This window comes from Trichosurus vulpecula, chromosome 3, assembly GCF_011100635.1.
Source record: "Trichosurus vulpecula isolate mTriVul1 chromosome 3, mTriVul1.pri, whole genome shotgun sequence".
Taxonomy (NCBI): domain Eukaryota; kingdom Metazoa; phylum Chordata; class Mammalia; order Diprotodontia; family Phalangeridae; genus Trichosurus; species Trichosurus vulpecula.
Window position 1 is genome coordinate 428571245 of NC_050575.1, and position 121896 is coordinate 428693140.

The window sequence follows — 121896 nt, forward strand, 5'->3', positions numbered from 1 at the left end:
CTTTATCGACTGAGATCTCTATTTAATCAATTAATCAAAGGCATTAAACTAATATATGCTCTGCAATGCCCTCTGGGTTTCCCATAAAGTAGCCTCACATTTGAGTGTCTGGCAGCTTAGAAGAAAGAAGAAAGGGAGCCAAGACCCTGAGGCAGAATCATTTAGGGAGAGGGGAGAGGAAAAGAGCCTCTGTCTCCTTCATATACTCTCTTGACCAGAGAAGGACCAAGTAAACTTCAGAGAGTTCAAAGATTTGCACTTCTAATCAGTGTCTTAGCATTGGCCCAGGCACAGACAGTAGTGTCTACATTGGCAGACAGTAGACATACTGAGGGAAGGCAGCTTTATGACTCTACAAGGTGCCTAGCAGGAAGCTATACTTTATGTACAGGGAACTTTTTGAGAATTCCAGCAAGAAGACTTCCAGGAGTTCTGATTTACTCTCTTTGCTATTTTTGCTAAAAAATTTGAGTTCACTTTTCCCTGCACTCTGTATGTACCTGTGGGAAAGCGTCACAGACTTTTGGAAGATGTTTTGTACCAACTGCCCTTACTATATAACCCTAATAAATTATCCTTTTCTAATAGTTAATTGTCTGTCAACTGATAATCAATGGGGAAGTGCACACCAGTCGGGGCTCATGAGAGAAACATCCCTCCCCCTAGCCTCACAGGCTCTCCTAGAAACCTGAAGGGAAGACATAGCATTGGAGCTCTTGGGACCTTACCTGCCATTGAGAGTGGAAGTTGTCAGAGACCCAATGCCTATATTATTCGGATCAATACAAACCCCATCACTAGAAGCTACTATGGATAGGCTGGTGATCTGCAGGGGAAGACAGCTTCTGTCCCTGCTCTTTCGCTGATTTCCCCTGGTATAGTCCATGACCCAGAACCCTGTCTACACTCTGTGGGCACTTGTGGTTCAGAAATTCCCCTGAACACAACTGAAGAATTGGGAAGGCGAATGCAAGGAGTTTGGGGGAGGTGGCCGGGGGCAGATTACTCCACACAGAGACTCTCACATAGTAATAAATGTTTGTTGATTTTACTCATTGGCCTGTCATGGGAACATAACTTTTTCTTCCATTTTCTTTATGCTCAATAAATTATGCGGCCTCAGTATAATTTAAATTCCATGAGTAAAAAGGATTGTGGCCAGGGTGAGGAAAGCCCAGTTAAGAAATGGAGGAATTCTAGAGGATAGAATTCAGGTTTTTAAAAATTTCTTGAAAAAAATCCATTTTACCCTCTAGATCAGAGGAGTCAAACATCCAGCTTCCTTACAATACTCTAGAACCAGATAAAAATTTAATTGGGAAATATTTAACAAAAAAATTAAAATGCAATAGAAAGCAAACGACATTACTATATGGTTTTCTAAGTCGGCGTGTGGCCTGAAGGTATCTTTATGTACAGTGTAGTGCCTTGTTTCTATCTGAGTTTGACATGACAGCCCTAGATAACTCTAAACCCTGCTAGTATGGATTTGAACTGTTTAACACGGGGGAGGAACCCGGGTGTTTGCTGAAAACTCTTTGGTGACCAATGAGGCGCCAGTCTGGAAAACCACATTGTAGACTCTTCATAAATGCTTATCGAATTGAATTGAATCTGTACCATCCGCATGCCAAAAATGAATTGATGTGGCTCTAGCAAAGCACCACCTGCTGGGCAAGTCATATACTGCACTCCCTCCCTGGATAATTATATAGTGACACCCTGCCTTCCTGTAGCCATAAGGCTACACAAGCAGATTTGGACTAATTTTACTTCAGAATTCTACTACCGCATTATCATGTATGGGGCACACGAGCATCACATTTATAAAAAGTGCTTCCGTACAATATTATCTGACTTGAGCTTTATAAAAAAACCCTTTGAGGTAGATAGGGAGGCTATTGTTACCCCCACTTTAAGAATAAGGAGTCAGACACAAACAGGGTCTCCGGTGGTGGATCTGAGACTCAAAGCCTCTTCATCTGACGACCGGTCCAGGACTTTTTTTCACTATATGTCAGAGATCTAGAATGTCAAGGAATCGTAGAATCATAGATTTAGAGGTGAAAGAGATCTTTCTCTGACCACCTCATTTTGCAATTGAGTAAACTGAGGGTCAGACAGGTTAAGTGATTAACACAGGGTCACATAGCAGGGTCTGAGGTAGGATGCCTCCCCAGCCCTTCCTGACTCTAAAATCCTTATACATCACCTTATCTTGAAAATGAATAAAATAAGAAAAGTTGGGGATTTTCTTGAGGACACGTAGGTAAGTAGTAGCAGGGTTAGGATGAAAAATCAGGTTCTCCAACTCCAAATCTAGGCCTCATTTCCTCTTCCCATAATCGCTCCTCTTTTTCCTCTATTCGCCTTCCCAGATGGCCAGAAAATACCCAAGTCTTAATGAGTTTCCTTCCTCATTCCCAAACCCTGCAAATTAGAGCAAGGGACCACCCCACTACCTGGGCGGCCATCCTTGCTGGGTCCAAGCAGGCTAGAATTCCCAAAGAAACTATGACTTCCACCTCAATGCATTCTACTCCAATTCCTCTTAATAATGCATCCCAGGCCCAAGGCTTCAGGCTGATGTTTACATGGATACATGGGTTATTTCCAGGCCCAACCATTACCACAAATGCGGTGACATTAATATGAGTAAATGCAGGAAAAAGGATGAAATAAAACATATCCTATTGAAGGAAATGAGAGCTCCTTAAGAAAGAAAAACACGCATAGGAAAAGACATGGGCATATCAGAATACAAAGAGGACTCGGGGGATTCCAAATTCCACAGGCATGATGTTATTGAAATAGCTGATACTAGAATAAGCACCTGCAGATATGAATTACATCCTTGTTCAGGCCACTAACATCGCAGGACTGACATCTCAGGAAACACTCATGTTCTATCTCAAATCCCCCTGCCAACTGCGCAAATATCCAATAAATCCGTCCAAGATATAAAGGACATTATCTGAAGGGCTTAAACTGCTGAGCAAAGTCACCTCTCCTGCCGCAAAGCCGCTGCCACTCGGAATTTATTGGGGCTTCCCGCGTCACTCACACCTCTACCCCCAAAGCTTTCTGGGGAGAGAGGGAGGAGAAGGGAGGGCAGAGGGCAATGCATTAACTTCTTCAGTGCTGGGCTGAACAAGAACCCTCAGGTAGAGAGCCAAGATGAAACGCTCACGAGCTCATTTGGACTTGACATAAAACAACCATTTGTGGGCTTTGCTACGTTGCAGCTAGGTGGCGGAGTGGATGGAGCACCGGGCCTCCAGCGAGGAAGATTCCTCTTTATGAGTTCAAATCTGGCCTCAGGCACTTATTGCCTGTGTTACCCTGGGCAAGTCACTTAACCCTGTTTGCCTCAGTTTCTTCATCTATAAAATGAGCTGGAGAAGGAAATAGCAAACGCTCCAGTATCTCTGCCAAGAAAACCCCAGCTGGGGTCGTGAGGAGTCTGAAATGACCAAACAATAACAAAAAATTGCCAGAACTGCCTGGCACTGAAAATATGTCCATTTTAAAAAAGTCATACGACAAAGCAGCCCCTTGATGCAGCTTTGCCTGCCCCCAGGGGCTGCATCCTTGGCTAATCTCTGCTATATGCCCCCTGGCATATCCCTTAGACGCAGATCTGGAGCTGAAGGGGCCCTCAGAGGCCATCTGCTCTGACCCCCTCTTTTTACAAATGAGAAAAGTGAGATCGGAGAGGGGGGGGGGGCATGGTGACCGAAGTCATGAGGAGTAGAGCCCGGATCATAGGATCATCGAGTTAAAGCCGGAAAGAGCCACCTAGACCAAGCCCCTCATTTTACGGATGAGAGACCTGAGGCCTAGAGAGCTTTTGTGACTTCTCCAAGACCACACAGCCAGTACTCAGCGGAGCCGGGATTCGACCCTGGCTCCCTCCAGATCCTCCTTATTGCTGGTGCCTCGAGCTTGTGTGCATATAGATGATTGGGTGTTGTCTTCCCTGTCAGACTGTCAGCTCCGTGAGGGCAGGGACTTGTCTCTGGCCTGTATCTGTATTCCCAGTACTAAGCAAGCGTCTAGCACTTAATAAACGCTAGTTGCCTTCTCTTACAAACCAGACCAAAAGAATCCCAGCCCTCCAGGAGTTTACATTCTACTGGAAAAGTTTGCATTCAACAGGGAGATTACCACTGCCCTGACCTTTTACATTTAGGACACGGAGGCCCGGAGAAATGAAATGACTTGCCCGTGTCTAAGGAGCTAGTGAGGCCAGGGGCAGGACTTGAATCATGAGTCAGGAAGAGGTGAATTCAAATACAGCCTCTAACACAGGTACTAACCTGTGTTCCCATTGGCAAGAGTGTCCTCTTCTCTCAACCTGTTTCCTTATTGGTAAAATAAACACACTAAAACCTACAACACTTCCCTCATAGGTAAGCGTTAAGAGGTTCAATCAGTCAACTAGCATTCATTAAGCACCTACTGTATACCAAGCATTGTTCTAAGTGCTCTAATAATGTAACATGCCAAGTACTTTAAAACTTCAAAGAGGGTGCCTAGAAAGCCTTAGTATTGGGTCTTTGGCCAATGCTCTACCTCTGATCCACATTGCTTCAAAGAGTGGAAAGGGGAAGGCAGAAAGGGCCACCAGCCCCGAAAGACTGATCTCTATTGGCCCATCCATCCTACCTGCGAACACAAAACCAGAGTGAATCATTGAGCAAAGCCCAACGAGACCACTCAACATTTCATTTCGAGTTTAATTCAGATATAAGTTCCCACCAGATCAATCTGCTCACCCCCAGGGAGAATTAGCATCAAAATTAATTGAGGGATATCACTCACACTCCCTTCAATTTCTGTTTCTGAAACTAGGTGTGTTATTGGTTATTTGAAAGTTTTACATATGGAACTGTCTTCCCTTTTAATAATAAATCAGACTTGTTTCTGTGGGGATTTCCATCCCTGATGGTTTTAGCCTTAGAGCATTCAGTTTGATTCAGTGGACACTCAGGATGTAGGGATATTTTTATTATATTTATATGTATAGTGCCTGGCACACAGTAGGTGCATAATAAATGTCGATCAATTGATTGATTTACTCAGTGCAATGCTAGGTGCTGTGAAAAAGCAAAATGTCTGAGCCAGGATATCAGGGGGCATGCGAGCTGTCTCCAAGGATATGGAGGCTGTCATGCCCAAGACAGACGAGGCTTATACTGTTTGGCCCAGGGAGAAAAAACTAGGGGGAGTTGAGAGAAGTGTCAGAAAGGCAGATTTGGACTTGGGTCTTTCCAATGATTAATGTTGTAGTTGTTCAGCCGTGTCTGATTCTCTGTGACCCCATGTGGGGTTTTCTTGACAGAGGTGCTGGAGTGGCTTGCCATTGCCTTCTCTAGCTTATTTTACAGATCAGGAAACTGAGGCAAACAGGGTTCAGTGACTTGCCCAGGGTCCTAGAACTAATAAGTGTCTAAGATTTGATTTGAACTCATGAAGGTGAGTCTTCCTGATTCTAAGCCCAGAGCTCTACCTACTGGGCCACCTAGCTGCCCCCAACGATTAATGTAAATATATATATATATATATATATATATATATATATGTGTGTGTGTGTGTGTGTGTGTGTGTGTGTATACATATATAACCTAAGGTTTGTAAAGCATGTAACATGTTATCTCATTTGATCCTTACACCAACCCTAGGAGGAAAGTGGGATTATTATCGCTGTTTTACAGATAAGGAAACTGAGGCTGGCAGATTAAGTGACTCGACCAAAGTCACACAGCTAGGCAGGATCTCTCCATTTCACCATGAGAGCTATCTCACAATGGAAGGGGCTACCATGGGAGCAGAGCCCTAAACCAGTAGCCTGGAGAAGGGAAGAATACGCTTTGAAACACAGAAAATGTGGCCACTGATAAGAGCCAAGCTAGGCAAGGGAGAAAGGGCCGACTTTGAAGAAGCCAAGCCCCAGCAACCACCACCTGCAGTGAGTTGAACAGAGAAGAAAATGTCTAAATTAAGATGCTGTCAATGCCCTCTAAATTTTCTGCATTGGTGAAAATCCCCAGCTGCCCCACTCTAGTTATAGCTTTGCTTCAGAGACAGCTGAAAGATTAAAAATGGCCCTGGATGCTGGGAAGGCTGTCTCAGAAGTATGAAACTCCTCTAGGTTTCAAGCCAAGACTAGATGACTACTTTGGAGTGTGGTGTGCTAGAAAGAGAATTTTGATTCAGTAACAGGCTGAACTACATGGTAGCTAAGGTCCCTTTCAACTCAGAGAGTCTGTGAAGTCACCTGACCTCCCTGAGTCTCTTCTGGGAAATGAAGATGACATGATACTTGAACTGCCTCCCTCATGGGAGAAAGGGCTTTGTCAGCTCTTGGGCCAAAACAAAGGTTTAGGTTATTCAATCAGATTATTAGGTTATCTTTATTCCGTTATTCAATCAGTACCAGGCACTATGTTATCTCATAGCAACCCTGGGAGGTAGGTATTATTACTCCCTCCATTTTATGTGGAGGAAACTGTGGCAAACAGAGGTTAAGTGACTTTTCCAAGGTCACATAACTAGTTAAAGTGTCTGAAGCTGGGTTTGAACTCAGGTCTTCTAACTCTGGGCCCTGAATCACTTCACCTGGCTGTGTAGGTCTGAGGCATTCCAATTACTCCCCTTAATTTTGTCATTCTGTAGGCATACTGGGGACCTAGCCCAGACCCCATCAGCTTGCTCAGATGGTATCTCCGCGTGGAAGACGCTAGGGAGTTGGTTCTCGGAAAATCCTGATGATGTGGGGGAACTACTTTAGAGAGACTGGAGTATTAGTGAACCTTCTGTAGTGATGTTGGTTATCATGAGGAGCCTGTTTCCAATGGCTGCATGGACAGAACCATCAGTATCTTCCAAAGGGCCCAAGTAAACTTTGGCTGCCATTTTTGATCCTTATTTCATCGTCTTCAGATACACTTTGGTGTTGGAGAGGGAGAGAATAAGGATTCACAAAGCACCTACTATGTGCCAGGCACTGTGCTAAGTGATTTACAATTGTTATCTGATTTAATCTTTACAATAACCCTGGGAAGGAGGTGCTATTATTATCCCCATTTTGCAGAGGGGTAAACAGAGGCAGACAGCAGTGAGGTGACTTACCCAGGGTCAAAACAGCTTGTAAGTGTCTGAGGCTGGATTTGAACTTAGATCTTCCTGACTCCAGGCTCAGAACTCCGTATATTGCACCACCTAGCTGCCCCAATGAGACAATGCTTTAAGGTGAAGGCCAGATGGCCTCAGGAAAATGGGATCCTCTTAGCCTTTCATTCATTCTTTTCCATTCTAGGTTCACAGAGTGGACTCTCCATCCTTGGGAGTTTCAAAGGCTGATAGAATAAGCCACAAGAATCTGGGAGCTGCAATTCAGGCCTGGCTTTGCATCCAGCACAGCACCGATGCCCTGGGAAGGAATAAGAAACCTTTGGGAGTGACCTTCAGAATCCCAGACTAGCAGAAGGATTCATCAATAGTGCCGCTGCTCAAAGAAAAGGAGAAAAGACCTATTTGTACAACAACATTCATAGCAGTGTGTGTGTGTGTGTGTGTGTGTGTGTGTGTGTGTGTGTGTGGTGGCAAAGAATTGGAAATCGAAGGGATACCCATCCCTCAGAGGATGGCTGAACAAGTTGTGGTATATAAATATAATGGAACACTATTGTGCCATAAGAAATGATGAGCAGGTGGATTTTAGAAAAACCTGGAAAACCTTACATGAACTGATGCTGAGTGGAAGTGAGCAGAACCAGGAGAACATCATGTACAGAGCACACAATGTTCTATGTTGATCAACTACGAATGACTTAGCTATTCTCAGAAATACAATAATCCAAGACAATTCTAATTTTCACAATGAAAATGCGGAGAAAGAAGTGATAGAGTCTGAATGCGGTTTGAAGCATACTGTTTTCACTTGGTGTGTATGTGTATGTGGTGTCTGTGTTTCTTTTGGTCTGTTTCTTCTTTTGCAACATAACTAGTATGGAAATATGTTTTATATGATTGCACGTACATAACCTAAATCAAATTGCTTACCACCTTAAGGAGGGGCGAGGTGAGGCAGGAAGAGAGAAAAATTGGAACTCAAAATTTTAAAGAAATGAATATTAAAATGTGTCTTTATATGTAATTAGAAAAATAAAATACCATTAAATAGAAATATATTTAAAATTTTTAAAAATAACAGTCCTGCTACCTTTGGGCACAAACTCTATGGGACCAATTCTGTGTAGGAACTAAGCTAAGTTTCAAGCTTAATCCCTCCCATCAGAGACCATGGTGGTGTATGTTCCAAGGTATTAGGAAAACAGTTTGCACATTTGTTCTCGGTCTATCTTTGATGTATCCCTTTGTGAAAAAGCTACCCACAGTTAAATAGAACTGAAGTGCTAGTCACTGGGCTCCTAAAATTGGTCGAACACATCTCAAATCAATGACAAAGAAACTTGAGGGTTCAAGTCTATGAGAGATAAAAGCAATAGATTTTCAGGCAGGGTCTTGCCTGAGCTCTCCCCCAAACCCCTCCTAATACCTTTAAATAATGACTGCTAAATGATTTCTAGAGCAGCAGAATCCACGGAGATAGAGTGAAACAATTTTCCAACCCAAGATGACTTAGAAAGTCAACAGGAAAGGTCTGTTGCATCAGGGTGGGAGAGGAACACAGTCAAGTGCAGGTGCAGACCAACTCCAGCAAACTGTGAGCAGGCTTCAGGGCAACTAAATCAGTAGCAGCAGTGGCAATTTCCAGACCTCTCAGCCCACAGATGCCAAAGACAACTTAAAAGGAAACCAGGAAAGGTCTGTTGCACCTGGATGAGAGTGGAGCACAGTCCAGCACAGGGCGTGCCAGCGCAGACCAGGCTCCAGCAAATTAAGAGAAGGCCTTGGGAGCCATTGAATCAGCAGTGGCAGCAGCTGCTTGTGGAGCTCTCAGCCCACAGATCGGAAGGGGGTTGAACAACTAGTCAGAAGGAGGTTACAGGGGTCTCTTTGTTAGCACTGGGGCAGGATTCTGTTGCTTTGCCCATACATGGATCTGGGTCACAGTCCTGAGTGGCAGTCCTGGGTTAAGGAGGAGCACTGGCATAGCAGAGCTTGTGTCCACAGTGGAGGAAGAATCCTCCTCACAGTTTCAGGGCAGAAAAAGTGTTTGTGGTCACTCTCAGACCAGAGCACAGGCCAGGAAAGTAGCAAACACCTCCCCTTAGATCATACTACCTTGGAAGAACTGAAAACTTACAGGTCCTTAGAAGTATCTCTGAAAACAGCTGCACAAAACCCCTGAACCTTGGAACAGTGCACCCTTCACCCTGGGAGCAGAGCTCTATTTTTAACCAAGAGTTAAAAGTCAAGTAAGTAAGAGGCTGGGAAAAAGAGCAAACAACAGAAAAAATTCTGACCATAGAAAGTTGCTATGGTGACAAAGAAGATCAAAATGCACACTCAGAAGAAGATAACAAAGTCAAAGCTTCTACATCCAAAACCTCCAAGAAAAATATGAATGGGTCTGAGGCCATGAAAGAGTTCAAAAATGATTTTGAAAATCAAGTAAAAGAGGTAGAGGAAAAATTGGGAAGAGAAGTGAGGGTGATGTAAGAAAATCATGAAAAGTGAGTCAAAAGGTTGGTAAAGGAGAAACAAAAAAATACTGAAGAAAATAACACCTTAAAAAAACAGACTAGTCTAAATGGCAAAAGAGATACAAAAAGCCAATGATGAGAAGAATGCTTTAAAAGGCAGAATTAGCCAAATGGAAAAGAACATCCAAAAGCTTGCTGAAGAAAATAATTCCTTAAAAATTAGAATTGAGCAAATGGAAGCTCATGACTTTATGAGAAATAAAGAAACAATAAAACAAAACCAAAAGAATGAGAAAAAAAGTGAAATATCTCATCAGAACAACAACTGACCCAAAAAATAGATCCAGGAGAGATAATTTTAAAATTATCGGATTACGCAAAATCCATGATCAAAAAAAGACATCATCTTTCAAGAAATTATCAAGGAAAACTGCCCATCTAGAACTGATCACCTCCTAAAAGAGATCCTGAAATGAAAACTCCTAGAATTCTTGAAAAAAAAAATTTTCAGTTACTATTGCTAATTTTGAAGGAATTTTCTTTGATAAAGGCCTTACTTCTCAGACACAAAAAGAACTGAGTCCAATTTATGAAAATGAGAGCCATTCCCCAACCGATAAATGATCAAAAGATATGAACAGTTTTCAGATGAAGTAATCAAAGCTATCTAAGGCCATATGAAAAAATGTTCTAACTCACTATTGATTGGAGAAATGCAAATTAAGACAATTCTGAGGTACTGCCTCATACCTATCAGATTGGCTAACAGGACAGAAAAGGAAAATGACAAATGTTGGAGAGAGTGTGGGAAAAGTGGGACATTAATATACTGTTGGTGGAGTTGTGAACTGATTCAACCATTCTGTAGAGCAATTTGGAACTGTGCCCAAAGGGCTATAAAACCATGCATACCCTTTGACCTAGTAATACCACAACTAGATCTGTATGGCAAAAGAGATAAAAGACAAAAAGGAAAAGGACCTATATGTACAAAAATATTTATAACAGCTCTTTGCTGGTGGCAAAGAATTGGAAACTGAGGGGATGCCCATCAACTGGGGAATGGCTGAACAAATTATGGTATGTGATTATGATGGAATGCTATTGTGCTATAAGAAATGATGAGCAGGACGCTCTCAGGAAAACCTGGAAAGACTTACATGATGCAAAATGAATTATACCGTGTACAAAGTAAAGGCAATATAGTAAGGTGATCGGCTATGAATGACTTAGCTATTCTCAGCAATACAATGATACAAGACAACTCTGAAGGACTTAGGATGGAAAACGCTATCCATCCCCAGTGAAAGAACTGATGGTGTCTGAATACAGATTGAAGAATACTTTTTTTGCTTTCTTTATTTTTCCTGAGGGTTTTTGTCTAAGTTTTCTTTCACAACATTACTATTATGGAAATATTTTGCGTGACTGCACATGTGTAACCCATACTGAATTGCTTGCCTTCTCAATGAGGGGGTGTGAGTAGGGAGGAAGGGAGAGAATTTGGAACACAAAGTTTTAAAAATGAATGTTAAAAATTGTTTTTACATGTAACTGGGGAAAAATAAAATACTAAATGAAGGAAAAGGAGATTTTTCAAGCGGGGGAGGTATAAGACATCTGGCCTAGAGAGAATGGGACCAGAGTGAACCTCAGACATAAGCATGCCAACTCCGTGCTGCTGACAATTTAGTAATTTGATGGATTGATAATTATTGCTTAGACATTTCTCTTACTGCCCTGAAACCCTCAACCCAAAACCAGTGCCAATTTCTTTCTGTCAGTACTGTTTTAGCCTGTCAATAGCTCATTCAAATCCTGAACCTTTCTTAACAGAAATGCCAGTAGTTAGCTCCATTGTTACAGATCCTTTAAAATAGCTGGTTATAAGAAAGTCTTTAATAGTGGGATTCCCTGCAGAATTATATTTGAGGATGGGGCAGCTAAGTGCTACAAAGCATAGAGCATAGAGTCACTAAGACCTGAGTTTGAATCCCTCTTCAGGTATTTCCTTAGCTGTGTGACCCTGGGCAGGCACTTAATAAATGTTAATTGAATTAAATGGAATTTCACCTGTCTGTATCTGTTTCCTCAGCTGCAAAAATGGGGATAACCCTTCACAGGATTGTTGTGAGAATTGAGATAATACATGGGAAGTAAACTGAAAACCTTAAAGTGCTTTATGTGGACTGAGTGCTTTCTGTAACTTGCCAGAAGTGCAGGCCGGTTTTCAAAGAGGAAGAGGAACTAGAGACCGAATTGCTAATATTCGCTGGATTACGTAGAAAGCAAGGAAGTTCCAGAAAGACATCTACTTCTGCTTTATTGACTATATTAAACCTTTGTTTGTGTAGATTGCAGCAAAATGTGGCAAGTCCTCAAAGAGAGGTGAGTACCAGATTATCTTACTCATCTCCTGAGGAGCCTGTATGCGGGCCAAGAAGCAACAGTTAGAACCTAACATGGAACAACCGATTGGTTTACAACTGGAAAAGGAGTACAACATGGCTGTATATTGTCACTTTATTTATTTCACTTATATGCAAAGAACATCATGCAAAATGCCAAGCTGCATGAATCAAAAGTCAGAATTAAGATTCCAGGAGAAGTATCAGCAATCTCAGATATGCAGATGATACCACTCTGATGGCAGAAAGTGGAGAGGAATTAAGAAGCCTCTCGATGAGGGTGAAAAAGGAGAGTATAAAAGCTGGCTTGAAGCTTAACATCAAAAAAGCTAAGATCTTGGCAACTGGTTGCATCACTTCCTGGCAAATGGAGGGAGAAGAAATGGAAGCAGTGTCAGATTTGATATTCTTGGGTTCAAAGATCACTGTAGATGGTGACTGCAGCCATGAAATTAAAAGATGCTCCTTGGAAGGAAAGCTATGGCAGATCTGGCCAGCATACTAAAAAGCAAAGACATCACCTTGCTGACAAATGTATGTATAGTCAAAGTTATGGTTTTTCCAGTAGCAATGTATGGCTGTGAGAGTGGGACTATAAGGAAAGCTAAGCACCACAGAATCAATGTTTTCAAACTGTGATGCTAGAGAAGACTTTTGAGAGTTCCTTGGACTGCAAGAAGCTCAAATCAGTCAATACTTAAAGAAATTAATTCAGACAATTCACTGGAAGGTCAAATACTGAAGTTGAATTTTAAATACTTTGATCTCATAATCAGAAGAAAAGACTCATTGGAAAAGACTCTGATTTTGGGAAAGATTGAAGACAAAAGGAAAAGGGGACGGCAGAGGATGAGGTGGATAGAGAGTATCATGGACACAATGAACATGAGTTTGGACAGACTTTGGGAGATAGCTGAGGAGAGAAGGTCCTGGCCTGCTATGTTCCATGGGGTCACGAAGAGTCAGACATGACTCTTATAAATGGTCTAGATAATTTTATTATTATTGGATTCAAGAAGACCCAAGTTCAAACTTTGCCTCAGATTCTTAGTGGCCATTTGACTGTGGGTAATATTCACTTAACTTTATTAATTTACATTCTGTATAGCTATAATAAACCTTCCATGACTGAGTCACATAATGTACCAATCTCTGAAAAATCCAACTTGCATGAAATGATAGATACAAAGAGCAAGGAAGAGACACCGGTGGTGGCTGCCTCACATGCCCCATGTTGGCTTGTGTTCAAGATGTGATGGAAAAGATTTCATTTCTGAGATGTGTGATAGGAAAGGGAGGAGACCAGTAATGCAGCTAGTGGGGGCGGGAGTGATTGGTAGAGAGTGGGCAATCCCCTCCTGCTTCCCTAGTTATATAAAATGGAATGCTAAATAACCTAGCAGGGGTTCTTAACTAGGGTCTTAGCTAGGGAAGTTTATATATATGTATGTATGTATACATACATATACATATATATAGATACCTATATTGCAATAGAATTGGTTTCCTTTGTAATCCTATGCATTTTATCTTACGCATTTATAAACATTCTTCTGAGAAAGGTTCTAGAGGCTTCACCAGACAACATTCTCAGGGGGTCTGTGGTACACAAAAAAAGATCAAGAAACCCCTGTGAGCTCTAGTGTGTTAGACCATGGAGGATTATTATGAAAAACAATGGAAAAACAGCATAGAGTAGTTACTAGAAAACTAGCCTCAAGTCCCACCTTTGACAAATACTGTCTGGGAGATCTTGGGCAAGTTTCCTTCCCCCTGTACCCAGGCAACTCTCTAAGACTAAATTTCAGGGAAGGTGTCAACCTGAAATGGCATGGGGACCTCAGTCATGTGAGAGTTTCCTTTACCAATGAAATCCCAGATCCAGATTCTTTCCCTACCCTTTGGATAAGAATCCATTAAGATATGAAGGCATGACCAAGTTTGAATTCTTCAGCACTGAAGGATGGCTGTGCCCGAGGGAAGGCAAAGCTAGGAGTATGGAATGATGCATCAACCAATCAATCAGTAGGTATTTATTAAGCACATGTTATGTGTCGGGGGTACAAAGAAGGGCCAAAAACAATTTCTGCCCTCAAGGAGCTCACAGTCTATTGGAGGAGACAACAGGCAAACAACTACATACAAACAGGCTATCGACAGGAAAGATTGGGGACAGTCATGCATGAAGACTTGGAAGGGGGCTCAGAGGTCATTTAATCCACACCACCCCCTTCACTATAGAGATGAGGAAACTGAGTCCCATTGAAATGAAGTGACTCATCTGAGGTTACACAGTAAGTATTTTAGGATCGTAGATATGCGGCTGGAAGGAGACTTACAGATCATCCAGGACAATCTCCTCATTTGTGGATGAATGAAGTGAGAATAAAGGAAAGTCGATGACTTTCCAGAGGTCATCTAGGTGATCAATGTCAGAGGAGGAATTGGAACCCATGATCCTTGACCCCAGAGCTCATACTCTTAATGATATGAGAAATTAGCATCATTTACTGGTGTTTTTCTTCCAAACCTCAACCTGATGGTCCAATCCTGTGTTCCATAAAGCCCTCCTGGCTCCATTCTCCCATCTTGGTTAGTTTACTTCTCTCTCTCTCCCTCTCTCTCTCTCTCTCTCTCTCTCTCTTCCTTCTCAAATCTCTTCCACTTTACTTATCTGTTTATCTGTTATAGTCCCAAAGAGAAGGTAAGTTTTTTAGTGATCTCCCCAGCTCCCTGAAATCACTTTGTGTGTTTTATTTTCATTTATCTGTGTATGTGTTGCTCGTAAGCTCCATCAGGGAAGGAGTAGTCTTGTCATCGTGTCTCCAGCACCTAGCAATGACTGTGACACGTAGGAGGTACTTTATTTCATAAATGTTTGATGAATTGAATTGATTGTTTTTGAATTTGAAATTACTCTAAGGTCCTGGGTCCTGAAATCAGCGCTTGTCCTGGTTTCATACATAATCTCCCAACAATCCCAAAGGGGAAAGTCAGTGTGTTCCAGAAAGCCAGAGTAAATGGGAGAGCAGGAGAGTCACCACGAAGCTGGGCCCTTTCAGCTGGAAGCCCTGTCCAGGATGGGGAGAGAGCCTTGGGCTGGGCAATCTTCTGAAAGCACGACTGGCTATCTCTCTGCCCTCTCCAAGAAACTTCATCGTCTCCTTGGAGCCTTTGGGATAAAATGCAAAGTCCTGATTGAAAACTTTTCACAGGTAGGCTCCAGGCTGCCTTTCCAGGCTTATTTAATTGGTTGGATTGGATTGGAAATGAGTGCGTGCACATGCAGGGAGAGGCAACGGTCAGTTTCTCCATCTGTAAAACGTGGAGATGTCAGTGAAACACTCATACGAGTGGCTGGAGACTCACACAAATGCATTAAGCTACAACAAGCACAATGCTGTGTTGGGTCCCCATGGCAGGCAGTTGGTGGGGGGGGGGAGGCAGAAGGGGAGGGAAGGGGGTGGTGACCAGATAAACACGTGTGGCCAGTTGTCTTGGTGTGAGCAGTTTAATTGTGGGAGGGGATGGCATTGACACAGAGTAAGACACAAACGGATAACTATAACATGTTCTATTAAATGAGGCAGAATGGTGTAACAGACAAAGAACTGGATGTCAAATCACGAAGACCTGGGTTCGAGTCCTGCCTTTGACCCATACTTCCTGCAGAAGGTTATCTGAACTCTCAGTGCCCCAAACAACTCTGTAAGACTGGAAGGTGCCAACCTGCTTTGGTACAGGTAACCCACTCACCTGGGAGCTCCCTGTATAAGGTCCAGTCCCCTTCTCTATCTCTGTCACATGAGAGAAATGTGGTTGGGAGTGGGGGGCGTGGGGCAAAATGAAGTTCTTTCTGAACAGGGGTCTAGGCTAGAAACCAGGAACCATCTTTCTAGGAAAGAGACTGTGTGGGGTAGGGAAGCCAGAGTCCTTGGTTTGGAGCTCGGCTTTGACACTTCCTTACTTGCCCCTGTGAGGACGGACAAGTCACACCATCTGGGAGCTTCAGCATCCACCAAAGATCAAGGATTTAGAGCTGGAAGGGTAACAGTGGCCACCAAGTCCAAACTTCCCATTTTACAGATGAAGAAACTGAGGCACAGGAAGGCTAAGTGACTGACCCAAGGTCACACATCTGAGAACTGTCTGAGGCATTTGAATCAAGCCTCCCTTCCCTCAGGTCCAGCCCTCAATCCACTGCCTCTGATGCAGGTGGGGATCATAATACTGGGACTCCTTAGTTCACATTTCTAAAGCATCCAAGGTTATTACCCCCATTTTAAAGACGAGGAAACAGAAGGAAAGTGACCCTCTCAGGCTCATACAACTAGTAAATGTCTGGGGCAGGATTTGAACTCAGGTCTTCCTGACTTCAGGTCCTGTGCTCTATTTACTACTCTAGGCTTCCTCAAATGTGAAATTTAATTATCCAAGGTCTAATGATGATCTTAAGTCTAGCTGGAGACTGGAGCAGTGAAGGAGAGAAGAAGGGCATTCGAGGCCATGGGGGACAGTCAGTGCAAAGATCCAGAAGCAGGAAATGAAAATTACTAAGCTTGGGGAGAAGGAAGTGGGCCAGGTTGGCTCAACTGCACTGTGTGGGAATGGAAGGAATATGAAATTAATCCTAGAAAGGTGGGCTGGAGCCAGGTTGGGAACAGCTATCAATGCCAAGCTGAGGCTTTTATATTTCATTCTAGAGACAGTAGGGAGTCCTGAGGGTCCTTGAGATGTGGAGTATCATGATCGGATATGCTTTAAGACGATCATTTTAGGAACTATGTAGAGGATGGATTGGAGAAAAGCCTGGAACCCGGGAGATCAAGTGGGAGCCCAGGAGAGAGCAGAGTGAGGGTTGGTGGCCACGGGAGTGAAGAGGGAAAGATGCAAGAGATGTGGGGTGGAAAAGGTAAGGCTGCCACGACTGGATGTGGAAGGCAATGATAATAGCTAACATTACTTACCATGTGCCTGGCACTGCACTAAGCACTTTATGATTATTACCTCATTGGATCCTCACAACAACCCTGGGAGGCAGGTGCTATCATTATCCCCACTTTCTAGACGAGGAAACTGAGCTTGCGTGACTTGCCCAGGGTCACATAGTCAGTCTGAGGTTGGATTTGAACTCAGGTCTTTCTAACTCCAGGCCTGGAGCTCTATCCACCAAGCAATCTAGGATAACTCCAAGCTGGAAACCTGGGGACAAGAAGGATGCTGATGCTTTGAATGGAAACAGGAGGGAAAGGCAATGAGGGGGTGGGAGTGTCCAGTCATCATGGACATCCTGGATGGACACATGGAGGCAGGAAAGGTGGGACAAAATCAGGGAACAGCCAGTTGTCTCCTTTGGCTGTTTTATCTACACAGAGCGGATAAAGGGAAGGAATATGAGACCAGCCTGAATAATTAGGTCGGGGTCAGATTGCAGAGGTCTTTCATTGTATTTTATTCTTTCTTTCCCTCCCTCAGAGTGTAGGCTTACTTGAGGGCAAGGACTATCTTTCCGTCTTTTTTTTGTATTCCCAGATCTTAGCCAGAGAAGGAAGTGGCAAACCACTCCAGTATCTTTGCCAAGAAAACCCCTAAAATGGAGTCACAGGGAGTCAGACACAACTGAAACAACTCAACCACAAAAATCTTAGCTAGTGCTTAGCATACAGTAGGTACTAAATAAATGCTTGTTGACTTGACTTTAGGAAAGAGGGAAACATTAAAGTTTTCTGAGCAGAGGAACATGGCCAGACCTGACTTCTAATAGTTTAGCCCTTCATGGAGCTAGACTTTTCTTGGTGGGTATAGTCCCTCCTCTAATGCATATGGCACCTTCCATTGCTCAGTAGACAGTCTTTGGGAGTTGCTATTTGGGAGTGGAAATTCATCCTGAAGACAATGCGATGTTGAGTTTCTCTGGCCATGTCTATACTGACTCTAGGACAGTAGACGGCTTGTACCTCGTGCTGGAGACCTTCATAGTTTGGCAGGGCCATCCAGAGCCTACTTCACTGCCAGAGCCTTCAAGACTCCCAGCATCCAGATCTCCGCATCATGAGGAGACCTCGGAGGAGGATTTGGCCATGCTTCTAGACATCATGAGCAAATGTCCTGTCAGCATTGGTCCTGAAAAGTCAGCCTTTGGGATAACGAGGTAATTGGACCTCTTTGACATACTAGTTTGTTGACAGTGATAATTAGAAGCCTGGTCTCCAGGTCTGAGCTGGGACAATGATGGGCTTGCTTTGGGGGAAGGGAACGCACCCTGATCTGATGAGGCGGCCTCTGCTGTCCCTCTGATTAGAGATATACGAGGACCCTGGACAATGCAGTGACTGGTCAGCCATCAATTCCAGAGGACCAATGGGGAATCGTGCTACGCAGCTCCTGGCAGAGGGGAAGGGCTCAAGATACAGAATGAGATGCACAGTTTTGAATATAACCGATGCAGGAATTTGTTTTGTTTGTCCATATTTGTTATGAGAGGGGTTTTTTTCGAGGTAAGAAGTAGGAGGGAGAGTAAATAAATGCCAGTTAATTGAAAATAAAAGGTTACATTTTTAAAGAGGTTTATGAGACTAGAAGTGGCAATGATTAGGCACCTCCTATGGGTCAGACACTGTGCTCCACCACTCTGCCTGAAGCCATGTAGATGAGCTCCGTATTATTATTAATAACATGTGCAAAGTGCTTAAAGGCTTCCAAAGTACTTTGTATTTGATATCTATTTGAACCTCAGGACAACTCTATGAGGTAGGTGCTACTATTATCTCAGTTTTACAGATGAGGAAACTGAGGCCTAAAGGTCAAGCGGCTTATTTGCCCAAGGTCACACAGGCAGTAAGTGAGGCAGAATTCAAACTCAGCTCTCCCTAACTTCAAGGCCCAATGCTGTACCTCCTAGCTATGGACACTGAAAGCATTTTAATACTTCAAAGCCCAACTTTAAGGTATCTTCTCCACGAAATAAAGATAAACTATGGAATAGTGCCTGTCCTCAAGGATCTTACATTCTCCTGAGAGGAAAGACCATGTGAGTAATACAAAATGAATACAAAGTATGGGGGAGAGGGTGGTAACAGAGTCTAACAGGTGGGCGAGGAGGAAAGGCCTCTCATAGGGGGCAGGTACCAATGCTGCTGAGCCTCAGAGGGACCTAGGAGTTCCAAAAGGGAGAAGAGAGGAAGGAGAGAATCCTAGGCATGGGGGTGCCCCATGCAAAAGCAGAGGCAGAAGACAGAATGGCATGAATGGAGAATTCAATTGGATTGAATCGACAATGATTCAAAGGAATTCAAAGGCAAAGTTCGAATACTTGTCTGCACCACACCAAGGACCAGGATCATTCAGAGAGTTTGCCCAAATGAGCCAGGTCATCAACTGGATATTATTAATATGCTCTGTTAACTGGGCTCCAGATAGCAGTGAATTTTCATTTCTCAGCATAGGCATTTGCTGATAAAAGTCTTCCCTGATAATAATGTGCCCCTTCTTCCAGTCAGTCCCCTCATAGGACCACCTCTCTAGTCTGTCAGCCTTTCTAAATTAGTGTTTCATGAAAAGTAAATAAAGCCATAAGATGACACGCAGAGGTCATTCCAACTTTTCCATCTCTCCTCAACTCCCACTTCTGAGCTGAAGGGGAAAAAGCCCCAACAACTCCTACATTTCTTGCTGCGCTGGTTATCGGATGGGCGTTGTTTCATCAATCATTAACATCTTTCTCAGAGACCCTGTTCCCAAGGAAGAAGAAACCCAATCCCTCTTCCAACATCCATGGCCGTCATCCCACACGACCACCCCGATCCTCAACCAGGACTTGACAGCTCTCATCTTTCTCCTCAAGGAAAATTAAATTCATTCCTATCCTCTGCTTTCCACCCCCCAGTAGTAGACAAGGGTCATAAATCGAAGGGACACACCTTGGTGCCTGCCACATCTCAGCTGAGATCAGGATTTGTTGGCACCATCCAACTGACAGAATTAAGGAAGTTCAAGTAATGGCAAAAACAAAAAGCAATCATATTCCTTTTCTTTAAAAATATCCCCAAAACAAACTTCTACAGGAAGGGGGAAAAATTGCCCTGCTCAGCTGCAATAAGGTGAGAGGTTAAATGTGGAGAGAAGACTAATACATAAGCAGTTTCTTAGTTCTCTGGTGGGAATACTTAAGAAGCTAAGTATGCTTAGATCCAGATGATCTGTGATTGGGTCCAACTTCTTCCTCCAAGAGCTGACCCAAGTCATGATGTAATGCCCTGGGGAGAGCATACTTCTCAAAAGAGAGGATCTTTCTGGGGACAAGGTTGAGGAAAACATCTTAATGTTGTTAGCCAGCTTTTGGCCTGGCGGTAAGAGGACTTTGCAGGCAGAGAGTCCAGGACAGCCTGAGTGAGACAGGAGAATGACTAGAGTGAGGACCACATATCTCTAGGGGGGTTGGGGGACTGCTCAGTGAGTCGGTTTCCCACCAGTGGAGAAAGACAATTGGAATCATATATAAACACGCTGAGAAACACAGGCTGTCTGAGCTGGAGGGAGTCCTAGAGATCATCTAATCTAATGACTTCACTTGGACAGGGTGACCAGAGGGGAAAGAGACTTACCCAAGATCATGCAGCTAATAACCCAGCAGGGACCTGAACCCAAGTCTTCTGACTCTGTCAAGAGCGTGCACCAGACAGAACCATGGGCGAGTGACTTCTTCCTTGGCCTCAGTTTGTCTTTTTCTTTAATCTGTAAGAGGAAATGAAGACGTTGGTACAGCCTATCACACAGGGCCAGTATGCGAAAGTTGCTATGTGAGGCTTAAATCCAATGCTTCAGAAACATGAATTATTATTACGACCGAATGTCAAAGTTGTAACTAGGATCCAGCAGCTGAACTCTTGTCCCAAGGGCTAATTTTTTGGAGGGAGAGTTTGCCTATCTGCTGAGGTCCAGAGATCACACCATCCATATGTGCTCTGACTGTTGATCTTCCACTAACCCATGTGTATTCCCATGAAGGTAGGAAGGAAAATGTACTTGACCCAGGAAGAATAATAGAGGGTGATCATTATCCCTTCTCCCCTCATGAGGGCACTCATTGTCAGATTCTCTTCCTGGCTCCGCCTGTCCAAGGTTCAAGAGTTCTAATTGTGGCTCTGTTGAGTGGCCTGTGCTTCCAGGACAGTTTTAGAGTTCTGAGAATTCTGGGACTGACCTGGCCAATTACTGAAAAGACTGGCATCTTTAATGAAGGGCCCTGGAATTGAACATCTTGGTTTTCTGTTGTTTACAGCAAAAAGAAATTAATACCTCAAGGGAAGAGTTGTCAACCCTTAATCTGTCCAATTTTAAGGGAAAATCAAAAGACTAAATGTTCATTTTTAGAGCTAGAGAGAACCTTAGTGGCTGTCTAGTCCAACTCCCTCATTTTACAGAGGGCAGGGGCCGTAGTGGATAAGAGTGGCGGGCCTGCAGTCGGGAAGTCCTAAGTTCAAATCTAGCCTCAGATATGGACTAGCTGTGTGATGCTGGGCAACTCACAACCTCTCTCACCTCAGTCTCCTATCAATAAAGTGGGGATGATAATAGCATCTAAATCGCAGGATTGTTGCAAGGATTAAATGAGATAATATAGATAAAGGGTTTTGTAAACCTTCACATGCTATACAAATGCTTTTCAGTTGCTTTTCAGTTGTGTCTGATTCTAGCGACCCCATTTGGGGTTTTCTTGGCAAAGATACTGGAGCAATTTGCCATTTCCTTCTCCAGCTCATTTTACAGAAAAAGAAACTGGGGCAAACAGGGTGAAGTGACTTGTTCAGGGTCACACAGCTAGGAAGTATCTGAGGCCAGATTTGAACACAGGAAGATGAGTCTTCCTGACTCTATTATTAAGCCAGAAGAAGAAACAGGCCTAGAAATGTTGTCACTTGTCTCAAGGTCCCATGGGGCAGGCAGCAAGGCAGGGAGGGCCAATCAAATTCTGATGATTGCAGGAATTAGAACAAGACTGAATGATTCTTATATCCTCATTCGAGCGTTAATTTCAGCCTCTTCTCCAAGTCATACCCTGACAATGAGAATCCCCATAGCTTGACTTTCTTAGGACCCCATCTGAAAAGAAATAGCTGTTAGATAATACGGCCTTGCTTCAGCTTTGCCTTCCACCAAAGTGCCCGAGCTCCCTGGTCTGAATTACGTAGGAGGCCGTTTGGTGTGGTTCTCATCTGATTCTGCTGGTGACCAAACCTATCCAATCCAATACAACAGGCATTCACTAAGGAAATCGGGAAAACAAAGACAAAATGAAAAATTATCCCTGCCCTCAAGCTTATGTTGTCCTGCATAAATATAGCTAAGTATGCCCATGATAACATGAGGAGGAAGGGAGAGCCCTAATAGGAAAGGCTTTCCTTGGAAGGTGGCCCGTGAGCTAACCCTTGAAGAAAGGGAGGGATTCTAGCACGTGAAGGTGAGGAGGGAGTGCATTCCAGGCATGGGAGGCACAGATTGAGATGGGAGATGGAAGGCCAAGTTCCTAGTCAGATCACAGTTGACTACCGGGACATGGAACAAATGGTTTGGCTTCTCTGTGTTTCAACTCTCATCTGTAAGACTGGGAGCAGTAACACCTCTTTCCTGATCTCTGGGAAGCTCAGAGGATGAATGATAGGATGACAACACAGAAAAATAGTTTTATAAATGGAAAGAGCAAAAGCAGCAATAAAAATGGAACATGGAAAGGTCTTTTTACCATGAGCAAGCTGGGTCCTACCCCAAAGAGAGGTGAGAACACACCTTCCTCTCTTCACTGCTGCCTGGGGAGCTAGAGTGGACACCTAAGGTTACATTTGTTTAGTGGCTGTTTACTTTGGCTGAACTTTCTCTTCACTTTATTCCTTGTTATTGGGGATGAGTCTGTGATTAGGAGCAGGAAGGAGGAATATTTTGTGAAATGAAGGTAGTCTAAAAACGAAAGGTATCAGAAAATTTTAAAGGGTAACATACACATACATGCACATGTATATCTATACATATGTATTATGTGTGTATGTGTATTTCTTCATCAGTTTCTAATATGGTAATAAAAACCATGTAGTGGGGAAGTGAGTTGGAATGAGCCTGGGGAAAATACGGAAAATTTAAAGTGGTGAATGGGGTGAAGGTTTCGTTTATTTGATTTGTTTGGTTCCCTTTGAAGGGAAAACAGAAGAAAGCAGCAATGAGGAATATGAGAGAGGGGCTCTGGAGTTTGATGTGTGAGAAAACCTCAGTATTGGCAGTAAGAAAACTTTAAACTCAGTATAGGCAGTAAGAAAACTTTACTGTAAACTCAGTATAGGAAGTAAGAAAACTTTACTGCAAATTCACTATAGGCAGTAAGAAAACTACTGTAAACTCAGTATAGGCAGTTAGAAAACTTTACTATAAACTCAGTATAGGCAGTTAGAAAACTTTACTACAAACTCAGTGTGTAGGCAGTACGAAAACTTTACTGTAAACTCAGTATAGGCAGTAAGAAAACTTTACTGTAAACTGCTCTTTACAAATTCACCAAAGAAATTGACTATGGATGCAAAAGCAATTATTCAGCTCCCAAGATGAACCCTATGAAAAAAGTGGAAAATATCTTCATCTACCTTTATCAGTCCCACCTTCCTCACCACCCTACCACCAGGGTCCAGGAAACACCTCTCTATGAACCTTTAAGTATGGTAGGTTCGGACCTAAGAACTCAAGAAAAACTTCACATTTGGAAAACCGTCCTTTTAAGAATCTTACATTGTTTTCTTTCCATCCCTCACTGAGGATCCTGGTCCCACATTGGAGACTTGACAGCCTGAGAGCCGTGGACCTCGGCAATACTCATTCACCAAGATCAAGTCCATCTCATTTCCCACAATGCAGAGATCCTACAAAAACTCTTTTTAAAAAAGCTTTTAAAATGATTTATATGTCCCATGCATGCCACTCGGGATGCTTTATAGCCGCCTCCTTCAACGTCACAATGATTGTTGCATGGGGAAATCTGCAAGAAAATCTGGAACATTCCTCACCCTGGATTGCAAGTTTCAGGAAAGATTTTCTCTGCAGGGTTATTTACAATATGAAACATGAACCTGTTGGTTCAATTAGTCTCGTCCTGATCACTTCCACTCATCCAGATGTCTGATAATGTTCAGCTAAAATTTTCAATCAAAGTCCTTATTTTATTTTCTCAAAGAGATTACTTCAATGGTGGATTTAAGCCTTTGCTCCCATTCTGTGAGGTATTTGGGCAGGATGCCTAGCTTGGGAATTTATGTTTTCTTGGTGAAGGTACCTAGAGACCTCTGGGCACAGGTAACTATAAATTAGAAGTTATTATTGCGATTAATAATAAATACATTTTGTCAGGCCCATAAAACACAACAGGCCACTACAAGATGAATTATCTTGTATATGCAAGAAGGCTTTCTCTACACCCATCCAAAGGAGGGATTGGATATAGAGAGAAGGGAACCTCGTAGACAATATTCAAGCCTGCTTCATAAAGGCAGCTTTGAAACTTAACTTTGGGGGCTCTATTGAATGTTAGGAGGCTTATTACTATGGGGGCGTTATTAACAGTTTGCCGGGTTTAATGTTCTCAGGACCCTCAGGTTCTTGGTAGCCTGTATTCGTTTAAATCCTGGAATTTCAGCATTTATCACCCTTTGGGGGCCTATGCAGAATTTATTTTCATTCAGGGTTGCCATTCTCTGAGACAAGTTAATTTAACAAATAACAAAGTATGTAACAGTGTGTATAAAAAAACCCTGAAATGGAGCCCCACAATTGAAGCTCCTTCACGACCAACAGCTAAACTTTTTTTAAGAGAAAAATCAATGCCACCTGCAAGCTGTAAATATGTGTATTTAATTTTTTTTCCTTTTCAGTATTTGCTTTGGCTCTGACCTATTCTAACATTCAGCTGAACAAGAGCTAAAAATTGTCAAACTAAATTCTTGTTTGAGAGCAGGGCTCATACTACTGCCAGTTTCTGAGGAGCACGGATCCAGGCTTGGGGAATGTGTTTTGTTTGTTTTGGCTGTGACATGGGGCAGAACAGTTTCCATCCCATCCGAATGCAGTCAAAAGGGTTTGAAATATTACACAATAAAAGTCATTCATTATATCTGTCTCCTTTCCCTTCCAAAAACAAAAATGGCTGACCAGTTCCAAATCCGCACAGGGGGCAGGAAGATGGGAGTCAAAGGTTCACTGGAAAGGACCCAAAACTAACACCAGGTTTTTCAGGTTGGGACTTGGGAATCTGTTCCGACTCTGCATCCTCTACGGAGGCTGGAGGTTTTCTCTTCCAGTTTGCTTGGAGTCGCTTGTTGCCGTTGTACGAGATTTACAAGACCTAATTACAGAATGAAAATGTCCATCTCGCTGGAGCCACAGAGATTAAATAAAAAAACAACCCCAAACTTACTTTGCATAGTAGGGTTAGCTGATGTCTGAGCCAGTCCTCCTTCTGACTTAACAAACCAAACAAACAGCAACAAAAGTACCTTCTAACACCACTCTGCCCCTTGCAAGCATGGTTCACGTGGTCCACATAAAAAGAACACAGGCTCTGGAATCAAAAGGACGCAGGTTCTAATCCTGCTTCCATAAACTGTATAACCATGGACAAGTCATTCAGCAGCCCTGGGGCTCAGTTTCCACATTGGTAAAATGAGGGAGTTGGCCTCTGAGGTGGTTTCTACCTCTGTATCTCTTACTATATCATAACAGTATTGATCTTATCAACTCGTGTGACTTTGGGCCAGTCATTTGGAATCTCAGCTTCAATTTTCTTTTGTAAAATAAAAGGGGATGGACTGATGGCCTATAAGATAGGAGAGGTAGCAGGGACTAGTTCTAAATCTACTTCTTTCATTTTGTGGAGAACAGTCTCATTCCATTGTTCCACCAAGCAAATCAACAAGCATTTATTAAGCACCTACTGTATATAAGGTCGTGTCCACACACACACACACACGCGCGCGCGCACACATTTTATTTTGTATGTGTGCATACATATCTTAATATCTGTCTACACTACTCCACACACACACAAATGATACTATGCTTGCCCTCGAGAAGCTTGCGGTCTACTGAGGGTGGGGACGTGTACATAAATTATTATACACAGAGTATGCATAGCATAGAATGGTCTTTCCTCTCCATCTCCTGGCTTCCTTCAAGTCTCAGCTAAAATCCCACCTCTTGCAAAAGCCTTTCCTCCCAATCCTCTCCAATGCTAAAGCCTTCTCTCTATTGATTATCTCTAATGTATCCCATATATAGCCTGTTGGTACAGAAGTATGTTGGCTCTCTCATTAGATCGTGATCCATTTTTGCCTTTCTCTGTGTCCTGTCGACCACCATTCACACTCTGTCATTAAATCAACAAGCATTTATAAAGTGCCTAATATGCACTAGGCCCTGGATTACCCCCACCCTATATCTGGTTTGCTCCTATCTATGCCTGAGCTACAACATGCTGCTGGAGGAAGTCCTACCATCATGCTCATGATCTGATGCCAAGTGGGTTCAGGACAAATTCTTGTTATTATCCCAACTGGAAGCTCTCTCCTACGTCATAAAGCTTTTAGTCTTCCTCAGTTGACTCTCTCCATCCCCCCATGCCTCCTCTACTCCTTCTTTAGTACATGCCCTTGCCTTCTTTACAGGTCATTCACAGTAAATTGTCCTCCCTCCATACTGGCCCCCCCACTCCCCACCCCCATACACACACCATCTCTGTCTTCCTCTCCCTTTTTTCTTCCTTTTTTTCTTTTCTTTTCTTCCTTCCTTCCTTTTTCCCTTTTTCTTTTTCTTTCTTTCTTCCTTCCTCCCTTTTTCTTTCTTTCCTTATTTCCTCCTTTCCTTTCTCTTCCTTCCTTCCTTCCCTTTCTTTCTTTCTCTCTTTCTCTGACAAAGGGGTTGTTCTTTTCTTTGCCAACCACATTTCCTCCCATTTCTCCTCCAGGAGCTTGCCTCATCAATCATTCTTTACCTCATTTTCCCTCCCTATGGGTTCTTTCCTCACTTCCTAGAAAACTTGCTAAAGCCTACCCCATTCTTAAAGAATCCTCACTTGATTGTGCCATCCCAGGCTGTCAGCTTTTAGCCCTTCTCCATATCCAAACTTCTGGAAAGACTTGTCTGCTTAACCTGCCTCTGTCTTCTGACCACCACTGAGATTTCTCTTCAAGGTTACCAACAATTTAGATCCAGCGTCCTTTTCTTATTAATTAACTTCCTTGACAAGTTCGTAAGAAAACCGCCTCGTTTTGTGTCCTCTTCTGAACTTTTTTGTTCTTTATTGTATATCTCAAATCTTAGGTAGTACAGCTTAGCGGATAGCCAGACCCAGACGGGAAGGCCTAGTTTGAAGTCCCATCCCGACACATACTAGCTGTCACTGAACTAAGAGTACTAGGCAGCCAGGAATATATGCTGAAGAGTTGTCGACCTCAATTGTGGGAGTCTATAGGTCCAGTATCTATCCCCCATTTATTTACGCACTTGTTCTAACACCCTAGTAGAACAAAAATTCCTTCCAAGGCAAGGATTTTTTTCATGAGACTGTAAATTTAGAATTAGATGTACAGGACCCTTGAGGAAGGAAAGGTCCTGGCTTTTTGGAAACGGAGGTGAGGTGGGAATGCACTTTTATTATGGGCAACAACCTGTGCAAAGGTGGTGGAATATTATACAAAAAGAACAAACCAGCCAGTCTAGCTGGAACCTGTACTGCTTAAAAGGGAGCGAAATATGATAGGCCTGGAAAGGTAGGTGGGAACCAGTTTGTGATGGGCTTTACGCATCTGTTTTCATTTGATCCTAAAGTTAACAGGGGTCCACCAAGCATTATCTGGGCAGGAGTAACAGATATAAGCTTCAAGAAAATCACTTTGGCTGCTATGTGGAGGATAAATTGGAAGGTAGAGACACTGGAGACAGGAAGACCAAATGGGAGGCCGTATGAAATAGTGAAGGCAAGGGGTGGTACCATTACATAAAGCATTTGCTAGCATCATGATGTTCCAAGGAGAGTCCAGGCAAAAAGCTATCCTACTCAGGATGAGAGGTAGCTAGGTGGTTCAGTGGATAAAGCATTGGGCCTGGAGTCCAGACCTAGGCTTTATTAGCTGTGTGACCCTAGGCAAACCACTCGTTCAAGAAGGAAATGGCAAACCAGTCCAGTATCTTTGCCAAGAAAACCTCACAGACAGTATGGTACATGGGGTAATGAAGAGGTGGACACGACTGAATAAAAACTCATGATGAGATTCACCCGTTACTCCAATTTAGGTACTATACTAATTGCATCAAGCCTCAGAGCACACCAAAACCTCATCACCTAAAATTCTCAGCAATGCTCAATTGCCTAACCATCTACCCTGAGAAAACAAAGTGGATAACAATTACATATTGTCCAAACCCTCACATACAACTAGATGGGAGGCCCATTAATTTCTTCCGTGAACATGTGTATCTTGCACAGAGGTTGAAGTTGGATTACATGGACCTGAAACTCCAAGAAACCCGGCTAGATAGTGAGGAAACTGAATAGTGCCTACGAGGCTGGTGAATCTCATCATGAGTTTTGTTCAGTCATGTCCAACTCTTCCTTACCCCATGGACCATACTGTCTGCGAGGTTTTCTTAGCAAAGATACTGGAGTGGTTTATCATTTCCTTCTTGATTGGATTAAGGCAAACAGAAGTTAACTAGCAATGGAGATATGAGATGCATATAATTAGCATGCTCTCAATGGCCACTTGCACGTGGAAGTGACACTAAGGGCATTACTGAGGACGTGCATAACTGGGGAAGACAGGAAAAGGTGTCAAGACCTTGGGAACACCAAAAACCCAAAGGAAGGCCTCTCCCCTGCAGCAGACCCTTGGGAAAGATTCAGAGGTAGACAATATCCTATTTGGCTTTCAGAGCCTTTCCTCTGGCCCCTCCTGACCTTCCTAGTCTTCTTACACCTTACTCATTGAGCCAGTGACCCAGGTTTCACTGCTGGCTGCTCCTCACACATGGCACTCCATCTCTGAGATTCGCTACGCTGTGTTGACGCCTGGAACATTTTCCTTATGTCCACTTCCCAGCCTCCCTGGGTCTCAGCTAAAACTGCTACTTTCTACAAGAAGCCTTTCCCGGTCTTACTTAGTACCTTCCCTCTGAGACAAGCTCCAATTTATCCTGTCTACACCTAGGGCAGCTAGGTAGTTCAGTGGATAGAGCATGGGGCTTAAGAGTCAAGAAGACCCGAGTTCAAATCTGACAGTGTGACCCTGGGCAAGTCACTTCATCCTGCTTGCCTCAGTTTCCTCATCTGTAAAATGAACTGGAGAAGGAAATGGTAAACCACTCCATTATCTCTACCAAGAAAACCCCAAATGCGGTCACAGTCAGAAATGACCGAACTTCTTGTTTGCACAGTTGTTTACACGTGATCTCTCTCATTAGACTGAGCTACTTGAAAGCAGATACCGGTTTTTGCATTTCTTTGTATCCCTAGCTCTTGGCACAGTACTTGGCACATAGTAGGTGCTTAATAAATGCTAGTTGCCTTGCAATAGCAGAGGATGAGATGCCCTAGAGGAGTTAGAGTTGCCTAGATCAGCAGTTCTCAAAACCCAGGGACCCTTTACAGGAGATCTGAGGTCAAAACTATTCTCATTATAAAACATTTTAATTTATACTATTACACTAGAAATGGATAGATATAATCCCCATAATCAAAAGCTCTTTGAGATTCTCAATAATTTTTATGAATGTAAAGGGGTCCCAAGACCAGTAGTACTCAAGAGATCACAGATGTCACAGATTACTAGACAAACTGCCTGTTAATTGAATGGAATGTCTTGCCATGGGATTATATTACTCATGGACTGGATTAAAATTATAAATGTTACATTACTGGAGTCTTCACAGAAGCTCTTTGGCTGAAAACACATGGATAAGGTGGGCTCCTAAAAAAGGGCCCCATCTAGTCCAAACTCTTGACAGATGGGGAAACTGAGGCACAGCGGGGTCCAGTGACTGATGTCACCCAAGTAATAACAAGCAGGAAAGGGCTTCAGAGCCAATACACATCATGTTGCCTCTGCCACATCTTTGAAAAGTCCCAATAACTTCCTCCTGTCTGGTATAAAGGATCCTGTGCTTGGACTACATAGCTGTTACTTGTTGGATCCATGCAATGGCTGAACCATTTAATGTCACTCTCTTTTCTCATGTGTAAAATGGGAGATGTGCTTCTACCTTGGCTTCACAAAGCTGAGAGTGAATGAAATGCTTTATACATAGCAAACTGTTATTACAAGTAAAGAGTGAAACTGAGCATTTCACAAAATTGAAGCGATCAGACCACAAATGAATGCCTGTGTGCAACTGCTGTTTGAAGTGGGAAACTGTCACCTGATTATATTCGTTTTCCTCCCGGATTTATAAGCACCCCAACACTCGAATTTCTAACTGCAATGTCCTGAAGAGCTATGAAAAGATAAACAGCAAATCCCGAAATCCTAGAGAATCCTTACCCTCCTATTAAAAGATTTTCAAAGTTGTGATAATGGCTTGACAAATATTAGCTAACTTTTAAGATTAGTGGCAATGAAGTACGAGTATAGACAATGTATAACTATGCATAATCTGGTTAGACTAACACCAGAGAAACTTGCTGTGGGAAGCTGGGGCTTCAACTCATAGTAAAAAATTTAAAAACAAGAAAAATGGTGAGTAAAGCCCAAGAAAAGTGAAAAGCAATTTATTTTCAAAATTCAACCAAAATTCTTACAAAGTTAATAGTCATCTTCTGGTTAGTCAATTTTTTTTCTGGTGAATTTTTATTTCAACCTTTATTATTTAAAAAAAGTTATCATTTTCAGTCCAGTAAAATGGATGAAATGGAATCTTTGCCTTTTTTAATTCAGCAAGTATTTACCAAAGTAAGGAAAAGGAACAATTACACGTTGGCAGGAATAACACTCCCAAGTATACCTCAGATCACTCAGGTTTTTCTCTATTTCTCTAATGGGTCCATTGACACTAACTAGATTTCTTGGGGACAGTTAAGTAGTGTCACTTTCTACCAATGTCAATTATCCCAACCAGACTTCTGGAATATTAAAACCAAGCTACTTTCTTCTGTCTGAAAGTGACCTAAGGTTAAGATTGTCTCCTCCCTTATCCCCAACTAGGGGCTGGGGAGAGGGAGAGGAGGAGGATTTACTCAAAACAAGGGAAAAAGGAAAACTGAACCAAAATACCAGAGAAAAGATCAGTTTTTAAAGTAGAGACCTCTAACCTAGTACAACCACCCCCAGCTAGTTAGAGATGGATGGCAAGAGCTAAGATTAATTGGTTCTACGGTAGGCCCAGAAATGGAAGGAGCTTGTGAGGAATGTGCCCTGATCTCTGCAAACAGGCTGTGGGAAATCCATTTTGGTTTTTGGATCCAATGAACATTAGTTACATCAGCTTGTTTACATGTGACTTGCCTCTTTCCAATACAGGTAGGCAGGAAAAAAAAACCAAGCATTTCCAGCTGAGTGTTCCTGTTGGACATGTATTCATGTAACTTTTCCCTGCACCTCCCTAGACCACCACCCCCCCTCCCCAATTTAAATACATCAGCTGTGATCAAGTGCTATCTTTAAAATCTATTATAAACAGCCTCCCCAATTCTGTGTCTGTGTCAAGCTGAAGGAAGATTACTGGAGCTAAGCATGGAACCTGAACCTGACAACCAGGGCTCCCTCTGCAGAAGGCAAGTGACGGTATGGGCAAGACTGAGAAGATTTGAGAAACAGCAGCAAAAGGCAGGACTTGGGGTGAGGGTAGGAGGCAGAAGAAAACTAACAAAGATGTCAGTGTGGGAGGCTGTCAGAGGCTGATGTCCTAGACAGGATTGGGGGTGCCCAGCTTCAGTACCACAGTCTTAATTCATACCAAATAATTGGGGGACAATTTAAAGAACACACAAAAATAATCAGGTGTTGCCCTGGATTTATAATTAAACACACACAAAAAGCCTCATGTCAGGCTGCCATCTTCTGGTACAAATAAGAATTTACATCAATATAAAAAGCCATTTGAAGATTCTATTTTAAAATTTCCAGGATACAGGGAGATTTCAAGAAAATATACTATGAGTAAAGATGTTTGGCAAGGCAGTCAGAAAAAATGAACACGACATAAGTACATCATGATCTTTGTTTTTACCACCCATGAAAAAACAGTAAAAGCAAACAAGCATGATCAAATACAGAAATCTTAACGTTTAAAATTTTTACAACACAAACAGAGTTTGTTGGATGAAATTGCTTCTAAGTTGCTTTAATTCTTCAGATCTTCTGTTTTTGGGAAAACTGCCTATTGTTATCTGTAGAAACCAAGTAAAATATTTATAATGAAACATTTTGAAACCAATAGTAATTCAAAAGTGTATACAATACATTTTATTTTCATCTTTAGTCATAAAAAGACAAAAGTTTACAGCAAAAGTTCATTCCGAGATAAAGGAAACATACACATACCAAATATTTCCCCCTCCCTGTTAGTAAATAGGCTGGGAATTGAAACAGAAAACTCAACTTTAATTCACAAACATAAAAGTCATCTGATGCTGCATTAGACTAGAGAAAACTGAAACACTATAGATTAAGTCAGAGAAGTTTTACCTTCATGTTAAACAATTAAAAAACAAAAGACTGATAAAATATTGAGAGCTACTGACTAAATTTGTTTGAAAAAAATATAGCAGGAAATCGAGTACTTTTTTTGAGGTACAGATGATTTGCTAACCATATCAACCATAAACAGAAAAAAAAGCCCATAAATGTTTTACATTGCAAAAAACCAAGCTTTGGAAACAATCCACCCTTTAGCAGGAGTTGGGATCACTTTGAGTGTTAATGTAAAATACATTAGTCTTAGCAGCAGGGGTCCCAGACCTACTGGTGCCAAGAAGGTAACGCAGTCTCTTTACCGAAGAGAAAAAATGCTCCATCACAGCAGGAATTTTTTTCCTTGTTGTGTTATTTATAAAGAGTTCTATTTGTTAACAAGTTTTTGCTATTACGGCAGAAAGGTTTAATAGGACTTCAAAGAAAACTGTTTAATGACACAATGATTTATATGGATTTTTGTAAGTTCAAGACATATCAGGGTTTTTTTCAGTCTTATAAACTCCATGTGCCCATTCACCTAGCAACTGATGAGGTTCCAGCTCAGCAAAGAAAAGCTAAACTCACTCTAGTGCTAGCAGAAGCTCCCAAATGGAAATGCATGGGATAAAGAAAAGGATGCTGCTCTTTAAGAGTAAGCTTGGATCTAACGCCATCCACACACCAGAAGAATATTTTTCTGGGGCCCAACCAATTTAGATCATTTAAAAATTGTTACTGCAAATTAAACTATGATAGCATCACTTCATGTTGAGCAGAAAATTTTCAATAAGCTTCTGAATTAGCTGTAACTATTGAGATTTTGGCCCCAAGAATTAAAAAACAGAACTTCTAAAGAGATACAGATAGCTTAGGTGAAAGCAAACAATGCTACTAGTCAAGCTCATAAAAAAAGAATCCTCAATGGGGCATTTATTTTTTGAAAACAAGTCACTGGAAAAATTATTTTAAACAATATATATTTCAGATTGGATTTTAATAATTTTATGCACAATTTTCTTTGGAGATACACATAATATTATCGAGCTTTTGAAATCTGCAAGCAAAGTGGAGGCTAGCTTTTATCAATTGCCTAAAAAATTTTTCTTTACTTCCTAGACAAAATTTTATGAAGGTTCCATTTTTATATTTAGAAAAACTGTCTCAGCCTTCTTACAGTATTTTAAAAGTCAACATTAGGCCTGTCTTTTACATCCTCAAGTTAATTTGATTTCAATTTACTTAAAGCTCCTTCGATCTGTATATAATGAGTACCAATTATGACTATTTTTTCCTAATTATCTAATTAGTGAGATTTAGATATCTAAAGGAGCTTTTCCAAAAATACCACTGAATTTCTAGGTAGTTTTGGATATTTACTAAATAAAAACTGGGGATTCTTAACACTAATGCTCTAAAATTTTCATTCTTTCTTAGTTTCAGGCTCACTAAAGCATTATTTACCTTTAAGAAGGAAAAAAAAATGGATTATTTTCCTTTAAAAAGGTTAAATATGAAGACACACTTAACATCTATTTTTAACTGGTTTCATTTGTTGACCTTTCAAAAGAAATTTTATACTGAACAATGAAGCATTCTGAAGGATGCCAACTGCAAAGGATGCCAACTGCAAACAGATAATCTCTTAAACATATAGTTACCTTCCCCCTTATAAAACGCATGCTGGAAATGTCAGATATTGTTCGGATTCTCCAAACCTTCCATTTTTTCAAAGTCACTCGGGTGGTTTTCCTCATTCCTATGAGAAAGGCTTGTTCTCCTGTAGTATTTAGGTCGGGAGGCATTTCTGGTCTCTGAAAGAGCAGACACACAAAAGCTCTTCCTCCTGGCTCCGTGAGAAGCACCAGAAGCAGAGTCATTCTCAGAATTTTCTCTGCTTGAAATAGCGGACAGGAGACAGGGCTCTTGTGTGTTGGACAGATTTTCAAATTCTCTGGTATTAGATGAACACATTGTCCTCCTTTTGGCTTTGCAAGGAGCAGAGGAAGGAGACGCGCCTGGAAGTGAAACCCAAACGAGACCCTGACTTTCAGAATTTCTTCGAAATCTCGTGCTTCGTCTTACTCTTGTTCCACTGGTGTTTAATCTCCTAAAGGCTTGTTTGAGTGACTCAGTTAAATTGTTAAAGAGTTCAGAACTGTCAAGAGGTAATTCTTCCACTGGAGAAGGGGTAGGCGGCTGATGCTCAGGTTCTTCGAAATGGATCTTCTGGTCAGCTGGACAATAAATAGAGCTTCTTCTCCGTCTTTTTATAAGATTTTTGTAATTCAAGATGCCACTGTTTGCTTTTGGTTTTCTTTGTGTCAGCTCTTGGCCGTGACTTTGGATTTGCTCCCCATCTTCATTCAGATGACTCAGTTCTGCCCTTGGAGCATCTGCTGAATGACTGCTCTTCAGTCTTCCTTCAGAAGCTATTAAAGCATCTTTCTGCTTTTCACATGATGTGCCGAGCTCTCCTACCTGCTCCATGTTGTCAGCACCTTCAGATTCACAGACACTTTCCACATTTGGAATAATGGCAGCAGAATGCAGGGGCTGCAACAGAAAAAAACTGGACTGGGGGATGATTGGAGTCATTTCTTCTTCTGTTGTAAGAGTTAACACTGGAGAAAGAAGACAGACATCTTGGATCTTGGTCCTTTTCTTGGCGTGGTCTTGATGCTCCAGCTCGTCGGCATGTCGAATACGGCCACTTCCATAAACTGCTATCGTACTTACGTTTGAACCCTGGTCAAAAGTCACAGGACCAAGGGATGAGTCACTTCCTATACTAGAACTGGAGAGTTCAGAGGCATCATTTTCTTTGTAAGATGGATCCAAGGTTTCTGGGTTCTGGGGCAAATAATTATTTCTGAGTTTTCCAACTGGTTTATTTAGGTCAGCGTCCATGGCACCTTCATCTCCATCTTTGGAACTGCTGTAATCTTCTTTTGGGAAGTCAAGACAATCTGACAAAAAGGTAACAATGGAAAAAAAAGTTAAAACTTTAAAAACTGTTGCTCGTGTACACCTTGTGTTTTGTACCTTGTACAACTATGATGCAACCTACTTTCTCTTCTAAGAGAGCAAAGGTTCTAGCCATCAAAACAGGATACTCTCCTTAGCTATCTCCTACTTCTTTCCCATAACAATAACCTAAGAGGTTAGGGGCCCAAAATATCTGGTGAATGGATTAATCAATATCTTCTAGCTCATGAAAACATTTCATTTTTATAAATGCTTTGGTGGTGATGTATACTTCACTCATGCATTCCACCGACTTTTGCAAAACCCATGCCTGTCACGCATGGAAACATGACCAAGGAGCTGAAGCTGACAAAATGGCCAAACCGTCTAAGATCAGTAAAGACAGGACTAAAATCAGATTTTTCTGCTTTCTTTGATAGGGTTCCTTTTCCCATTTAACTCTTTCTTTATCACAATACGACACTTAATTACTATGAACTGCTAAGGGCATTGTCCAGACTAAGTGTTATAACTCTGTAACTCTAAATTGCTACCACACACACAAAATGAAACTGAAAAGTTCAGTCCTTCTCTACTTGGTTAACAAAAGAACCCAACGCAAAGTAATATAATACATAATTTGGTATTAACATGGGGTAGACCTAGTCTATGCCAAGCAAGCTGTAGGTTGGGTTACTTACACAATTTCACAGATACATGAATTCCTACTTACATATTGGTAAAGAGGTAAAATTTTAAAATGAATCACTCTAAAGAAGTGGAGAACTGCACTATAGGAAAGAAACTGGGAGTACTTAAAGGTGGTTGATATTCTTATCTTAATTTTAATTTTCTATCTTTTGTATAGCACTACAAAGGAAGCATTTTGTAATCTGCTTTCCTTATTAAAGGTCCAGTATTTGGCAGCCATAGTGGTACTGTTTATTTGCCTGTTACCAACACAACCTTTCTGAGGACCCATAAATCATGACTCTGAACAACTTTGGGGGTTTTTGAACATAAAGACAAGTGCTGTACCGTTGCAATAACTATGTAGATTGTCTGAGATGTCCCAGGCTTATTTAAACAGGAAAAATTGTAAATAATACCAGTGATACATGCTGTGAAGGTATGAACTGGAGTGTGTCCCTAGCCTTTTGGGTTAACAAGTGGGGTATTTTGTGGCCCCACCTCCCTAGAAAGGCAGACTAAATGAATTTAGTGCTTATATTCAGCATACGCGGCCAACTGTACAAGTGACTCTCCCTTCCTATCAAATGGGATGGAGGCAAGTTAACTGAAAGCCCCTTGGGCAGAGGGACAGAAGAAGGCTGGGGAGCTTTCCTGCCCAGCCACTGCTTCCTCCTCAGGCTGCAGCACATGCTCTTGGAGAAATGTCCTTCAGGGCACATTTACATTAGTATGTCCAGCACATAGTTAAGTGGTCAACAGATGTTTGTTAAGCAATTTTTGTGCCGGTGGATTATTCAGAAGAGAATAAATACGGGCAAGAATGACGTAGGATGGGGTGGAAATGGATTGCAGTCTTAACTTACTCACCCACACTGACGGAAGTAGCTATACCGCCATATTTATGGGAAACAAAAGGAAAAGTACCATGTACCTGAGTGCCACAAAATGGGCATTCTTTGGGCGTTGGGCGCTGTTGTAGAAGGGCTCTCGGGGATCTCAGGAATAGGACTCAGAAGAGGTTTCTTAGAAGCCACCTCTCTTAGGCCAGAGAAAGATTTCTGCAGCCTCTTTCCCTTTCCTTTCCTCCTTCTGCAATTTTTTAGCACCTAAGAAAATATATAAAACATGGTAACCAAAAGAGAAGTAGTGACGTTATCCTTTATAATTTAGCTCTATCATTCAAATTCTTTATTAGGCTGTCTTCATACATCTGAACAATTTTCAACCAGTCATCCTCACTCTAGATAGTGAAGGTCCCTATTCCAGGGGTGCAGCTGACATCACTGCTCCAATTATATCCAGGCCCAGAACCCTGCAGTCTTCCAAATTAGAACCAAAGACACTCAAAAGAGTTTTGTTTCACTTTCTACACATGAAAACTCAAATAGATAAAAGAATGCTTATTGTTCAGATGAGGACAGGCACAACTGGATGGACAACCCATAGAACTTAGCTGGCAGCAGTACATCCAACTCAGAGAGATCCTGTGGAAAGCTAAAAAGCTAGACTCAGAATTAAACGGAAACAAGAGAAGGGCCTAGACTACTTTTAGGAAACTGTACAATGATTCTAGTGATCTCTAGTGCCTTGGTAATGTTGAATGGCTACAAGTCTTCTTACAAGTCTAGTTTCCAAAAACCTAAAGTTGCAGGACACCCAAAGGACAATTACCAAATAATAATTTTGCAGAAGGAGCAGTAATCAGGATATCATCATAGATGCATGAGCAAACAAGGTCATCTGGCCATGTAGTGAGGAGAAGGAACAAAGCCTGTGTGCTCCAATGTGTCAGGCCAGCCCCAACCTGTAAAATTCGGACAGAACAGAGCAAAGCAGCAGGCCAGGCTGGAAAAGGCGGGAGGTGGGCTACAACATGCAGCTGGAAGGAGTGTACCTCCACCTGCAGAGATGTGAGCTGCCACAGTTCTACCTCGAGAGAGAGAGGTATGTCAAAACAATAAGCAACAGAACATCATTGAGAATTTTTAAAAGTTGTTTTTTATTTCTTCCAAGTACCTGACAGTTTTTTCTTATATCTTTAGGGGTCATATGGTGAGGGGTGGGCTGGATATTTATTATTAGTAGTAATCGCAACAATAACATGCACACATAGCACACTACATTATGAAGTACATCATTTTTTAATCACAATAATATTCAAAAGTAGAGTTGGTGTACTGTAACTACTTTACAGATGGGTAAACTGAGACTAGGTGAGGCTCAATGAACTTGCCCAACATCCTAGGCCAGAACCAGGCCTCCAAATCCAAGGTTACTCCTCTTTAGCACAACATTCTGAGCTACTGGGACTAATATAGCTCAAATCTCCACTTTAGAGGGAGGGTGCTTTCCTACAGATCTAAGCTGGGATGAAATCTGTCTACGACACAAAGCTAGGCTCAATAATCAATGTGTAAGGACAAAATAAACAAAATTATCTCCATCAGAAAAGCAAAGGGCTGAATCAAAGCTGGAAACTAAAAGGATAAGATACAAAGTATTGAATTTAGCTAATTTTTAAAAAAAATTGCAAATATAACATGGAAGAAACCTGGCCTGGCAGCTGTCTGAGTTGATGCCAGTCAACACGCATTTATTAGGGGCTTGCCATGTCTCAGACACCAGGCTAATGCACTGAGGAGACAAAGAAATGAAACCACAAATTTAACATGAGCCAAAAGTAAAGTGTGGCTGCTAAAAAAAAAAAAGAATAGATTTTTAAGTGTTAATAATAAAAGGCCGGTGTTATACTAGACCTCTTGATGACAAGCATCATACCTGGAATACTGTGGGAAATACTTGTTAAGAGTGATACTGACCAGCCCAGGGACATGGAAGAGGCAAAAAAAGCAGGAAGACAAAGAGCCTGGGAAGCATGTGATGGAGGAGAGTTGGAGGAAAGGGGGATGTGGAGCATGGAGAAAACAAGAGCTCCCTCCTACAGCAAGAGGAGACTTCTGGGCCAACTCCACCGAGGCCTGCCCCGAGGGCGGGCTATGTCAGGATGGAGGAAGGACAAGGGCCAGGGTGCACACACTTACTTGTATCTTCTTCAATGCTGTTCTGTTCATGTTCTTTGTTCCTTGAGCTTTCTTCCTACTGGGTCTCCTTTCCATATCATGCTTAACATCTATGCTAACTATATTGCTAAAATCATCCTCTTCAGTAACATTAGGTGACTGCTGTAGCAAATACAAAATTTGAAGTTAGAAAGACGTTAAGTTTTAAAACTCTTGTATGAGTTGTTAATTAAGACACTGAAAAAAAGCCCATTCTGTCAATCACATACTTTTTTTTTTTGCTACACTGCCCCTTACCCTTCTTTCATGTGCCACTTTCCCCTCAAACACTAAATTCATGAGATGGTAACTGATTTTAAGGCTTGAAGGAGAAAACTGCTGAAATGATCCACAAGAATTTATCAACTCAAAGTTTCCAACCTGATCTTGAACTGACATGTAAAGCCAGGACTGTATCATCTGTTATTCCAATCACATTTAAGGAAAAGAAGGAACAAACTAATAACTGATTTGTCAATTAAAAAAAAAAGAATTAGAATCTATTGGATTAGGTAAGGTTCACGAATCCAGTATTTACTACCTTGAATACTCACAGAATAAAATTAGGAGAAGGGGGTATTCAAATATTTTGAAATTACAAATAAAATTCCATTAATTCAACTTTATGGAAAGTTCAACTCCAACTAAATTTGAATTATTAAAGCAAAGAACACTGTTTAATAGATTTTACTGATTAAAGCAGGCATTTAGGACTCTGGTTTAGATCTCACTGCCCTAAGGCTGCCTGCACCCCACTAAAATTTCAGAAGGACACAATACAGTTACAACAAAAGGCAAAAAGCTCTAAATGGAAATAAAGTTTTCGTTAAACTAGATCACCTGCTTGCTACATTAACAAGTAATGGAAAAAATATCAAATTTTAAAGGATTTCTTTTACAAAAGAGGTCATTGGAACCCAGTCAAAAAGGATTTTCTAAATGGAGGGAAGGAAAAAACATTCATTTCATAAAGAAATTTTTTCATTCAAAAGTCTATTAACAATCAAAGCTTCAAGTAAAAGCGTTACACTAAAAAATACAAACAAAAAACCAAAAACATCTTACCTTTCTTTTGCTAGAGGATCGTGTTATCCTATTAAGTTTGAGAGGGGAAATTGTTTTACATTTACTTGAAGAATTAACAGCATCAGTGTCTGAAGAGAATACAAGGCAAAATCAGAATTTTAATTAACCTGCCTAATAACACAAAAGATGACCTCTCACACACACTGAAACATCTAACACATAGTAACTTCTGAGGCAACGAAGGTATTGCTATCCTGACACCTTCTAGAGACCCAAGATAAGTTTAGAAACCAGGTATGTCTACTGAGCACCATGAAACCTGACCTTTCTAAAAACAACCTAACACTGTTTTATCATTGCAGGGGCACCTACTTCTAATCCACAGTATGAGGCCTCTACAGCTTAGGTACTTGTGGACAGTATATCAAAGAAATAACAAATCAGAATAAAAGAAATCACTGCTGAGTGGCCAGCCAGTCTTCTGGGGTAAATCAAATTCATCCGAGTCTTGGCAAACTAAGACTGTAGCTGGACCTGTACTTACAGCCCTTCCAGCCCGGCAGGCTTCTGCCAGAGTCTGTGCTGCGATAGAGCCTTAAAGATTCCAAGTTCGAATCCACGTATTAACAGACTGAAATAGAACTATTTAATACATTTTAAAAAATGCAATGTGTTACTTAACACTTGCAAATTAAAACATGTTACGGATACCACAACTTGTTTGCACTAAAGGAAAAATGTATTGTGTTCTGATTTCAAGCAATATCCAATACAATGACAGACTAATAATGAAGGGAAATGGAAGCTCTCCGTGGGCAGACCGTTTTCATTTGTCTTTCTATCTTTTGCATGTAACAATAATGAGCACTTAATAAATATCTATTGAATTAAGCTGCATTTGGACACTATACTTTTAAAGTTTAGGGTACTGGTAACTGATTTACATAGGTATTTGTAAAATTTTAATTCAGTTCATCAGATTTTGATATTAAAATGTCTTAAATAGCATTAAGACCAAGCACATTACGTTTTATGGGAAATGAAATTCCTTTAAAACTTCCCAGGATAGAGAAGATTGAGGCCACTCTAGGTCCAAAGATATCTTATACTTAGGGTTCTCTACTTGGATATGCCATCTTAATCAAATCACAGTCTTCCTGAGGTCAGTTTTCTCATCAGTAAAATAGAGGAGACTAGATAATCCTTCGTCTTTTCCAGGTCCTTATACTTGCCAGGGGCACTACAACTATGCCCAGGAACTGGTATCACAGAATCTCAGGACTTGGAAGGGACCTGGATGACAGATTGACTTCAGTGTATTCCTAAACCAAAATCTCCACTAGAGAAGAGCCAACAAGTGGGCACATTTATTTGGTCTTTTTCTGCAGTCCTCCACCACCTGGAGGCATTGCTGACAGAATTGTTAGATGTTTTCTTCTGCCATTAAGCCTGAGATCTCTTTGTGACTTTCATTAGCTGTGCCCAGTATTGCCCTCCAGAAAAAGTCTGATTTTTTGTTGCTGGCAAGCAACAAATACTTCAAAAGCTAGCTATTGTGTGCCCTTTCCAGATGAAATCTCCTCAGTTCTTACAGTAGATCCTTATAGGGCATAATACTGAGGCTTCACAATCCCAATCATTCTCCACAGGATCTACTTGCTAATGGCCTTCCTTCCTTCCTAAAATGGCAACCTCAATGAGCAGTCTTACAAAGCTGACATAAAGTAAAGTAAGCCCCAGAAAAGCCATACAGACATGGATCACCGTGATGCCAATGGAAAGAACAAAGGGAAGCAGTGTCATGTAACGAGAACGACCAAGCTTGTGCCCAAGAGCTAAGAAGAGAGAGTGCATCGCTCTCGCCTGCACAGGTGGGAACCAGAGAAGTGGAACACGGACGCTGCACTAATCTGCAGAGCTCCTTTGGACAGCTTCATCATCCTTTGAAATGAACAGCGGTCCACTTAGTGTGAACTCCTCCCCCTCCCTCTTTTGTGTCTTTGCCATTCAAAGCCTTCTGAATGCATCTGGATGGAGTTTCCTGAAACCCACACCTCTCTATCTATTCCAAGAGAACAGTAAGGGAGACTCTGCAATGCTTTGCTCCCATCCACGTAAATTTGGTCTATGCCACCATCCTCCTGGTCTACCAAATTGGTAACCCTGTCAAAATACTTTCTAATAGCCCTTCTAAGGCGAATCTAGTGTTATCCATTCTTAATAAGTCTGGGGCTCTCTAGGACCACTTCCTTTTTCACCATCGCTAAAACATACTAGAAATTTTCCTGGAGTTGAAGTTAAGCAGTGACTTCCTTACTTCCTTTAGAATAAAGTATAACCTTTGCCATTTGGCATCAAAGGCCCTTCCCACCATGGGCCTCAGCCTGTCTATCCTCACCACATGGCCTACTCCACTGCTCCCAACACTTTGCTGTCCAGTCCCACTGGCCTTCTCTTTGTTCCACGTACATCTCACTCTATCACCTGTCTCCCCACCTCTACACTGGATGTCTCTTGGGCCTGGAATGTACTCCTCCTCAAAATGCAGATCAAGTACCACTCCTCCAGCAGAAAGCCTTTCCCAATCCCCACGATATTTATGGTGCACATGCACTGCCTCGCTCCAACTGAATCAGAGTTCCTGAATAGGAAGAATCAGCTCACTTTTTGAAGCTCTGCCCCCAATAATCCCTAGTGCTGGCTGGTTGGTCTATGCACAGACTCCATTATTTCTGCTATTCTCCAGCCTTTGGAAGAGTCCTCACAATGGCTCAGCACTCATATCTTTCAATGTCCTCAGCCACCTAGATTCAGGACCTTAAACTCATAGACGGCTAAACGCTCTTTACAAATTCCGAGTGACTCTCCACATTTAGCCAGCTTGGTTTTGTCTTATCCCATGCAAATACTTCTCTTTGCTAGAGAAAACGAAGGGCAACTAAGAATGGGGGAGCACTTCTTTCTTTGGTCCTGTGAGTGTGTCATTCACCCAGAACAGCAGGCCTAACAAGCCCCTTCTTCCCCAATACAGCTAAAAACTGTGACCCTCAGCCTTCCTCCTCAGGTTCCTAACACTGTTCTCGGAGGCCAGGCACTGCTGACATCGTCCTCCAAGGCCTGACGGACCTGCTCTCACTTGCATTTTCTGTGCAAGTCTGGTCAAAATCTGCCCTGATTAGTGCCTGCATATCCACATAGGTCTCTTTACACAACACACTCTCTTCCTCCTAACTAGAATGCTCTGAGGTCCATCCCATAAAGGAGAGTCATGGCTCCTACCTGAACCAGAGAGTAGCCATGAGGAAAGACTGAGGAGAAATCTCATCATTCTCTGGGTTACCTGTTTAATAAGTCTAGAGCTAGCTCCTGGGAGTATTGAATCAGGACTGTGAGCATCTGAGAGACTCTGGCAGGATGCCCATCTCCCTGACTTGGCCTATACTGATTTTAAAATTTAACTACTATAGCAAAGACTTAACGAACAAAATCACATATCAAGACTTCCTATTGTCAAATTGAGTATAGTCTCTTTAAGAGAATTCTTACTAAACTTCTTAAAAATCCCCAAATATGGGGTCAGCTAGGTGGCACAGTGAGCAGAGCACCGGCCCTGAAGTCAGGATGACCTGAGTTCAAATCAGACCTGACACTTTACGCATTTACTAGCTGTGTGACCTCGGGCAAGTCACTTAACCCCAACTGCCGTGCCGTCCCCCCTCAAAAAAAAAAAGTTTTTAAATTCCCAAATATAACATCTTCAAAGTCACCTTGCCGGTAGGGAAGTTGTATTTGTTTTATCCTTTACTACTTGTTTAAGAGGACACTAAAAAGAGCATTAAAAAACATTACCCATACCTTCAAGAGTTTCAGAGGATGAAGAATTAGTAGCAGGTCCTAGAACTGCAAAAGACACTTCGAGTGGTTCCATGTTTACCTGGATAAAGTGGATTGAAAGGATTGGGAGGAAAATTAAGACTGAGATCCAACAAATGAGCAAGAGAAATACTGAGGACATATAAAGAGGCCTTAACCTAATTTCCCTAATACAGCAAGTCAGAAAAGAGAGGCTGCAATGTTAACTAATGTTAACTAGCAGGAGAGGCAGAGATGTGGGAAGGAGCCTGGAGCTTGGCTGCTTCCACACTGGCTACCTGGGGGAAGGCATGCCACTTTCTGGAAGTTTCACTTTCCTAACCTATAAAATACTAAATAATACACAAATACACAATACTAAATAAAACATAATAATAAAACATAATGTTTGTACCTTCTTTTCTTTAGTAAACAGTAAAGCAGTATATAAAGTAAGCTATTATTATTTTCTGGTACTTTTGTCAGTAAATTGAGTTTAGTGACACATGCAATACATCAAAATAAAAAATTTACAATTACAAGTGACAATATGCCTAATCTACTATGTTTTATTTGTGAAAAATCACTTTTTTTATACCCAAGAAACAGAAAAGTCCTTCTTGAACATCATAAACTACTTACACAACAGATGTGCAGTATGAAAAATGGCTTTAGATTCAATGATCCTAAATCTTACTGGTCCCAATATGGGCTGAACTTTCACCAAAAAAGAGGCAATGGTGTGTGTGTGTGTGTGTGTGGTGTATATGCATAAAAGTTCCAAAGACATCTATCTCATTTCAGGGGTACAAACTTACAATGTAACCTATACATTTAATACTCCCAATAATTTTCTCACAAGATTTCACGAGAAAACCGTTGGAAAGAGTCAAATATTTCAGACTTATTTAAAACTAAGTCATACATAGCATTAGAATCAAATATAAAATACATTACATAACTATACATTAATATTTTAAACCAAGGATTCTTAATTGTGAACTTCTTTTTAATTAATAATAGTATTTCAACATAATTGGCTTCCTCTGTAATCCCACTATGAATTTTATTGTGTTCATTTAAAAATATTTTAGGGTTCCATAGGCTTCACAAACTGCCAAAGGGTGACACAGAATTAAGGTAAACTGCCCTGTTTTAAGTCAATGTTTGGCTCTGGGTTTTTCCAGCAAATGAGCAATCTGAACTCATTCTATTTAACTCAAACAACACCCCCCCTTCCCCAATCCTCAAAAAGAGGCAGTAAGCACATTAGTTGAAGCACAAATATGTGACTCAAATCAGCCTACTTGCCAAAGTGGGCAGAGGACTGCTGCCAGGGCAAGCCTGGCACAGGGCTTTTCTCACTTACAAGGTTCTCTTCTGGCTCTTCAAAGTTTGGTTGAGATATTGCCTCCGAAATGGACAGTCTTGGGAAAAAGGAGGGATGACCGCTTCTTGCATCTTGCTGTCGAGCAGGTGTGCCACCTTTGCGCAGTGGGGTGTTTGCTGGCAGGGATTCGTCAAACACTTCTGGGCTTAGCTCTTCTCCAAAAGTAACTCTCTTTCTGGGCCATGTTTTTTGGACTTTTAAACTGCTTTTTTCTGCAGGAGACAAAAAAAATGTAAACAATCTTATACTTTGAAGCCTTAGATTTGAAAATCATGTAATACTGCCGAAAAAACAGCAGCAATAGAGAGTGAACAGCAAGGATGATAATTTGGAATTTTTTCAATGTTTTTAAATTTACAAAAAATGAAATGTGTAATTTTATTTAAAATTTTGCCACAGAGTGGCAGACTTTGTCATCATTACAGAGGGAAAGGCCGCCCCTGCCTGGGAAGAACGGGACTTTCCTAGCAACCCCACTCCATTTCAAGCTTCAAACAAGCTGCCTGATTTCCTGAGACACCTCCACCCCAGTGGATGATTACCACCCTACCTGAACTCCTTCCTCAGTGATTACCATACTTCCACAGCATCAAACCCTTCAGTGATTCTGAACTGGATGCCATTATTCAAACTCCTATTGATGGGGTATTCTAATATTCTCAAACAACATAACCAAATCACCCCAAGGTCCCACTCTAAAGCTACCCACCCTTTCTACTGTGCTCTAAGCAAAGTTTGCTGATGTACGGTAACAAATCAGCTTTCATCTTGGGCTGCCTCTGGCTGCCACAGCTTTCCCCCAAGTTCAGTGGGCTGGCTTACAGCCTTGTTCTCCTCTTCAACCCTTGCCTTCGCATAGGGAGACTTGAGCATTCACACTGGCACTCTCTCAAATCCCCTGATCTCTCAATCTCGAAGCTTATTCATTTCCCGTGACTTCCTCCTCCACCCCACTTCAACTACAGACACAGACAATCATGTCTACTTGATCTTGCCCTCCTCAAGTGTTTCTGGTCCATGTCCATGAATTGATCTGACAATTACGTTACCATTTCACTTCTTCCTAAACCTTGTTCGTCGTCTTCAAGTGTGACCTCTAATCCTTGACCCCTCAGTTCTTCCCCAGGCCCTTGTCTCTTTCCTTTCCCCATCTTGACCCCTTGGTGAACCAGGCCACCACTTCTCCTGTCCCTTGTCCCTCATCCTGTGACTCTGCTCTGCAAAGCCTCAGCCTTGGCCTACTCCTACCATCTGCTGCCTTCACCCCTACTCACATGCTCTTAAACAAAACTGGAGGAAATCTAGAAATTGTGCTTACTGGGCCTACTAATTTATATTACATAATCTCAACTGGGCTCTCACCGAGGCGAGGCAATCCTTACATCTGACTAAATTCATTGACTATTCCTCTGTCTACCGCTCTTCTTGCAAACCTTTTTCACCCCTCCTCCAGCCTCCCATGGTCCTCCCTCCCCCTATAGTCACAGCTGAGAACCCTGCCTCATATAGCACTAAAAAGATCATGACTCCTCTGAGTTCCCTCTTCTCCCCTCTTCTTCCTCATCACCTCACAGAGGCTTTCTGCCACCATCATACTCCTTCATCTGTCTCTCTTTAAGAGAAGACTTTTTACATGCACAAGTGAACCCACTCTGTCCTGTTTTCTTCACAAGATGCCCTCTAGCATTCCCACTCTTCCATCTCTCCCAGTCTAGTTACAAACATGCCTGTAGCATTTGATCTGACAAACCCTATCAGGGATCTTCTACAATGTGATGCCTCCAACTCCTTTCCTCTCACTCACTTCATTCTCACATTCATCATTCAAATGAAGAAAAGCTCTTGCTAAGTTACCAACCATTCCTAGCTGCAAAACTGAATGGCCTTTTCTCAGTCCTCTTTCTTCTTGACCTCTCCTGCAGTCTTTACTACTTGGTCACCTTCTTCTCCTTGATACTCTTTTCCCTAGGTTTTCATGACACTTCTCTCTCCTGGTTCTCTTTCCACCTGGCTGACCCGTTGCCTTCTCAGCCCCCTTTGCTGGGTCTTCACCAGCTCACACCCACAATGTAAGAGTGTTCCCTCCCCAGAGGCTCTGTCTTGGGCCCTCTCTCCTCTTCCCCCTCTATACTAATTTATTTGGCGACCTCATCAGCTCCCCTGGATAAAATAATCACTTCTATGCACAAGCCTCTCTGATGTCCAGCCCTAACCTCTCTCTTGAACTCCACTCTGGTATCACCAAATGCCTGTTGGACATCATGAAGTAGATGTCTTGTGGATATCTTAAGGTCATTCTATCCGAAAATGAACTCATTATCTTTCCTCCCAAACTCTTCCCTTCTTCCTAACTTCCTTATTACCCTAGTGGCACCACCAATCTTCCCAGTCGCTCAGGCTCCCAACCTAGGAGTTATCCTCAACACTACTCTCATTCCCCACAGCCAATCAGTTCTCAAGTCCTGCCATTTCTACCTCTCTTCTACCCCTGCTCCCACTCCAGACCCTCCCCCTGGCTTACTTGGACAGCCTGCTGAGGTCCCCAGCCTCAGGTCTCTCAGCCCTCCAGTCCATCCTCTATTCGAGAGTCAATCTTCGAGTCAGACTACGTCAAACACACCTCCTCTTCCCCAATTAAAAATTTCAGTACCTAACTGCAACAACAACGTGGCTGTGTAAGACCAATAACACCAGCACACAGGATGGCCAACAGAAGTCCTTTGATCTGGTTTTCTAAGGAAAGCAACTTTAAGGGGTTAAAAATCTCACCTTAATAAAACATACATATCACTTAGTTCAGGGGGAAAAGCCAGCACCTTGAACTTCAGAGCAAATATAAACAGAAATTACAAACACACATTATCTAAACAGAGCAAAAAACACAAACCAGTCTGTCCATAGCAATACATAGTTACCAGAGAAGCACCAACATCTGGGTTTCTTCAAAGCCGGGGGGCTCTTTAAGGGCTACCCAGAGTCTCCATACCAACACTCCTCCAATGAGTGAGCCCCAAACAAAATGCTAACCTATGAGTTTATATACTCTGTTCAGGGTCAAAGGGTATCACAACCATGCGATTCAAACCTATGTGAACTAGGCTTTCTCGTTTCTTAAGCAGGTCATCAAAGACTCCCAGATTTAATCAAAGAAACAGAGGCACTTGATTACCTCAGTGCTCCAAAAGGGAAAACAGTAAAAAAAAGTCCCACCTTAATTGCCAATACACTAACCAATTACTTCTTCAAGGATCAAATACAAACTCCTCTATTTGGGCATTTGATACAGCTTGGCCACTTCTTACCTTTCCAGTCTTGGTACATTTTCTTCCCCCATCTATGCAGTCAGGAAGGCAGCCCCACTGGCCTCTTACTGCTGTTCCTTGCACCAAACAGACATTCATCCCCTACTCCAGACATTATTACCGACCAAGCCCCATGCCTGGAACAGCATCCTCCCTCTTGGTCTTTTGCTTCCTGGCTTCCTTCAACGCTCAGCTCAAGTCGTACTTTCTGTGGCAGCTTTTCCAGACCCTCCTGAGTGCTAGTGACTTTCCTCTGTTGCCCACGTTTTATACTGTCTACACCTTGTTTAGACATATTTGTTGCCATGTAAATGGTTTGTTTCCCCTGTCAGGCTATGACCTGTGCAAGCTATGACTGTTTTTTGCCTCTGTCTCCTTAGCCCTTATCCCAGTGCCCAGGCCTAGCAGGCCTTTAAATGCTTGTTGGTTTGTAAGTGATCCTGAGGTCAGGAATGTGACTCAACAGAGATGCAAAGGCATAGGAGATGGATGAAAATAGCACCAAGCAAGGAGTTATTGGCAACAACGAATAATAATAATTCTTAGACTCAGAAAAGAGCCTACATTTCCTTACCATTTTTCAGTTCTTCACAACCCTTTGAAAGATCTGAGAATGAGAACGATTGCTTTCCATCATACCCAGTGGTGTCACAATGCTCCTAATAAAACAAAAATCAATGACATAGTTTAGACCCCTAATATTACTTAGGACAGAGTTGCAAAACTTCTTCTGCCAAGAATATCATCAACATTTAACATCTCCTTGGACTCCAGTGTAGGGGTGGCCTGGGAAGCACACAGGGGAAGATGGATTCTGCCTCTTACTACTAGACGTGAACAGCGTAAACCATATTCACAGCTTTACTTTGAGGAAAGTGCTTTATGCCTGACAGAGCAGAATTCCCATTTTATGGGAACTATTCTGTCTACCCTCCCCACTCATCTTAAAAGGTGGCATTATCAGCCTACAAGAACTGACGGAGCATCTCCTTGCTAGGGACACTTCTCTAACCCCTGTCTTCCATTCCCATTATCCTGATGTTTCCTTTATCATCATGATATTCCTATTCCTTTTTTCATAAAGACTCTCAGGCTTTGAAAAATCTCCAAATTCATCATGGGAACCATGAAGGGCTTGAAGAAGGAAAAGGTACCAGGACTTGGTGGAAAGTCTCAGCCTAAAAGGATGTTTCCTGATGTGCTCCTGGGCCTAGATGTCATCCACAGGACCAGCCTGGCAGGTTTCCTCTCATCCTGGATCTAGGAAAAGTCCCTCTGACAGCTAGTTAACAGAATCATTAAGAAATGTATTATTGCTGAACCTTGTAGGTAAATAAAGTCATAATTTAGTAATTAAACAGACAAGCAATAACTAGAATCATATGACTATGTAATTTCTGACCTGAAGGGATACTTTAAAAGCCCCTCTTGTTTTACAGAGGACACTGGACCCAGAAGATAGGTGATGAGATTTGAACTTAGGATTTCCAAACGTAAATCCACTGTCCTCTCCACTATACTTGTTTCCTTATAGAAATCTCTTCCTGCTGGTAATGTCTTGTCTGCATACCCCCATTACTGGAAAAAGATGACAGGGTATCCATGCTCCCCACCCGACCCATGGTCTCTGCTTCCCAACTATGGAGGAGGCTAGCACTTGACAGTGAGAGTTATACAAACCCAAAAGATGAGGACCATGGGAAGCCTAAAAGCCAGCACCACATGGATTTTCACTGGGGAAGAAGGCAGGGCCAAAGGGGAACCTACAGAGCTCTCTTCAACATACAACTCTGACCAACCGGTTTTATTCTACTCTCAACTCTAAATTTCCTAAGTGGGCTCTCCCAGCCCCAACACAGCACCCATTCAAAGACCCAACTTCCCTTAATGTATTTCCCTAACAAACTTCTTCAACACAACAGAACCTCTTCCAAACCAGCTTGATCCTGAATAGGTACCTACTGGAACTCCTATAAATGCATTCTGTTCAACAAATACTTATTTAGCACTAGCTATAATATACTAATAACTACACCTCCCCATCAAATATCCATATTTGTGAAACAGATATTCATTAAATAGTTGAATGTACTTCTTTTTAGCTAATGAATGCTTAACAATAAATGGGCATACTTCAAACTTTATTCAGCTTGGTAAAAATGTTATTCTTTCTTCCACAAGAGAGCAGCATGACTTAGTGGAAAGAATGCTGGACCTGGGAGCCAGGAAGATGTATTAGAATCCTTCCTAAGACAATTGTCTGTGTGATCCTGGACAACCATCAGCTATCCTGATGTCAACTGTTATCATGCCCCCAAAGGGTTACCAAGTACACAACCCTGTGGGAGGACCGGGGGACTAACAAGGTTTTGGGGAAAGGAGGGTATATTTAAAAAGTGCAGTGAAGCTAAAGTCCACAGAATGGAGTGAGCATCTCATCAGTTTTGCCATTAATTATTTATATGGTCTTCGGTAATATCAACCTCTTGACACTAAATGAGGAGGTGGTACTAGGCGATGTCTCAGATCCTTTGTGACTCTAAAGTACAATTCACTCTCACCAACAACCGAGTAAAATCATTCCCATGATTATAAAAGTCAGCCTTGGAACACAGTATGGGACAGGAAGGTCTCAGCTCAAGTCTCGCTTCTGGGTGAACTGAGAGGCAAGATGTCCAGTGTGGCAGGTCACTTTAGAAGAGTAGAAATTGCAGAAATTCCTGAGCTATTTAAGAGAGGCTTCCTCACCAGGGGCTCCATGTACTGATGAAATTCATAGGACAAGCCAAAAAAAAAAAAAAGCCCTCTGATTGAGTACATAATGACAGAGGAAGCAGACTTTTCTGTCAAACACTACAATCAATGCAAAAAGAAAGGACAAAACTTAAGACATCTCTCAAGCTGCTAAAGGCTCTGGAGTTTTATCTTTCAATCACCACGTGAAAAATTCCCTTCTAGCAACACAAGCCCCTCTGTGTGCAAGGCCGGTACCTGTAAGCTCTCCAGAAGCAGCTTCACGGGGGTCTTCTTCAGCACAGAGCGGAGGAAGGAGGACTCACAGGACGACAGGTCCCCCTTGTACGCAGGTGCAGTGGGCGGCATGGTGTCACTGGACGCTTCTGTGCTCAGTTCCTTCTCAGCTTGGCCTCTCCTTCCACGGTGTCTTGAAGCAGCATCACTTGCTCTTTCTTCCTCTGCACATCCAGCTACCTCCTTCCCTTCAAAGGAAACACAAAAGCTTAAGACTTTAGCTGCAAGTCATGCCCATCTAGATTAATAAAAAAACTAAAAAAAAAAAAAAACCCCAAAAACATTTGTTTACAAAGAAAGCAAGCTTTGGAGAGGATTTTTAAGTAAAGTAGCTTATCTTACAGTGCCTTCTTGTGTGGGAGCACATTGGGAGGAGAGTAGGCTCTTAGTTTTTAGTCTTTTCTCATCAAAGGTGCACTATAAGATAGTAAAAATGCTGCTGCTACTCCTCACTCCTGCCTGTCCAAAGACCCTGGAAGGGCTCTGGAGCCTGACGACACGGCCTCACGGGGCAGCTTGTTCATGTTAAACGCAGAAAACCGCTACTGTAATTATTGCTGTGGACCTTGTCATTCAGAAACATACTCTAAAATGCCATCACGGGCAGAAGTATTAATGTAGAAAACCTTTAAAAACAGCTAACAGCATCCATAGCCAAGCACGGCAGCACACACCTGTGATCTGCTATTGGGGAGGCTGAGTCTACTAGAATCCCCAAGTTTGGGTGTTTGGAGCGGTAGAGGTTTAAAGCCAGTGAGGTTGGCACCAATGTGGTGAGCCCCTGGGAATAGAGGGTCACCAAGGTGCCTAAGGAGTGGAAGACTGGCCCAAACCAGAAAGTGCAGGCCAAAGCTGCCGATCAGCAATGGGGATGGGCCCAGCCCAGGCTGCTGTGCTGCACTTCTGGCCTTGGGCCAGAGACAGGGAGGAGACATGTTCAAAAAAAAGAAAAGAGGTTTATATCTTTTCCAGCCTCTAGGTGAACAAACTCCTATGAATTAATGACTTGCCAAAGGGAATCAGTGGGAAGCATTAGATTTGAGTCTGAGGCCCTGGGTTCTGCCAATGGTGGAATTAATCTGGCGATGATGGACATGTAATTCCACCTGTCTGAGCCACTGGAGTTTTTTTCACCTGAAGAACAAGAGTGTTACATTCGATGCCATCTATGTTCACAGTCTGACTGTGAGACCACTCTTTGTAACCCAAGTCCACTCTCTACCTCTAAAGTGACCCCGTCCCCATCCTTCAGTGCTGAGGGCATCACAACGGCTCCAAACTTAAGCTCCTCTATTGTTCATAGTCCAGACACAAAGCAATAATGTTCTCTTCACAGTACACTTTATGTAATCTCTGTCAAGCCAAATTACTTTCCTCTAATAGTGTGGGATTTAGGCAACAAGATAAAGCAAGGGCACCTCGAGATCAAAGAAAACTATATCCCTAATACAACTTAGAGAGTTTTGAAAAAAGCACTAAAAAGATTAATGACCCCATCCTGCACTCCATTAATTGTTACCAATGGCTGTTTTCTGGGAGAGCACGACAAGAGTAGTCCTAACTCAGCCTCCAAAGATCAGCAAAATTATAAAGAAGTCCAGGATTTTCCATTAACGGCCAGTAATGAACATATTTCTCCGCAAATTTCTGTAAATCCTTCTCGAGCCTATTAAACGTTTTCAGTCTACTCAACCACTTAGAATAACAGGTTCCATATGTGAACGCTTCCCTCCACCAAAAAACCCTCAATTCCTCTTGGATTCAAGGGAACATCTCCTACTTTTGGTATTATGGGACTTGGTTCACACATCTGGCCTCCACTGTGAAAATTTAATACCTTCAAACTTCAACTTAAGTAAACACTAAGACACATAATACTATCTCCTCAAGGCTCGAAGTGATACAATAATTAACTAAATAAGACTCAATCCCTGCCCTCATGGAGCGCATAATCTACTTAGGAGGATGCAAGAAATCAATATATAACTGTAACAACAAAATATATGAGACATAAAAAACCAAAGAGGCAGTAAGGTGGCCAAGAAGATAAGAGTGCTGGGCTGGGAGTCAGGAAGACCTGAGTTCAAATTCAGCCTCAGACACTTACTAGCTGTGTGATCCTGGGCAAGTCACTTAGCCTCTGTTTGCCTACATCCAATGGAGAAGGAAATGACAAACCACACCACTATCTCTGCCAAGAAAATGCCATGGATAATGCAACGCATGGAGTGGCAGAGAATTAGACACAAATGAACAACAATAAGTGCCAAGGTGGAGACAAATCCATACACTTATTAAGCACCTACCATGTACCAACCAATGTACTGGGAATACAAAGAAAGGCAAAAACAGTCAGTACTCTAAAGGAATCAGTCTGACAATAGGCAGAGAAGAATCCCTACTGACTTTGTGTATGTGTGTATGCATGCGTGTGTGTGTGTGCGTGTGTGTGCACATGTGTGTGTGGAGGTGGGTTTCAATAAGGATTAGGAAAAGGTAACATTTCAGTTAGGCCTTAGGGAGTTAGAAGACATGGAGATGGCCTACTATTCTAGCTCTAAGAAATATGTTGAGAAAAGAGGCTGGGATATGAATGGGGGAGAGCAGTGGAGCTGAATCCTATGCCATAAGGCAGGAAAGGGGTGGCCCCAAATTGGTATAGGACCTTGATTTTAGCTAGGCAGTCTGACCTTTATTCAGTAGGCTATGTAATTCAGAAAAGCAGGAGGACTTTGAGCAAAATAATAAGCTTGGATCTATGCACAAGGAAAATCCATCTAGTGTAGCAATGACTGTATTATAGAGGGAATGATGGTCAGGAAACTGTGATAGTTAACACAAAGCATAATAAGGTCCTGAACTGGGAAGCTGGCTATAAGAATAGACAGCAGGGCTTATACATGAAGGAACTATGAAAGGGAAGGGAAATATCAAAAGAGAGCACCCAGTCAGATGAATAAAGATGTCACTATCAGAAAAAAGTCAGAAACAGAAAACTGTTTTGGGGTGAAGATAATAAACTTGGTTTGGGAAAAGTGCATTCAAAGCGACGGTACAGATATCTTCTTGGCTAACTGGATGTGAGTCTAGAGCTTAAGGAGAAGGCAGAGATGAAAATACAATTTGGATGTCATCTGCACAGAAGTGACAAAAAAAAAGATGACTGGGGGAAAAGATGTTGGCCGAAATGGGCTCCTCAGAGAGCCTGAATGGGCTGCAATGAAGGGAAGGCTGGCCAATGAGGGTCATGTAATCTCCCATCAATGGGCGCTCTCTCAGGATACAACTCGCCGGATTCACAAACCCCAATGGGCGACTTCTCAGCCACATCCCTAACAAGCAGTCACAAAGACTAGTCTCTACCTGAGCACATATGGCAATTGGTAACTGGCTACCAATCCAGGAAGTTTAATGAACTTCTGGGCAACTTGAATGGTTAGGAAGTTAATTCTTTACATAAATCTAAAACGTAACTGTTACTCACTGTTACTGTGTGTGGTAGAGGCAGTTTGTCATGGTGGACTTGCCTTACACACACTCAAGATTTATTCTGGCTTTGAGAACCACAAGTATGCCCTGTCTTTCAGGCAAAGGGAGTTAAGCTGATTTTATCTAGAGTAATCAACAATTAAAACTGTTAATTTCTGTAGAAGAGTAGAAACAGTAGGCAGAGAGCAAAAGGTATAGGACAAAAAGAATTGAAGGCATAGAAGATAGGCAAAAATATTACAAAGTCTGGTAGTTATTGAAGTTGAGAGCTAAAAACCCAATCGGTTCAAAGAGTTTTTTAGGTCTGAGGAGACCTACACAGACTTATAGACAGAAGAGTATGAAGGTGGTACAGGGCAACAGAAGGATGATGAATATAGCAAGGACTAGCCCTAGTAAAAAGGATACGGTAAAGGGAAGGAAGGAATGAGTGAAGATGTGAGGGAAATCATCGGGCGTTTCAGAAATAGGGGCTAGGATGCGATGCTGGGAGCAACGGGTCAGGCAATGAAGCAAAGAGAAAAAGTCCAGATAGTTAGTTGGACCATGAGACATGGATTCAATGAGCACTGATTAAATGATTTCTGCAAAGCAGTGAGGGCCTAATATTATCAAAGTCTGGTTTAATAGATTATGGCCTCTGGTATGAAACCTTTAGTCAAATACTTACTATTCAAACCATGTTATCTTGTCCCTAACAGAGATTACAGATGATGCTCATTAATATACTGATGGGTCTTATACATGTTAGAGATGCCACAGGACTTGGAAATATCTCATTAGCTTTGGTTGAAAACAAAATTGGAGAGCAAAATAGAAAATATCCTCTCAGAATAGGAATTCTAAAATAATGACAAAGTGCACAGTGATGGGCCTGGAGTCAGGAAGACTCGAGTTCAAATGTGGCCTCAGATGCTGACTAGCTGTGTGACCCTGGGCAAGTCACTTTACCTTGTTTGACTCATTTCCTCATCTATGAAAAGGGGATGACAACAGCACTTACCTCCCAGGGATGCTGTGAGGATCCAATGAGATAATATGAAAAGCATTCTGCCAACCTTAAAGAGCCAGGGAAGAGCCAGCTATTATTAACGCATTTTAAATAGGACACGAGGTCATCACAATAAAAATGGAATAGTTACCCCTTGACAGACTTTTCAGTGTAGTATCCTTTAAAACTGAGCATCCAGACTGTGCAACAACGGACAGATCACAAGAAGATTCCTGGGTGGGAGGGAAAGTACTGATTAAGGTCGACTTCCTGGAAAACACCAAGAAAGCAAATGCTGATTTCTTGTCCAATCTGGTCAAATAGCCATGTTTTCAGTTTGCTCTCACAGTGGTAGCTGGGCACAGGCACATAACGATGAAGCTATCCGTTGTACTCTAACACAGCCAAAGGGAATCTTTTCGGTTTCTTGGGTCAAATTTAGAAGATAAATATCCATTTTCTAGTCATCCTATTTCTACAAGGCAGGGTCTGTGGTAACCCTTTAGAGCTGGCCAGATTTTGCTCAATGATAAGATCCATGTTAAGAGATGTTTTATTTAGTAGAACATGACTACATTGTCAGAAATGAATTCCTACCTGTGGCCTTATGCTTCAAAATCTTACTTTCACTAACAGCAATAATTTTTAAAAGTATGAAAAGCCCTATTTCACTAAAGAAGGCTTCCTTTCAGATGGGCCATTTGATGCAACAAAAACGATGGAACCACATGAAAATCTAAGGGCACCCACTCAGCAGTCACATCCAACAATGCCACCCCTACCCACCACCACCACGACCAGATACAACTGCCATAATAAGCTAAGCAGAAAGTCAAGCGCTACTTAAATCAACAACCACCAAGTCCTGATGTTTTCTTTCTCAGGTAATTGTTACCTTAGAATGGTCTGTTGTAGAAGTTTCACAGGTGTAAGTTCGGTTTGTATCAGGAAAAGTAGCAATATGGCATATCTGGATGTCAGTCAATTTTTTTTCACCATCAGCTATATTTTCTTTTAAGTCTCTCTGGTAAGATATTCGCCTACGCTTGGATGGTAACTCTCCACACAGCTTGGGCTGGTCACAACGTTTTGGGCTTTTGTTCTTAGCTGAATTCCAGATTGGGGGGTGGGGGGGAGGGTAAAAAAAAAAGACAGCTTTAAAATTAAACAATTTACCCTTGAAATCTTTAAAATACTCAATGTATAATTCTAAATATTTCTGTAAAATTAACAAAATTATTAAAAAGTTCTCTTAAAAATTAAGTCATTTTGAAATACTGTAAAAAAAAGGAAAAGAAAAAACACTAAAACAGATAAAAGGCAAATTTAATGAAATCTGGTAATTCAAGGTTATATTCTTCGAAAAGATTCTAGTACAGGTTCTGCCTTTTACTGAGGGACTCTTAAGCAGATTTATCTGGTGAGGTGACTCCTCAATTCAGAAAACCTTAGTGGTTTCTTCCTCAAGCAAACAATCCACATTGGGGGTCAGTCTCCACAAACTGGAACCTTTGACCCCTGTGCAGCCTTGCCTCAAGACAGACCATCATGACTCAGCCCACACGGCTCCCTCAATATGATGTAGCCAGGCAATGGCCTTTGCATCATCATGCACACCACTACCCAGGTCCATTTTCTTCCCCTAAATTTTGACACATCTTTTACAGCCCAAATCACATGAAATTTCAACAAAGCCATCCCTAATCTCCTGTCAAAACAGCCTCATTTATCTCGACTGCTTATTTGTTACAAGGACATTGGGCAGAAAGGGATTGGTGGCTGGGAGAGACAGAGGAAAAAGACAGAGTAGCTTAAAAGAAGGTCATGGAAGCATTTTTTAAAAAAACGCACAGAACAGATGACAGGCCAGAAAGTATCAGAGACAAGGGGGACAGCTTTGAAAGTTACCTGTTAAATTTATTTTATATTTAAAAGGAAAAGTAAGCTGTATATAAGACTTAGTTTCATGTGACAATTCTGTTATGTTTTACTATGTATGTGAAAGTTAAAGTTCTCTGCTTTTTATCTGAGTCCCCCTGCTTCACAACAAATTAGATAATAAGACATCATATTAGCTATGCTTTGTATTTCTAGCACCTCCTAAAACAGCAGGCATTTAAAAAGGTTTTTTGCATAATTTAATTAACCTTGACAGGCTATATTGTAATTCAGTTTTTCTTAAAGGAATTCTATCATCAGCAAACCTTCTATGCTGATATAAATGACCCACTGGGTCAAAAGCACTGAAAAACATCAGTTGAGAAGGAGGTAAAACCTAATAAAAAAAATCACAAACGTGAATGGGTAATGTTTGTCTCAGAATGGATGCTCTGGAGGAAGAGGCCTCCACTTACTGACTTCTATTAAAGAGTACCAGTCATAATGCTATATATTTGTATTTGACGATGGTTCTAAGCAATTGTTGGAATCTAACCCACTAAGGCTATATCACCATGACAACAGGCACAGTAATGTCAAATTAATTTTCCTTTTTCACAGCTTTTGAGATTCCACAATTAAAGATGACCACTGGTTTATTAAGCAGGGTTTAAAAGCTGAGGTGACAGATGATAAATGATTATAAAAAATATTTTTAATACAATGGAAGCAGTTCAGGTCTCAATAAATATTTGCTGAGCTTAATGGCCAAACAGGATTGCTTTCAGAGGAGGAAGCTGATGGGCAACTCAGAGTGCTCAGCAAGTGTTCATCAAACACATTTTTGTGCCAGGCACCTTAGTTTACAATTTGTTTTGAATAAAAATTCTGGGCAAAATTGACTTTCTTTACTTACTGCAGTCTGCTGCTTGGACTTCTCCCTCTGGCCCTGAATGTTCAGATTTTTCTTCGTTTTCCTTTACTTGGTGAAAAGCAGATTGGAAGGCAGAAATTCGCTCTCTTAATGAATCACCATTTCTATATCGAAAAGGGCTGGCCTGCTAAATTATATGAAGAACAGACTAGGTTAATCCAAAATGTATATCCTTTATTCCATACCTAAAACTGCACCATTTAAGATACATATGATGATAAATAATTGTATTAAATTCAGGAGACTCTATTAATATGAGTTTGTTGAACAAGTAAATGAAGACTTCCCTTCTGGAAAATGCATTTGTTTGAAAACGTCCTACATGAAACCTTCCTTCCCCAGACACAAAACCCTCCTCCACATGAGCCAAAGGGCTACTTGCAAAGACAACACAAAAGATGTTGGTACTACCTGATTACACCAGAGTATTTTAAACAACCCCAAAGTTCATCTAGGTTGGGCCATAACTCACTTGACATAGTTGACAGAGTACAGAAAAAATCTCTAGCTTCGGATGATATAAAAATAAGCAGGGGTAGCAATCAACATCTCAGACAAAGTTAAAGTTAAAATGCATTTAACTAAAAGAGATAAACAAGGAAACCACACTATGTGTCACTAATATTATCCAATATTGTTTTAGAGCATTTAAAATAACCATAGACAGTATACCTGCCAAAACAGACCCAGGAACTACATGAACATTAATTATAAAATTATACAAATAAAGTCAGATTTAAATAATTGGTGAGATGTTAATTGTTCATATGTAGGGCAAAGCCAATATAACAAAATGACAATTTTATCTAACTAACCTATTTATTCAATGCCATCCCAATTAAATTACTAAAAAATTATTTTACTGAGTCAGAAAAACATAATAACAAAAGTCATTTGAAAGAACAAAAGGTCAAAAATTTCAAAGAAGCTAATAAAAAATATAATAGAAGGAGATTCAGCAGTGACAGACCTTAAACTATATCAAAAGGCAGAAAATATCAAAATTATCTGGTACTGGCTAAGAAACAGAAAGGTAGATAGGTGGAACAGAGTAGACACATGACACATAGTAGTAAAGGACTATAGTAACATTGTGTTTGAGAAATATGAAGATTTAAGTTTTAGTATATGAATTCATTATTTGGTAATAACTGTTGGGAAAGCTGCAAAACAGGATGGCAGAAATTGGGCATAGACCAATATCTTAACCCATATGCCAAGATTGGGTCACAATGGATACATGACCTAGATACAAAGGGAGATGTCACAAGAAAATTAGAACACGCAACATATTATCTATCAGACTCATGGATAAGAGAATAATATATGAAGAAACAAGAGATAGAGAGCATAGGGAAGTGTAAATTTCAATTATATTAAATTAAAAAGTTATTATACAAATAAAACCAATGTAGCCAAGATTAGAGGGAAAGTAGAAAATTGGGGGAACTTTTTCATAGACAATCTCTCAGATAAAGATCTCATTTCTCAAATGCATAAACAACTTGGTCAAATTCATAAGAATACAAGGTATTCCCCAATTTATACATGGTCAAAAATATGATTAAGAAATCAAAACTATTCGGTCATATGAAAAAATTCTCTAAATCATTATTGATAAAAGAAATGAAAATTAAAACAACTTTGAGATATCATCTTACACCTATCAGATTGGCTAAAATGATAGATGCACTTCAGTTGGGGAGTGGCTAAACAAGTTGTGGTATATGATTGTGATGGAATACTACTGCACTATAAGAAATGATGAGATGGTTGATTTTAGAAAAACATGGAAAGACTCGGACCTATGAAGGAAGACACCATCCACCTCTAGAGAAAGAACTGACAAACAAAAATATGTATAGTGTTTGGTTTTACAGGAATGGAAATATATTGTTTTATATTGAATCCTTTCTATGTTCTGCTGTATACATGGAAATGTTCCTTTTTTTGTTTCTCATTTTGTGTTTAAGCTTAAAATGAACAAAAACAATTTAAATTAAAACAAAATCTCTCCATGCCTCATTCTGTGTATTCTATTTTTTGAGAATTAAAAGGAGTTTATTATAACTATGTCAAGCTGATCGCTGAAGATCAGCCCCATCTATCTATCTTAAATAAGAAATCATTTACAGAGGCTCTATCCAATGAGCTGGAGGCTGAGTTCTTATTATCTCCATGTTTTAAGCATAACAGTTTTATCACCCAGGTGGTCCAAGGATGACAACAAGAATTCTACTTCTAGTGCGATGTTGTAAAGGTAGATGGGAAACAGGAACCAGACCAAAAGGAAAGGGTGGGAGAGATGGAATAAACAAACCAGAGCAGAGGGCTCTATGTTCTCTCCCAGAATACCAGGAATGATATAGTTTTGTTAAAAAAAAAAAAAAAAAGTTCCTTGTTTAAGGTGTAAATACCCTGCTAAGGATTATAAATTAATTTGAACCTTCAAACCTCAATGTTTCTTTCTTCAATCAGATTAACAGCTCCCATGACATAATCAGGGGAAAGAAGAATTTCAATTCTAGGATGGGTTCATGTGAAACAAAGGGCTTATGTGGAAAGCCAGATATGTAAAGTTGGGCTTTGCAGCCACAGAAGGCAGAATGAATGAGAATACCAGGAAATCAAGCCAGAGAGGGAGATGTAGAGGGGAGAGAGAGAGAAGAGGAAGGTGAGAAAAATGAGGAAGTACTTGAACTGGTTTTCTTTGGTATTGTCTTAGGCCCCGTAATGGATTATGAACAACAGGGACTTGACCACACCAAGGTCATCCCAACCATTTGGCAATGTTAGAGTGACAAAGCCCCAACGCAGTGATGGGCTCAATCCAGAAGTCCAGGAGGCTCTGGCTTGGCTTCTCAGCACAGCGGGCTTCGGTTTTTTTTTCTCTAAGTAGCCAGCTTTCCTGCCTTTGCCTGGGCCCTCTTTTCCAAACAAGACAGCTCCTGGCAGTTCTGTTCTCACAGAGCTAAATGCCTCCAGTAACATATAACCACAGACTGAGAGCTGGGAGGGATCTTAGATGCCATCTAGTCTGATCCCCTCATTTTATAGATGAGAAAATTGAGGCCCAGAGAGATTAAATGACTTGCCTAAAGCCATACAGATAGAAGTCAGAAGGATTTGAACTGAGGACCAGACTAACCCCAGTCAATGCCCCCTGGCTTAGGGCATCAACCAGGTGTTTGTCCCTGCAAAGTATACACTTGATAGGACTTGTCATTATCACTAATTACTTTTCACTTTAAGTATCTGTATGCAAACACAAATTATGGGGAGTTAGGTAAAACTGGGAAGGTATGAAGTTGTTAATAAAAGTTGTTAATGAAACAAATATCCAAAAACCTAGATACCTCCAGTGTGGGTTTATTTTCAGTGATCTTAGTGTACAATTGTAATACTTCTAAAGTTTTAAGATTCTAGCAAAATGACTAAGGCATCTATTTACCTCCTTCAAAGAAAACTGTAAGCTTTTTTTAAAAAGCACTTCAGTGAAAAACAAGAATGTTCAATACATACAATGCCCATAATATTGTTCGTTTTAGAACAAACATGGTCTAAAATCTCTTAAAAGCAGCATCACGATACTTAGTATCATTAGTAGCAGGCATTAAAAAAAACTATTACAAATGATTTTATAAAGGTTCTACCACTGGCAAACTTTGAGAATCAGTGTTTGAAGGTGGAACCTGTTGACACATGAAACAAGGCTTGGCCTAAGAGTGACTAAACAGTAGGCTGCAAATTCCTAAATGAGAAGGGGAGAGGAGAGAGGAACATTGCCCCCTTCCTGTGATTTTTCCAGTCTTGTAGTCCCATGTTTTCATCTGGATCTATAAGGATTATGATAACATAATGTAGAATTTCCCTACTCAAAGGAGAATTTCTATTTCACACCCTAAGTCCAAAGTGCCTGGGTGTTCAAAGCTTCTGCAGCAATCTGGGGATATGACAGGGGATGGGGATAAGCACTGGATGTGTGATTTCACTTCTACAGGGAACTCTACAACTGGGAGGTTAAGTGATTTGCCCAGGGTCACAAAGCCAGTTGGCACCAGAAGTGACACTTGAACCCAAGTCTTCCTGGCTTGGAGGTTAGCCCTCCAGCCACTGAACCCTACACTTCCTCTAAGTTCAAAATAGAGAACATAAGGCAATGATAAGCAATTTGGTCAAGTGCCTTGAGCTGAGTTAGCAAATGTTTTCAAAGCTCACAAATGAAAATAATGCATGCGAAATATATCTCTTCTTCAAAGACTATTAAAGATCCATCCAAGTTTGGGGTCAGCCAGACCATTTTCTGTTTTTGTTAAGCCTTTCTCCCAGCAGCTGTTTTTGATAATCTTAGTGATTTCAGAAAGTATTCCAAGCTCTGCATCATATGGATAACAATTTGTTAAGAATCACAGAACTCTGGAACAAGAAAGAATTGGAAGAAACCATTTAGTTGAGCCCTTTCATAAGGCCCAGCCAGGGGAACTGACAGAACGGCTGGGACCCCCGAACCAGATTTACTGTCTGCCAGTGCAACAGAAAGGTGGGAAAGGCAAGGAACAGCGGACATCAATTCCATTTTCATGTGACTTTCCATTTTAACTAAAGGATTTACATGAAAGAAAAAAAGAATGTGTAGAATTATTTACAGATCTGAAGCTTTTACACTGTATATTCAATTCTTTTGCCAAGGTTTCTACCTGCAATGAGAAGTCAAAAATAAATAAATACAAGATTATACATGTAGAGTAATGGAGGGAAAAAATTGGCTAAACTATATACAATTTCTTCACATGTTCTCTTCTCATCTAGATAAGTGAACTACAATGCGTTAAAACACTTCCCTAGCATTCCCCTGCAACCTTATTTTCTTGATTTCTATTCTTTAAAAAAAAAAAAATCTAATTATTCTAATTTTCCATTTCTATCAAAAGTTATACTAAACAAACAGTAAGTATTCTTCCAATTACAGCAAATACCACAGATAAAAAGTTCTGTTAAGCTTTCAAATTACCTCCCATTAGGTTCTAGAGTGGAAGAAGAGCAGACAGTTAAAATCTGGATGCCATGTTTGGTGGTGATCTGTTCACACACTGAATTTTACTTTTAGTCAAACGTGCTCATAAAGCAAGGTCGTGGCTACCAAATCAGCAGGACTTTTAAATTCAAATAAGGTCATGCACATTTATGATGTAAACTAGACCTTTATGACACACATATTAAATACCAAAAAAAGACAAGCCAGTATTCAGTCAGGTCTTAAACGATTTTTACTAATGGAGGGGAACAAACAGAATTACTTCAAAATTCCGATTTTTTTATCTCGAAATGTGCTTTTCTATCTATATTTGAATACAAATAAGTCTGATGTTCTGGGAATTTACAGCATTTCAAACAAAACAGTGAAACCAGAGGCTAAAAAAGGAGCTGTAACACTAGTGATTTCTCTTCTGAAGGCCCTACTAAGAAGCCTGAGCACTCCCCATTTTCTTTCCAAACAATTTTTCCTACCTCCCCAGTAGCAAAGGTGCTTGGGATTAAGAAGCCTCTTGAGACATCCAATGGGTTGCCAAGTTCCTTTCTATCTCCAAGATTCCACTCTAGAATTTATACCCCCATGCCTCCCTAGGTCAGCAATCCCCTCAATGTGGGGATTCCTGTCCACTGGGAGACTGAGCTCCAGCCACAATTCCTTCTTGTGGCATTTTTATCCATTCCCTCTCAAGGATGGGGGGCAGAAGATCTACAGCCAAGGAGCTGGAGGTTTTCTTTCCTTTAACATTCCATGGGCACGGGGTAGTGTGGGACGGGTTCCTTACTCTCATTATATATGACTGATGGGTTTTTGGTTGTTTCCTGGCTCAGAGGCCCCTTTAAAATGCAGATTATAACCTAACTTTGCCTGTGCATCAACGCCACTATCATCTAGGTTCTCTTTCAAATTGATCATAGGGAATTTAAGCCAGATACTGGGGTGGGGGTGGGGGTGACGTTCTTCACATTCTCCACACAGCAAGGATACCAGTGGAGCACTACCCCATAGGACAAGTCCATGTTAGCAACTCAATCATAGATTTTTCTGATCATAACCTTTAATATCATTGCAACTAAGTAATTCTTCACTTATAATATGTTACAACTTTAGCAAACCCATCATAGATGCCTTTTCATGGCCCTTTGGGTCATCTTTGACTACAATTTTTGGGGAAAGCGTAGTGTTTTAAACCACTTCTTGCAGACAAATCACCATAATCAATATCCTGAAACCTATTTATGCCTATATGTCTTTCCATTGCTTTCTGGTTCATTGGCAAGAGCCTAGCACAGTGCTTGGCACACTGGCCCTTAATAAATATTTATTGATTAGGTAATTAGGTACTCTCAAAATTAGTGTTTCAAGTTTCACAGCCATATGACAGCATTAAAAAATATTGATGCTAAAATGATAGACTTTTCAATTCTAAGGCTTCACCTTATACCTTGCCAAGTTGCCAAATAGTCATAGAAACAGTCCATCAGTCAGTTGATTAGTACCAACTGTGTGCCAGGCACTGTATTATAAGCTGAGATACAAAGAAAGGCAAAAAACAGCCCAAAAAACAGGAGCTCAGTCTAATGGGAGAAACAACATGCAAAAAACTGTATAAACAATATACATTAACAGGATAAATTGGGGGTGACATCAGAGGGAAGGGCATTAAAATGAAGGAAAACTGGGAAAAGCTTTTTGCACAAAGTTCGACTTTGGTTGAGGCTTGAAGTCAAAAAGCAGGATGAGGAGGGAGAGCATTCCAGACATGGGGGACAAGCAATGAAAGTTCCTGGAGTGAGGAGATGGGAGTATCTTGTGTGAAAGAACAGCAAGGAGGTTAGTGTCACTGGATCAGAAAGTACATGGAGGGGATTAAAGTGATAAAAAGACTGGAATGATAGGAAGGAGCTAGGTTATGAAGGGCTTTTGAAAGTCAAATCAAGGACTTTATATGTGGTCCTGAAATCAGTGGGAAACCACAAGATTTCATTGACTGGGGGGGATAGGGGGCTAGTTAGACCTATGTTTTTGGAAGATAAATTTGACAGCTGAATGGAGGATGGACTACAGTGGCGAAAGATTGAGACTGGAAGATCAACCAGCAGGCTACTGTAATAACAGTCTAAGTGTGAGGTGATGAGGTCCTAAACCAGGATGGTGGAAGCATGTATATATGAGAAATGTTATGAAGGTAAAATTGATGGGCCTTGGCAAAAGATCGGATGGGGGGCGGTGACAGTGTGGTGGCGAGAATGACGAGTCAAAGATGACATCTAGACTGGCAGCCCAGGTGACTGGGAGAATGGCAGTGCCCTCAGTAACAGGGAAGTGAGGAAGAGGGGAGAGTTTAGGAGGCAAAAAATGAGTCCATTTTTGACACGGTTTGTTTATGGGATATTCAGTTGGAGGTGTCTAAAAGGCAAAAGATGATATGAGACTGGAGATCAGGAAAAGAGGTTAGGCCTGAGCAAACAGATCTGAGAATGGTCTATTACTGTATCTATTATGTGCCAAGCAGTGTGCTAGGACTCATTAGAAATGTAAGAAGAGAACTGGGAGAGAGAACAATGTGATGAAAAGCAAGAAGATAGAATCAGGAAGAGGACTGAGAAAAGGCTATTAGATTTAGCAATTAAGAGATCACTGGTAAATCTGGAGAGAGTAGTTTTGGTAGAATGACATCAGAAGCCAGAATGCAAAGAAAAAGAGTGAGATGAAAGGTAATGGAGTCCTGTATTACAGACAGCCTTCTCAGGAAGTTTCACAGGTAGCAGGGACGGACAGATCCAGTGAGGATCTTTTTTTTTTGAGGACAGGGAAGACATAGTTATGTTTATAGGTACATTGTAGACAGATGTTGGAGGGGAAAGGAACACTAACATAGCTTCTGGTAGAGCTATTAATTGGTCCAACCATACTGGAAAGCAATTTAGAATTATGCTGTGACTAAAATGTCCATACCCATTGACCCAGACACCCTACAGTGCTCACTACCACCTCCCTAATATTCGAGCAGCACTTTTTGCAGGCCCTTCTAGAAATGAAGTAGATGCCTATTGGTCAGGTAATGGCTAAACAAATTGTGATACATGAACGTAAGAAAATATTACAGTCTCATGAAAAATAATAAGAAAAATGTGAGAACAGTAAGAGTGAAACTAAGTAGAATTCAGCAAATATATATAATAAATAGAAATGAAAAGAACCAAAAACAAAAATCATGCAAGTGAACACTAGAGAGGAGAAAATGCACCTTCCTCGCTTCTTGACAGAGGTGGGGGAATATGAGAATACTGCATCTGCCAGCAGATAAGGTTGATACGTTTAGTTAGTTTTACCTAACTAGCTTTTTCTATTTGGTTACCAAGGATGATCTAACAGGTAAGAAGAATATAATTGGAAAGATACTATCAATAAAAGCCCTCAAATCAAATATAAAATTAAAGAGAAGTTTAGATGTTAGAGGATACCAATTCCAGGATCCCAGGAAGGAATGTGAAGTTTCCCAAGGGCCAACTAGGGTGTTCTCTTCCATTTAATAAATGTTTCTGGTTGGCTTGTGGGCCACCTGCAGTGTGTATCCAAGACTCAGGGAACGACAGCATCATCAGCTCGGTGGGCTGCCCACCAGATGAGTGTAACTCCAGTAGTAGATTTTGTCACTCTCACTACTCCTTTCTCCAATTTCAGATTCCTTTACTTTGCTTCCATTTCTCCTCTGTTCTCTCTACATCTACTTCAGGTCCTCATCACCTCTCATCTGAACTAATGCAACAGCTTCTTACCTGGTGTTTGCCCTGGCCCTCCCCCAACCAGCCACCACATGGCACCCAAAGACCCATCAACAACCCAGTTCTGACCACACCACCCCCTGCTCATGATGCTCCCTATCCCTTTTCGGCCACGAATCCCTCTGGCTGGGTGGCAAAGCCAGATACCCTTTCTCACTATGTTCTTACAGGTATAAAATACAGAAGGTAGCAAACAAATTCAAGGACCCCTGTCCCAGACTACCTACATGTTACTCCCTTTCCCATACTCTTCATTTTATGCCCCCTCATCTGCTGCTTGCTCTTATCCATTTTCTCTCTTCTCTTCATGCCTTTAATCTCTGCCACTCATCTCTCCTTGGTAGCGTGTGTGGCTCTCTTCAAAGGTCAGGCCTTTCCCAATGCCCCCAGCTGCTAGTGCTCCCTGAGCTCGCCCTCCCCCCATTATCTTACATTTACTTTGAATCTATTTTGTACTTAACTCACGTGCGTATGTAATGTGTGTGCACACACACACACACAAAAGTGTGTTCTCTCAGTCAACAATTCTCTGCTGACAACCAGAAAGGCATGTAATGATTGTCACATACAGACAGGATCAGGGAATATGTCCTGCACAGATTCCCAATGGCGGAGGGGATTCTCTGTGGGCAGTAGGGATGCGATGATGCTTTTTACTGCAGGCATGCTCACGTGCCTTTGAGATTCAGAAGTGTTCTGGAGGTGAACAGCTCTGAAAACCAACAAGCATTTATTAAGTGTCGAGATGTGCCAGACACTGCGGACAGGAAGAGCTAAGGCCAACAATAGGCCTTGTCATTGAGGAGCTTATAGTCTAGACTGTGAAACGGGAAGCACCAATGGGTCCTTACTTCTTCCACTGGGAATCTGTGTAGGACATACTCCACCATCTTGCCTACATGTGGCAATCATCACATACCTTTCTGGCTATCGGCAGAGAATTGTTGAATGTAGCATGCTACCTTTATACAAACAGACTTACTGTAAGCCAACCAAGTACATGATCTACATTAGGGAATTTGCAGGACAGGAAAAAAGTGGTCTCTGCCCATAACTAGAATGTGTCAAAGAAGAGAGAAGAAAACTGAGACAATTTATATTAGTAAAAAAGATCATTTCAAGAACTTATTAAACAAACACATACCTGTATTGAAGGAGAAGCTTCTACCAAAGGAGAGTCGCTTGCATTTTTAAAACTCCTTTGCTGAGCAATGTATCTAATGAGAAGATTTGTTTCAGGAGAGCCTCTGACTCCAATTGTGGAACGGCGCCTTGATTTTTTTAGCAAGGATTTTCCTGGAATGAAAATTTTCTTACACTTAGGAAACCCCTTGAAAAAAGTACTCAACAGTTAACATGTTTTAACGAAGGTTATTATTTTTAAGGTTCTAGTAGTAATAATCTTCTGCATACAATCAGCAGACATAGAGATTTTTAACATTTCTGTACCTATTTTCTACACATGAAGAATACTGGACTTGCCCAACTGAATAATTTAGTAAGGATCTGCTACGTTTGGTGCTGGGGATACAGAGAAGTAAAATACGTTCTTGCCCACCAGGCCCTGACATTCCTTAGAGAGACATGTGCTCCATAGACAGGCCACAGCCTGAGGAGAGGGAGGGGATAAAGGCACTAGCAGCTGTGGGTACTAGAAAAAATCTAATGTAGAAGATGGTACTTGAGCTAAATCGTGAAGGAAATGAGGGTTCTCAGATCCAAACATGGGGACACTGGACAGTCCAGTCTGACCAAGATGACTTCTTTCCCAGTTTCACTCAAAGACCAATGTGCCTTCAAGGTATGTGCACCTGTTCATTATACTTGTCCCAAACAATGATCAATATTAGCTGCTTCCAATGCTCCCCACCTCCTGATAGAGAACATAGACAGAAGATACAAAATTAAGGGATACATTTTTTTTAAACATAGCGAATGTGGGAATATGTGGGAAATTGTTTTGTTTGACTATTCATATTCACTAATGCTTTTCCCCTCAACTGGAGAAAGATGGGAAAGAGAGGGGAGTTAGGGATAAAGCAGCCAAAAGAAAAAAGGGTCAGTGAAGCATTTCTTTCTAAATACACAGAAGAGGACAGAAAGAATCACAGATAAGCAAGGACAACTTTGAACATTATATATTGAATTTATTATACATTTAAAAGTCATATACAGGAGAGGGTCATGGTTTCAGGAACCCTTTTCCTGTTCCAATACGGGGGAGAGAAAGGGCAGGTAGGAGAGGGAAAGGTTCTTATTTTAGTGTTAGGAATTTTTTTAAAATAAAAAAAAAATTAAACTATTTTCTCCCTCAGAGTCTCATTCACTTGAAAATGTGCACACTGGCCAAAAAATACATTATCTGGCACATGTAAATTTCTGGTCAAAGACTAAACTTTAAACACATCTACTTAGATTTTAAGTTCCTGGCGAGGTATCTCTCCACTCAATAGGATGTCCCAAAAGTCTTAGTGCACTTTAAAAATCAAGCTTTAAGCTTTAAAACTGTATAAGACTTTTGGGATACCCTGTACTTACACATTTAAAAAAATGCATTTACTCAATTCATATAACATCTTATACCTGAAAAATCTTGCTGAATTTGTCTAGGCAAACCGCTCACCTGTTAGAAATATTCTTAGTGGCATAAGTCATCTGTAGTGAAATCACTCTGCTCCAAGTCAATCTATTCAGCTTTGACAGAATTCTAAATATCAGTGAAGTTTTTCCTGGCATAGAGGTTGAATGAATGAATGAAAAAGTGCTTATAATGTGCCAAGCCCTGGGCGAAGCACTAGGGACAGACACAGAGATAAGCTGGAGGATTCCGGACCTCCAACTGACTTTCTAATTAGGGGAGATAAGGCAAAGTTCAGCTGCAGGGCAGACAGGTAGGTGGAAAGGAAGGGGAAGACCTCAATCACATTCACCCTAGCTCCCCTCAGGCCAAACATCAAACAGCCCAGCAAAGTCCTGGGCTCCCATACTCTGGCTAGCCTAGAAGACACCTTCAAAGGATCTCAGAATTAAAACTGTCCTTTATGAGGTCAAGTGCTCCTCCCACCCAAGGCCTGTCCTGACCCACAAGTTACAAATTCTCTCTCCCTCCATCACCAACCCTCATTTTGCATACATTTTCCATTTACTTATTGGCATACTTGTTTGTTTTTTCATATCAGAATAGGAGTTTTTGTATACCCAGCACAAGACACTTAAATCGAATGTGCATTTAGACACTGTCACCTAGTCCAGTCTTCTTCACGTATTGAGGCCCAAAGAGCTGAAGCAGCTGGCCCAAGCACTATTGACAGAATGAGCAGCTGAGCCCGAATGCCAAACCGGGCCTGCCTCTGAGTCCAGAGACCGTCATCAGGCTTTCTCCTAAACCATGCATTTGTGGCAACCCTGAACTGGCCACAAGTGTCTTTCCTTATCCTCATCCTCCAACATGAAAACTTATCTTCAAATACCTAATCGACACGAACTGAACAAACTTACATGAAATTCCAAACTGACAATCATTCTATCATAGCAAAGATACTCTGCTCATTTTTCTCTTCATGAATAATTACATATTGAGAGTGGTCTGCAAGCCCAGGGAGCCATCAAGAAAGAGAATGCAAACTCGGGCCCAGAGCCCAAGAGATCTCAGATGGCAGTCTGTTCTGTGGTTTTCCGCCCCAAGCAGACCACGGCTGGGCTCCTGGACCACATTCAGAGTTCAACAAGGACGGTGAGGGGCCATAGGAAAACCAGGGAAGGCACGGGCAGGGTGGCCTGCATGAGAGGCCACTCCCAAGCAGCACACCAGGTTACATCCAGCTTCTGGAGGATTAGTCTTGTTCTGCTTGGCCAAAGTCAGAACCAGGAGTACTGGGCAAAAAAGGCAGAGACAAACTGAGGCTTGATGTCAGGTAAAGCTTCCTAAGGTGCAGAGCTGTCCCAAAGCTGAGGGGGCTGCTTCAAGACTCTGCGCACTCCTTCCTCCTCACTGCTTTAGGACAGCTTCCGGATTACCTTGTAAAGTACTTTTTTTCAAAGGTGGGTTGGGGACTGGGTGTCTTCTAAAATCCCTTCCGACTCAGAAATTCTTTGTGTATGTTCTGTGTGCATGGACTCACAAGACTGCATTAATTAACCTGGGAAGCCTTGAGGTCAGTCTTTCTCCTTTGTAATTCAAGTGTAGCATAATCCTATTGTAACTAGATAAATGGGGTAAGAAACCATAGTGAGATTTCTCTCCTTTAGGATATTTTGGGAAATAATCTTCCCTTCCCAATCATAATATATAAATACTTAAAAGACCTTCAGATTGTCCCCCTGTAGCTAAGAGGCAAAATAAGACCTGACAAGATAGGCCTGGGCATCAGAGCTGGGGACCATCCAACCCAGCAGAGCTTCAATGTCCTGGCCAGACAGGCTTTGACAATGTAGACAAAAGATCTAGGGGAAAAAGGGAGTTTCAAAATGGCTGATGAACTCCTCAGATGGCAGGGGTTGTCCACCTGCAGACTAGTGACCATGGCGGGTACAAGAAGCTTAGAAATAAGCTGTGGGGAAGAAGAGATAAATAACTAGACTCCATTTATGCGCAGGAGAGTGGTGACCTTGACAATTCCCTTTCATACTGAATAGAAGCTATGAAAAGGTTTAATGCAAATCAAGGGATATCAGAACCAAAAAGAGAAGGACCCAGCACCTCTGTCCTAAGTACTTCTATCTGGCCTCTTGGGAGAATTTCATCTTACAAAAACAAAATCAAATTAAGCAGGTGATATGCTTGGATCACTTGTACCCAAAGATATGTGTGTGTGCACGTATACATATATGTATACATGTGTATGTGAATTCTAAATCTGGTCTTGCCTGCTCTCGGACTTTTTGTTCTGTAAAATATCACCTGGAGACAAAATACCTTTTGACTTGTAACATCCTATGACTACTCTCACATCTAGACTGACCAGACCTAGAATTTGGACACAAGAATATTCAACATCCACTAAAATCCTCCTCTCCTGCTTCAGGGAAAGTGGGGGTGACCCTGGATTCTCAAAAACTATGCTGGCAGACTGCAAGTGATGGCAGATTCTTTCTATCCAATTAGTATAGGCTTTACGGGACTATCATCTGAGGATGTATCCCTAAGCTAAGTTTGGAGACCAAATACCACCACAAGTTGGCCAATAAGCTGTAAGTTCTTGTGGCCAAAGCAATGAAAATTGATCATGAAATCACAGAATAACTTAACAATTGAAAGGGGCTTCAGGGGCCAACCAGTCCAACCCATCCCAAAAGGTATTAGCACCAAATGTTCCACACTCATATGGCCTGTTCCACTGTGGGACAGTTCTAATTGTTAGGAAGACTTTCCTGACATCAACTAAACCAGCTTCTCTTCAATCTCCACTCCCCGTTCCTCGTTGGGCTTTCAGAGGTCATACATAAAAATCCCATTTTCACTCTCTGCCTGATTTACCTTCAAATAGATACTGACCACCCCTCCCCAATCTTCTCTTTTCCAGGCCAAACATGCCTAGTTCCTTTGGCCACTCCTCTGATGACATGAATGACTTCCCCAAAGCACACAGAAACGAACACAACACTCTGGAATAGGGCTGGAGAGAGCAGAACACTGGGGCCACATCAGCTCCCCTTCCCTGAACGCCATGCTTCGCAGTGCAGCCTCAAACTACCTTTCGGACTAGCACAACAGTGGGTTAACACTGAGCTTTGAAGCCACTAAAAGCCCAGGTGTTTTCCAAAATAACTGCTATCTGACTATATTTGATTCAAATTAATGCTCTAGTGTCAAGATCTTTTTGGATCCTAGCTCTCTGTCTCGGTTTTGTGTCATCTGCAGACCTGGGGAGCATGTGGCCTTTATTCCAAGTCTCTGAAAGAAATATTAAAAAACAAAGGATCAGGCACAGACTGATGGGCTAATCTGGAGACCTCTGGCCATGCTGACCATCTAACCATTAAAAACTTCTTTTTCCGTATGGCCAGCCGGCTACTTCTGAGTCTGTGTACCTGTATGATCAGCAGCTAGGTGGCTCAGTGGATACAGCACTGGGCCTAGAGTCAGGCAGACCTGAGTTCAAATGTGACCTCAGATATTTACCAGCTGTGTGACCCTGGGAAAGTCACTTCACCCTGTCTGCCTCATCTGAAATTTGAGCTGGAGAAGGAAATGGCAAACCAGTAGATGCTTGTCTGCATCTGAAAGAACTTATCCAAAGGGTTGGTAAAAATCCAGTATTGCCCTCATCTACCACTTTAGGAATCATGCTTAGAAAGGCAACAAAGCCATTCTGGCTCACTCACGTACCTCTTCCATATGCTCCTCTTATTTCTATGTTGAAGATAGTGCAATAGTCACGGTACTAGGATCCACAATAGAAGAGGGTGGATCCAAAATGATGAAACTGTAGACTGGCGGAAACACTGAAGCAAGAAGATCCACATAATCTAAAAAGATTTTTTCCCCTCCTATATAGGAAAGAGACTGTAGAAATCTGCTTCAGTGAAGAGTTAATTCATATTATGATAAACTCTGCTCTGATAAGACTGAAGAAGTATCCTTGGGAAAGGTAGTCTGAATAGCAAAACAAGTTATTCCAACCAGATAGCTATACAAGCAAGCTGGATAAAAAAAGAAAAAAAGGGCTGCCTGGTATTTCAAGGTCTGAAAAAGCAGACTACAAAGTCATCTTCTGCTCTTACCTGGTGAATTCTTCACAAAACTCTCTGGTGTAATTCCAAGCTGCTCCACTGTTACAGTAGAAAAGTTCATTGGGGTCTTAAGTTTATCTGGCGTCTTGAAGGCTGGGTCCACTGCTGCTTCTTGTTTTTGGTGGAGTAAATGTTTCTCATCATCTAAAGACCTATTTTCTGAAAGCCAAAGCAAGACATTGTGCAGTATGAATTACAGCACAAAAATTTTAAAGATTCCTAAACCCTAAATTCCAAAATAAGGAAACTGATCCCCACATACCAGTGCTGTCAACAGCAGGCTCCTTGATTTCAAGGCCATCCGTGGCTTCTGAAATGACATCCATCTAAAAAATAAGGAATATGACGGCTAATGGGAAAACGTTCAAAATGGCTTTTTGATTAATTTAGGAAACTTAGCTAAATTCTTGGTACAATTACATGGACAGAACAACAAACACATGCCCTTGGTCCTGAGGAGAGTTTTGAATATAAAATAGAAAGGCTAGGATGAAAAAGATAAAGAAATCCAACAAACTCTACAGGTCAAGAAGGAATTCATAATGTTGATGAGTGATGTCAGTGCTATAAAAGAATACGGAATTATTTCTAGCAGGTCATTTTGAGGTTGCAGAGGGCTGAGAACTGACGGGGTACCCATCAAGTGAGGAAGAGCTGAACAAGTTATGGCATATACAGGTGACGGAATGCTATTGTGCTGTAATGAATGAGGAAGGGGAGAAGGGGAGAAGGCTGGAGAGATGTGTATGACTGAGGCATGATTGACCAGAGCCGGGAGAACAATTTACACAATAACAGCATTACTGTAAAGACTTAGATCTCTGGTCAGTGCAAAGATCAACTACAACTGCCTGGGACTCCACACTTCCTGACAGAGCGGTCAGACGACAGAGGTCAGACAGAGACACAGCTTTGGACGTGGCTAATGGGGGAATTTGCTTTGCTTGACTATACATGTTAGTACCAGTTTTGTTTCTCTTCCTTCTCAATGGCTTGGGGGGTTGGGAGAAGAAGGGAGGGGGAACAAAGCATTTTTTTAAATTAAAAAGATAAAAGTTAATTAGAATAAAAAAGAAAAAAACATTGAATTTGAAGGTAGGTTCAAATTTTAATTCTGCTACTGAATGCTTTGGTGACTTTGATCAAGTCACTTGTGTCTGTGCCTCTGATTTCTCTTTAGAAATTCTACACTACAGCCAATTTCCCCATCTCTGTATTATATCTGCCTCTGTGCATTCCCCAAAACTGATCCACATGCTAGACAGAATACAATACTACTTCATGTCTACCACTCACTACCTAGCATTAGCCTCAATCAGTTAGAATTATGTCAGTTGCTTTTCAGTCGTGTCTGAATCTTCATGATCCCACCTGGAGTTTTCTTGGCAGAGATACTGGACTGGTTTGCCATTTCCTTCTCCAGTTCATTTTACAGATGAGGAAACTGAAGCAAACAGGGTGAAATAACTTGCCCAGAATCACACAGCTACTAAATGTCTGAGGTCAGATTTGATCTCAGGAAGGCCTGGCACTCTATCCACTGTGCCACTTAACTGCCTCTATAAAATGATAGTAAAATGAGTGTTGGACTAATGATTGCTAAGGTCCTTTTCAACACTAAATCCCTTTGAGAATCCCAATTATTTTGTATTGTTTACAGTTATTTTAAATAAAATATCTCCTTCTATCTCTTTCTGCTGGACTTTGTGGGTCGTATATAGAAATGCTGATGATTTATGTGTGTTTATTTTATATCCTGCAATTTTACTCAAGTTGCTAATTATTTCAAGTAGTTTTTTTAGTTGATTCTCTAGGATTCTCTAAGTATATCATCATATCATCTGTAAAGAGTTATAGTTTTGTTTCCTCATTGAGTTTTCTAATACCTTTAATTTCTTTTCCTTCTCTTACTGCCATTGCCATCATTTTTGTACAATATCAAGTAATAGTGGTGGTAAAGGGCATCTTTGCTTCACTCCTGATTGTATTGGGAAGTCTGCCGGCTTATCCTCCTTATAGTAATGCTAACTGATGCTTTTAGATACATTTTACTTATTATTTTAAGGTAAGCTTCATTTATTCCTACGCTTTCTAGTGCTTTTAATAGGAATGTGTTGTATTTTGTCAAAGGCTTTTTCTGCATCTATTGATTTCTATTGCTTTTGTTATTGTTATGGTTGATTATGCTGATAGTTTTCCTAATCCAGCCCTGCATTCCTGGCACAATTCCCTCCTGGTCATAGTGTATGATCCTTGTGATAGATTACTGTAATCTCTTTGCTAATATTTTATTAAAAATTTTTGCATCACTAGTCATTCAGAAAATTGGTCTGTAGTTTTCTTTTTTCTGTTTTTTTTTCTCCTCCTGATTTAGGTATTAGCACCATATGTGTCATAAATGGAATTTGGTAGGACTCCTCCTTCACCTATTTCCCCAAATAGTTTATAAGGTATTGCGATTAATTTTTCCTTAAATATTTGGTAGAATTCACTTGTTAATCCTTCTGACCCATGGGGATGTTTTTCTTAGGGAGTTCATTGATTGCTTGTTCAATTTCTTTTTCTACTTTTTAAAGTGATCTCTTTGGTGAAATTTTGTGCCTCTTTTTCAATTTAGCCAATTTTGCTTTTTAAGGAGTTCTCTGTAATGAATTTTTATGCCTCTTTCACCATTTGGCCAGTTCTGTTTTTTATGTTGTTATTTTCCTTAATATTTTTGTGCTTCTTTTACCCAACTGTTGACTCTCTTTTCATAATTTTCTTGTTTCCCTTCTCATTTCTTTTTCCAATTTTTATTCTACTTCTTTTACCTGAATTTTAAAATTTATTTTTTGAGCTCTTTAAAGAATTCTTTTTGAGCTTGTTCCCATTTCACATTTTTATATGAGGCTGAAAGGTAAAGTGATTTACCCAAGGTCTCAGAGCTAGGATTTAACCCAAGTTCTCTGCTTCCAAAGGCGGTTCTTTTGCCCCTTCTCACAACAAATACAAGGTATGTCTAACATGCTTTTCGATGAGATGGAAATTCCAGTGAAGATGAAGATCTCATCCTCATGAAGCTGGGATAGAGAAATAACATATCAATACACAATCATGAATTGATCAACGATCTCAATCCCTATCAACATTTTTACCATACTACAAATCATACCCTGGCTGTTTTCTCACTGGGTGCCCGGTCCCCGTACGCCCATAAATTTTCTATAGCAAATGGTACCCAGGCCTTCTGCTACTTGAAGGGACCCAGGCAATCCTTGGGCTGAAGGTGTTTTTGTGACTTTACAATGCTGTGCCCTATTATCAAGAGCTCTGTAAGGATGCCAGACAGAATGGGATGTAAGGTCGTGGGAATCAGAGCTGGAAGCAAGCTTGGACATCATCCAAGAGCTTTACAATCTATGAAGGACTTCACAGATCTCATTTCAGCATCACAACCTAGTGAGTAAGCCCTGCAAGTATGACCAACATCCCATAATCCAGATGAAGAAACTGATGCTCAGAGAGATTCAGTGACCGAGTTCTGAGCTGAGATTGTACCCCAGGTGCTTCTGACTCCGCATGCTTTCCATTATAAACGGCAGCATGATTTTACAGACAAGAGACCTCCATCCGAGGAGAGTGAGTACAGGCAACCTGCTCTTGTTATGTCCTCTGCTCCCTCATTTTAACAATGAGCAGAGTGACATGGAAGAACATGAAGTGCTCTGCCAAGGATCTAAGTAGCAGAGGAGGGATCTGACCCCAGGTTCCCCCCAAATTCATAAACACCAGTGGTCTTGATAGTTACTAGGAGAAACACCAACTCCAGCTGGGCTTTGAAAAGAAAGCCCTCTTGGCCTGGGCCCAGCTTCCCTGTCTATCTCCCCCTTCCCACACTCTGCTTTCTCTGTCCACGCTTTAGCTGTGAGGACCCCCTTGCCTGTCGTGTGCCTCTCCCTTACTTCCATCCCCAAGAATCCCTCCTTTGAAGAAGGGTAATGACCAGTAGGGAGGGACTTTTTGTTGTCTTTTGAAGTCCTTCTCAGCACTTAGGGCAATCAAGTGCTTTTGAGTCTTGCCTTTGTTTGAATCAAGCAAGTAAAGTGGGACTTTAATTGTCTTTTGTTTTGGAGTGCTTCTCAGCACTAAGACAATTAAGTGCCTTTGATGAATCTTGCCTTTGTTTGAATCAAGAGTAATTGATTGCAAACAATAATGTGGTGCTAGTGATTAAAGATCTTTCCCATACCCTTTGGCTAAGTAGATGCTAAGCCTCAGGTTGCTAAGCCCCTTTTGCTAATTAGGCACTAAACCCCAGGGCCCTAAACAGGGTATATATACTCTGAGGTTGGCATTTTGCTTGGGGGGCACACTCATTGGAGGAGTGTCATGTGATTTGACCAGATGAGACTCTGGGTAGCCGTTGGAGCCACCCTGGCTTTGAAAACTCAGATGTTGGTGCTTCTCTCGGTAACTACGCATGTATTGCTATAGTCTGTTGATCTGTTTATATTTTCTGTTTGTAATTTCTGTTCATATTTGCTCTGAAGTTCAGGGTGCTGACTTTTTCTCCTGAATTAAGTGAATGACATATGTATGTTATGATTGTTAACTTCTTAAAGTTGCTTTCCGTAGAAGAGCACATCAAAGAACTTGTGCTAGCAGCCCTCCTGTGTGGTGTTATTGGCCTTACACAGCCACAGCAGCGGCAAGCAGGACTGTTGTTACAAGAGCTAGCACCAGCTTCCACTTGAAGCCTCTCCTGGTTCCCCCAGATTTAGTCTGCACACATGGTCCTATTTCCCCAACAGATGAAATGCTCCTTGAGAGCAGGGACCAACTGGTGAGATTTCTGCCTTTTTTCCCCTGCGTCTTGTATAGTTCTCCTGACATAACGGTAATTTCATGCAGCTTCAGCAGAGTTCCTGAAAGCTTCTCTTTCAATCTCCCCCCAGCACAGAGGGGTAAATGTTTTGGGTGAGGTCTAGTGGTTCTTCTGGGATACACATAAATATACACAAACTACCTACAAGGCAGAGCAGAGGGAGGCACTAGCGACTGGGCTCTGAAGGAAATTTGGGATTCCAAGACAAGGAGGGAGTATACTCCAGGAAGGAGGAACATCTGAAGATGAGCCATGAAATGTTCTGTGCGAGGAATGGTAGTTAAAAAGGGAAGCCAGGCTGGCTATGTATGCTGAGGCTGGAAAGACAGGCTAAGGCTGCGTTGTGACTACTAAATGACAAACTCGGCACTGGATCCCAGCGCTGGGCAGCATTTTGGGCAGGTGAGTGGATTTTTAATATCATTTTGGCAACTGTGGAGGATGTACTTCAGAAGAGAGATTTAAGGCAGAGACACCAATGCTATTGCAAACAAAGCTCTCATAAAAACAATAACAACAGAAGTTTAGCACTATAAGGTATGCAAAGAGTATTACAGGTTAGCACACTACAGCCTCATGATAGCCATGCAAAGGTGCTTTTATCCCAATTTTACAAAGGAGGAAACAGGACTAGGAAAGTCCAGTGTCTTGCTGAGGGTCATAGGGATAGCAAGTACCAGAACTGGGAACTCAATCCAGGCAAAGAATGTGAATTTATTAGAATCTCACTGTGTACTGGGCACTGTGAAATGCTGAGGCTACACAGAAACAAAACATGTAGTCTCTGCCCTAATGGAGCTCATGTTCCGATGAGGCAGACAACATGAAAATACTACATACCTACAAGACGGAAACACTGCAAATCAAAGGGAATCTCAAAAGGGACTTTGCTTCTCTACTCCCATCTGAACATTCCCCAGCACCCAGTAAAGAGAAACACAGAAACGGGGACAAGGTCAGGGGCAGGAAATGGAGCTGTGATTTTACTGGTACAAGGAAATCCCAGGGGAGGAGACTCCCTCTACCAAAGCTGTCATTCACTATCGTCTTAAGAGCAAGGTAGGTTCAGTCAGTCTCTGAGGGTCACAGAGCATGGATGTATCCCTGGTGCAAAGAGAGGCCAGCTCTCCACCCACTGAGAAAAGACAAGATAAAGTGGGAGGAGAACACGAGGCTGGTGACTCCGCACTGCCCTGCCTCACTTCAATCCCATTCATCTGAGTGTCATGCCATCACCTCCCTGATGTCCTGCCTTCTCTTCAAGAAGGACAAAAAACAACGAGGGGAGAGATGGAGATCCAGAGCCGGAGACTGAGAGATACACAGAAAGACAGAAACCGATGGAGACCTGGAGAGATGCACAGAGTAGACAGAGAAGCAAAGAGACTGAGATTCACAGAGATCAAGATGCCTGGTGAAACTGAGCCACACAGAGCAACAGGTGCACGGACAGGAGGAGGAGCGGAGTCACACAGAGATAAAGATGCACCAGAGAGACACAGAAACAAAAGGACACACAGAGATAAAGATGCATGAGAGAGACACGGAAACAGAAGGACTCACAAAGATCAACACAGAGATGAAGATGCTCGAGACACAGAGAGATGTAGGGACAGAAGGATGCGCTGCGTGCACACACACGTACACAAAGAGAGATTCGCACTCAGAGACTGAGATAAAGAGAGCGCAGAGATAAACATAGAGATAGAGAGACGAGGAGAGAAAGGGCTGGACTGATTGGGGTGGGGGGAGGGGGCGGTCAGGAAAGGCAGGGGACTGAACCTCAGCTGAGCCCAGGAAGAGCCGACCTAGGCGAGCACCTTCACGGAGGCTCCGAGAGCACGGAAAAGACGGGCATTAATTGAGCGCCTACTGCATGTAAGGCTTCAGGAAGGCTAAGACAACGAGCCAGGCGGCCGCCCCGGTCCCTCTTCCTCCCCCCGCCTCCCGCCGGTGCCCCGGCCCCCGAGCCGGACCGAGCTCCCTCACCTCCCGTCCGCCGCCGAGGCCATGTCCCGCCGCCAGGTTCAAACGGCCGGCAGCGTACCCCGCCCCATCACGAGCACCTCCGTCAGCGCGTCGGCCCTCGCGTCCAACCGCCCGTTCTCCACGTATCCCTCCGCCGTCCCTCCACGCGCCTGCGCAACAGCGGAACCTGCTCAGCTGACGCGAGGACTTCTTCGCCTTCTCGGCGGAATGATCCTTTGGCGAGTCTACCAAAGAGAGACGACAATTCCCGCCGGCTGCAGACACTCCTTTCGGTAGGCTCCCGCGATTTCGAAAAGTAGCCTTCGGACCAATCACGACCAGATGCCGGGGTTCGATCGTAGCCAATAGGCAATTCCGGACCGGCGGTGCTTCCGCGATTGGTGGGCCGAGGGGAGAGAGGGGCGGGACAGTGGGGCTGTCCCTAGAGTGGGTTGCTGTTCCTCCGCCTCGCGCACCCTGCCTTCCCTCGCACTGCTCCGCGATTGGACGGACGCTGGAGCCGTCACCCTCCAGGTTCCCGCCCCGAGCCTGTCTCAGCTTTCGATTGGACCTTTTCTTCGTCCCACTTGAGCCTCCTCCCTCTGTCACGTTAAAGTAGGGCCCACCCTCTCCTCCTCGCGATTGGGCGAGTGGCCTCCGTCCCTGTTCGGTGATTGGTCTGAGTCGCCGCCAGTCTCTCCGAGGGCGGGGTGAGGGGGAAAGGCCAGGAACGGGCGGAGTAGTGGGGTGTGGAGAGTGGGAGGGGACGGCTCTCGGGGGGTGTGTGTGTCTGTGTTGGGGTCTGGGGCGGAAGGACCCCCCCCAGGGAGGCGGGTCAGGCTGAGGGCTGCCTCTGGGTCCCGGGTGGGCGGCGGGGGGGAGGGGGAAGGCGGGGGGGTGGCGGCTCCCACGGGACCCGGCGCGGGCAGCGCGATGAGGCGGGTCACCCTGTTCCTGAACGGCAGCCCCAAGAACGGCAAGGTGAGGGGGGAGGGGCGGGAAGGGAGGGGGAGGGGCGCTCGGGGGGAGGAGTGGGGAGGGGCACCTGGGGGGGCCAGAGTAGGAAGCGGAGCCCTGAGTCCAGGTGTTTGGCAGGTGTGGGGCGGGGCGACAGGACTCCAGCCCTGGAGCGCCCCGAAAAGTCCTCCATCTGCATTTATCCCGCCTTGGGGATTTCCTGGTGGCCGGGAACAGCGGTCGTGGCTGCCCCCTCTGCTGCGGCTAACCCGCTTATCGCAGCGTAGTCCCTCCGTTTTACAGATCGGGAAACTGAGGCTTACATAGCGTCCTAGGGGTAGCCCTGGAAGGGACCTCAGAGATCGCCTAGTCCAATAATCCTGTCACTTTACAGATGAGGAAACTGAGGCGGGGGAGGGGAAGTGACTTGGCAAGGTCAAGGTAGAGTAAATGGGATCCCAGGATCTCAAAGTCCATGCAGCCCACCCCACCCCCGATTTTACAGGTGAGGAAACTGAGGCCCAGGGAGATGAAACAGCTTACCCAACCAATGGAAACTTTTGTGGCATTTAAAAACCCTTTCCAGCATGGCTCAAACCTACTTTGCCAGACACATTGTATAGAAGTCCCCTTCACCTGCTCCATGGTTCCTGCTGTGACCTTCCAGGGACACATCGAGTCAAAGTCGGGTCCCTTCTAGTCTTATCGCTCCCCTCCCCCTGCCCAGTTTGGTAGGTAAGGAGGCTGAGATCCTGGCAAGGGATTTCTCCCCTTCTCATCTGTGCCTTTACATCGACCATCCTCCACATCCAAAATGGTCCAGTTCTTGGCTTTTCTTTATTCCTCCCGCCGCCTCCTCCAAAATCACCTTGTGTCTATTTTATGTTACTGTATTTTGGATATTTACATACACAGGCGCATAGATACCTATACACGTATTATCTTCCCTCTCCCATAATTTCAGAGAGTTGTCTGTGGCCTTGGGACCTTTAAAAGACTTCTGCTGGGACGCTTGATACTTTGTGTGTGACTGTGATACAAAGACAAAAAAGTAGAAACACCTCTGCACTTAAGAAGCTTCCCTTCCTCTGTGGAAACCATGAATCCACTTTTAAGCATTTACAAAGTAAAAGAGAAGTCTTGGGGGAGGGGAGGGGTGGAGTGAGGAGGGCGCCAAGGGAAGGGAGGCCTATCTATAACTGTGCTTGCATTCTCTGGTGAGGTTTCTGTCTCTTCGGGTTATATTTGAGATAAAGAAGGCCTGAGAGAGATGAGTACTGTGGTTCGACCAGGGTCACACATCCTCTTGAGTCCCAGGCCATCCAGTCCACTCCTGCTGTGTGGAGCAACCACCCAGCTCTTCTGGATTCCCAAGTTTAATGCTGATTAGTGGTCTGAGTTCTACCCGGGTGGAGTAAGACAGAATCTCAAACCCAGAGCCAGATACTGTTTACTTGTAGGTCACTGGAAAGATTTCTGGATTTGGAGTCGTATGGGTCACTTCTGTTGTTCTTTAGTCATTAGTCATGTCCGACTCTTCTTGACCCATTTGAGTTTTCTTGTCAGAGTGGTTAGCCATTTCCTTCTCCAGCTCATTTTACAGATGAGGAAACTGAGGCAAACAGGGCTAAGTGACTTGCCCAGTATTAACTGTCCGAGGACAGATTTGAACCTCAGGTCCTCCTGACTCCAGGCCCAGTGCTCTATCCACTGTACCACTGAGCTGGTTTTTGACAAATCACTTCACCTTCATCTGAAAAATTATGGCTTGGGACTTAAATGACCTTCTAAGGCCCCTAGATTCATGAGCCTAATCTTAATCATTTCACCTTTCATGTTCCTGATCTGTAAAGCATTGCTGTTACTTGCACTGAGAGTGGGAAGTAAAAGCTAGTGCCCTCAGTCTTTGAAAGGTCCGGATTTCACTTTCTTCATACAATGTCTGTGAGCTCTAGGCAAGTCTCTAACCCTCTCAGTACCCTCTGGGAATTCTCTGTGTTACAGTAGCTAATCTGCGTTGGGGGATGGAGTTTCCTGCTATTGTATTCTCTAGTGCCACAAAATCACAGGTCTGGGTCAAGGAAATCCACCTACCTTCCTTTTATAGTAAACCTTATAAGCCCTATGTAAATGTGAACTGGGATGACTGTCATCCTGTGCCTGGGGTTCCCATTGGGAGTGTAGCCCTCTAGCTGGAAGGTAGGGGGATGGGAGGGAATCAGCATGTGTACCACACCTACTGTATGCCAGGCACCACATGTGAAAGACACCTTGGGAGATATGTGCTGTTATATCCCCATTTTACAGATGGGAAAACTGAAGTAGAGAGTGGTGAAATGACTTGCCCAGGATCACACAGCTAGGTAAGTGTCTGAGGCCTGATTTGGATTTAGTTCTTCCTGACTCCAGGTCCAGAGCTCCATGTGGCCAGCTGCCTTCCCGGGATATTAGATGTCGTCTAATTCAAACTTTGCTTTTACAGCTGGGAGAACTGAGTCTCAGGTGACATGACTTGCTCAGGGTCACATGGATAGTTCTGGTTGCAAAGCTAGGATTCTGAGCTCCTTGCCAGTGTCCTTTCTAGACTGTTATTAGGAGATGAGGTTGGCAAAGGCAGTGGAAGCCCAGGGGATTTGCATAAAGAGAATCTAGCTGTGAGGTGCCTAATAGATGAAAGCCTCAGGGCCACAGAATGGAGATGCAGTCTGAAGAGTCCTTATTGGTCATCTAGGGTTAGGGTTTCCAACATTTATCTGTCACTGAACCTCTTGGCTTTTAGCAGTACAGTGGCAATAGTTTGGTTTGGCTTGAAATCTTGGTCAGCAGCTGAGGGGTATCTTTATTGATGAGGTAGAGATCTCTTTCAGGTCTGGCTTGGGGCCCACAGGGTGAAGCCACAGGGAGGGCAGATATTGCTGGGATGCTAGGGATCAGTGTTGTTGTCGCAGATTTTTCTTTAGCTCCCTCCCCTAACAAACCAAAGTTAATGTGACTCTTTTAAAGTTTTTTTTTGTCATTAAATTTTTGAAAAACTTGGTGTATGCATAAGTTCAATTAAACCTAAAATCAAAAAGTAGCCACTGGCATTTATTAAACTCTATAGATTCTGCTACTGTGCTGAGCCCGATTCTGCTACTGTGCTGAGCCCGGGGGATATCAAGAGAGGCTAAAGACAGTCCTGCCCTCCAGGTTCACTTCTCATTCTGGAGACAATATGTAAATATCTAGGTTTATCAAAGAGTAGAGAAAGGTAATACAAAAGACTAGGCCTCCTGCCTAAGGTGGATTTTGAGGAGGCCTTGAAGGAAGCAGAGGGAGCATTCCAGGCCTGGGGCACAGCCAGTGCAAAGGCTCTGAGGTGGGAGATGGAACGTTTGAAGAACTGCAGCAAGGCCACTGTAGCTGGATTGTAGAGTGCTTAGAGGGGGTTGAGGAGCTCTGCTCTTTGAGGTAGCGGGGAGCCACCAGAACTAATGGGGGGGGGGGAGGTTGTGGAGAAGAAGACCATGTCAGACCTATGGTTGAAGGCTAGATTGGAGTGGGAAGAAACTTGAGGTACAGAGATAGGTTAGAATGCTTTTACTTTGGACCTGGTTGCAGGTGATGAGGGCTCTACAGTTGTGGTTATATAAGGAAGGGAAGGGAACACAAGAGAGATGTTGTAAAGATAAGGTTTTTGCTGACAAAATTTGGCACATTAGTGAAGCTGAACATTTGAGTCAGACACAGTATCTAAGTATCATCCTAATGGAAGCTTAGATCCTGTTGGAGGGAGGAGGGCTGGAGAGTGGGGGAAGGAATCTGACTTTGATACCTTTGGATGGTGTGGTTGTCATCCTCTCCCTGTTCCCCCCCCCCACCCCCCCCTTAACTATTTGTGCCCCTTGTTGAGGTGTGACATCTAACATTTTTTTCCCCCAAACCTCTACTATCCAGCAGTGGTCTTATCTATCACTAGAAACTGTTGGTCTTTGAGAGGAATATTTGTTTAGGAATATATTTGTTAGGTCCCTGAATAGCAGAAAGGAGAAAACGGATTATTAGAAGTTGTCTTGTCTACGTATGGCCAGGAAACATTTCTAAAACCAGGGGTGTTTTACAGCTGGTTAACAGACTGATTTAGAACCAGTCTTTGTAGGGGGCAGTGCTTTCCCAGTTTGAAGTAGAACTTGGTTCATTGACTAAAAAGCTGTGTTTTGCTTCCTCCTAGAACTAACATTACTATCTAGTATAATTCAAAGACAGGGTTGTAGGTATTAATGAAAATTCTTTGATTTTCATTAATATTAAACCTACACATAGTTAAAAAGTTAACAGTTCTCTCTTCGCTCCTGACTTTTCTTTTTGTCTGCATAGGTCAATCTTGTTCAGCATTCAAGTTTACCTTTACGTTGCTATTTCCAAATACAAATATAAAACCAAACTAGTAATGAGGTGGGTTTTTTTTTTCAGTGTTATTGTTCATTAGCACCTAGAGTGTGGGAATGAAATGTCTCACTGAAGAATTTGGTCTAAAGTTTTCATCCTCTTCGACCTGCTTTTGCAGATGCCTTTTTCTCTTATTCAAAATATAAAACTATTGTATTGTCACTGGAAAAAGTGACTTAGTACATCCAGAACCACAAAACATTTTTGTCCCTAGAAACAGGCCTCAGATCAACCTTTTGCTTATCTAACATCTCTGGTATGTTCCTGCTGGTGAAATGCCAACTGGCTAGCCAAAATCCAAGGCCTCATCATGGAGGCTTAACTGTATTCTTCATCTCCATGGAATCGTAGGGGTTTGGTTTGGTTTTTTTGTTTTTAAACATTTTCTAAATGCCAAAATTGAGGCATTGTCTACATATATTTGTTCAAGGGTGTTGCTTTTCTTTTAAAAAGGTCATGAAGCTTTTGAGATTTTGGATTAAGAATAAACACTTATTTAATTTTCTTTTCACTTTTTATCTTCAGAGAATTTTAGGATAGTAATCAGCATTTCTCAAGTTTTGTAGTAGAATATTTCCAGATGTGGCTAAATTTATTCCAGAGGGATTACTCTAGTAAAAGGTTGAGACAATTGCAGTGGAGCCTCAGAAATAAATCGCACTACAAACCTTAGTTAACCCTTTTGTGTAAAATAGCTTAAGATTTCTTCTATCAGAAAAAATATTTTTGAAAAATTTTATCTCATTTTTAAAAAATGGTTAGCAATATGGAAATGTTTTACATGACTGCACATGTGTAATCTAATATCAGATTGCTTGTCTTCTCAAGGAAGGGGAAGGGAAAGAATTTGTAACTCAAAATTTAAAAGAAGAATGTCAGAAATTTTGTTTACATGTAACTAGAAGAAAAATAAAAATTAAATTAAAAAAAGAGAAACAGTTGACAAACGAAAGTTATAGGTTCTTTTTTTAATGAGACCCAAAACTGCCTGGCCTTATTTCCTAGAAACAGCTGACATTTGTGTGAGCATGTTTTTGGTGCAGGTCTTAAACTCACTGTGTCCAAAACAGAACTTATCCTTCCCCACCCCCAAACCTTTCCCTCTTCCTCACTCAAGGGTGAAACCATCTTTTCAATCACTTTGGCTCAAAACTTAGGTGTTTCCTTTACTCCTTACTTTCATTTCCTATATCCGGTCTGTTGCCAGTTGCAGTCAATTTTACCTTCACAGCGTCTCATATACTCCCCCTTGTTTCCTCTCCTACTGTCCCCACCCGGGCGCAGGCCCTCATTGCCTCACACTTGGTCTATTTCAGTAGCCTGCTGCTTGGTCTCACTTTTTCAAATCTCTCCCACTCAAATCCCTTCTCCACTCACCTGTGATATTTCTAAAGCTCAGGTCTGACCATATCACTCTCCTGCCTAATAAACTTCTATGACTCTTTTTACCTCCAAGATCAAATATAAAATCTGGTCAGTGTTCAAAACCTTTTATAACCTGATCTTCTCTGACCTTTCCAGTTTTCTTACACCTTACTCCTTGACATGGACCCTTCAGTCCAATGACACTGGCCTCCTGGCGTTTCCATGAACCAGACATGCCATCTCTTGGCTCTGGGCATTCTCATGGAATGGGAGGGCCTGGAATGCCCTTCTTCCTCACCTCCATCTCCTGGCTCCCTACCAGCTAAAATCCCACCCTCAACAAGACTTGTTAATGCCAGTGCCTTCCCTCAGCTGCTTATCTTCAGTTTATCCTGGATTTATCTTTTTTATTTGGTTATTTGCATGTTCTGAGCTTCTCTAGGGCAAGAAATGACTTTTGCCTTTCTCCCAGCTGAAGGCTGCCTCCTTAACTTTGGGTTTACTGGCTACATTTCTTTCTCAAAAACCAAGCCTTAAACACTCTGGAGCTCATTGATTGGACAATAGGTCCCTGCCCTCCTAGCACAAAGTGAATGTAAATACCAAATAGTAAATATTTCTTTTGGCCAGGAACCCTGAGGGTCTTCCCCTCCCAGTTTGATTTTTTTTCTTTTTGAGTTTTGATTAAGGGGGCCATCTCTTGATTAAGTTCTTACTCAAAGTGAGAACCTGAAACGACCTTAGCTTGGAAGGGCCAGGGTCTCCCATTGCATCCTGGGCCATCTCCAGTCCTCCTGGTAAATATCAGGCCACTGGACCCAGATGGCTCTGGAGGAGAAAGTAAGGCTGGTGACCTTGCACAGAGCTCTCTCACTCAAAGCAAAGTCAACTGCAAGTCATGTCATCATTTCCCCGATGTCATGGTCCTCTTCGAGAACGAAGGACAAACACAAATTCCCAACTTTTAGCATAATACCGGGCCACGTAGTAGACACTTTATAAATGTTTATTTATTGACCTGTGATTTTATTTGTATGTGGAACTCCCCTTTTGGAAACTCCCCCCACTGGCTCAGATTGGCCACTTCTGGGTGACCCATAGCTTTAGAACGTTACCTGGGGCACCAAAAGATTTGCCCATGGCCATTCAGCCTATGTGCATCAGAACTGAACTTGAACCTGACTCCTTGATCCAGAGCTGCCACTCTGCTACTCTTTGTTGCCTCTAGATATTTAAATATTGCTTTACAATCACATACAGTAGCTTGTGATCCTCAGCAGAGCCCTGTGAGGTTTGATAGGGTATGTTTTATCCCCTTAGAAGGAGACTGAAAATCGAGAGGTTAACTGGGTCATGTGCCATATATCAGTCATACACAGCCCTGAGTGTCGGGTGGAGCTCTGGCCTGACTCATCTCCATCTCCCTTGACTCAAGGGCTGTCCATCACCAGTCCATGCTGCCTCAGTTCTCTAGGAAAGGGGTGACATGTAGCTAGTGTTCCCAAGATGACATAAATCACTCAATGAGAGAATATGAGAACAAAAAATGGACTAGTCTACCCCGGACATGGTAGCTGGATTATTTTCATCCCTTCCTTTTTCTCCTGCTTCCTCCACCCATCCTTACCTTTTTAAAGGTCACCTCTTGCTTCATGTCCACAGCCCAAAAATCAGCTGTGTTGGTTCACCTGAAAGCCCTGTGACTCTTGGTATTTTAGAAATTGGCATAAGATCATTCCCAGCTGATAAATCTCAGTTGGGGCAGCTCTGCCTCTGCTTTCCACTAGCTTTGGTAACTGGGCCCACGGGGCTGCTCCCCAGGACTGGGGTCCTTCTGCAGACCAGCAGTACGTGCATCATGATCGTGACTCCTGTTTCTGGGGGATTTCAGTGTGCTTTAACTTCATAGTACTCTGCGTTAGTGAAGCCACTGCTTTTGTTCTCTACTGTTTTAACGATTTTGAAATGCCTTCTGGCAAGTAAGGAGTGTTTCCTGTTCAGGTCATATTTCATTGCTCCTGTTAATAAGCACAAAGTTATGAACTCTTGTTTTCATAAAATAGGAGGAACCTGAAGGTTTGCATTACTGAACCATTTCCAGTTGAATACTGGGCAAAAGAAAGAAAAGGGTTCTGGAGCATTGATATCCTTCTGAGCTGTTCACTTCTTTATTTTGCTTATTACACAGAAGTCAAGTTCAATTGGTTTAACATAGCTGTTAAATGTAACCTGGGGTTAGGTAAGTTTGTTAGCATTCTTTTAACAACTGTTTATGGAACATGGCCTCTGATGACCTTTCCAGCATTGGACCTAGGAGCTAATGGATACTAATTGATGAGAGAGAAGAATAGAGTCTTCATAACGTCCATGGGCATTTTCCAACTTTTCACCTTCAATAACTTAGTATGTAAGTGTGATACATCCAACCTGTAAATGCCTTTAAAGCATATGGACAGCTGGCTCAGCCCAAGAAGGCTGTATTCTGGTCAGTTACATAATGAAGCCTCTTAAACTGTAATGGCTTAGCTTTTAAGTTCAATCTACAGATTCCTTTCCAAAGATGAAGGGCTTACTTTGTGTACGTAATTCACTTTGCTAAGTGCTTGAGATTGATCCAGGTTTTCAAATGTCCAGATCCCTGCTCCCCAGCAGCAACCCTTCTGGGAAAGGTCACCCTATGGATGTAGAGAGAAGCAGAATGTAAGGCAGGGTGGGTGCAGCAGATGAAATGATGGAACACAATCTTCCTTCATCTCCCTTACTCCCAAGCTCAGCATTTTTCTTTCCTTTTTATTTTAAAAAAAATCTTTCTTAAAACTTAAATTATCGAAGTTAAAAATCAAGCACGTACCATATACCACTCCTGTGTTTTTTCTATTACCAGACCTCTATTGAATGTTTCCTAAATAATTGTTGGAATTAATCCTAGCAGACTTGACCAGGAAAAGGACATTGTAAATACCCTAAGACTATTTGTGTGTGTATGTGTGTGTGTGTGTCTGCCAAAAAAAAGTTTACAGGTTCATTCACTAGAGTCAGGAAGACAAGATAAGATCTGGCCTCCTGCTAGCTAGGTGACCCTGGGCAAGTCACTGAGCCTCTCTAAGGTGATTCTCATCTGTCAAACGGGACTAGTAACAGCCCTTGTCTCCCAGGGACGTTGTGAAGGTCCAAAGCAGTTTGTAAACCTGAAAGCCCTATGTAAATGCTGTTATTGATGGGGCATTAAACTATTCCAGTTATTACCATCCTGGTTTTTGCAGATGCTCAGCATGGCCCTCTGGCATTCCACACAGATGTCTCATTAAGGCCACAGCCCTTTGACAAAGTACAGTGAATAGAAGTATCACTCAAGGCCTCCTTTGGTGCCCCAGTGTGGTATGGAAGTCACCCTGGGCTCTTCAGTGGGTTCAGTCTGGCTTGCTCTGAAAAGAATTCAGGTAGGAGCCCTGCAGTAGATTGGCTTCATGGGAGCAACATAGCTAAGGACAGTCATGTCACCAAATGGTTAGCCCCCAAGGCAGCCAGGTGGCACAATGGCTAGAACACTGGTCCTGGAGTAGAAAGACCTGAGTTCAAATGTGGCCACAGAAGCAAATCACTCACCTCTGTCTATTTCAGTTTCCTTCTCTTTAAAATGGGGGTGATAATTATAGCTTCTATCTCCCTGGGTTATTGTGAGGATAAAATAAAATAGTATTTGTAGAGTACTTTGAAAGCCTTAAAGTGTGTCTGAAATTGTGGTTGTTCAGTCTTGTCTGATTCTTCATGACCCCATTTGGAGTTTTCTTGGCAAAGATATTGGAGTGGCTTGTCATTTCCTTCTCCAGCCATTGTGACAGATGAGGAAACTGAGACAAGTATAGTTAAGTGACTTGCCCAGGGTCACACAGCTAGTGTCTGAGATCAGATTTGATTTTAGGTGCAGGAGTCTTCCTGGCTCCAGGCCCTGCACGCTACCCATTGCGCCACCTAGCTGCCCTAACCAGAAATGCTAGCTATTATCCCCAGGTGATAATTGTTTTGGCCACTACATACCAGGAAACTCAGCTACCCAGCTGAGCAAAGACTGCTTTCTCTACTGAAAGTTTGGAATGAAGTACTAGTATTCTCATTCCATTGCTGGCCTTTGCTTCAGAGTGTTTAAGATCAATCTAAAATGCCATTGATTCCTTTTCGGAGTCAAATACTTTTAGAAGCAAAAGGGCAGCCTTCTCTTTGAAACAGCTTCAACTTGCTCTGTCAGAGAACTTTCTGCATGTATTATAGCCCCAAATCCTAGAGTTTGAAGTCAGCAGACATATTAAGTGCCTACTATGTGCTGTCTCCAGCACTGTGCCAAGGTTCTAGGGATTCAAAGAAGGTTTAAAAAATAAAATTTGTCCTGACTTGAAGGAGCTCATTTCTTTTTAAAGTTCTAATGTTCAATTTAGTTTATGTTCAATGTCAGGGGGAAAATTTCAGCATGCCTGTTAAAACAGATTGCCTGTCAGAAATGTGGCTCATGATATTAATTAAATTGATCCATAAAATCAAACTGGGAATGAAAAATTACGGAAAACAGTATAGGTTAAGGCTCCATTGGCCTAGCTTTGGGGACATTTGTAAACATGCAGGCCTCTGCTATGATTGGTGCCTGTTTTAGACCCCTTTTCCTGAGCTGGTGGTCCACTGTATATTTTATTTTATGAGAGATTCTCAACTGTTAGGCTTCATTTAATTAATGTATTTGTCAAAATGAGAAGCCCTAGGGAAACCGATGAATTTTAGACTAATCAAAAATATCTGACCCTGCTAAAAAGCTGGTTGCTTCCCAAGCACTGAAACTGGCTCATAAAACTTTAAAACTAACATTTAGCCAAGTTGAACCTCCCATTTCCAGTGACTCCAAAGATATTTTCTAGATCTCAAGGGCTGATAGAGAACATAAAGCTAAATTAAATATAACACTCAGGAACATACTTGTTCAGTCATGCACATCAGCCTTGCCCTTAGCTATTTGCCTATGTACTTTGGAGCTAATAATTTATGACAGTCTAAAGCCAGGGAAAGTTGACCCATTCAGTACTAGCTGCTTAGTTACAATAGAAATCAGATTGGAAGATATTTTGTGTATTAGTAAATACAGCTCTGTGTATGTGTGAGTGTGAGTCTGTGATACTTGAGTGAGGTGTTCTGACCCAGCTCTCACTTTGGGCTTTATTTTGGAACTCTTTTGTTCCCTAGAGGAAGGCCCCTCTTGGGCTCTGGTTGCCTTATGAATGAATCAGCTTTTACTGTGCTGGGTGGGTTTTTTGGTTTATGATAGATTTTTCTGTTGTGTGCACTAATCTGACTTGAACATGGGAGGAAGATGGAAACGGCCAACTCTTAACCTCAGACCAGCAAATTGGTTTTGAAAAAGGCTGTGTGGACTTCAGCAGATTGTTATTATAGGTCCATACTGAAGTTTTATAATACAAGTTGCTAAGACATCTGGTTTTAACCTAGAATTAATGTAGTTATTTCTGCATACTGTTCTTTACTTCATTCTCTTCTTTAGAGGAGTGATGTAGAACTCTTTTTGTTTTGAGAGTCACTGACTCAAAGGAGGACTACATGGAAGGAAAAAGCAACTTAATTTCATTTGGGTATTTTTTATTCTCTCTTTTGAGTAGTGAACTTAGAGTACAAAAAGTGAAAAATTGCCTTTTTTATTGAAGAAGAGGAGCATACATTTTGATTTGACAAGATAATATTTTAACAGAAATACCGTATGTAATGCCATATGACAGCCAGTGAAGAAATGGAAGGGATAAATGAAGGGACAGCCTAAAAGGGGAGAGAAATTAAGGGGGGGGGGGAACCCAACTGCGGGGAGGCCAAAAGATACATATAAAAAATAGAAAGAGGGGAAAAAGAAAGGAAGGAAGACAGATTGATGGTCAGGAGTTTTTGAAGCAGACCAACATGCTGACTTTGTTCCAGGGAGAATCAGGGCCCTGCTGCTATGTTGCCTTTCTTCCCCATGCTTTGAGAGCTTCTGCCCACCCCTACTTCTCCCAAGATTTGGTGTGACCACCTCTGAGCAAACATTGGTCTAGTCTTACCATAGTCTTCCTATGGCTCAACCATCCATAGACTTTGGAACTCGGTCCTTCTGGACTCTCCTGTTTCCCTTTCTGACCCTTTTCTGACCAACTAATGTCTACTGTCCTCCACTTGTCCTCTGACTGCCTGTTGTTTTAAAGAGGGTGCTTGCTCTAACCTTAGTTTTATTTTCTTTAAATCAAACCTACACAATTTGGCAGTAGGTTTGGGCAGCAGATAGGTCAGATTAGAGACAGACTGATGGTTGGTTGCTGTGGATCATGTTGCAAAACGACAGGAGAGTGCAGAGTGGCCACGCTGCATTTTTCCCGGGCCTCCTGAAATCCTTTGGCTGCCCCAAGCAGCCCATGGGCTGTATGTTGTGCAGGCCTACTTTAAATCATGCTATGTAAGCTGGTACCAGTCTTTCCAGCCATGGTTCTGCCATCTTAGAGTTCCTTGTGTCTATCTAATAGCACATTCACACCCTTTACTTTCTCCCACAAAAACAAATGGTAAACTCTTAGGGCAGAGACAGCTTGGTTTTTGTATCTCGCATGTCTGGCACAGTACCAGCTACATGCAGGTAGGTGCTTAGTAAGTGCTTATTGAATATCCTAGCTTTTCAGGGGAATTCTCCACCGTTATTTGGTATTTGTACGTCCTGTCAGTCATCTCAGATACTTGGTGCTTGATTGATGCTATTGGGTTACATATATATACATATACATAATATGTGTATACATATACACACACACATATACATATAAAATACGTATATTGTGTGTATGTATGTATACACACACACATACACACATACACCTCCTGTTTTCCCCAACCTTCCTACTCATTCCTTTTTTTCCATTCCCCCTCCCAGCTGGAAGGCAAAGCATTCAGAGCACCCACTCCTGCGGTGACCCTCAGGCCCATTTCCCCCTTTCCTGCAGTCATATGTCTGAGCACCTTCCTCCCCCAAACCCTTCCTCAGTCCTCCCCTTCCCCCCTCATGGTCCTTCCCAGGTCCTGATCAGATGAGCATGGAGTTATTGACCACAGTGTTTTGCTAACATGAGGGCCCACTTGCCCTTGTGCTGCACCCTCTGGATCCTTGGGCCTTGCCAACTGCCCTGCCGCTAGACCTTAAGGACGACCAAGCTTTTCCATCTGCCTTGCAACTAAACTTGTGTTTTCTGCCCTCATTAGGATATGAGCTGCTGGAACTTTTCTATCTCTGTTCTCAGCACCTAGCCCCAAGGCATGGTTGACATATAGTAAGCACTTGATAAAGGTCTAGTCCTGGGTGGGGAACCTTCTGGCTCAAGGCCACATGTGGCTCTCTAGGTGCTCAAGTGTGGCCCTTTGAATCCAAACTTCACAGAACAAATCCTCTTAATAAAAAAGGTTTGTTCTGTAAAACTTGGACTTTTAGTAAAAAAAGTCAAACTCAAGGACCTAGAAGGCTACATGTGGCCACAAGGCTGAAGGTTCCCCACCCCACCCCCGCCTAGTCATTCATTTGGGCCAGCTCGGTGTCACGGTGGATAGGGTGCCTGGCCTGGAGTCAGAAAGACTCATCTTTCTGAGTTCAAATCCAACCTTACTAGCTGTGTGACCCTGGACAAGTCACTTAACCCTGTTTACCTCAGTTTCCTCGTCTGTCAAATGAGCTGGAGAAGGAAATGGCAAACCATTCCAGTATCTTTGCCAACCCCAAATGAGGCCATAAAGAATCAGAAATAACTAAAAAACAAGTCATTCATTTTGGTGTTTCCTGACAGCAGGCTTCCTTCATAGATCTACTGTGGCTCTTAACCAGGTTTGGCTAGCTGATTTACGTTCTGGTACAAATGGACTTTATTCATGGGTGGTGACGCTGGTTAGCTAACAAAATGGTCTCTTTGCAGGTGGTTGCTGTGTATGGAACCTTATCAGACTTGCTCTCTGTGGCCAGCAGTAAACTCGGAATCAGAGCGACAAGCGTATACAATGGGAAAGGCGGGCTGATTGACGACATTGCTTTGATTAGGTAATATTTGTCAGTGAAATTCAACTTTTATTATGCTGACAATTCATGATGCGGCCTTTCTCATTGGCTGCTCGCTGCTTTACCATTCTTCTAAGAGTACACTATGGGGCGGGCCTGCCATGGAAGGACCTTTGTGACCCTGGAGGCTGCTTTCTTTTGGTTTTTGTATGTTCCCCTAAAAGAAGGCAAATACGGACACCTTTTGGCAATCCAGTGAACATGGTTACAGAAGAATCAAAACATTTTAACTTCTCTGGGAGTTTATATACTAGTTGTTTTCTTTATCACCATAGACATAGGTGACTTGTCTCTCCTCTTAGAGTGTAAGCTCTTTGCAAGTAGGTATTGTTTTTTTGTATTTGTATCCACATCCCCTGGTACTGTCACTTAGGGGGCACTTAATGAATGCTCATTGATCGGTTTGCAATTCAGTTATACAAAAATCAGCATTGGACTGAAAATGGAATCACTCTGCTATTTGCATGTAATCTGGTGAAGTGGGAAGAACCCGAGGGAGGAGAGGGGTCATGTGCACTGATCTCTAAGTCACTGTAAGGAGCTGAGTGCTGGCCAGGCTCCTTGGAGTAACTTTGGCTCCCATTTTTAGGAGGCGCTGTAGTATTCTAGGGCTTGACCCAGTGAATTCACAATCATTCCAAAAACAGGACTTCTTGATAGAAATATAAACTCTCCCAGAACAGAAAGTGTCAACTTAGCCCTTCTCATAGTAAACTTGCTAACTCTAGGCTTCACAGGTAGCATGGTCTCCTCTCAGTGATAGGCAGTAGTGGAAGAGGGCTTAGGTAAAGGTCATCTCAAATCCCGGTGATGCCCGTATCACCCACCTTTTAGGCAAGTGGACATTAGGGGATTGGCAGTGGGCGGAGGGGCAGTAGATTTGTCTCATTGCCTTTTTTACTTAGTGAGCTTATCATTAACTACTGGCTTGGATAATTCAGGGACAATGCATATATATGCGCACACACACACATATATACGTACATACATACATACATATAGATAAATCGATGTGTTTAATGAGGGGGAAAATATCCATGTATTAAAAATTTGAGATACAGAAAAAAGTTAAGAGGTGACTATGATTTTAAGCGTGGCTTTAGATTGTATTGTTATTTTTTAAAGTTGATGAAATTTACATTTAAACGGATGGTTATATTTCAAGCCCAATAGGTGGCAAAATTCAAACAAAGTATTAAAATTTTAGACAATTTATTTGACCTCTCGGCATTAGTATATGTGAGGCCAGGAATTATCTAGCGTGCTTGTTGTTACCATGGTCCCATGAACTCATAAAAAATATTTTTTAAACTGTATTTCAGCATAATTGATTTTCCTTGTAATGCTATTTATTTTATACATTTAAAACATTCGTCTAAGAAGACATCCATTAGACTTCATCAAATTGCCAAAGGGGGCCAGGGCATAAAAAAGGCAAAGAACCCCTGCTCTTATAACAGAACCAGTTAACTGCTGTGATTTCAGAACCAGGCCCAACCAAATTGTACTGACAGGATCTTTTTTCTTCCCAGAGATGATGATGTTCTCTTTGTGTGTGAAGGAGAACCATTTATTGGTAAGTGACCTAAAAACTATACCCTCTTTTGATGGAATGAAATGAAAGATGAAATGTTGATACTGGGCAAAATGGGCCATTGAAAAGGATCTTGTGGTAGGCCTTTTAGACTTGTGTCAACATTCTGACTTGGCAGCATGTTTCATACCAAAGAGATGGTCATTTTTTGTTGGGAATGGCTCTCTTTTGTGTTTAAAAAAGATAGGAATAGGCCTAGAAATCAGAAATAAGGTTATTCTATTTTTAGGAAGTTTAACTTAACCTTCAGATTTTCTTTGGCAATGATAATGTATCCATAGTCTTTAACAACACATGTTTTACATGACTGTACATGTATAATCTATATCAAATTACTTGCCTTAATGAGGAGGAAGGGGAAGGAAAGAGGATTTGAAACTCAAAATTTTAAAAAAAAATGTTAAAAAATTATTTTCACATGTAATTGGGGAAAAATAAAATACTAAGTTATTTAAAAAAAACTAGACATTTTAGATATTTCTACTTAATGTGAGTTTTCTTTCTGACTGCATAATCAATGGCAGAAATCATTTGTTGGAAAAAAACGTCTCAAGTTCAAAAGAAATAGAATTTTGTCTGTTGAAGAAAACATGTAAAGGCTGCAACAAGATGTTATTTCAGTAAAGTTTATGTTTGCTTCACTGTAAGCAGTTACGGCTGAGAAAACAATTGAATGGGTCACTTTAAAGCAGGGGGTGTTTTGGAGCAAGGCTGGCCATGGAGTAGGGTGCCTCTGGTGTGAGCTGGGGGCCTCCAGAGTCAGGGAGGAGCTAGGAGTAAAGTCTGAAGGGCCTGGCCAGCAGGCAGCAAGGGAGGAAGGGAGGTAAAAATAAGTTTGGTTGATTTCAAAATTTGGCCTTGAGCTGGCTCTGCCCTTGGGAAAGAAGAACCAAATTCTCCTTGGCTTCTCTTATTCTTAGCATAGTTTTCAAAACCATTATAGATTATAAAACTTTTGTGGGTTAGCCTGGCGACTTCATCATATTTCTAACATGGTTTCTATGGGAAAGGCCAGTCCTAGTTCCAATTACAGTAACCACAGTTTTTGGAAACCCATCCTGCTTACAAATTAGGAACACCTTGTGCCTCCACTATGCTCCACTTTCTCCATGGCTTTGGGAAGTCTAACCCCCACTTCTCTCACCTCCGGATTAGGGATAATTATGGTGTTTTCCCTGTTGCCCAGAGTTGAGGATTAGGTCCCACCTATAAGGAACCACTGAATCCCTTAGGGAACCGCTACACAAGTCCAGGGCCATCTCGTCTTCTTTCTTCTCTCTGCAGATCCTCAGACAGATCTGAAGCTCCCCGAAGGACCGACGGGAGCTCACACAGACTGGCTAACTCTAAATGTAGGAGGACGGTACTTTACAACCACACGGTAGGAATACACCTTCCTAAATCTTTTTAAAAAGCAGTAGATTTACTAGGGTTCTTTGAATACACATTATTCATTGCCTCCCAAATCCTTCAAATGCTCTTTGAATAAACAGCAGTCAGAAACCACTTTACTGACTCTGGAATTGTTGGGCTCTAGAGGGCCATTCTTTGGGAGCCTCGGTTCTATCCTACCCATTTTACAGACAGGAAACTGAGGCTGGGGAGGTGAAACAACTTGGCTAAGATCTCACAGAGCAAAAATAATAAGAGGCTTCCTGTTGTCTGAGGAGGATTCCCCTTGTCCTTTTTCAGAGAGAACATGACAAGTGTGACAGAGGAGGCTTTCTATGGTCATGAGTTAATGCTTCCAAAATGTGCTGTCCCATGTAGTCTAGGTAGAAGTTGTCGTGGCCTTGTCACTTGTAGAGGGAGAGAATGCAGCCACTCATCTGAAACGTGTGAGAGAGTGATGGGCTCAGCGATCTCCCACATTGGTTTGTGATCGCCTCTTGGGGGGATCAGTCCGAGGAAAGGCCAGTTAGGGCTGCAGGAATGGCAGCTCACTCAATGGTATTATGGCTCAGCTTTATTCCTGCCAGCTCAGATCATGAGCCTTTTTGAGAGAACAGCTGCGATCCACTAGACCTTTGACTAAATAAGTTTCTTTATAAAGACAAAGGAGAAATCATCTTTTTTCTCCTGAATTCTTAGGAGCACTTTAGTGAATAAAGAACCCGACAGCATGCTGGCCCACATGTTTAAGGACAAAGGTGAGTAGGACACAGATTCCCCAGACTTTGTGGGATCTCTTGGGACGATGGCTTATAACACTGCTATTCTTTGCCATTTCGTGATGTCAACAATCCTTGTAAGAATTAAAAAGTCACGGAACTATACATTTTATTTTCTAAAATCTTTGTGTGTGTGTGTGTGTGTGTGTGTGTGTGTGTGTCTTAATGGGACCACAGGTGCCTGGGGAAATAAGCAAGATCACCGGGGAGCTTTCCTGATTGACCGCAGTCCTGAGTATTTCGAACCTATTCTCAACTACCTACGTCATGGACAGCTCATTGTGAATGATGGCATTAATTTATTAGGTAAGTCTTTCAAGCCTCATAGTTTAGGAGCGTTTCTGTGCTTTGTGCTATTTGTTTCCCACAGTGGTAAAATTTTCTTTTATTTGAAAAGAGGATAGTATTTGCCTGGGTTGTGCCCACAGAATGCCCCCTCTGGCCTGGCCCAGGAAGCTGGAAGGTCTTGGAGGTGGGCCCTGGGGCTGTTGACTAAGGCCTGGTGGTGCACCAGACTGGCTACAGGGAGGGGGCATGGGCCCCCTCTGCTCAGATGGGTCGTGCTCACACTGATGACAAGCACAGAGCCCCGACGCATTGCGTGATCTTTTGTCTCATAGTCCATCCTATCAAATATTCTGCCTGTGGAGCAAAGCAGTGGAAACCAGGGTATCTGATTTGGTTCTGATCTGGAGTACCTATGATTTCATCCACAGGGATGAGTATCCCTCCACTCATGGAGATTGCAGCTCTTCCCTGCCTGCCTGCACTGGGGAGCTCTTGTCCATGTTTGCCCATAGACCCTCTGTCCCAGAGAGCACATTCCCAGTGCTGGGAGCCTCCCTTCAGCTGATTGCCCCTGGAGCATGTGGGCCCTTGTCCATCAGTGTGGCCTCGCTCCTTATTTTTTCTGAGCACGCAATTTCTCCATCCCTTGTACTTTTTTCCTGTGTGATTCCTTAAACACACTAAAATGCCCAATATTCTGTAGTGCCTTTGAGAGTTATAAAGAGTGTGCTTTGTGAGGTCTGAATAGGTATGAGGAGACTATGGCCATTGGGACATTTCTGGCTCTGGGCTGGAGATGCTTGGCTTTACAATGACTTTAAATGAATAAAAATTGTTTCTGGCAGACATGTCTAAAATGTAGAGAATTGTATTAAAGATTTTCTTCTATATAAGTAGTATTGGGAAAGAATGGACAAGCAGTTGGTGGATCAGGAGATGCTTCATACAGAAGGTTGGTGAAAAGTTCTCAAAAGTTAAATTCTTAAGACACAGAGAAAAATCATTCTCATAAGAAAGCAAAGAAGAAAGAAAGATCACCCCCAAGATAATCAGGCAGGCTTCATAGGGAATGTGGTGCTGGGTGAGCAATCAGGAGGCGCAGGGGGAGAGGGAGGCCATGCAGGCAGAGCCACAGAACTGAGAAATGAAGCACAAAAAGCAGCAGACAGGATTGTGTAGTGGCTGTGCGCGCAGTGGGTAGAGTTGTGTAGTGGCTGTGCGCGCAGTGGGTAGAGTTGTGTAGTGGCTGTGCGCGCAGTGGGTAGAGTTGTGTAGTGGCTGCGCGCAGTGGGTAGAGTCCTCGGCCCGGAGTCAAGATGTGAGATCAAATCTGGCCTTATTTACTTACTGACTGTGCATCCCTGGGCAATCACTTCATCACTGCCTGCCTCAGTTTCCCCTTCTGTAAGATGGGGACGATAATAATAGCACCTACCTGTCAAGGTTGTTGTGAGGATCTAATGAGATCTTTTGTTTGTCTAGCACTTGGCAAAATTTAAAGTGCTCTAGAAGAGCTAGCTGCTGCTGCTATTACTGGGGCAGCTCGGTGGCACAGTGGATAGCATGCCAATCCTGCAGTCAGAAAGATCTGAAATCAAATCTGGCCTTAGACACTTAGCAGCTGTGTGACTTCACCCTGTTTGCCTCAGTTTCCTCATCTGTAAAATGAGCTGGAGAAGGAAATGGCAAACCACTGCAGTATCTTTGCCAAGAAAATCAGAAATGGAGTCATGAAGAGTCAGGTGTGACTGAACAACAAAAGCTGCTGTCACTGCTGCTCCTCCCCTTCCTCCTACGGTTTGGTTTATGCTTAGAGTGCCTAGAGTGGGTGGTGAGTGGCATTTTAAGACAAAGTAGGGTCCCAGAGGGTGTAGAGGCCTTTAGATATCGGCACAAGAGTTTAAACTTTGTAGGATAGTCCATAGAGAGAAGGAAGCCAGGGGTGGGGTCTGAAGGACTTAGGAGTGATCTAAAGGAGTAGAAAGAGCCTTGATTGGGAGTTCAGGGACTTGGATCCCCTGTCCTCCGTCTCTTTTCCCTCCTGGCTCTGTATTCTTTGGGGGCCTTGTTTCATTATCTGCAGAATGTGAAGGTTGGACCAGATCATCCCCCTTGTCCCTTCTAGTGCTAATCAGATTGGGATTCTATGGCAGATCCCAAGTTACTGATGTCACAGGCTGAGGAAGTGGTGGTGCAACCACCAAAAAGAAGAAAGAATGCTTTGGGAAAAGATCCTATCAGTTGGTAGATATCAGTGGGGCCTCCAGGTAGCCAGAGATCCTAGTACTTCGTGAAAGAAACTTCAGGTGCCTTCTAATCGAATCCAAACAAAATAGAAAATCCCTGCTCCACCAGCCTTGATAACAAGTTATCCAGCTTCTGTTTAAAGATCTACTACCAGGGGCGGAGCCAAGATGGCTGCTGGAAAGCAGGGACTAGCACGAGATCCCCACCGAGTCCCTCCAAAAACCTATAAAAAATGGCTCTGAACCAATCCTAGAACTGCAGAACCCACAAAACAGCAGAGGGAAGCAGGGCTCTAGCCCAGGACAGCCTGGATGGTCTCTGGGTGAGGTCTACCCCTCACGGAACTGGGAGCAGAGCAGAATGGAGTGGAACAGAGCGGAGCCCAGCGTGAGCGGTGACCAGGAGCCAGGCGTAGTATGCCCTAGTGCCCTGAATCAGTGAGCTGCAGCAGTTACCAGACTTCTCAACCCATAAACACCAAAGACAACAGAGAAGATTAGTGAGAAAAGCTGCGGGAGTAGAAGGAGTTTGCAGTAGAAGGAGTTTGCGGTTTGGCTACCACCCCGGGGGCAGCGGAGGTGGGGCAGCTGCAGTTGCTTCCAGCCCCAGGCCCACCTGGTGGGAGGAGTTAAGTGGCGGATCAGAGCAGGAGTGAAGAGCCTGCTGAAGATCTAAGTCCAGTCCGGGTTGGGGGTTCTTGGGGAAGGAGGAGTGCTGGTGTGGCGGAGCTGGCACATGCCCCCAAGCTTGGAACATAGTTTTCTAAACTCTACAAGCAGTCATACCCCGCTGAAAAACTCAAGGGTCAAGTTAGTTGGCTGGGAATATGGCCAGGCAGCGAAAACACACCCAGATTCAGTCTCGGACTTTGGATTCTTTCTTTGGTGACAAAGAAGACCAAAACATATAGCCAGAAGAAGTTAACAAAGTGAAAGAGCCTACAACAAAAACCTCCAAGAAAAACATGAACTGGTCCCAGGGCATGGAAGAGCTCAAAAAGGATTTGGAAAAGCAAGTTAGAGAAGTAGAGGAAAAATCGGGAAGAGAAATGAGAAGGATGCAAGAAAACCAAGAAAAACAAGTCAATGACTTGCTAAAGGAGACCCAAAAAAATACTGAAAAATATACTGAAGAAAACAACACCTTAAAAAATAGACTAACTCAAATGGCAAAAGAGCTCCAAAAAGCCAATGAGGAGAAGAATGCCTTGAAAGGCAGAATTAGCCAAATGGAAAAGGCGGACAAAGACCACTGAAGAAAATAATACCTTAAAAATTAGATTGGAGCAAGTGGAAGCTAGTGACTTGATGAGAAATCAAGATATTATAAAACAGAACCAAAGGAATGAAAAAATGGAAGACAATGTGAAATATCTCATTGGAAAAACCACTGACCTGGAAAATAGATCCAGGAGAGATAATTTAAAAATTATTGGACTACCTGAAAGCCATGATCAAAAAAAGAGCCTAGATATCATCTTTCAAGAAATTATCAAGGAGAACTGCCCTGATATTCTAGAGCCACAGGGCAAAATAGAAATTGAAAGAATCCACTGGTGGCCTCCTCAAATAGATCCCCAAAAGAAATCTCCTAGGAATATTGTCGCCAAATTCCAGAGCTCCCAGATCAAGGAGAAAATACTGCAAGCAGCCAGAAAGAAACAATTTGAGTATTGTGGAAACCCAATCAGAATAACCCAAGATCTGGCAGCTTCTACATTAAGAGATTGAAGGGCTTGGAATACGATATTCCAGAGGTCAATGGAGCTAGGATTAAAACCAAGAATCACCTACTCAGCAAAACTGAGTATCATGCTCCAAGGCAAAATATGGATTTTCAATAAAATAGAAGACTTTCAAGCTTTCTCAGTGAAAAGACCAGAGCTGAATAGGAAATTTGATTTTCAAACACAAGAATCAAGAGAAGCATGAAAAGGTAATCAAGAAAAAGAACAAGAAAAAGAAATTGCAAGGGACTTACTAAAGTTGAACTGTTTTGTTTACATTCCTACATGGAAAGATGATGTGTATGATTCATGAGACCTCAGTATTAGGGTAGCTGAAGGGAATATGCATACGTATATATATATATGTGTAAGTGAATGTGTATGTATGTATATATGTATGTGTATATATAGAGAGAGAGAGCGGGCACAGGGTAAGTTGAAGATGAAGGGAAGATATCTAAAAGAAATAAAATCAAATTAAGGGATGAGAGAGGAATATATTGAGAGAGGGAGATAGGGAGAGATAGAATGGGGTAAATTATCTCGCATAAAAGTGGCAAGAAAAAGCAGTTCTGTAGGAAGAGAAGAGAAGGCAGGTGAGGGGGAATGAGTGAATCTTGCTCTCATCAAATTTGACCTGAGGAGGGAATACCATACATACTCAGGTATCTCACCCCACAGGAAAGAAGAAGGAAGAAGATAAAAAAAAGGGGGGGATGATAGAAGGGAGGGCAGATGGGAGTGGAGGTAATCAAAAACAAACACTTTCGAAAGGGGACAGGGTCAGGGAGAAAATTCAGTAAAGGGGGATAGATGAGGAAGGAGCAAAATATAGTTAGTCTTTCACAACATGAGTATTGTGGAAGGGTTATACATAATGATACACATGTGGCCTATGTTGAATTGCTTGACTTCTTAGGGAGGGTGGGTGGGAAGGGAAGAGGGGAGAGAATTTGGAACTCAAAGTTTTAAAAACAGATGTTCAAAAACAAAAAAAAAAGTTTTTGCATGCAACTAGAAAATAAGATACACAGGCAATGGGGCGTAGAAATTTATCTTGCCCTACAAGAAAGGAAGGAAAAAGGGGATGGGAGGGGATTGGGGTGACAGAAGGGAGGGCTGACTGGGAAACAGGGCAACCAGAATATATGCCATCTTGGAGTGGGGGGGAGGGTAGAAATGGGGAGAAAATTTGTAATTCAAACTTTTGTGAAAATCAATGCTGAAAACTAAATATATTAAATAAATAAATAAAATTTAAAAAAAAATCTACTACCTCCCAAAGAGCAACCCATTACATTTGCTCCAAGGAAAGTGCTTATGTTAAGCTGAAATTTTATAACTCCCTTTTCCTGTCCTGCACCCCAAACCCATTTCTCCTGGGAAAGAAGAACAAATATGTGTCCTCCCTCTTCCACAAGCTGGCCTTTGGAATAAAGATTTCTTTTTTTTTTTTAAATAACACTTCTCTCCCCTCCCCTGCCCCTTATCTTTTCCAGACTACAAACAGTTATTAAATGCTTACTTTATGCCTGAGGATACACATACAAGCAAAAAGGCAGTCCCTGCCTTCAAGAAGTTTACAATCTATGGGTGAAAACAGCATTCCCAAGGGAGGTGGGCATCAGTGGTAATGCAGTACTACTGTACATGTACTTGAAAAATCTAAACTGATTGAATTTCCTGTATAAACATATCGATCTCTTTAGACAAATCCCAAACACCCACCCTTTTCTTTCTTATGAGAATGATTTTTCTCTGTCTTAAGAATTTAACTTTTGAGAACTTTTCACCACCTTCTGTATGAAGCATCTCCTGATCCACCAACTGCTTGTACATTCTTTCCCAATAATACTTACATAGAAGAAAAATCTTTAATACAATTCTCTACATTTTAGGCATGTCTCCCAGAAACAGTTTTTATTCATTTAAAGTCATTCTAAAGCCAAGCATTTCCGACCCAGAGAGAAAAATGTCCCAATGGCCATAGTCTCCCCATGCCTCTACCCCAAGGCAAACTGAAGTGACAGCCGTAGGAATATTGAACCAGGAAAATGTCATAATATGTCATGATGCAGTTTGGGGATAACATTCCAGAACCCCAGTCACCTAGTCTTCAACTAGAACTCCTCAGTTCCTTCCTTGAGCACTCCCCTCAATGAGTGAAAAGACCTTTACCAAAGGCACTTTTCCCTTTGGGAGGCCTATCCCTTCTGGGGGTGGGAGAGAAACCGATATGAGAGAGATGGCTGGACGTTACCGTGTGCTAAGTACTGGGAATGCAAACTCTCGGGGGAAAAGCACAATCCTTGCCCTCAAGGAAGGTGGAAAAATAGTATAAAAAGTCCAGGGCTGAACCTGGTTAGAGGCAGGCGGACTAGGGGTGTTACATGCTCTGGAAGCTCCAGGGAGGAAGTCACCAATAGAAGGTTCTTTGTTCAGCTTGGTTTCCATCCTTAATCCGTTTCCCTAAGAAAGACCTTTTGTCTTCAACCTACTCCTCACCTTCCTATGGGTCTAGAAGGGAGGTATTTATTTCTTGATATTATTTAGAAAATGAGGATCCTGCAAGGAATGCTCCCATCTCTAAAGATACTCTGAAGCGGTCATCCTGCCTTTGCTTGAAAGCTTCCAGTGGGGGAGGAGCTTTCTACTGCCCATGTCAGCCTGGTCCGCTTTGGAGCAACTGAAATTGTTAGGAAGTTTTCTCTGAAATGAAGCCTAAATCTGTCTCAGCGAACTCACCCTTGGCACCTGATTCTGCCCAGATGAGTCATTTAAAACAACCACACACACGCATACACCCATGCAAATAGCCTTCAGTAGTAGTCAAAATATGGTGTTCTTTAGTAAACAGACAACTCACTAGGGAAAGGTGTGGGACACAGCCTATCCCAAGAGCTACAAACCATGATTGAGTTTATGATTGTGGAGCAGCTCCATTTGGGGAAGATAGGGCTTCTCCTCTTCAGTCACGTGCCAACAAAGTTTGGGAACTTTTTGGTTTTTACTAGCAAAACTTCAGTTAAAAGCACAAAGCTATTTCATCATATGGCATATCTTCCTACTTAATTCTCCAAATCAAAATCGACAGTTGTAGGAGAAAGAAAACATTGTCTTCTTCCCCGCCTGAAGCGCCCTCCAGTCCCTGGAAGATGCTGCTGCTACCCAAATGGACCCCCTTGCTCTTGCAATGCAAGATTGCCCTGGCCTCCATAAGAAGTGCTTGGAGGATGGGAGGGGGAGTGCCTAGAGTCAGACTCAGAGTCACAAATTGAGTTTGAATCCTGCATGTGACGGTCACTCACATGAGCAAGTTGTAGGATAATTGGTTTAGAGTAAAAGGAACCTTAGGAGTCGTCTGGTTCAGTCTGTCATCCATCAGGTGAGAAAACTGAGGCTTGCCCATGGTCTCAGAGGTAGTGTGGTAGAAGTGGGATTCAGACCCAAACCCTCAGTTTCCAAAGTCAGGGTTTCTTCCTCTGTATCACACTACCTTCTACTTAACCTGTCTGACCTGATTTTCCCATCTGTAAAGTAGAGATAATAAAATATGGTGCCTGCGTCACAGGGTTATTCAAATGAGATAGTATATGTAAAGTCCTTCCTAGACTTTTAAGATACCGTGGCAGTCTCAGTTATTTTGTTGGGCCAGTGGCCATGCCTATAGTCCCTGCTCCTGTGGCGGCTGAGGTTGAGGCTGGTGGCAAGTAGAGTGTGGGATGAGGGGCTAGAATTTCTTGGGCATCCTTGCTTAGTCCAGCCTGGTGTGGGGAGCCCTTGGGAGTGAGGAGGCGGGCAGGCTGGCCCAGGCAGCTCCCCTGCAGCTTAGTGGGGCCCAGCAGTGCCTGCTCTACTTCAAGCTTGCGTGACATAGAGAGACATGATTCAAAAACAACAAATCAATTATTCATTTGAGGGGAAGAAAATGTTACAAGTGGTTTGCTTTTTTTTTTTCTGATAGGTACCTCTTCCCAAAAATACAGTCATAAGATTTTAATAACAACATATTAATAATCACAAACAAAAGAGCCCATGTGAATTTGGACAAGACACTGAACCCCTCTATGCCTTAATTTTCCTAATCTTTGAAAATAAGGGAGTTAGGCTAGATAATCTCCTGCTTTAAAGCTTCCAAGATAAAATAGGTGAGTTCATTTGTAGGCATCCTTCATTCCAGCCCTGCTATGACTTTGCAGTCACTGGAGCCCTCTAATTTTCATCACCTTGCTACTAGCCCAGTGATTATTCTCCCTCATTTAAACAAAAGATAAATTAGCAAGTGGTCATATATGGTTCTGTTTCCAAATAAGGCTTCGTGAACATCTCTGTTGTATAAAACAAGGTACAGAAGTATTTATCTACCATATTCTCCTCTCCTGATAGGTCCAATTAGTATAAACAGGAAAATAGTCTGCAGCCTGACAGTCCTTCAGAAAAAAATATCACTGGCAGATCAAGTCAACAAGCATTTATTTGGCACTGACTGTTGTAAGGCCCTGTGCAAAACACTCAGGATACCGAGAGGCAAAAAAGCACTGTCCCTGCCCTCAAGGAGGTCATATGTTATAAGGGAGGAAACATACAAACAATTCTACTAGCTGTAATCAGTGTAAATGGAAGGTGGTTGTTGTTTGTCCTTTGCTCTCGAAGAGGACCACGGCATCAGGGAAGTGATGCCATGACATGCAAGTGAAGTGGATTTCAGTGAGGGAGGGCTGCGCAAGGTCACCAGCCTCACTTTCTCCTCCGGAGCCATCTGGGTCCAGTGGCCAGATATGGATCAGGACAACTGGAGATGTCATCTCAGAGGGAAGGAGGGATTGGAACCGAATCTTGAAGGAAGCCAGCTGGCTGAAGTGAGAGAACATTCCAGGTGTGGGGGCCTGCCTATGCTCTTGTTCCCAGGGAACTATCAGACACTTGGTGTTGCTAGATGTTTATGGAGGGGAGGAACATTTAAGAAGCCTGGAAAGGTAGGGAAGGACCTGGTTGGGATGGGTTTTAAAGGCCCAAAAGAGGACTTTATATTTGCCCCTGAGGATTTAATAGGAATCTCAATCTAATGGCCTTTTCTCAATCTTCATCTTTCTTGACCTCTTTGGGCCTTTGGCTCTGTCAGTTGCCCTCTTCTCCTGAATGCTCTGCACTCTTTAGGTTTTCACGCTACTTAGTATGCTCTGCTGGTTCTCCTACCTGTCTGACTGCTCCTGCTTCAGTGGTTCTTCCTCTAGGTCATGCCTGGTAGCTCTGTCACTCACAGGGCTCTATCCAGGGCCTCTTTTTCTTCTTGCTATATACTTTTTCACCTGGTGAGCTCATTAGTTCCCAAAAATTCAATTACCATCTCTGTTCTGATGGTCCTTGAACCTCCGTATCCAGCCGTAACCCCTCTGCTGACCTCCGCTCTCACATCTCCAGCTGCCTGCTGGACATCTCAAAGCAGATGATCCACAGACGTCTCACACTGTACTCATTATCCACATCCCTAAACCCCACACTCTTCCTCACTTCTTTATTAATGTGGAGGGCACCACTGTCTTCCCAGTCACCCAGCTTCAAAGCCTCAACATCATCCTTGCCTCCTCCTCTCATCCCCCACGTCCAATCTATGACTTGGGCCCTTTGATTTGACCTTTGTAACTCTCTCTCCTTATACTCCTTTCTCTCCTTGGACCCTACCCTGGTGCGCACCCTTATTCCGTCATGCCTGGACTACAGCAGTAGCTGCTGCTGGGTCTGCCTGCCATAAGTCTCTCCCCACTCCAGTGCATCCTTCAGTTGGCTGTCTCTGAAGTGTAGGAAGATGTCACATGCCACACTCCTCTTCAGTAAGCTCCAGTGGCTTCCTATTGCCTCCAGGATCATATAAAGCCTTTTGTAAGCTGCCCCCCAACATGCACCCCTTTCCACATACTCTGCAGTATATTGACATGGGCTTCCTTGCTATTCCTCAAATGAGATGCTCTCTATCCTGCACATAACTTGCTTATACATAGCTGTTTGCATGTTGTCTCCCTCATTAGATTGTGAGCCCCTCGAGCACAAGCTGTCTTTAACCTTTCTTTGTCTTCTTAGCACTTAGCACAGAGCTGGCACTTGATAAGCTTTGTTTACTTACTGACTTGAGAAAGGAAGAGAACATGTCAGACCTCTGTTTTAGGAAGATATCTTTGGTGGCTGAGTGGAAGATGACCTGGTGTAGGAAACACTTGAAGCAGAGAGACGTACCAGACATACCAGAAGACTGTCTCACTGATCCAGGTGTGAGGTGATGAGGGCCTGCACCAGGGACTGGAAGTGTCAGAGGAGAAAAGGGGGGCTATACAAGAGATGGGGCAAAGGTGAAAATGGACAAGTTGGCTACAGTTTGGATGTGGGGAGTGAGAGAGGGAGGAGTTGAGTGACCCTGAGGTTGCAAGCATGAGAGGATGATGGTGCCTTTGAAAGGCTGGAAGTTAAAAAGAGGGGAGGGTTTGAAAGGAAAGATAATGACTTTAGTTTGGGACTGGTTGAATTTAAGATATCTTTAAGATGTCCAGTGGAGGTGTCCAAAAGACAGTTACTGATGTGAGACTGGAGGTCAGAAAAGAGGTGAGGGCCAGATAAGTAACTCTAAGAATCGCCTGCTGAGAGTGATCGTTGAATCCGTGGAGCTGATGAGATCACTAAGTGAAATAGTGAAGAGGGAGAAGAGAAGAGGACCCAGGGTTGGTGGATATCATCTGGGTGAAGATGCAGCAGTGGAGACTGAGGAGCAGCTGTTAGGCAGGCTGAAAGGAGAGCAGGGGAGAGCAATGTCCCAAAAACCTAGAGAGAAGATAGTGTCAAGGAGAAGAGGGTGATGATCAGCAGTGTCAAAGGCGGCAAAAAGATCCAGAAGGATGAGGACGAAAAAAGCCCATTAGATTTGACAATTAACAGATCACTGGTAAATAGCAGGAGTGACCCGATGAATGAGGAGGTCAGCTGCCAGACTACAGAGGTTTGAAAGAAAGTGGATGTAGAGATTATAGATTGCTTTGCTGTAAAAGAGAGGAGAAATTTAGGATAAGAACTGGTGGGGATGAAAAGATATGGGCATCCTTCTAGGCAGCAAGGAGGCAGCCAGTTGACAGAGATTGAAGATTAGGGAAAGTAGAGATGATAGTGGGGGAAAATCTGCTGGAGACAGAATGCTCTGGGGTCACGGATGCACATCCAGGCATTTGACTTGGCAGGGAGAAGGGCCTCCTTGTCATGGGAAGTGGATAAGGGAAGAGACCTATACAGTACTGACTGATTCAGCTACTGTATGTTTTGTTTCCATGCTATGACAAGGGCTTGTTAAATAAGGAAATAAGCCCCCCAAATCATTTCAGAGATTCAGATAATCTCTATCAATTTAAGAAAAGCATATGATAAAGCGCCATGCATTTGACCATTCTGAGAGCCATCACAGTCCAAATCCTTTTTCCCATCATCTCAAAAATGTGTAAGAAGTGGGGGAGAAACTTTTTATAAACCTTATTTATCTCTGTTCAATTTTGAAGGTTAATGGAGTTTTAGGATTTTATGTGATTGAATGTTTTTCTTAGAATCCCAGTCAAACAATTAACATAATTGTGCCCTCATTTGTTAATGAGGATTTCTTTCCTCTAGCTTAATAATTACAGAAATGATCAGAAATATGTTCAAAATATATATTTATTTAAATCCAGTCGAGTGATCAGTTAGCTTCATTTTTTTCCTCATACAAAGTAAAAACTGTTTGAAAGGTTCATTCTCTTTGTGAATATTTCATTTTGGGGATATGCCATTACTAATTTCTCTTCCATGTTGAATAGTAATCTGCTTCCTAGACGCTATGTCCTTTAACAAACCCTGCATTAAATGATGAAGGATCAAAGATAATTGGAGACTGCTACTTTTTTTTTTTTGGCCATTGCATTGGCAGGTGTGTTAGAAGAAGCCAGATTTTTTGGTATTGACTCATTGATTGAACACCTTGAAGTGGCAATAAAGGTACTTTTTAATATTTACTTATAATATATTAGAATTTAGAGCACCATTGTAGTATCATAGCTAGCTCAAAAAGACTGACATATTCCTGTTTTCTTTCTAAAGAATTCCCAACCACCAGAAGACCATTCTCCAATCTCTCGAAAGGAGTTTGTTCGGTTTCTGCTAGCTACGCCAACCAAGTCAGAATTGCGTTGCCAGGTATTCAAGGCAGTCTTTTTCCATCATCCATTTGCTCCAATTAGCAACATTATCGGTCATTCGACAGAATGTTTTAGAAAACAGTTGTACTAAACCTTGTGTATTGTTTTTCCTTTCATTTTGTTTAATTTCCTTTTGAACACAGGTTTAAAATCTTAAACATATCAGCATTTTAATCCTAAACAGCAATTACCTTTTGTTTTCTTTTTACAAAAATGCTTGAATTACTAAATAATGCAGTTTCCTCATCAGTGTAAAACACACCAGTGAAGAGCAGCTCCCCAATGATTGGCTAAGGTGGCTTGGCTTGCCGTATTGTACAACTGGTCCTTTTTTATTATATAACATTGGTTGGAGCAAACACAAAAGGTTCTTTTTTGTTACAAACCTTTGCCATTTGCTGAATTGACAAAATACTTTAAACCTATTCCTATTTTAACTTAAAAGCCTTTATTCTTATTTAAGACCATCGAAGAGGCAGTTGTTGTCGTAATATGTTGCCATTTTATTGGAGTGACTACTTTCTGTAGTAGTTTCTAAACTGCACCCTTTGTCCTCCTCAGAATCAGCATGGCACGGTGTCTGTCAGACATACCAGTGGCTTCCAAATGGAATTAAGTGGAATGATCACTTTGACTCTTGACAGTTCAATTTGTTGTTTCTTTTAGGGTCTAAACTTCAGTGGTGCTGATCTTTCTCGTTTGGACCTTCGATACATAAACTTCAAAATGGCCAATTTAAGTCGCTGCAACCTGGCACATGCTAACCTCTGCTGTGCAAATCTAGAACGAGCCGATCTGTCCGGATCAGTGCTTGATGTAAGAACAATTTCACTCAGTAAAACTGGGATCTGGGATGTACTCACTGTCTGTCCCCCAGGCAGGGAGCGCTCTCTCCTCATCTCTCCCTCCCAGCTTCCCTGGCTTCCTTCAAGACTTTGCAGGAGGCCTTTCCCAGGCCTCCCTCTTAGTGCCCTCCCCCCAAAATTATCTCCAGGATCTCCTAGATACGGCTTTTGGGTCCATGATCATTTATACATTGGCTCTCCCATTAGACTGTGCACTCTTGGAGAGCAATATCTGTTTTGTGTCTTTTATTGTATTTTTGGTGTTTTGCACAGTGCCTGGCATATAGTAGATGCTTTATAAATCCTTGTTAACTTGTTATTGTGTCAGATCTGAAGACCAGCGATTAGAAATCCATCAGTCAGTAAGCATTCATTAAGTGCCCTCTATGTTATCAGGCACTAGAGAGATGAAGACAGAAATGAAGTAGTAGCTGAGCTCCAGGAGGTGATCACACCCATCACATCCATCATGTTTGATTTTTCTATGAAGGAAAGACTTATAAGACTTGCTCTAGTGAAAGCTGCTGATTTGTTACTTTGATTGGTACCTGTGCTAAACACACACCTCACAAATTTGGCAACTTTTAACTAGTGAGGCAAAATAGTGGAAATTGGGCGTACTTGCCACATTATCATGTCCTTTACCAGGCTGTCCGTTTTTATGGTTAATAGAAGGGCAGAATTGGAAAAAAAAACTTTGGAGATAATTCATGGTCAGCATTTTGAGGGTGGATCGGTGTGTGTGTGTGTGTGTGTGTGTGTGTTTATATACGTGAACATAAATAAAAGCAAGTAAGATGTTCCCTGCCCCCTAGAGCTTAGCATCTAATGGGGGAGGGGCTGAAAGGAAGCAAAGATGTTCAGAGATGGCTAAGAGGCTTGGTTCACAGCAAACTAAGGCAAAAGGTCGCTCATCAAGTACTGGAGGACCCAGGGACTGACTGAGATTATATTGGGAGGTGGGGTCTGGGAGGGGGAAGTGAGAACGATGACCAGAGTGGAGGCTTCTGGGGAAAGAATGTACATGACAGAACGGCGTGAGCTAATGCTGGCAAGGTCATGTGGTACCAGGTTGTGAAGAGAATGGCTTATGAGGCATTGCAGTCATCGGACCTAGACTGCTTTCTAAGAATTTTAGCAATGAAGGGTAAGAAAGAAATGTGTGATATATTAAGGGAAGAATTTAGGGGAAGATCAGGGAGACTTCAGTGTGTTTGTAGGTGGCTGGGAAGGTGCCAGTGGGAGAGGAGATTAAGCATGTATGATGGGGGCGGTACTTTTTGGAGGAGTTTGGAAAGGAGATCATGGGTACAGCTGTAGCAGTTAGCCTTAGGGAAGAGTTGGGAGATGTCTTCTGCAGCAAGAGGGTGGGAGGGAAGCTTGTATTATTAAAACACTGAGAAATTCTGAGGAGGGACTGAGGTAGCTTATGGTAGATGCCTTCAGTCTTCTTGGTGAAGTAGGAAGTTCACCCATTTCCAGTGAACTGAGATATTGAGATGGGGTGAGGTGGGAAAGGAAAGGAAAAAAGAAAAAGTTTGGATTGGAAGCCCAACTCAGGTTGGGTTCTGTTTTGAAGTGTTGAGTTTAAGCCGATGCTGGGATATTCAGCTGGAGATGCCGATATCCCAAGTCCAACATCTTACAAAACTCTGAGCTGGCTGTCATTATACAATGAATGACACCAGGCTGCCAGGCTCATTGATGCAAAAATGTGTTTCATTCTTAAATTCCAGGCCTTCTAGGTTTGAAGTGTTCTTACTTTCTCCTCTGTCTGTACGGAAAAGGTCATATTTGCTAAAGTCATGCTGTGATTCTGTGAGTTCACATTTTGAAAATATCCTATAGTAGTCATCGTTGCAGAAGGACTTGTACTAGCATCTGGTCAGCAGTGGAGGGCAGGAGAGGACTCTGCTGGCATTGGGTTAATTAATAGACTTTTCTAAAATCAGGGATGATCACAAGCTCTTGGAATTCCACGCCCATTTTATTGGTGCTGAACAATACTGATCAGTATCAGTAAATCCAGGCATCTCCTCTGCGCTCACAGATTGTGAATGACCCACTACTAGATACAAAACTTGGCCACGTTTCATGGCTTTGTTTGTCTGAGACCCCATTTTTGATATCAAGAGTGCATTCTTTACTAATTTACTAACCTCCTCAATGCTGACTAGTTTGAATATAAGTGTTTATTACTTGGAGAACAGAACTAATGTCCTCTGTTCTCATTGCATCCAAGTCAGTGTGGGCCAAGTGGAAAGAATACTTGCTTCTCATACACAGGGCTTCGAGTGCTGGTTCAGTCCCTTATGGGTGGGCCTTTGGGCAGGTTCTTGAATGTCTCGGTCCCTTAGGCACCAAGCCTGGAAAGGGCCCATTCTGACGATGCTTATTCTACCCAAGTGAAGAAGTGATTGTAAGGAAAGCATTTGCGTACCGGAAGGGCCCTGTTGGCCAAGTGTGTTCTGTTGACTTTTAGTGGAAATTGTTTTTCTTCTCCTACGGTCTCCCTATAATATGGGCATTTTCCCTTCTTTTGACAGTGTGCGAACCTCCAGGGGGTGAAAATGCTTTGTTCTAATGCAGAAGGGGCCTCTCTGAAGTTATGTAACTTTGAGGATCCGTCAGGCCTTAAAGCCAACTTGGAAGGTGAGATTTCATTTCGAAATCCTCTCAGCACAGTGGAGGATCCTGGGCCTTTCCTGGGGAAGCCACTGTCACTAACAGTGACATTAAGGGAATGAAAAGAGTTCATCGTATTCACACCTGTCATACATGTGCATACGTGCAGCTAGGTGGCTCACTGGATAGAGCCCTGGGCCTGGAGGCAGGAAGATCTGAGTTCAGATTCAGACTCAGAAACTTCCTAGCTGTGTGACCCTGGGAAAGTCCCTCACTTCTGTTTGCCTCAGTTTCCTCATCTGTAAAATGAGGATAATAATAGCTCTTCCCTCCCAAGGTTTGTAGGAGGAACAAATGAGATAATTACTTTAAAGTGCTTAGCACATGCTTGGCACGTAGTAGGTGCTTAAGGACTAAGCACATAATCAGTGTTTCTTTCCTCCCTCCTTGCCACTAATGCTCATCATCAGGGAGGAACTCTATTCAGCAAGGTTTTAGTTTTGGGGAGCTTCCATTTAAAAAAACAAAACTTCATACTTTTCCATAAGAAAAGAATCTTCTTTGTTGATGAACAAGTGACTGTTTCTGTATGTCTCTACATAAAAGTAATCGCCCCTGAAAGTCCTGAGTAAGAGGAAGTGTATCACAATTATATTACAAAAGTGATCATTTAGGTCTAATTGACAAACGTACTGTTTATTTTATGTTCCAAGCTGACAAACCTTCAGAAAGATTTTTTTTTTAATTTGTTATTCAGATTAGATGTTTTCACGTTTGCTCCAGTAGTTCAAAAAATTGGAACTTATCTGTCACTTTAATCTAGAATGTTAACGAAATAGTGTCCTTTGTAATCTCATGTATTTTATTTTTTACACATAAAAACATTGATTTTACCTGATTGCTTAAGACTATTAAGTTGGGTCTTTCATACTTAGAAAATTAGTTGCATTTACTAAAATTCTGCTTTAATTTGTAGAAAGGTTTCTATTTTCTTGCCCCCTCCCATTTATAAATTAGCTAATCGCTGTGTGGTTGTGGGAGGTGGGAGTCCAGTGTCAGTAGAAACCATTCTCAAAATATCATCCCTCTCTTTAGGTGCTAATTTGAAAGGCGTGGATATGGAAGGAAGTCAGATGACAGGGATCAACCTTCGAGTTGCTACATTAAAAAATGCAAAATTAAAGAATTGTAACCTTCGAGGAGCAACTCTAGCAGGGACAGATTTAGAGGTGAGTTGGCCATCGATGTTTTGGTGTCCAGCTGTTGAACAAGAGTTGGGTGGTATGTAGCCTCAAGTGATTTGCTGTCATAACTAGAAAGAAAATTTTCATTTCAATTGTGGGTTTTTTTGTTTTTTTTTTTAAATAAAAAAAAATGTTGTTTGTTTTATATCACCTACGTTTCCCATTATGTCCTTTCCCTTCTCCCCTCCCACAGAGACATCCCACATAGCAAAGGAAAAAAAGGAAAAAATTTCAACAAAATTGCCCCATTTGTTGAATCATTCTGACATTATATTCGTTCCTGTACCCCTGTGGTCCTACACCTCTGTGGAGAAGTGGGAGAAGCAAATCCTTACTTTTTAAAAACATGTTTTACAAAGCAGATATTAGTTCTGGGATATTTATGTAGATGTAACTGTAAATACCTATGTATATGTGTTTACATATATGTATTTGTGTGTGTATATAAAATTTTACTAATTTGAAAGTGTTTCATTCTTTTTCCTGTTTTTCCTGAGGACTTCACACATCTGACCTGAACAGGAGCTATAGCATTCCAAAGTCTTTTGATTTTCTTAAGTTTATTTCTACAACAGGACCAGATTCTTTAAGCTAACGTAAGATGTTTCAGTGACATCTGTGTTTAACTTCATTTTCATATCCAGACTCGACTCCAATGCCACACTGACACTCTTTACCTTTAATCAGCCATCTTAAAACATCTAGCATGTGGTTTCTCCCTTTATATGTTAAGCTGACAGGAGTCTAACCCCCAAGACTCAGTGACTATGGATACGAGCCCAGGGTTACCAGGCCTGACTTGGACAGACGTAGAGAGGTACTGCCTGCTAAGCTTAGTTTGACCATGAGAGTCCCTGGGATCTAAAAACTTACCAGATGGAAGATTTTAGTTTGTTAATTTTGGTGGACAGTAGATCATGCAAAGTTTGAAAAGAGGCCTGGGTGCACTGATAGGTTCTAGTTGTGACAGAGGCCTCCAATTTTTATTTTAAATTTCTGTTTTTCAGGAATGTAGAACCCCTGTCTCCTGCCACCCTAAGCTCATTAGGCATCTTGGGCCCTTGCCATGTAAATGTCCACAAAGCTGGAATCCCACAGTCATTTGATCTTGAAAACTGACCTGGCTGGTCATAGGTTGGCAGCCACTGGCATGCCTTCCTTTACAGTATCAGAGGTTCTTAACCTGAGGTCCACGAACTTGGATGGGGAAAAAAAAATGACATCTTTTCAATAGAATGAATTTCCTTTTTAATCTCATGTTACTTTATACATACAAAAACATTGATTTTCCCTGATTGTTTGAGACTAATCATGGTCAAAAAAATTGTTTAGGGGTTTGTAATTAGAAGAGTTTGTTATCATTTTGTTTTAAAGCACACCAACCATCACCACCACCAAATCCTTTCTCTTTCACCATTGTGGGTTCCTATGATAAACAACCAAAGCTTCAGGCAGAGTGGACCAGGAACCACAATCCGAAGTTCATATTCCTTGGGTAGAAGTCAAGTCCGAAGAATAACTTGGCTCTGGGGGGTTGGGGGTGGGCATCTTCCATTTGAGTTGGCATTTGCTTCCCAGAACATGGAGAAGATAATGGAGTGAACAGGAAAGTGGTCTGCAAGTCCTAGTTTGGGCATATACTTTGTTACCTTGGACAAGTCATTAATCCCCTGGATTGCCTGCCTCTGTGTGTATTTGTGAAATGAGGATAATGATACTGGTCTGACCTATATCATAGGGTTTTGTAAAGCTATGATATGGAAGCTGTTCTCTTTTTGGTGATAATTGAAATAATAACAACTAAAGTTTCATCTATTTTCTTCAGATTTTCACTGGGTTTTGTTGTTACCTTGTAGAATTGTGATCTTTCGGGCTGTGATCTCCAAGAAGCCAACTTGAGAGGCTCCAATGTCAAGGGAGCCATCTTTGAAGAGATGCTGACCCCATTGCATATGTCCCAGAGCGTCAGATGAGGTGCCCTTTGAGGGGCCAGAGGCTGGGTGACTTGTCCCGAAATGTTTTCCTTGTGACACATCTTTCTCCACCTACTCAGTAGTCTAGAAGATATAACACTGTAAAAGAATTAGACAATAACGTATATTCTCAGTAGTGCCTAAGGAAAAAACAATCTGACTTTTTTTCCTCAAGTTGTAAAGAGGAAGCATTTACTTAATAGCTGAATGAAACTTAGATTACATTGCTGCCTTTCGAATGGGCTGGGAGACTGTGCCTGGCCTTATAGTCAGGAATAGTATATAATAGTAGATTTGCTTTTAAATAGGCATGTTATGGAAACACCATCTTGGTTTGAAATTCGTTGAGGGTTTTAATTTATGAAAAGCACAACATATGCAATTATTTATTGAATCTCTAGATGCAATATGGATATTTAAACTGTTAAAAGTTTGTGCAATGGGGGAAAAAGTTATGGAGGTTCCAGATAGCTTTAGGGTTGCTACTGTTACTTTAATTGCCTGTATAAATTCTCAGAATATATGAATGTGGTGGAGCAGAGCTCCCCAAGCCTCTCTTTTCAGGTACATTTTCATAATGTTTATTTTTTTTCGAGCAACACAACAGCTAAACTAAAGAAATTCTCAGTTCTAACTGAGGCAGGGATGGCAGGGGCAGTGGTGGTGGGGACTTCATTATATATCTTTGAATTCAGGTGGTGGGATGGGGTAGACATCTTTTAAAATGTGCCAGAACTGAGCTTCTAGTAAACTAGCTTAAAATGCAGAAAGAAGGATGTTTTCACTCTCAGAGCGGGGGATTAGCTGTAGCTCCAACTTAATCGCATATTCCTGGTTGAAAAGGATTTTTGCTCCAAGTAGGTTCACCTCATCCCCAAAGCAGACAGTTAATTGATTTGCACAGGCCCGGTTATCTCATACAGTCAAGCACGCAAAGATGCTTGTATAACCAAAAAAAAAGTGCACCAGCAATAGTCATTAACTGCAGGTGCTGGTCAGTGTAGACAATCGCCACTCAGGAGTGGTGAATCAAATCCAAATCCATTGCAATGAGTGTTGGGAAACGGAAATGAATAGGTGAGAATTATGTTCTTGGGAATCAACACAGTGTAATTGCAGTTCAGACTTTATAATGGGGACTCAAGGATTGAAACTGACGCTCTGATCACCTCCTCCCAAATTGGCAGCTGGCTGATCCCAGATGTGACGCCAATCAGTCTGCACCTGTGGCTCTCCTTGGCAAAGATCTGACCCATCCTGTTTGCAAGTGACTTCATGTCCCAATTTTAGCTCTCCCAAGACTGGGCAAAGGGCCCGTTCTCAAGGCTCAGAAGGAAAGACTCCTATTCAACATGTTTGCCTCCTTTAGGAGGAAGGACATGGGTTCAATATTTATGTTGTCTAGTCTTTTCTACATATGCAAAGCTTTCCTTAACGATAAAGAGTGTGTGCATAAGGAGAGGAGATCCGGACCTCTGTAGTTGAGGGAAAGCAACTTCAGAAATGAATTATTTTCTTTGCTTTATCATTTTTTATTAAGACAGAGAAGTAGAATATTGTATTGAAAGAGATCTATTTTCATAATCAGTATGTGTATAAATTATATTTAAATAATCCATTTCACTGCTGTATTATATTTTCAATAAGTATAGAATGCATCATTCATTCACTTAAAGGTACCTCTTTAGACGTGACTTAAAACTGCAGAAGACTCTAAAACTGGTATGTTCAGGAACTGCAGATTTCAAGTCTAATGTAAAGTGTATTAATAAAAAAAAAAAAAGCAATCTGAAACAATGCCATGGAGGTTCTGCTCATCTTGCCTTTGAATTGATATTTTTTTAAAAACTCATGACTTGGGGAGTGGGGGGCAGGGAAGCAGCTTTGTAAAAGGTGTCCTCACGAATGAGTATAAGCAGCAAAGGAGATGGGCTGGTCACAGAATAGGAAGGAAAACAGTTGTTGGGCATTAGTACCAAGAGCCAAGACCTTCCCTGAAGGTTGTTCAGTGGGTCTTGAGGGAGATTCTGTGGAAGGATATGGAAGAGAATTGAGAGGATGAGAAAGGGTGAAGAGGAGCCTAGTTTGTGGGGAGTGTGCATCCCCGTTAGGTCACAGATCCAGCAAAGCCAAAGGGAGCCATGCGTTAACATCATACCTTTATTTTTACAACATCGGATAACAGCTGGCCATGAGGATGTAGGATGAGAGGTATTTATTTGGCGCACCAGATACATCTAGTTCACCAAAAAGAATTACTCTATGGTCAACATTTTTAAAAGTCACCAAACCGAGGTGACCTAGACATCAAAAGAACAATAACATTCTCTAAAAATGGCTTGTCAACACACCTGTAAAGAAAGGTCACTTATTACCTCTTGGCCCTTGGCTGCTGTACACCTCAGGCTT

General features: G+C 42.2%; 2 protein-coding genes across 2 annotated transcripts; one reads left to right on the plus strand and one right to left on the minus strand.

Annotated features, from left to right (window-relative positions):
- Window positions 1-32037: 32037 nt before the first annotated feature.
- Window positions 32038-82195, minus strand: CDCA2 (cell division cycle associated 2). Its single transcript, XM_036750456.1, has 15 exons — window positions 81729-82195; window positions 75138-75201; window positions 74867-75034; window positions 69288-69439; window positions 59306-59450; window positions 57407-57618; window positions 56663-56744; window positions 51993-52219; window positions 49576-49660; window positions 45679-45911; window positions 44313-44391; window positions 40497-40585; window positions 39414-39554; window positions 37304-37478; window positions 32038-35681 (listed from the first exon to the last, which is right to left on the minus strand). Exons 2-15 carry the CDS (start codon window positions 75199-75201, stop codon window positions 34405-34407), a joined length of 3129 nt encoding a protein of 1042 aa, XP_036606351.1. The 5' UTR covers window positions 81729-82195; the 3' UTR covers window positions 32038-34404.
- Window positions 82196-82613: 418 nt separating this feature from the next.
- Window positions 82614-121276, plus strand: KCTD9 (potassium channel tetramerization domain containing 9). The gene is made up of 12 exons (XM_036750457.1): window positions 82614-82688; window positions 96431-96552; window positions 98103-98146; window positions 99449-99545; window positions 100256-100314; window positions 100513-100641; window positions 112533-112600; window positions 112703-112798; window positions 113467-113616; window positions 116192-116297; window positions 117366-117499; window positions 119371-121276. The coding sequence occupies exons 1-12, from the start codon at window positions 82641-82643 to the stop codon at window positions 119485-119487; spliced, it is 1170 nt and encodes a 389-aa protein (XP_036606352.1). The 5' UTR covers window positions 82614-82640; the 3' UTR covers window positions 119488-121276.
- Window positions 121277-121896: the final 620 nt, after the last annotated feature.

Coding starts and splice junctions, on each gene's coding strand:
- KCTD9 (XM_036750457.1), top strand. CDS start 82,641: ATGAGGCGGGTCACCCTGTTCCTGAACGGCAGCCCCAAGAACGGCAAG. Junction 100,642..112,532: donor TGATGGCATTAATTTATTAG/GTAAGTCTTTCA, acceptor TTGCATTGGCAG/GTGTGTTAGAAGAAGCCAGA. Junction 112,601..112,702: donor ACCTTGAAGTGGCAATAAAG/GTACTTTTTAAT, acceptor TTCTTTCTAAAG/AATTCCCAACCACCAGAAGA.
- CDCA2 (XM_036750456.1), bottom strand. CDS start 75,201: ATGGATGTCATTTCAGAAGCCACGGATGGCCTTGAAATCAAGGAGCCT. Junction 45,912..49,575: donor TTGTGAAGAACTGAAAAATG/GTAAGGAAATGT, acceptor TGTCTCCTGCAG/AAAAAAGCAGTTTAAAAGTC. Junction 44,392..45,678: donor AAGAGCCAGAAGAGAACCTT/GTAAGTGAGAAA, acceptor CACTTTATCCAG/GTAAACATGGAACCACTCGA.